General features: G+C 43.0%; 4 protein-coding genes across 9 annotated transcripts; 1 reads left to right on the forward strand and 3 right to left on the reverse strand.

Moving 5' to 3' along the window:
* Window positions 1-6574: 6574 nt before the first annotated feature.
* Window positions 6575-68373, reverse strand: doc2b (double C2-like domains, beta; the record flags this gene model as incomplete). Its single annotated transcript, XM_079739051.1, has 10 exons — window positions 6575-6711; window positions 7437-7533; window positions 9328-9409; window positions 12641-12798; window positions 19910-20036; window positions 22854-22963; window positions 32763-32837; window positions 39757-39780; window positions 44221-44300; window positions 67950-68373. The coding sequence occupies 10 exons, from the start codon at window positions 68371-68373 to the stop codon at window positions 6575-6577; spliced, it is 1314 nt and encodes a 437-aa protein (XP_079595177.1).
* Window positions 68374-75202: 6829 nt separating this feature from the next.
* Window positions 75203-84349, reverse strand: tmem248 (transmembrane protein 248). 3 transcript variants are annotated; one of them, XM_079737923.1, is made up of 7 exons: window positions 84013-84349; window positions 83081-83239; window positions 82073-82364; window positions 78862-79012; window positions 77948-78131; window positions 77226-77372; window positions 75203-76920 (listed from the first exon to the last, which is right to left on the reverse strand). In XM_079737923.1, the coding sequence occupies exons 1-7, from the start codon at window positions 84013-84015 to the stop codon at window positions 76900-76902; spliced, it is 957 nt and encodes a 318-aa protein (XP_079594049.1). In that variant the 5' UTR covers window positions 84016-84349; the 3' UTR covers window positions 75203-76899. The 3 variants fall into 3 exon arrangements, with proteins under 3 accessions (XP_079594049.1, XP_079594048.1, XP_079594050.1); XM_079737922.1 differs by having other exon boundaries at window positions 77203-77372; XM_079737924.1 differs by lacking the exon at window positions 83081-83239 and having other exon boundaries at window positions 77203-77372.
* A 259-nt stretch (window positions 84350-84608) lies between these two features.
* On the forward strand, window positions 84609-102736 carry lig3 (ligase III, DNA, ATP-dependent). 4 transcript variants are annotated; one of them, XR_013811921.1, is made up of 22 exons: window positions 85398-85514; window positions 87313-87839; window positions 88493-88621; window positions 89098-89325; window positions 90394-90545; window positions 90767-90933; window positions 91908-91985; window positions 92120-92288; window positions 92558-92713; window positions 94707-94838; window positions 94969-95048; window positions 96085-96172; window positions 96742-96819; window positions 96939-97062; window positions 98273-98415; window positions 98526-98600; window positions 99260-99406; window positions 99816-99984; window positions 100285-100364; window positions 100644-100736; window positions 101206-102348; window positions 102479-102736. XR_013811921.1 is itself a non-coding variant. In XM_079738264.1 (21 exons), exons 2-21 carry the CDS (start codon window positions 87344-87346, stop codon window positions 101437-101439), a joined length of 3018 nt encoding a protein of 1005 aa, XP_079594390.1. In that variant the 5' UTR covers window positions 84609-84707; window positions 87313-87343; the 3' UTR covers window positions 101440-102451. The 4 variants fall into 4 exon arrangements, 3 of the variants coding, with proteins under 3 accessions (XP_079594390.1, XP_079594389.1, XP_079594391.1); XM_079738264.1 differs by lacking the exons at window positions 85398-85514; window positions 102479-102736 and adding an exon at window positions 84609-84707 and having other exon boundaries at window positions 101206-102451; XM_079738263.1 differs by lacking the exon at window positions 102479-102736 and having other exon boundaries at window positions 101206-102451.
* On the reverse strand, window positions 102514-111156 carry rad51d (RAD51 paralog D). Its single transcript, XM_079738266.1, has 10 exons — window positions 110941-111156; window positions 110628-110689; window positions 110036-110154; window positions 106589-106670; window positions 106285-106419; window positions 106045-106140; window positions 105762-105852; window positions 104643-104713; window positions 102850-103014; window positions 102514-102622 (listed from the first exon to the last, which is right to left on the reverse strand). The coding sequence occupies exons 1-10, from the start codon at window positions 111020-111022 to the stop codon at window positions 102524-102526; spliced, it is 1002 nt and encodes a 333-aa protein (XP_079594392.1). The 5' UTR covers window positions 111023-111156; the 3' UTR covers window positions 102514-102523.
* Between the last annotated feature and the right edge of the window lie 33023 nt (window positions 111157-144179).

Here is a 144179-nt window from a genome sequence, read left to right on the forward strand (position 1 = left end):
CGTTCATCTGGGAATCAAAAACTATAGCCGCTGCACATCTCTGGCCACAAGAATATTGAACTAAGACCCTTATTGGCCTACTTTGGTCTGAATTACGAAACTATAGGTCTAAAGGATTTGCTTTACTGTGTCTACTTTCTTCTATGACTCTGCTGACACACACACACACACACACACACACACACACACACACACACACACACACACACACACACACACACACACCCACACACGCCAACCTGCCTGCATCCCAGTGATAGCGGCCAACTTTTAAACCATAAAATGTCCATTATCTTGAGCATTTGGAGCTGTCTATTCCTCGTTCCCTTGTTTATCGCAAAGAGCAGCAGAACAAGCCGTGGATCCAAGTATAGTTGATTGAGGATGACAACAAAAGAGTGGCTTCAGACGGGGTCTTTATTCTGCCCATTCAGTCGTCTTCCTATCTCTTCAGAAGGGAAATGGGAGCTATAGTTGACTCACTTATTTCAATCGCAACTCTGTGTAATCATTTCTTCCCACGTTGATGTACTATGGTCATAAACACTGGCATTATCCTCCTTAGTGAACATTGGAGAACTTGGTAACTTTATTTTTTTATCTAATTTCTTTCATCATTTAATACTACTACCACATGTATTCATATTCAAATGCTGCAAGTGCTGTACACATTTAGATTGTTTACTTGACCTACAGAAATCTTATAAATAATATGTATATTCTTCATTGTGGTGCACCTTGATTATGACCTTGTCATAATGTAGAATACCTTTGAGATGTGTATAATGTACAGATACAATGTGTCCATTGTAAGCATTAGTGGAGGTGGGTCATAATGCTATAGCTAGAATGAGCCATGATCTACAGCTACAAATATGGCACACAGACATAGAAGACCTTCGATAATATATGCTGTACAAATGAGGTGCACTTTTGTCTGTGTCTGTGTATAGGTTGGTCGGGGCTGTGTTGTGCAAGCCAGTGGCACAGGTGGACTTAGATTCAGCTTGGAGTCCTTTGGGTCTGCCTGAAAGGCCTGGGTCAGCCAGTAGGATTACACGCTCACTAGCCAACGGCATGTTTTCAGCGAATAATATATTATAATCAGCTCATTACACCACATTTTTTCAACAGGGCTCATGGATTATAGTTTGGATTTGTTCCAAGCTTCGGTCTCATGCCAATGGTAAAGTGCGGATACAATCTGGTTTGCTATGGTCGGGCCTACGTCCAGGGCCAATTAATTATCTTATCAATACAAGGAAGTAATTTAGCACAGACAGACTGTCGTTTTGAAAGTCTTCTGCTTCAAGACATTGAAATCGCCCCTTTAGGCCATATCCAGTGTATGCTACCAGCAACAACACTTGCTAGGAAGGGAATAAAAGGCAAGTACAATTGTGCACGTCAGGGATAAGCACTAATCTCTTCCCCGTGACCAGTATAAAACCCACAGATCAAGGCCAATGATGACAGGGTTCAACCTTCGTCTTCCAACTCCCTTCTGGCACCAGAGCACACAGCGCTGATCTGTGTCAACAGAAGACAAATTAATGGTCTTTGGTACTGCATCCAGGGGCCGGCGGCTACACATATGCGGAGGCGGGGGAAATCAGCTGCATTTGTGTTCGATGACGATTGGGTTCCATGTGTAATTATAACAATCTTGCGCTCCCAACCGCATTTACTCTGGCTGTGATGCACAACTTAACTCCAGGTGTAAATTGCATATCATCTATTCATTCACCTTTTTTTTGGTCCTGGCATGAGTAATGGCCTCCTTTGATGAGGCGTTTTGGGACACTGCTACCCAGAGTTGATTGGGATTTGTTTCAGTGTGTTTGTTAGGCGAGGATGTGGTTGGACTGGCTAACATTGGCATTGTCTCCCTGTTAGATAATCCTAATGTTACAACTTGTGGTAACCTTGCTGAGGGCCCTACTTAGCCCTACTTAGTATTGAGCAGGCCAGTAAGAATCTAGTTTATTGTTTTATAACTCTTCCAATAGTTCCATGTTCTGTGGAGGATGAGTCATGTTGGTTGAAATGAGAATGATCTTCTTGGTAGGGAATTTGTTGTGTTTCGTTGGTACTTTTCTATAATGTCCAATAGTAAGATGGAAATAGCTGTAAAATTGTGACATTTTCTGGAGGATGAGTTGTGTTGGTTGAAATGAGAATGACCTTCCTGATGGGAATTTGTTGTGTTTTGTTGGTACTTTTCTATACAATCCAATGGTCAGATGGAAATAGCTGTAAAATTGTGACATTTTCTACAGGGCTGATAAAAAGCACATTGTGTTGTACGTCAGCTGATCGAATGAGATTTTCACCACTAAGATGCAGGATATCATAAGCAAAATGTGCCTGCATCAGTAGTAGGGCATTTATATATTTCTTTAATGACCAAAAGGTGCCTCAAATTTTAAGAGCTTTCCTATAGTCCAAAGCATCTCTTCACCATTATATATAATTATATTCATTTATTCTAGCACACTCCGTTTGACGTCAGTTGAGAGCTAAAAAAAAATTGAGTGCTGCTTTCTAAAATAGATTACAAATGTGATGCGCAGTCATTGACAAACCCATTCCGATGGGTTAAGAGGATTTAAACCATATGTAGCCATCAATCTCTCTCTGTTCTTTCAATCCACATATTATTAATATACTCCATTTGAAATGATTTCAGCTTTATAAAACATTTTCACAGGGTATAAGCACAACAGAAATGTATTGATTTTGTTGACTGCTTGGGGCACTGACGTGTTTAGTTAAAGTAAACCATTACAAATTGATATTTTCAGAAAAGATTGTCGTCTGAAATAAGTCTGTTTTTATTACTGAAAAATATGACATGTAACTTACCTTGTTAGTCTTTCTTTAAGATTTGAATGTTAACATGCTTGATGACATCTAGTGGTTAGCGATTCCAAAAATGTAGCATTCATGGCCGACCCAAAAATTTTAATACAATTTTTTGTCAGTTCTTTCAAATGTAATTTTACACGTTTCTGAGCAGTGTCCAGCGATCTTGTCCCAAAACCCCATTTGATAACTCAATTTGAGGATTTAAATGTACGGTGAAAAAACTATAACATTGGAAAATGCAAAATCTTTGAATTCACTGTTCAAGAAAATCAAGAAAAGTGACCATACCATTACAATTTGGTTTAATAAGCATTGAGTGGTGTTTGTATATTATTTTACAAGAGGATCACCAATATAACACAAACAATGGCTTGAGAGTAAGAAAAACAAAAGGGATATTTTAATTCACAATAGTCACACATCCAGATAGTCAGTACATCAGCCAAACAGGCAACGCAATAGTGTTCAAAGATACAAAATTTTGTCCAGAAGAATGACTAATTTTAGCATAATCTTTAGCAACCATATTTTTAGTTTTTTTAAATACAGGAAACAGTATCAAACATTAGCCAAAGTCATCTCATGACAAACCCATGAACAAACACATGCAGATTTCTAAGTTGCTGATGTAATATTAAGCTTGCGTACAAAGGCAGACAGTTTACAAAATATCACAGGGTTATATCACAATATCACAGTGTTAATTGTATATTTATTTTGGGGGGGGGGGGGGGGGGAAGACGGACCACTGCTATTCCAAGGGGAGTAATATTAATAACTGCCGACAAGATATTGACAGTTCATGCCATCACAATTCAATGTCCACGAAGACACCAAAAAGCTGCACGACAACAGGCGCATGTTATCCGATTGGAGTTAAAACTGGGTAGAGGAAACATCCACCATTTTGAAAACATTTTCCACATTTGCAAAAATGTTTCAGCGTTGAAATTCAGACATCTTTTTAAGTTGGTTAGAAAAAAACAAACAAAGTAAAACTTTGTATATTACCCTATTCTTCGGTTATTGTTTAAATGAAATAACTACATTGATACATAGTCTCTAAACAGACTAGACTAACAAGCCACAGGTTATAGGCCTAACTTATGTGAAGAAAATAAATAAATGATGAAGAAAATCAACATGCAATACCACTCAAGTGGCTTTTGCAAACGTACATAGTGCAGGTATCATATTATAATTGAAAGGTGCAGTGTGTAGAGTTAAGTGGTATCTAGCAGTGAGGTGGCAGATGCAAACACCTCTTTCCAACAGTGCTACAGTGGCCTGTACTGGCCAAAATGATGTCCTCATCTATGACAGCATTGAGTAGCCAAATACAACTAAGATAGCAATTATGATTAAAGATTTTAAAACGCGTTCTCTCTAGCTGTTTGTCCATTCTGGGCTGCTGTAGAAACATGGGGGTGAAACATGGCGGGCTCTGTGAAAAAAGACCCGTAGATATAAAGGGCTCATTCTGACGAAAACACAACCATATCTTCATGAGATTATACACTAGATAAAAACATATTATGAATAATATATTTAATTGCAAAATCCATCACACTAGATGCAACTTAATTCCACAAACTGCACCTTTGAACACACTACTTTGCTAATGGTTAAACAATAAATGAATGCGCTCTCAAACATGTGTTCATGAAAACATGTACTATTCTACAGGAAGTTTAGAATTTGTTTAGCAGTCCTCTGCTACCTGTGTTAAACACATACAATATATCATATTTCTATCTATCCAAGAAGGATGGGGAGGAAACAGTATGGTGGTGAGCTGTAGCAGCAGTCATAATAACACCATAACTACATTGCATGCACCCCGAATGCAGAAGTCGTCCAACATTTAACGATAGTTGTTTGGATATTCCCCATATATTTGACACTCATTGCGACGTTCCAAGGGATGTGCTACAGTTAGCGTGGAGGGGAGTAGTGCTTATACTAAAATCTTAATAGAACTAAACAACAACTACCACAACAACCAGAACAACAACAACAACAGCATGAACAACAATTACACATCAATTATTATACGGGAGGGGAAAGCAGTGTTTTTCAGCCCTGTGTACAGCCCTGGCTGTGTTTAACCTTATACTCGAGTGCCGAGTGCTCTCTCTTCCCGGATATGTGTGGCAAGACATCTTGAGATTCCTATATAGATATAGATATAGATATAGATATAAAGAATGTAAACAATACATGTTAGGTCAGGAACCAGTCAGAGCACAAAGGTGCACATTCTCAACAGGAGCTGCAGTGAACCACAAGGGGTTTATCCACACACATTCTGTATTATCAGTCGTGGCAGTTCTCCATACCGTCGATGTGGCTTACGTTAAAAATAGGCGACTCATGTCACAACATTATCCGATTAAATATTTTTCTATGTATATATATATATATTTATGTATATATAACAAACATATTTAAAAACATTTCTGCACCTGCTTGTTTTTTTTTGTTTTGCCTGTTGCATTTCATAACCGACCCGAATGCGAGCCACTTTTACACAGAAAGGGCAGTTTTTCAAGCAGCAAACTTGGACTTGAGCGACCAGAGGATGTAAACAACACATGTTTTTGTCTGTCACTAAACCGCTTTGGACAATACATTTGAATAGCTGTGAGGTTTTCTTTTGGGAGGGGGGGAGGGGGGGGGGCATCCGGAAAGCTGTTCTCTGTGCTGTTTTGCCCTTTGTCCGGCCAACACGGCTATAGGTAGTGGACAGTCACATATCATATGCGGGTCGCTACGGAAAAGAGTCAGTAAAGTGTGTGTTGCGCAGTTGAGCTAATTTGGTGTTATTGGCAAGGACATATAGCATTCCAGGTGAACCTAGTTCTCGGCCAAAATATCCCAAAACTCTTTTGCTCTAACACCCCACTTGTGTGGTGTGTTACAGAGGCATTTTACACAGATTTGTATGCCAATCTTTCATTCAATCAGCTGCATTTCCTCATGCCAGAAACGCATTGACTCAAATAAACGTTTATTATATCAGAATCAGCTACACAGAAACGGACTGGATGTGCTCCAGAAATAATCTACACTCGGAATCTGTGTAACACAGATAAAACAGAGGGAGCAGCAAAAAATGTGCCATTACCAGTTTGAATTCCCTATGATGGGCTTGAACAAAAGCCCCCATTGTGCCCGTTTCTTTCTGCTGACGGCGGTCTGACGTGACAGAATCTTACTTGCAACTGATGTAAACAATTGTACATTTTTTTTGTAAATCATTGTATCTTTAAACAAAGGGTTGTCAGGCAACCCTTCTCTGTATCATATTGTTTATTTGTTGTTTTTCAGATTTAATATTGTTTGCTTGCACGCCCTCACACACACAAACACACATGCATTTTCAGACACACACAGTCACGTGCATACATTCCCTACGCGCACGTATGGGTTGACTCGTGCACATGCTCAACCGTAAGGTGTTGGTTGTTACGGATCGAAAACAGATTGCCATCATTAAGAGTATACATTTCGTCTTTTGCAGGCAGAAGTGGGAGAGCACGTCGAGGCTGGTGGAGGCGGGTCTTGAGACAACACTCACGAGGAGAGACGGCAGGGACATTTCCAAGGCAAGGTGGGGACATCTTCATGTGCTACCCTCGCTGGGACCAGGAGTCCTCCAGATGGACGAGGAGGGATAGGACCGGGGGGGCGGGAGAGAGTCTAGTTAGTCGTTGAACGTCGACCCGGGGAGTTCATTGGTCAACGTGTGCCAGCGCTCGATTTTCTTGTCCTTGTTTTTCAGGCAGTCAAACCAATGTTTGAGCCGCTCGCCGTTGGCGTTGATGCCCAGGGAGACCCCGCCTGCGGAAGGACGGCAGAGCAGATCGTTAGTCAACCCTTGTTGTGATCACATACACGCACGCAGCACGCACGCACACACGCACAGACACACACACACACCTGAAGCTCCCTTATGCCCAACTGGGCAGTGAGGGAGTATTCTTTGATTCAAATGGTTGGAAACAGCAATATGCAAAGCTTTGTGGTAAAACTGTTCTGTGTTTATTCATCAGGTGAGTTTGTACGAGAAAGTAAAACAATGAACAGGTTGAGCTGATATGAGAGAGATGTGTTAGAGAGGTTGGCAGAAGAATCCAGGCAGCCTATTTCAAAATGTTGTTCGCTATAACGACATTTCAGTACTTCAGTAGAATCATCAAACAAGTAAGCGTAGCACTGCTTTTTCACAACTGTGTGACCCACACACACTGAAAAACACACACACACACACACAAACACACACACACGGCAGTCGATGAACCAAAAGCTTCAGTACTGGTGGTTGTTTGGTCGTTTCCCTTCGGGTCGTTGAATCATCAGTCAGTCAGATAGTGGAATCAGATTAAGGTGGAAGGATGTGTGTCTGTGTGTCTGTTAGGGGGGGGGGGGGTGGGCAAGGTCACAGCCAGGCCCCCCTGCTGCTGACGTAGATGGATTTCACGGCATGACCTTCCCCGGCCTTCCGGCGTTTGATGCGAGGCGGTCATGACGGCGGTGGTGAAGGAGTGCACCTGCGCGCCACTCACCTATGAAGTCGTTGGACTTGCCGATGTCGTAGTCCCACACGGTCACCTCCAGGGTCTTCTTGGTGAGGTCGGCGTATTTGATGTCGTAGGAGAACTCCTGCAGGAGCGGATCAGAGGTAGCTGGGTTACATCTGAAGCCTCCTAGTGATGGACACTAACAACGCCGGTGAATAAAGCCTTCTAAAGCCCGCGGGGGACGAAAGGATGTTCTGAATCATCACAAAACAGATGGTTGTTTGTTTGAATCCCAGCCGAAAGGTTCTGGGTTCGATGCCCGATCCACCTGTATGCCTGCCTAAGTTAGATAGGCTGGGGCTTTATTGATCCCAGATTGGAAATGTGGAAAAAGCATGGATACATATAAAGGTACAATTATAACTATCCACCTGTTTTCAGGTGGATAGATCACCTGTGAGTTGCTTTGGATAAAGTGTTTGCTAAATGCTGCTAACTTCATTGTGAAATAGCTTTTTTTGCTAAATGAGCTGTAAAACTTGTAACACTAAGCCATTGTGGTGTCTTGAGCTGCCTGCTATAAGTGCATACACATACCCACCGTTGAAAACGAAGATAAGGCACCATACCGTATAATTCATGGTAATGCATGTATAGGTCTATTATGGATTAATTCGTACAGCAAGCTGTGCAACAGGTCCCCTTTCTATAACTCAACAATCCTGTCTTCCCTGTTAAATTGAATGACATTAAATGTTAAACTTGCAAAAAGGATTAAAATAGGCAAACAGTTGATCATCTTAATTCAAAGGGACGATAAATCGGGGAAACGGCGACTGAAGGGAAGAACCCACTACGCACTGAGACCAAACAATAGATTTCTGACACCAATTTGTGACCCGATGAAATCGGGGGGGGATTTATTCTTGGAAAAAATCTGAGGTTCAATCAGGGTCACTGGCCCTTTGGCTGTAATGCGGCCAGTGGTTTCTTAATTAATATGGATGAAGACCCCCGTGTTTGTCTCTGATGGGAAAGGGCATGGGTGGGCGGTGGGGGACAGGGGGAGGGGATGGGGGAGACACTGATGAATATGGGCACAGGGAAAGAATGTCAAAGGAAATGTCAAGTCTACGGACTGCATGTTCCGGTGGGGGTCAGTGGCCCAGATGCAGGTAGATTCCACCCACTGGAGGAGTCTGTGGACTTGAAAGAAATGTGGGAATCGTCTGACGAGGGAATTTACAGCCCAGATGCCTGTGGTCCTCGATTTACTGACCCTTTGAATTAAGGTTATGAACTATGTGCCTGTTTTAAATAAAATCAATACAGATTTTTGCATCCTTTGTCGCAAGTATAACATATAAATTGTCATTCAATTTAACAGGGAAGACAGGATTGTTGAGTTATAGAAAGGAGACCTGTTACACAGCTTGGTGTACCAATTACTACAATAAATGACATACATGCATACATTACCTTAAATTATCATGGTATGGTGCCTTATCTTCGTTTACGGTGGTCTTCTGGATATCAGTTTGTGTGCGTGTTTATGTGTGTGCATGCCTTCGTGTGTGTATGTGTTTGTGTCTGTGTCTATGTGTGCTTTGTGTTTGCATGTTTGTCGGGACCACCAACGTTTGTAAGTGCTGTATTAAATTCCGTATGGCTTTTGCATGTCTTAATTCCTTTGGGATATAAATACCATATTTATGAACCTGTTTGATGGATGAAGAGATCCGACTATTCCTCAAAGAATTCGTTATTATTGGCCTCAGACAAAAACGACCAGGATGCATATCATTGTAGATGAGCATGCTACACAGTATGAGTAGCATGAAAGAGATCAAAATACTTCAGCTTACCCTTTCACCCCTGAAAAAAATGAATAGAAATGTAAATGGCGTGCCCCTAATCCCATGGCGACGGTTAATACCTCATTAAACTCTGGGTTAAGTGTCTTCTTCTTCACAGCGGTCTTGTGCTTTGACTTTTTGTTCTCATCTGGCTTCAGGTACCTGCAGGAAACACAAGAGAGACACACACACACACGTTACGCAACCGTGTCAGACACACACAGGACATACATCTGTGGGAGGAGAGCAGAACAAAGTAGGCAATACTTAGGAAAACACACGCCCCTTGATGTGTTGTTGTTGTTGTTGTTGTTTACATTAGGCCATTCAATTGTTTGCTTGTATTTTATGTTGCCATTCACTGACAGGTCTGCTAGCAACACAACATTTTTGAAAAACATTGAATTGGACAAGCATCCATGGGCTTTCTGTTTCATGAACTTACATCAGATCCTTATCAGGACCATTTATATAACTTTTTATCTTAAATCAAACCACTATTTGCAAAAACTGAAATAATCCAAACATCTTAACCAAATAGCTCTAAGTGGATTTAATTTTACGTACGTAATGTATACTTTGTTGATTCGATTTTGTTTATCTTTGATTTTTTCTTCACAATTAATATATTACCAACTAACTTCTAATGATTAACATTATCCTATATAACGGAAAAATCTTTGTACATTTGATAAGTAATGGTGTAAATGATGGCAGAAACCGTTGTGTTGTTATACAGCTCCATCCCCCCAGAGGGCACTGCGGCACTGCCCTATGCTCCGGTAAAGCAGTGGGCTCAGAAATACTTCGGGTTCATTGTAATGCAATGGTGTTAAACATGAAGCCACACAGCCACCCTGCCCCCAACCCCCTCTTCTTCCTTCAGTTGTAGAACAATCCATATTCACATCCCAATCTTAGTAGGGAGACAAGATTCTGAGAAAACAAAAGAAACAGAAAACAAGTAGTTTGATCGTTGATGTCAGTGGATCTAAATGCTTTCATTGTGTTTGTTCTAAAAGATTTCCCCTCAAAATGTCCCTCTAGAGCATGGCTTTTTTTCCTCTTCTTGTAGGGCTTTTGTTCGACTCAACAGGGTTTATCAAAAGCTGGTTTCTCTCGAACAATGCACGTGTTTACATAGAAACTGAAATTAAGCATCAAGCATGGATATAGTCTGTCGAATAGGAGGGAAATTAGTTTCTTGAAGCCTGCATAGAGAGTATAGCCTTAGATGCAAGATTTGGGGGAAATGTATTCATTTATGGCTGACAAGTGGTTCCACACGTGCCAATCTTGCCTATAGCATTGAGGGCTAAAAACACATGACTCAATGGTCAGCTTTTCATTGTAATAATTAATAGCTTTGCTCAATTAAATCTATCTGACCCTCTCCTTATCTCAGTCTCACTTTACCATTCATACTCCATCCCCCCTTGCCCACGGTGTCCTCATTTTGAAGCCTGCACTTGGTTTGGCCACCAGCAAAAGCCTTGCCCTGCTAAACCACCAAGCCAGGGCAAATAGCAACTGCCAGACATGATATTTTGGTGACATTTGACTTTTGAGAAAGACAATCAACATATCTGGGACAGCTAGCTAGCATGCCCACACAGACCGGCAGGGAGCAGGGAGCCGTGACCAACTACGTTGAGAAAGGGAAAGCGGGCGAGGCGATGGTTGGAAGGGAGAGAGGAATCACACTGCCCGGCTGAGTGGCTTGGCTGACAGACATTCACACTCTCAGAGCAAGGCGGCCCGCCTCCATCAGATCTGTCTTCGGGAAAACATTATTTTTCCCCTTCTTCTCTTTGCTCCTTCTGTGCAGTTAATCCTTTGGAAAGGTAGTTATCAGTCCTCGCCCCTAACTCTAGGTTTTTTCGCTTGACTTTTATAGCCCATAGCTTATTTCCGCCGCGTAGCCCTAAAGAAAGACCTCCCCACACACACCCTCTTGCCCAGAGACAATGTGGTCAGGTCTGATGAATAAAGAGTGTTTGATAAGCAAAAGTGCCACTCTCTGCTCACTGGATGTGAGCCACGCAGCAGGCCGAGCCGTGGCGGCTGTGTTTTACCTCCTCACAGAGTGCCAGATAATCGTGTTTTAACAGCCCTCACAGTGTCTCGGATTTGGACAAATCACTCGCCGTTCCCCAACTACCAACACTGTAATGATCTCCCCCCTCTGCTTTTTAAAAGGGAAAGAGCACGGCGCGGTCAACGGCAAACATCCTTTGTAGGTTTTATAAAATTGGCCCAACAGGAGAAATATGGTTGCGAAAACATTGGCTCCTCGTCTCTATGCCAGAATATAACAATTAATTAAAGAGTTGCTTTAAGGGGATGCTGTTGCTGAAGGGAGTGAGTATTACTAAGAGCGCTTTTTTGAAGTGGCTTGGTAGCTCGACCCACTAGCTCTAACGGTAATAACCACATGAATGTACCGTGCCACCACGTATGGATGAACACCCCAGGTTCGACTCTATGGACCTATGCTACGCGTTGTTTCCTCTCTCTTTAAACCCACTTTCCCTTCATCTGTCTTCCCTTAAATGCCCTGTCCACGAATGCGCGAATTGTTCCATAAGTAGAGATAGAAATAAATTCCTACATTCATTCATCCTCTGCTAAGGGAGGCAGCTGTACGTGGCGATGGTTACAGGGGAGTGGCGGTGCATAGACAGTTCCTTATTACCTGCATGAATGTATTCCACTATGAGATTGAATATAAAAACAGTCTGTCTCTGCTCCCTCCCATCCTACGTTTGCACCAGTAAGAAGAGTCGCATTTGAGCAACTGTGGTGGAGCTAGAATAACGCCGTTTGTGGATCTCCCAAACTTATCAGAAAAGAGATGTCCTAACCCTAACCCTAACTGTAACACTGATTGGTCGGGAAAAAAACGGGAGCAGCCTAAAATGTTAATGGTCTCATAAAGAGGCAGGTGCGCAGTCAGTCGGAAAAGAAAATCTCACCGTCCATTTCACTCAATAAAATTGATTTCAATGGCATTTCTAAAACATGACAAGAAAATAACAGCTCTTAAATCTAACCTACACAGGACCTTTAAAGTAGCAATTTGTAACATTTGAACGAGCTCGTAGCTTAAAATAACCTGGACATATCTATAGGCAATGCTGTTGTCAGTGACTTCATTAATGTCATCGATAACATCACACCCTATAGCTGATATATACTTTGTTAATAAGAATCGTACTATAGACACTCCCGAGACCCCTCCCACTCACACCACCCAGTCAGCCGAGCTAGGCTAGTCTGTGTTTCACAGTTGGCATTTTGCCTGGTTAGAACTCGTTTTTCATTGTGAAAGTCTCCGGCCTACTAACCGGGGGCTCAATCTTGCACACTGCATCTTTAAGTCTCGACACTAACGTTTTGACGTAGGGGTCCGAGAAGCCGTTGGCGTCCATGGCGGCGAGGTGGGCGCAGCGCACGATGCCCACCACCAGGCAAGACTTCTGGGAGTTGTACTTGAGGGAGATCATGATGCGGCCGCGTTCCTCCAGGGACTTGTCCTCTGTCTTGTTGACCTGCCGTGGCAAAAGAAAATAATAACTTTACTAAAGCCCCACTTTTATTCAAATTAATTATCTCAAATAATGAATAAATCTGATTGCGCAAAAGAGTTGATGAGCATTTTAGCTGCAATTATTTACGTATTATGAAAATTGTTCATGCATTTGCGCAGATTTAACTCACTTAATTGCATATCTTTTCTTAAATCTCTTTTAATTAATCAAAAGAGATAAGAAATGAGGACTCAACACCAGACAACTCTTTTTCAACTGCATTTTTCACACTTTCCTATTGTTTGTTCACACCCTCCCTCCATCCCCTAAACATGGTACGGCCTCTAGATTTATAACCCCTGGCCGTATGGTATGGCGTCATAGCATTGTGTTTGCTGTAGTTGTTTATTGCAAAACTTAGTAAAAGGATGAATTCCAACAGGACACTGGTTCAAATGATGAGTTGTTTCCATAAGAATCGTTAGCAATCCCGTCCTGATTTCCTTTCAGCAAAAATCAATGAATATCACTTTAAGATCCGCAACAAAACAAAAAATGTCAGACACTGACTTTGGTCGATAACAACATTAATTATTTTTTTCTTTGCTATTGGCTTTGTGCTCTTCTTTTCTCAGAAATGTCACTGTCACCGTTTGTACACAACACTGTTTACAAGTGAATGAAAGATGTTTTCACCATGAATCAAAAAAAAGACCGAACCCAAAGAGATTGAAGACGAAGAGAAAGACACTGGGAGGCGAAATCTCCAGAGAGCTCAATGTCAAAGGTATTAAAGAGAAAGGCATTGTGTGTTGCGATCCTAGCCAGCATTTGTGAGCAGGCATGAAGACTACTGCAGCTTTGTATACTTCATCACACTGTTCAATCAGCTGTGGCCAACAAGACACATTGGGGCACCCAAATGCACAATGTGAATCACTTGGGTTTTCAATGGGAGCGTAGGAGACTGCATATAATAGAGATGGGTGGACATGTGGGTGGACATGACAATTGCTACCTCTATACGTACATACTGCAACTGAATGCTTGTCTATACAATCCAAACAGATTGAATAATGCATATGTTATATTTTGGATGACAATACACTTTTACCAGTGAGGTAAGACTAAAAGTAATTCTCTGCACGAGTCTGTATGAGTTATCTTTAAAATTAGGTATTTATCTGTCGTTGGCTTTCAGCGTATGCGAGGTTAATGTAGATTTGTTTTTGTTGGGCCGCTGTTTTAGTAAAGCTGATCTAAAATGTTATTTTCCGAAAATGGAAGGGACAGATGGAGCGATAGGTGTATTTAATCTTGAAAGTTGCAACCTAGATTAAAGATCAGCTTCTGCCAAGCAATTAGCATTTAGCCAAAGCAGAGCAAACTAATTAGATTGAATTATCTCGGGTGTGTTTGGTTCTGTGTTTGTGTCTGTATCCAGCTTGTAAACGTTAGTGGTTCGTTTAGTGTGACTAACCCCCCCCCTCCTCTTTTCCATTAACGTGTCGCCTCACCACACTAATGAAGATCAGATCATTAAAATAATGGGCTATAAATGAGATCAACACTGAACATTTACCGAGGAATGTTGAAGCTGATGTTGAATTTTTTTTGTACCATTTGATAATTGTTGATTTGATTTGGCTCGCCACTGCTCCCTATAGGATGTTAGAAACACATCTAGTGGTTTAAAGTGTGTTGCATAAAGTGTGTTGCCATTGAAGCCATTCACGCGAATATACATTTTACATTGACTCTGTAAGTATTCGCACCACGCAGAAATTCACTTAGCTATCGGTGTGAATCTGTGAATCTTGACTGCCTTCATCCTAATGTAATCATGGTTTAACAGTCAGGGTTTTACAAATTTTAGAAGGATAGCTAGGACTATAAAAGTTCATGCAGAGGAAAAAAATGATATGTTTTGAAAATAGAACAAACATGGAGCCATACTTAAAATAAAACTAAACCAGGACGGATTTGAAAACCCTTGTTGCCTTCTTCACCATTAAGAAGGAAGTAAGCAAGTTGGTCAAAGACTTGACTGGACATGACCTGGCCCACGCCCTGATGCCAAGGCTTGTCCCTCAAGGTGGTTCTATTTGATTAGAAAACTCTCACTTCATATGTGCTTGGACACTGTGGGCCAGTGGCCATTTACCAACTCAACCCTAGGGGTTGAGGTGACCGAGCACTAAGTGACTGTGTGTGATGGAACGTACCCAGGCTTCAATCACTGCATCAGGTGTCATTGAACTTTGACAACCAATCAGAGCGAAGCATCTTCACCGGGGTTTTGTGTACTTCGGTACCACCAATATCTAACCTTGTCTATATGTGCGGTCTCTCCCCCTCTCTCTCTCTTCCCCCTCCTCTCACAGAGCTCGGCTGTAGCAGGAGAGTCAGTGACAAACTAGACGGCGAGTCGCGGGGAAGAAAAAAACCACAGACACACACACACACACACACACACAGACACACACACACACAGCAGGACGAAGACTGTCATGGCGACAGGAAGTGAGAGACCACGCTGAGAGGAAGATAATAAGGGCCGAAGGCTTGGCAACTGAACGTGTAGGTAGGGCGCTTTGGAGGAATCATGTCATGTTAACGGTCTGACACACACACACACACACACACACACACACACACTACAAGACATGTTTTAAGGCAGTCATACTGTTTTCACTTGAAAGAGAAGCAAAAAATCCTCCCATCTGACAAACTCTTTCAATAACATTGCAAGCTTAAAGTCAAATTCTGTACGATTGATCCCTTCCCAATTAGAAAGCGGGAGACTTTCAGAAATCCAAATATACTATACTAATACTAATACTAATATACTGTATATATATATATATATATATATATATATATATATATATATAAAACTCAACAGTGTTCTGTCCACTCTAACTGGCTGAGCAACAGTGTGACACGAACTAGCAAAGCATGCGTCACACACAATTAAAAGATATATACCGGCTGGCCAGCACTTTCTATTTGTAGAATATATCACTTATAAGATGTCATTTCAATCACTAATAAACTGTATTGACTACAAATATGTCGAGGTTAATTTTAAGCTGTGAGCTATTTGAAATGACACACATTGGAACTATAACTATAATATATGAATATTAGTGCTGTCAAGCGATTAAAATATTGAATCGCGATTAATCGCATTAATGTCATAGTCAACGCGCGATTAATCACACATTTTTTTCTATTCTAAATATCCCTTGAACTTTCGAACAAAACTCTTGCTCAGCAAAGATGGGAAATACTATAACATTTATTATTTAAACCAGTATGAATATTCCTACCGCACGTAGGCCTATACACATTACCAGGTTATCGAATAACGGCTACACACGCACACACACACACACACACACACACACACACACGGTGGCGGAGTGGTAATCGGGAGATTCGGGAGAATTCCCGTTGGGCCGTTAACGTTTCGGAGCTGTCGGGCTGATTACTGCGGGATAACAATATTGCGTTTATAAAAGTTCCTTGCAGCGCCGTCCGGCAGCCTGAGCTGTGCGCCCGCAACCTCTCAGTCACTCAACAAACTGTCAACGTCGCAACCAAGTCGATTTTGACTAGGGGGGGAGTAACTGAGCGGCCCCTCCCAAAGTGGTACAGCCCAGGTGGGCCTTGAACTGCGATTTGTCAGAAAGACGTAACAGCTAATGACAACATTGAACTCTCGTGCAGCAGGCTCGAACAGAGTGACACACAAACACACACACTTTCAAGGAGTTTTTCACCCGCTCCGTATCCTTGCTTGCCCCAATAAGTTTGTGCAGCGTGCTTGTTGTTTTGTTTCCGGTGTAGCTAGATCCGGTGTGGTGTTGTAGTTTTTCTAACGTGACTAGTTGTTGCTAGACAGCAGGTGAAAAAACTACAACGTTTGCCAATCCAAAAGAGCGCTAATCGTGCGGTAAAAAAATTAACGCCGTTAAAATTGGTTTGTGTTAACACCCTTAATAACGCGTTAAACTGACAGCACTAATGGATATTGATGTGTTGATGTATGGATTGTGCACCTGACTTTAATAACATACCATCAATTATAATACATTTTTTACGATAACGAAATCACTGTAGTAAAACCTATGTATTCTTCAAAAAAAACAAGTGTGTGTACATGTCTTTGAACACGATGAAGAATGTGTCCATCCACAGTTGATGAATATAAATAGACGTTATCAAATAGAGGTAGACCTTCAGGTTACACATTAGCCATCCTTCTGCTGGCCATGTGGCCCCCAGGGGCCTCAGCTGCTGCTGCAACAGTTGGGTCCTGGCCAGGCTGACGTCATAGAGCAGCCTATGGTGGTAATGGCCCTCCCTTTACCGCCTCGCTGTGCTTCACATCAGGCACTCTGCTCCACAGCCTGCTTTATTGTCTTACCATCGTTTAAGCTCTTCAAGAGACTCATTATCTCTCTCTCTCTCTCTCTCTCTCTTTCTCTCTTTCACAGTCACTCAATCAAATTCTCTCTCTCTCTCCCTTCGTCTTCCTTCTCACACTCTCTTTCTCTCAACCCCACCCTCTCTCTCTTACTCTCAACCCCACCCTTTCTCTCTTACTTTCAACCCCACCCTCTCTCTCTTACTCTCAACCCCACCCTCTCTCTCTTACTCTCAACCCCACCCTCTCTCTCTTACTCTCAACCCCACCCTCTCTCTCTTACTCTATCTCTCATGCTCTGGCTCTCTCAATGTCTCTATTTCTCAAGCTCTCTCTTCCCCTCTCTCTCTACTTCATCACTTAGTCTCTCTGTCAAACACTCTCTCTCTCTCTCTATTAGTCGCTCTATCTCTCTCTCTCCCACAGCCTTCATTAACAGTCATTACCTTGATTTCGTTCACACTGTCAGGTTCCATCGCACTGTCACTTCCCATTATAGTTACGTTTACATCTGCCCGGTAACACAGTGAAAAAATATAAATAAAGAAACGGAGAGATTAGGCCGTCAAGTAATGTCTATAGCTTTAACGGTTCAGTGTTTAGCATTAAGTGGTGTCCAACGGGACGGACTCAGCCTAAATGGAATATAATATTCGTAAGTATGTTTTCATTACTGTATAATCCCACGAAAATGAGGATCCTTTGCGTTTTCTTAATTTATATCTTCATAGAAATAGGGTCTTCTGTGGCTCTAGATACACACGTCTGAATTACATTTTCTAATAAAATGTATAGTTTTTTTATAGTTTATAACTACATTTTATGTATAAATCTATCAAGGAACCTCATCACTTTACACTTGGCTATTGGACAGTGTCATAAATGATGATATCATTCCGTAAGGGTCTAGCAGCTGGCCAGAACAGGCCCCCGTAGCTTCTCTAACGTCAGCGGAAAGGGAGAGGTGAGGGGTTTTTGCATGACGCAAAACACCCTCTAACCGCTAAAACCCTTTGCACAGTGAGGACAGAGGATGTGCCGCTCTGAAAGGCCGCGGTTGGCCTTCAACCTAGACAATCTCTGCGCCCAAAGTGCCGATAAGAGGCGCTGCCACAACACAGTCAGCCATAATGCGGCCATATTGATTGTGTTCCAAGGTGTTAGTCAAACCCTCAGCAGTTACCAAGGAAACAGAGACACTGGCAACAAAATGGAGGGGGGGGTAAAAAAAGGGAAAAGTCCTACGTGTATGCACAGCGTGTTGTGTAAGTACGACATAGCTCTTAACTGCTCCGTGTTTCTACGGCACAAATCAATTCTGATTGTTTGGTGCTCACCGCATAAGCTTCTAATGAAGCAGGAACCCCCTTACCAAATAACCCCCTGCCCCATGATACGATGGGTGGCAGGCGTTCTGCAGAGGATTTCTGCTCTGCCAGGGCTTTTAGCAATTCACATTTTGGTTTGGTTTGAGTCATTTCTGAATCCACCAAAGGGGAAACTAATCTAGTTTGTGTGTGGATGTGTGTGTGTATAAGGTTGTGTCTGTGTGGGCATGTGTGTGTGTGTCTGTGCAGGTGAGTGTGTAGTTGTGCAAAATACCAAGCAATCCTAGCACCTAGCACAAAGATGCAGGGAGCTACCAAAGGCCTGAGGTGGTATTGGGGTCCAGTTAATCTGTGGCAGAACGTAACAGCAAAGAACTCACGGACGCATGCATACACACACACAAACACACACACAAACACACAAACACACACACACACACACACACACACACACACACACACACACACTCACACACACACATACAAACACACACACACACACACACACACACACACACACACACACACACACACACACACTCACACACACATACACACACACACGATACACAAAGATCTGTCTTTATCCCTGAGGCTATGAGTCATTATAGCCCTCAGTTATGTGAGGTGAGATAAAGGCTGAGATAGAGAGTGAGTGAAAATGTCTCTGATAAGAGAGTTGGTTGGGAAGGTTTTTTTGTCTCCTTCCCAGAAAGGCTTATGATAAATGACCCTTCTTCGGTCAAATGGCAGTTGTTCATGGACCAGAAGAAGTCATGTTCTGCAAAAGACAGGCCGTCTAAACAAGACTTATCCACTGTGACTAAAGCCCAGACCCACCTGCTGCGGGCTGCCTGCCGTGTGTTCCACACACCTTTAATGTATTCAACAGGTCCACCTCTACTGTGATTAGCAGATGCATGAAGAAATAATCATGTTTGTAGCCTGATTAGAGGCTAAGGACTATGTGTTCAATTGACTGAAATCTTTCAATCAGGCAAGGATCATTTCAGTTCAGTTCTAGTGGGAGGGAAGGAAATCTCAAGAAGCAATCCCCTTTCCAGGCAGCCAATATATTAGCAGCTGTTGCTATACATTGATTGAAGTATAGGGCATTAAGTCATCGTCAAAAGCGTTTCAATTCATAAAGGTTTGATAGCAGAAATGTATAGTGGGAACTGGGAAACGTAATAAAAGAAAGTCCTGTAATTAATGTAGGCTAATAAAGAAGTATTAAACCTACTCGTGTGTTACACAACATGCATCATGAACTTAACAATCTTGCGTCACATTGTTCACCGTACATAACAACGTCACACCAGCAACAACAGCAACAGCAACATAACACGTAGTTAGCAGTGCTGTGACTCACCGGCAGCTGTTTCTCCAGGCAGTTGTAGAAGTTCTTGGTCTGGTTGGGCTTGAGCTTCTTCAGCGGGATGCGCGTCTCTCCGATGAACTCATTGTGGCGGAACTTGTCCTCGTCGCACACTGAGATTCTGTGAGAGAAGGAAAGGAGCCTTTGGAGTTCAGGAGATCATGGTGTTTTATGGTGTTACAAACAGGGGTTGTAGAGGGGTTGTGTGTTGGGATATTCTAGGAGGCATCTGGGTATGCGGATGTGCAAGATGAGCAGTTGGGGTTTGAAGGGTTTTTGGGCAGTGTGGTCTATGTTTTAGTGATCAAAATGTTAGCTGTGAAAAAAATAAAAGGGAAATGCTGGAAAATATGACAAAACTGATATTGGACCACCATCAGCATGTCAATTCTAGCATTGATAAAAAATAAAATATGAAAAGAAACGTTTTGTTTGATCTTTTTTGTAGGGATTTGTTTATTTATATCTTGTAGTTATCCAGGCAGAAAATCTATTTTGAAAGGGTGACCTTGCTAAAGAAACCTGACTAGATCTATCTACATTTGCTGTTTGATGAATTTCATGTACTGGAATGATTCTTTAACCGTAAACGATTAATATTTAACTTAAATTGTTGAATGCACTTATTGTAAGTCGCTTTGGACAAAAGCATGAGCTAAATAATTCAAATAACCCAAAACTCCTTGATGCAATATTACATCCCTTAAGAAAAATATTCAAAAATATGTAGCAATTCTTATTCATTCTAAATCAGTTTTTCAACCGGCCTCAAGAGTGACGTTATTAACTCTGTACAAATTGCTCCCCGGCCCCTGGTATGTGGGCATTTTACTCTTCACCCTCTCTTGAGACCTACACTTCATTAACTTTGAAATGAGAGGGAATCATCGATGCATGAAGCTACAGCGCTTGGAAAAAAGGAAGTGTATGTATTAACCATCCCCAGGCAAGCCCTGACATTGCACAGCTTAGCCAGAGTGATTGGATAAGCAGGATTCACAAACTCAAACTAATGGACAGAAGTGCATCGGGATAAATACATAAATATGTTGGGGAATAACCCAATAGTGTGCCTTCCCTTTTAAAGAATTTTCTAGAAGGGCTTAGGGTGTTCCCCTCCCAGTGGCAAGGGATCTGAGTTTGATTTCTAATGACAACAGCCTAAAGGCATCACAGAGCCGGCTGCCTAAACCCTACGTGAAGTAGCTCGTCTGAATTCACTGCGAGTCACGTTGAAAAAGGACGGCCGCTCGACTACTCGACAGGACCTGTGAACCTGAGGAGGCTAACGACGGTAGCTCCCGGTCATCGTAGCCGTGGATGTTGAGGGAACCCTCGACAGACTTGTACAGCCAACCGGGGCCGCATCCGACCGGTTAGGACCCGCCGCCGCTGCCTCATGATCCAGAGTCAAACTTCTGAGTCATGTTCAATGGCTTACTTCCATGCAGTTAGATCAACCGGCCCAGTGGCTCAGGGTCTCGTTTCCTCCGGGGGCTCTGTCAATCACGCACAGTATCACCCCTCCCAGACGCCTCGCTTCAATGCACTACGGGATACCCAGGGCGGTGCCTGCTGAGGGGGTCCCGCCGGTCGGAAGGAATGGAGAAGGAGACTTTTGACGGGGCATATATCTGTACCGACAGCTGTTGACGGCACGGAGGTGGGGAGCGATATGGATGTGAATGTAGAGAGACTGATATACAAGCACCTTAAATGAAGCGTGACACCGTTTATATGCCAGATTTGTCCGGAGTACGGAACCCACTAGCATTGCATGTAAACCGGTGTGTTCCATTACATTTCCATGCCAGACCCTTAGTTTAGATTCACCACGGATCATAGCAGAAATAGAACATATCCCAGCTTCCTCTTATATGACATACAGATTCATCAGTGAATATTACAGTTACATTATTCGAAATCTGGGCTTGAACCCGCAGTCATTCCTACTGTATTCACCTGTACCTTCTTCTAATTACCTCTTGTTACAAATCCATGCAGAATAACTCTGGGATCAGGGAAATGACCTTTGTGTGTATGTGCATTTGTGCAGTCTGTGCGTTGGTGCTTGTGTGTCTGTGTGCAAGCGTGTGCGTATGCCTGTGTGCATGCATGCGTGTGTATGTGTGCATATGTGCATGCATGCGTGTGTGGGTGTGTGTGTATATGTGTGTGTGTGCGTTTGTATCCTGGTGTTGCTTGGCTACAGCCTGGTTGAATCCCCCTGTATTGTCCTCTGAGATAAGCCCCCCCCCCCCCCCCCCCAGATCACCAGCAGGATGAGTGGGTATGGATTCTTGGATGGAAGGGTAGTTCATTTGAACAGACAGCCCACGTACTGTACTGTTACTGCGTCATAGTTAGCCATGTGTGCTCTTAACTGATGGCCCCTGGCAGGGTAACAGCCAGGCCCCAGGGCAATGCAGCGGTAATGTACGTCCCTGACAACATAGACCCATGGGGCGCTGCTGGGTTCACATGGTCGCTATGTGGATTGACCGGAGATAACCCTTTACCCTGTAGCAGCGGGGGAACCTCACAGACGTAGACCTGAGGTTTGACTCAAAACTGTGTTCAACATCCATCATGTTGGGACAAACCAGACACTGGGACAATGGTTTGTGGTGGAGGCTGAAACTGGCTTGGGCTAATCGGTCAAAAACCCTAGGTAAAAGACTATAGAGATGGATTTAATGTGCTATGGTTTCATGTCTGGGATTCTTAGTCAAAGTTATTTTTTAATGAATTAGGCTTTAAGTTTTACTATTTTAATCACAATGAGTTTCTTTTTTCCTAATTCAATGATGCTGTTACACAACTTATAGGTAATCCTTTCATTAATGTTCTTAAGGAGCATGACGTGAATTTCCACCGGTGGTTAATTAAGTCCAACGGGAAAGCTGAGACAGCTCTCCTCCTTCCGGCCCGGGCCTACCTGAGGGTCTTCCGGACCATGTCCTCGTCGGTGATGCCGTAGTAAGTCAGTGTCTCGCTCCAGACGGGGTGCAGCGTGTTGCGCAGGGTCTTAGTTCGAAGTTTATTGGCCTGCAGAAGAAGAAGGGCAGAAAAAGGGAAGCAGAAAGGAGGGAAGGTGAGCTTATCAGGAACACTTGATGCATACCAATGAGGGAGGTTCCAGCTAAAGGCTCTTCCTCCTTCATGCCTCCCTGTGATTGATATTTCTGTAATGCGATTCAATGTGATCTGAAGGTTCTTGCAATACTTCCCACCGCGAGAGAAAGAGAGTCAGGATGTGGGCACCAACACACATGCATGCACACACACACAGACACACACACACACACGCACACATGCACACCCACACGCATTGACACGAGCATACATACAAGCACACACACACATACGCACACACACACACAGACACACAAACAACGACCCAAAGACAAACCACACTAACAAACACCCACACAAACACACCAACTCAAAGCCACACACAGACACACGCACAAACCCCCGGCCCTCCAAACACCCTCTTCCATACACACAAACCCACGCGCAGGTAGGCTGACTGTGAATTAAACACTGTCAGTAAACACAATCCAAATAGCAACACACATTTACATGAACAGCAGCAGCAGGCATAATGAAGGCATAGCGGGAGTTTAATGAAGAAGCAATTAGTGATACCATCACGTCGAGAATTTAGCTCCATCCACAGCATCATGGTACTGCGGCCCCGGAACATGAAGTGGCAATCACACGCGAAATATGAACATTGCGGGGCCCGCGCCGCACTCGGGCATATTGACATCCCACTCTGACTCGCGTCCGCTCTCGGCAGCCGCCACGAATCACTTACAGGTGACGCCTCGGCCGCGGCGAAACACAAAGCAATTAATCAGAGCTGTCGGCGTGAGCCCTGATTACACGATTAGAGGTGGAAATGCATCGATAAGCACCGCCCGCGTTTTCCCTTCCCCCTGATTGGGTTGGGTTGCATTTAGCATGCGCCATAGCGGCCGGCCTGTTTGTTGTCCCAGCATGCATTGCAGCACAAACAGGGGTATGGGAGAAAGGGGGGACCCTCCGGCTCTTGGATCATCACACACAGCTTGGCGCCAGGGGATGTTGCCCAGGAAACGTCTTCCTAGGGCCGGACGGGCAGTGTGACCGGATAGGGTGGGAGGGGAAGGGTACAGGGGCCGGATATTGCTTTGGCGCTTCTAATATCCGATCCTGTCGTTTATAATCAATTAAGGGAGAGCAGAGCCTGAAGGAATCGACGGTAAACAGTCTGTTCATTGTTATTATTCTGTTTACTCCATCCGCCTACTCGCAAACTGCTCGAGACACACAACCATTGATATACACAGACACACACACACACAGAGGCAAACACAAACACACACACACACTTATGCTCACATACTTCCGCTGACACAAACTCACACCAACTGTGGCACACACACACCACAATACTCAAAGCAAAGACAAGGGTCTCATAACATCGACTATTTCGGATGAAATTCCTTGATAGGTGTTCCCCATAGACACACACACACACACACACACACACACACACACAAACACACACACACATTCCACAGGCTGTCCCCCGCCCCTCCCTCCCCTCACCACTCCCTCAATTACCTAATAACCGTCTGCAGAGTAAAGCAATGACCGAGCAGTGTGAGTTCAAGGAGCTGCTATCAGCGGTAGGACAAACCTCGGTCCTTCCACAAACTCCCCCCGGACCCCTTGGCTAAGTGGATTGTTGGCAGTGGACCAGGTTATCCAACGGATGACAATATTGTCCAATGACATGTCATTTACGCTGCAGATGGGTATGAATACAGCAACTCAACTTCATCTGCCGCCATGATGAAACCCCCGCCCTCAAAAAAAGGAAAATGGGATTTGATGAATTGGTTGTACATCCTTGAAGACGTTCCAGGTCCTTGAAGTGCCGTAAGGTAATTTCACACCGGCGACAAGGGTGAAGGTTAGATCCTTTATATCCTGAGTGCGACAGTGCACTGCATTAAAGTCCACCCTGCTGGGAGAAACCCCTTTCATGGGAAGCTCTTATAAGCTTCTCCCTAACTGGCTGTGGGCGTGCGGTTAGAGAGCGTTAGACCTTGTTATCTCTCTTGCGTGCGAGGGCCAGGACGTCCCTTGAGAAGTTCATGGATACAACGTACGGCACAAAGTGGATTATAAATAGAGTCGTCTTTATTCCAGGCAAACAAAGACGTGACAGATATTGAATTGCCACAGTTTTGATGAACGGTTTTCTTATATTTACTATTTTGTCATGCTCAACGCAGGTGCGTTTAAGCACCACACAGGGAATAGACATGAAGAGAACATGACGTTATTAAGGAGCAGGTAGGGGTTGGCTAAAGGATGCCTATAGGTAGTCAGTGAAAAGACATGAAGAAAACATGACTTCATCAAGGAGCAGGTAGAGGTTAGGATTCCTGCTAAAGGATGCCTGTAGGTAGTCTGCCAACACTGTACCTTGCGTTTGGGAGTGGATCAACCAACCCCTCCTGATACTTTCCTGCTAATACTCAAGCTTTATCACTGATCTAAACTATTTTACCCATGCATATACAATAATTGATTTCACATTAAGGATGAAAGAAGGACTATATGCCCGATGGCACGCATAAAAATTGTCTGGTAGATTGAATACATTAGCGACAGAGATATTGATCACGGTTGATGATAAAGCTACGACTTGCACCTCACGGTGTGCTGCTATTATCCTACCATTGATCCATTGATAGAAAACAAGTTATTCATTTGGAGACAATTTGCTCAACATCGGCAAACAAACATGGAAAATATGCAAAATCGTCCGTCACCGACTCTGGGCTGCGTTGTTTCACATGACGAACGCTCATGATTGATTAAGGCAGTCACTGAGGCTAAACGCACCGTAGATAAAGCTAACCATGCAGTAGAACGTAGTGCTGCTTTTCTGTCTTCTGTTGTCCTGTGTGGACTGTAGCGTGAAACATGATACAAACTGATGATTACCATACCATCTCATCTGTTTACTCCCATCACTTAATGAGTTGACATGAATGGTTCAACTCATTACAAATACAATCATCTGCTTGCGTGTTTGTGCGCTTGGTGGTGGTTTTGGTTTGTTGTTGTTGGATTTCCACATCTCTGTGATCCTCGAAGCGGTTCGAGCAGCAGCAGAGAAGGTCATCTACCTGGCTTGTTGAAAAAAAAAGTGGTCTTTTTCGAATGAGTCACCTACCCACCAAACATGGAATCAATGCATCATTGTGAAGGAGCCTTCAAATGGAAGCTATTGGGGAGATTTAACACAAGGGAGGGAATTGGGGTTTCACCATCAAAACGCCCCAAGAAAATAAAGGAAACTCATCGGATCCATCCAGCACCTTTTTCAAAACAATAGAATGATTTTAATAGGGCCATTTGGACAGGGATATTCATCCTCTACCCACACATTGCTCTGCACTGCTCACAAGAAAGCAAATCAGTAGAAAAAAAGTTTGAACATTTGGGTTCAGTTATGAACTGTATACAAATATATATACATGTACATGTCTTTATATGTATTGTCAAGCGACAACAACCGCAACAACAGTTTTTTTCTTGATTAGCTTCCTTATCTCTGCTTGTTGCTTGGGGCTTATCTGCTTCCCCACACCTAAACACCTCCTGAACGGTAGACACCGACACCTGCAGTATTACCACATCTACAGCTGACCCTCAGGCCCTCCAGCTCCAGGGGGAACTACAACCGGACACACACACACACACACACACACCTAGATAGACCTTGGCAGCCGCATGATGTTTTTTTCCGGGGGCTCTGATTACTGTGTGGTAATATTTCCCCTTGAAATGAAACGTCTGCTGGGTGTTATTTGCGTCGAAGGGCACTCTGTTATTTCGCGTTGATGGACGACTTTGTAGAATCTGTTGACAGTAGGCTTAGTCCCCGTCTTCGCCACCAGGCAATCAGAAATTAATTGCAGGCAGAGAATTGGCTGTGACATTTTGCATTTTACGAGTATGCTTACTAATGCCCCGTGCGTTAGACGAGACACTTGACACAGAGATGGCCCAGGATTGCACATTTGCCATGTGTGTGTTTGCAAACATAATTTGGAAACGGACTGAATGTCAGTTTTAGTTTGACTGTATTGATGGTACTGTGTAGAATAAAGCCTGTCATTCTTAGAAGTGGAGGCAGGGCTTTCAACATGCGAGGGGTTTTCTGTTTCATGGGCAAATCTTTTGTTTTCATGAGCTGATTATACATTTAGTTCTGGAAACGAAAGGGAATTAATTTAGAATACATTCAAAAGCACAAAATGGACTCCACTCCCCTATTGAACACACTGCAAGTCAACCTGTGAGGCATCGTCCCCTGATTTGTATACAAATGTAATGCTACGCTCTGGTCACGGTGCTATATGAAATCTTCCTAAGTAAACTCAGCGACAGTCTCTGTTTCTGACAATTAGGCGGCCACCTCAGCTAGGGGGGTTTTAAAGCAGAGAGAAAAAAATGGTGCCCAATTAGCTTGTGTTCAACAGACCAAAACATGGTCCCATTAGAAGTTTGCTTGTATGTTTACAATCAAAAACACTTAGCAGGCTAAACACACAGCTTTCACCAAGATGATTTGGGCCAAGGTCCTTAAATTGAAGGGCCTCCTCTTAGTGAGTGGCAATAACACACTCGTTTAGCTTGTGTGGTGGTGTACAAACAGTGCCAACGCTTCCCTCACCATAAAATAGATAATTTGCCATCCCCCTAAATGTATGTTGCAACGGTAATGAAAACGTGCCTCACCGCATAAAGGCAGACGGCTGTCTTCCAAATGAGCAGCATCCTGTTGTTCTGCTGTGCGTCCATTAGTTGCTTAGTCAGTTAGTACATGTTCCCGCTGCCAGACCTTCAGGATGCAGTCACTAGTGGGAATATATCATGTTTTGGGAACTTTGGGAAACAAATCGACTTCCCACCATTACAGTAACAGGAAATACCTGGTGATAATAATAATAATTATTATATACTAGAATTTCCGCTCGCACGTTGCACACGCTCAACCTCTAGTTGTAATTAAACCCATAGCAATAATGTTGAATCCCCAGTCGATAATGTAACAAATTATTAACTATAATGTTACAACATATAACATTTTGGTTCACCTGTTACTTAATAAAGCAAGCATAATAATTTCCTCCTTACGTTATGAAGCAAGCTTAATAATTTACTACTTATAAGCCGTTTTGACACATTTGTGCCGCATTTGTATGTCCGGAGATTCAACCCTGAGGGGGATTCACACTTGATGCTTTATGACATCGATGTCGTTTAGACATCAGTAGAATCAACGGGGGGTTTAGGGGGGTGGGCTTGCAAGGGGCAGGATATGACGTAGGGTCTAAGTTCGTAAGAGGTGGGATAAGTGTGGCTGCTGTCACTGTAGTTTGTTTGACCGTAGACAAAATGGAGGCAGAACGGGCAGAACTCATCGCAATCATCTTAAATGTTTCTAATATGATGCATCATTTATTCCGTTGCATCCGAAAAATCCGAAGCATCAATCGATGAAAGATTAGATCATGAGTTAGAGACAAATAGAAGAAACGACAAAGAAGAAAGGCGTCGCGAACAACTGCGTTACCGGAGAAATAGAGCGTATTTTTTGCTTCATTTCAAATATAACTAACACTTGGACAAATGTAGTTGATTTCTTTGTTTAACTGAGAAAACAGGGAGTGGAAGGACGGGACCCTATAATGTTAGGCTGACTGTTGTCAGTAATAATAATAAAAAAAAAACATTTTCTATACATGTGCAGCTGTGAACTAATTTATTGTAATTTTTTGTGTGATGTGTACTTTTAGGGTTATGATAAGACCTATCTTTTAGCGTTCACCTCAAATGACTCATTTAAATATTTTTTAACCATTCAGCGAACAAAGGCAACAAGCTGATTATTATTTAGGGGACCACTCAATGACATGCAGCAGCATCATCAACATGAGAAATATTGACTTTCTACTCCTCATTCACATATAAGGTAATTTACATTTCCTGCAGAGAAAATACTACCTCAGGGGTAGTATTATTTAAGAAATTTTCAGGGTACAAATGTCAGGATATGTTGTTCACACATACTGCCCATCAGGAGAATATCAGGACTTACACGTGTGTCTGAAAGCAGCTAGTGTGTGAGCATTTGATTACATTATAAAATGAGTCAATTTATGGGTAACAGGGGTGATTGTTCAATGGAAAGTGTAGTATACTATGCATGCAAATCAATTATTAAAAAGCTGTTACTGTTATTCAGGGCTGAAAAGTGCATTGACATTTTAAAATGCATGTCAACTACTATTAGTTAGTTGAAAATAATAATCATCATTGAGTTTTAACTTCTCTTCAAGTGTCCTGGCCAAGATAGGCAGCAGTAGCCTACAGTCTCACATAGCTTACATACAAAACATAAGAAAAATTGTGAGCCCCAGGCTGATTCTTACGAAATCATAATGAATCTAATAATAATGATAAAAACACCATTATCTATTTTCGTTCCTATTTCCTTTTATTGCAGCTACTTACAGTCTATTATGATCGGTTACCACTGACACTATTGACCTTAACCTACAAATTATTTCATATTTCCTCAACCACCATACAGACTTTTTACCCCCTCCTGAAAGCCCTGCAATGCTGGGTGGAGCATTAGCAGTGAGGGGCCTGACACTACTAGTAAATGTTCTGGTATTAGTGTAGTGTAGCAGTGAGGGGCCTGGATAATAAATGTTCTGATATTAGTGTAGCAGTGAGGGGCCTGACACTACTAGTAAATGTTCTAGTATTAGTGTAGTGTAGCAGTGAGGGGCCTGGCTAATAAATGTTCTGGTATTAGTGTAGCAGTGAGGGGCCTGGCTAATACATGTTCTGATATTAGTGTAGCAGAAAGGGGCCTGGCTAATAAATGTTCTGGTATTAGTGTAGCAGTGAGGGGCCTGACTAGTAAATGTTCTGGTATTAGGGTAGCAGTGAGAGGCCTGGCTATGTTCTGGTATTAGGTTAGCAGTGAGGAGCCAGAGATGGCTATGTTCTGGTATTAGGTTAGAAGTATGGAGCCAGACATGGCTATGTTCTGGTATTAGGGTAGCGGTGAGGGGCCAGACATGGCTATGTTCTGGTATTAGGATAGCAGTGAGAGGCCTGGCTATGTTCTGGTATTAGGTTAGCAGTGAGGAGCAAGAGATGGCTATGTTCTGGTATTAGGTTAGAAGTAAGGAGCCAGACATGGCTATGTTCTGGTATTAGGGTAGCGGTGAGGGGCCGGACATGGCTATGTTCTGGCATTAGGGTAGCAGTGAGGGGCCGGACATGGCTATGTTCTGGTATTAGTCTAGCAGGGAGGGGCCAGATATGGCTATGTTCTGGTATTAGTATTGCATTCCAGCCAAACCCTCCTGCTGGAGCTTTGATACAATGACACGAGGCCGCTCCACGGTTCCCATATCTTAGGTTTGTTGCATCACATTGTTATTTTCATTTACTCCCACGATCCTAGAAAAACCACTGATCTTCTGGACTTTTTTGTCAGTAATTGGGAAGCAAAAGCAAAAGAGTAGTGAAGCCACAAGTGCCAGCAGTTGTTTTTGTTGATGTTGTTGTTGTGTTTGTGAGAGGCATTCATTTCAAATATGGCACACTCAATTACAAGATGAAAAGATATTTCCCCAGTGTTTATTCACTCACTTTATATGATATCTTATCCTGTATAGGCCGTAATTTTTACATCGTAAGTCCCCTACAGACATTGTGATTTATGCAGGCTAACTATAGCTAGACCCTGTGCTGCAACAACATTACAAATAATATGACATCTTCAGATATTGAATCACTCAAAAGACAATAATACGCACTAATAATGATAAGATGGAAGGCAATATTTCCTGTGACCCACCCCCTGTTCACTCACTCATGCTGAAGACATACTGTATCCTACAAAAATGACATTTAAAAAATAAATTCATCATCTGGAAATGGATACTGTGTAATAACAAAACCTCCACATGAGATTGCCATTAAAACCCAAACCATCCTCATGTTGTAGCGGTGGGGGTCTCACTGCTACAACACCGTCCCTCCCACCCAGTTACACAAACAACAGATTGTCAAAAATACCTAGCACATACGTCCGCTCGTGTCTGTGTGGCCGGAGGTGCTCTGGCAGCTCGCGCTTAACGGAGCCAGTGGGCGAGCAGACAGCCAAGCGGTCTTCCTCTCCTTTGTACCTTCGACACCTTGTTTTGATGCCTACCTAGCATAGATCCTGCATACACAGTGTACATGTATCTCTCTTAACGAGGGCGAAAATACCCACAGGTCCATCGCCGTTCAACATTGGGGATGGGCAGACCGAGCACCATAAACAAGGCCTCTAGAGCAGAAGTCGAAACAATTAGCATCCCAATGTTAATTAACATTGGGATGCTAATTGTTAGCATTATACGGTAAGCTCTAATGGTGTTTGTTCAGAGCAGCTGAAAAAGAAGTTTGGTATCCATGCTCTGAACCTCGGATAAATACGAGTGTTGGGGAAAAGAGCATGTTGCTTTACTGTTAAACCCTCAGGGCATGACCCTATAAACAAAGTGCAAGTTTTTTTGTAGCATGAAATTAAACCGCTATTCGGATGCGGTTGTAGAGTGAAAAAGAATGACTCAGACAGAGTGAGCTAATGGACTTTAAAAAGTACAGCGCTGATGTGCTTTTCTTTAGAACGATGGCGCAGCCCTAATGCGGGTTATTTTTCTGGCGCTTAGGCCACCAGGGATATACAGGGGGTATGTGGGGAGCCGATGTTGGGAACTATTGAGGAGCGTCCGGTTGTCAGCACCACTCATCGATAGCCACACCACCACATACAGTTGCGTTTCTGCTGCAAGGCAAACTCATCAAGTGGTTTGTTTGTAAATCAGGCGAGGGAGGATCAACAGGCCCGTGATGTTTGCCAAGGCGATGCTGGGGTGGCTCTAGTAGCTTGTAAGACAAATGTTGCAATTGCCCACCTGCCCATGGGTCGTGGTGCCCCACGGGAACAGACATCCGTTTGCAGGTTTGTGGGTTTGCGATGGGAACTTGGACCTGACTGAAGCAGCTCTGGGCTGTCTGCGCCAAGGGAAGGTAGAGACATTTCACAGCCACGAGTAAAGCTGACATGAAGCTGTTGACAGGGCCATCGCACTTTGATTTAGTTGTTGTCTTTTTGACAAAAACCCGTCACACTTCTCAGACTATCAAGGATACTGAGGCTACAATTGTCTCTTTATCCCCATGGGTTTCCCACTTGTGTGAACTGAAAAATAAGTCCTTGCGAGTCCATCTGAACCAGGGAGGACAATTCCTCTTTACTGAAAGCCGATAGAACAACAGAGACACCTGATGAACACACACACACACACACACACACACACACACACACACACACACACACACACACACACACACACACACACACACACACACACACACACACACACACACAAGCGGGAGACTGGGGCATGTCTTTATCGCGTCATTTGTCCTTTAATGGTCCATTTGATTCCATACGAACACAGTGGGGGAGTCAGCAGAGCCTTGTATGGTCCATCTATCTAAGCCATGCAAAAGCTTTTCTTTCTCAATGGGACAATTTCTTGACGAGATACACACACAGCAGGAAGTGGAGCTTTTGGAAGAGGAAACTTCCAATCTCGTTCTCAGCAAACCTGGGTAACGGACATTATAGGGACCCTGCACCTATGGCCTGTGGAAGAGCGGTGTGTGCATCATGCAGATGTGACGTTCCTACCTTGCTGGCGCCTGGCAGGAGGTGCAGCTTGACGTAGGGATCCGAGAGTCCGTTGTGGTCCATAGGTTTGAGGCCCTGAGGGAGAGAAATGAAGACAGTCAGGATGAGGAAAGACCCTCCTTTGCTTTGAGGAAAACCAGCACGCAATACAAAAGAAAAGAAAGGAAATATGGTCAGCAAGAATAAACAGAATGAATAGGGAATGAGTAGATTAGTATTGACAAACCTACCGAAGAGCTAAAAATACATCCAAAGTCTTGATTTGTTTAACACACTTTTGGTAGTGTAATCACAATTGGTACGGCCAGGACTAATTGAATTTGAAAGCTTTTTGGTTATATAAGCCTCTGTGAAACAGCGGCCACAGCACAGGCCCCATGAACCAGAAACCCTCCATTAGCCTGCAGGTTACTCAGCTTGAAACGCTGAGTAAGGCGGCACACATGAAAGGAAATAACTTCCTGTAGTTCGGAGCGCTTGCGGGTCTTGTCGAAAACAATGCACAGTTGTTGGAAGTTTCACATTCTACTGAAGGGCAAATCAATGGGACTCGTGTACAGTGAATGGCCTTAAAGGTCACACCGGACCAAACAGCCACATAAAACCATAGGCACAGATGGGGGGGAGGTATTTAAAGACAACCCGGGACAAGTGTCCGCTAGCGAGAGAAGTAAATGGGAGACTAGGTGAGTCATGCCGTGTGGGAACACTCACAGCCATAGCGGTGCTAACGCTACCCGCTAGCAGAGCGATTGCGTTGGTTCTTTCCCCTGCCCTGCACCACCTACCCGATCACTCTCTCCATTGCCGCTCACCACCCACTCTTCATCATACACAGGACACCGAAAAACTATAATTTTTAACGAAAACTTTAAATGGTTGCCTTACCATAATGCCACTGTTTGCTTTGGGTGTTTTTTTTTTGTTACCTGAGCGTGGCAATAAGATTACCCTCCAGGAATCCAAATGAAAGAGAGCTCTGAATTTCAACACCTGCTGAGGCTATCTGTGCTTCTCCCGGTGGCAAGCCGGGGCTGTGAATCCTATCTAGTCCATTGACAGATAATGAATTTGAGCATGGTAAGTAAAGCTGTGTATAGCTTGAAGGAAAGGGCACTTTCTACAGGCGATGCATCACCGGCTTGTTTTAGCATGTGAGGCTTAGTTAGATCAAGAAATAAAAGCAGACATGGTTTATTGTCAATCCTGCTTGTGAATTGAATGACATTTTCCTTGCCACTTAAATTTGATGTAGGCAATTGCTTTGCTGAAATGGCGAGTAGTTCACTTGTTGTGATAGAAATGTAATGACAAATGCAAGGCTGATGAGGATTCAAGACTTCAGGGAATAGTTCATTTATATTGTGAAAGACACTTCATAATGCTTGAATTCAAATCACAGCTCTGGGGGGAAAAAAGATCATTTATGTATTTCATCAATATTTTATGATTTGTAGTGATTTTATTACCCGATGGTTATTAATCCATTTATTGATTGATAGAAAAAATTCTTCATTTGCATTGCTTATCACAAAGCACAGTGCTTTCCAGTAACTGCTCAGTCTCCTTTTCTCTTGAATATCACCCGCCTCATGAAAGATGAAACCTCTCAACTGTGACAATCAGGGTCACAGCTGAGAGCACAGCCTATACATCAGTCTGTCAATAATGTTTATCACAGATATAGCTGTATTGATGGATGTCTTGCAATATGCAAATGAATGAATAAAATAAAATAATGCTCCAGTAAAGTATATCATTCATGAACCTAATGAAATATACAGTGGGCCTATACTTAGTGTTTATTCAAATAAAACACCACCACTGCAAGCTAGATTTTGTGAATCACAAGGAAAAAAAGGCTAAGGGTGACTGTTGACTGATTGATGAGAAAAGGCTTTGGTTTTCAAAAATGTCTTCACCTGAAGAAAAAATAAATAATGTAGCTCTCCAAAAGGCGATATAATAATAATAATAATAATAATAATAATAATAATAATAATAATAATAATAATAATCTATCCTTATGTTGGGTCCCTCAGATTTTTATGAAAAATGTGTTATTTTTGAAATGTATGAACACAAATGAGACAGAGGAGAGGGATTGCTAGCCTCTTTAAGAGGGGTTTTCTGAAAAATAGTTTTTGACAGTAAAACAACAACTCAATGGCAGTTACCTCTCCTCTCCTGTTTCTAGCTATTTAGTTGTTTGTCCCTTTTTTATTTTCTTAAAATGAAGTTCAGGATAATGAAAAGGAGTAATGAGGCAGCAACAAAGGCTACAAGACTGCCATCTCCAGTTGCTTGGACTTAACACTCACCATATTGCGAAGCAGGGAGCATGAAGGTGTGATACAGAATGACAGAAACACAAGCTTATTATCAAGTAGCCATGTGAGCTTGCAGCCAAGTGTTGTCCACTGATCTACAGATAATGGCAAACACACACGCACACGCACACACACACACACACACACACACACACACACACACACACACACACAAACAATACCATACAACTTAATATTTATTATTTCCAAAGAGAGGAATAGTCTGAGGCTATTGAAAACCGATCACATTTCATTATTACTTACTTCACAAATTCTAACACATCGATAGCGGACAGAGACAAACATAATGAATGCAATTGAAGAAGACTCAATCAAGATATTTAACTTTGATCATTCTTTGGATATTCCCTTAAAATATTTGAATTCAATTGGAATACACAAAAGCGTGGATGCTTGGAGGCACTGGGAGAATTCCCGGTCTACACTGCTGGATATACACACAGCTACAATACAAAACCCATGTCCATGCTCATTTTGTCACCCCAATCTCCCAGCCAGCCTTGACCTGTTCTCCCCCAATCTCACCTCTTATTCGCTGTTCTTTCATTATGGGAACACCCAAGGCATACTGGTCTCAACTGATACAAAAAAAGGCAGTTACTGAAGCGAGTGAACTTATCTAAATCAATCTAGATGTTTCTGTATTAAACACATGGGCACCATCTCTTGACAGTGGCAAAGAAATAGGACTATACCCACAGAGGGTGTCAGAGCTGGTATAGGACACGTTTGTTTTGCCTTCACATCGCATTTATCCTTCCCCTAAAATATACTGTATGTTTGTAAAAAATGACGCAGTTGACGGTAAAAAATCTCCATTTCCGATTTCCACGGTCTGGGATAGTCATTTTCAATCCTAACTTGGCGTGTCCGCGTCATGGCTCCATGTTTGATTTCCTGCTGGCCGCGAGTCAGGCACCACTCAGGGGGCGTCGCGCCACACGAGGAAGTTGTTGAAACGCTATCTGATGAGATCTGATTGAAGGGGGCCTTACGGCGCACACACACTCTTTCACTTTCTTTCACCGTCGTCTCTTTTGTGTATTGTATCCGTGTTACCTCTGGCTGGCCGACACCTGAGCGGCTATAATTTAAGCAGCCAAAGACCGGCGATGTTGTGCTGTGATTGAGAGGACAGCTGCACGTTAGCTCTGATTGCACCAGCTTTGAGGGTGAATAGCTGCTTGATCATAATTACCGGAGAGGATGCGGGGGGGGGGGGGGCGGGGACTGGGCTGATAGGATGACCACCGCAGAAGGCGGCAGATGGGCAACATGGATCCCTACATCTGCAACACACCTTGCGTTCATTCCTAACCGTTTGCCCTGCCAGCCACCGCACTCATTTCAAAAAGGCTGCAGATTAATGAAAAGTACCAAGTAGAAAAAACCCAAGTCAAGTGAGGGGGGGGGGTTCAAAGGAGCTGATGGCACTGGGGTGTAGAGAAGCGTTCTGACGAAAATCCATCAAAACTCCATCTGGGCGTATTGCAGAGTGTAGCTACACTGCATTAGCCTACATGGATTGTACAGCCAATGAATATTGCCAAGCCAACGATGGATTGTATTCATTCAGAGTTCTTAGAATCCAACAGTAAAAATATATAGCTTACTTTATAAATAAGTAAGACAGCACACAGCCGCACACTCACAGAGACACACACACAGACACACCCAGAAAAACATACGATAATAGACTCACACACACACACACACACACACACACACACACACACACACACACACACACACACACACACACATACACACACACACACACCCACATCCACACACATCCACACACATATATACACATCCACACCAACACACCCACATACAACCACACACAGCCTTCCAAATGAAATGAAATGTAGGTTTTTGCTGGTCTTTCAATTTCTTTACACGATATCATCGGAAGAGATGCGTCTTCATTAGAATACAGCCCCCGCGTGGCAACGCAGTCCACACACCAGCCGGACACATCCATCACACGGGGCCGAGGAGAGGGGAGAGGGATGAGTTAGGGTGGATGGGTGAGGGAGGCTGGTGTCTCCTCCTACAGGGATCGGCTGGTGTCTCCTCCTACAGGGATCGGCTGTAGGAGCTCAGGTTTAAGTAGTGGGGATTGTAGCTGTAATCATGATTTGACTGGGTATATCCCTCTGCTAGATACGTAAGACCTAAACGGTAACAATATAACAAATATAACCGCAAGCGGGGATTAACGGGGTCCGAGCAAAATTAAAAGTCAAGAACACACTAATGGAAGATATCTAAATATAACATATAATTGTCATATTAAAGGAAAGATGTTCCACTTATAAACCTGAACTGCAGCCTCATTCACATGGTCAAAATGTCTATTGATAAGCACCCAACATCCAGAAAACTCAAAGCACACATTTCTCAAGTGAATTAAGGGCTTTCTTCAAAGCATATACCTGAAAAATATTTGAAATTCTGGGGAAATTAAACAATTGTACTCAAGAACACTAACGGAAGAAATATAAATATGACAGAGTGAATTATGAAGGAAAAATGGTTAATGAGGAAGTTCCCCTTAATGCCATACTGCGTCTTGGCAGTCCGATTCTTGTAAACTAATGAGCTGGAATGTTGATTGCATGATGAATATCAGGTGCTGTTACTTATACGTGTTAATGACAGAATGTCATGTTCAGCTTGTTCATAATGCTCTAATCAGGATTCAAACTCTCAACCTAAGGATCACCAGTACACGGCATTATCCCGTTGAGCCACTGACATTCCTGAATGAAGCCTCATTCACATGCTTAAAATGTCGAATGATAAGCACACAACATCAAGAAAACTCCAAGTACACATTTCACAAGATAATTAAGGGCTTTCTTAAAAGAGTACAGATATGAACATTTGCACTGCTAATGGTGTCCACCTAATGATAGCCGTATGGTAGTTATACAATAACAAAATGGTCAAATAGGCAATATGGTTTGAGACTGTGGACGTTTGGCTTTTCTATGAAATTGTGGGAAAAGTAAATATTTTTAGAGCAGAAGAAGAGGGTAAAAAAGATGCATATGATTTGAGAGATTAATTTGATGAAAGAATTTTGAGGTCAGGTCAATCTCGTAAGGAGAAATAAGGCTATTTCATAATTTTTTAAATAGCGCCATCTTTGGGTGCAGTACCACAATTTGGGTTTATTAGTAGTGGGGGGTATTGGTATCCACCTAATAATAGTCATATGTTTTTTTACACAATAATAAAATGGTCATATAAGAAAAATGGGCTAACTGCTCCAACTTTATTGGCCAATATTTGTCAAATGGAACTAAGTAAAACAAATTCTATTCCGATGATTTTTGTCAGGCTTTGTCTAAAGATCTTATGTGGCAATTTTGGTGGAAATAATTCTTGATTATTTTTGTAGCCTGTGAATCAATTTGCGTTTATGGGTAGAGGGGGTTATTGGTAACCATACCTGAAAATTTCAAGAGTTTTCGACTTACTGTATAGGTGTAGTATGACTTTTACAGAATTTGAGGGAAAAAAAAACGTTACAGAAACAATAGGGGCCAAGCAGCTTCGCTGCTCGGACCCCTCATAATATTATAATATATTCTGTGTGACCTTAACGATTCAATAACCGTTCTGTTTATGTCCAATGTTTTCATGTTTTTTTGTTTGATTCAGTGACATTTCTTTTGGTAATTTTCTTTGCTGCTTTACTTTTTGTTTTATCATTATCGTCATTCCTCTTTGTTGCTCTGTCTAGTGTTGTCTCAGGCCTCCAAATATATGTCCGGAATGCTCCGCAAATCAATAAAAACATTTGAATAATAACTCAAACGTTGTAACTCTGCACAAAGAACACCTGGGATCAATAGGCTCCTGGGAGGAGGGAGGGGGGAGGGGGGAGGGGGGGGTGAGGGGGGCCATGGGGGTCTGGCTTGTTAACCATCTCTGGGTACCATCTCGGTACTGAGAGATGGTTATTGCCCACAAACAGCCAGATAAATGATGATGAATTCTGAACAGACGCAGGGCTGAAAAGCCGAGACACTTATTTCTGCCTCGGCCTGCTTAGAATCCATGGGTGGGTGGTGTTCTATTTAGAGGTGTATCTGTTTAGGGGAGATGAGGGCCAGGGGTCGCACTCTGCACTCAAGTCCGAGCTAAGAGCCGGGCCACCAACAGTCCACTCACCTCATTGATTAGTGGTTAAAAATGGTGATTGGCTTTTTGATTTATGGTGACACCAAACAATACATGTTTGGTGTCGCCTTGCATTATATATTATTATCGCTGAGTGCACAATATAATAGGATGGGAAGGAGGCTGAGGTGAAAAGAAATATGACACACAAAACTCGTAGGATAGTAAAAGATGATTTGACACGATTTAATTTACCAGGGAAGGTGACTGGATATTGCTCCTTGATATTCCATATGCACCCTTGTGATGGTGTTACCACGGCTGTGTGCGGAGGGACACACTATGGTTACTGACAGGTGAATAATGATGCTGACAATAAAGGTAGAGCTGGTTCGCTACAAGGTTTCTGTTATGAGGTGGGGCTTGGAGACCTTAGGGTTTGGATGGTCGATTTGGGAAGTTAGGCTAAGGCTATGCATCGGGTTGGTGGTTCATCAGTGGCTTACCTTCTTGTATCTGGGGATTGGTAGCTGTTTTATTTCCCAGCAACACACAAAGCAGAGCAGCGACACACAGAGAGGATGGAAGCATGCAAGAAGTTGAAAAAAGAAATTGGAAAATTAAACAGTGAAATTAAAAACACACACACACAAAATAACCAATAGAAGACAGAAAATGTGGAAGTTAAACAAAATGATGAAAACTTTGAAAATGGATTCTTTGAGAGATGAGCCAAACAAGAGAGCGATAAAAACATTGCATAAAAGTAGTACAAATAAGCGGTTAGGGCTTTATTCTTTACTTCAAAGCATTGTGAGATCGGTTTTAGATGGCCAATCTGTAAATCCAATCAGTTAAAATTGCCAGTTAACATGTCTGGCCAAAAATGTTACCTACATACTTATGTAGGTAACATGTACCAATGTTACCTATACACTGGTCATGTTTAAAATCTATTCATCACTTCACAACAAAGACAAAAAAATCAAGAAATAATATTGCCGTCATGAATCGTTGTCTGCAGCATTAATCCGTATTACCTTATTGAAGACAGTATTGACCGACCTGGTTTCCCCACTCAATTTCTGAGTCAAAGTTTAATTGTGTATCCTCATATGACCTTTGACCCAAATTGACTTTATATTGCACTTCCAGAAACCTGTGACTAAACTGTTTCTACTGTTACTTGGCAACCTTATCCTCTCAGATGAGTCGGGACCATTAGAATATCTCTCGAGACGTCTTTGAGGCTACGTCGCGTACAGAATTCAAAACAGGAAAATCAAAGAAGAAAAGATGAATCTTTTGTGATAGACTCCTATTTAGCATGATTGCACGTATGCAACACCATATGAAATTTTCATAGTACTAGGATAGAATGATGAAGAAATGTATGCATTCATTATCTGAAATGAACACATAAAACCAATATAAAGGCTATATCAATATTTAATATATATAAAAAAGATGCATATTTGCATATTTATTGGAATAACTTAGCACAAGTGAATGTAAACCAAAATAGATTTTTTAAAAAAGCAAAAGGTAAATATAAAATAAAAATATAAAATTTGTAAGGTATGAAAGGAAATTTGTAAAGATGATTCAAGGCCATACAAAGTTTTGTAAGGAATAATAGACAGATTAAATGTTTGAGGGGAATAGATGTGCATTCACCATTCATTTGATCCATTGGACTGCTTAACAATACATGAATAGAGACGGAAGAGCAGAAGAGTTTACAGGAGGAGATGGCCAACGCGGATAGATTATAAATCGCATATTAAATCGGCGCTATCTTTTTTTATCCTGCTGATTATTTCTAAGATGTGTTGCAGTAAATAGATTCCCCAGCAAACCACTAAGACACCATATGCCTGCCCAACTCATGGGGGGGCGCTAGGCAGGGTGCACGTGCTTGTGCAGTCAGTGTGAAAATGAAACATGTCAACGTGTGTGTGTTCGTGTGTGTGTGTTTTGTGTGTGTGTTTGTGTGTGTATTGGAGTGGGTTTGTGGTGTGTGTTTGTTTGTGTGCATATGTGTATCTTTTTTTAGCAGGAACAAACACAGCATTGTTGTGTCAGTGCATTAGTCACCGTAATAACTCCTAGGGCTCGGGACTCCAACTGCGAAGCAGCTGGGGGTTTGGGGTTTCTGTACATACCGCTCTATTGTTAATCTTCCACATACATGATTTCTCACTCCAAATTCAATTAGTGGCCGTTGTGAAAGGCTCAATTGGACTAATTCCTGTCATCTGAGCTATTATGAGCCCTGTTGTTGTTGCCTTTGCTCGGTTTCTTTTCTTCCTGCGGACTTAACTCGATCAACAGGCCAAGGAGAAGAGCTCAGAAGGAGAGCAGAAGTTGAGCCAACAGGCAGGAACAGATGCCCGGCGTCAAACAGTGCCTTTCGCCCAGCCGGACGAGGCACGATTAGGGGTTGTTTAATTACAGTTTGTGCGAATAACAGCAAACCAATTTGTGGAACAACAAGGAACATCACAGTGGGTTCTGTGTCCAATGCTAACTCATGTAATACTTGGCTTGTTAAAGCAAAGAAAATGTTATTGAGTCATAACAATGAATAAAAAAGAATTCATAAAATCAGATGAATTTTTGGGTAGAAACAGCGTGTAGTTTCTGGTGCTGGTGGAGCAATTAAGATTGCTCAACCCGAGAGTCACCTCATATCAACGCCCACAATTAACACTCCCTCAGATAAGTAAAATGTGACTCACTTTCCCAAAAGGTTGACCAAAATATATTTTAAATTTTTTTTAGTTGGCAAAGGAAAGTCACATTGACTGAACTGTGTGACTTTTGAAACATGCTGGGTAATTGTACTTTTGGTGAGTTATGCAGGCGTTGCTATTCTACAAGGCTGGCTGTATGGTTTGCTGGGAAATGAGAACCAGTTTAGTTGTGTTGTTAGTTATGTTCTTATGTGAAATTGTCCTTGCTTCCCTTTGTTTACTTTGAGGATTCTTATAAAATTGAATCTTCTATTCTTCTTTCTGAGATGCTACGCATATTGTATTCCACATTGTTCCTTGAAAAATATGTCTATCCTTTGTGGACATGTTTTATCTGGCATATTATTGATTGTCAAATGGTCTTCAGTTCATCTTTTCATTTGAGTTTATTGTTGTTGCGTGTTTGAGTTTTCATTGCAATACAATTATGAACTTCCGACATTTCAGGAAAAATATCTTAGGGAAACTACAGAATTAGTGCAGCTTTCAATCCATTAGTGAACATAGAAGAGTGGTTTGTTTGTAGGCCTACTTTATGTGTTCGAGGAGTATCTCTCCCTCTCTCTCTCTCTCTTTCTCTCTCTTTAATGACAATAATGAAAATCAATTAATAAAAAAAATGTTGCTGCGTTTCCTTCTCTAACTGCATAATATACTAACACAAAAGCTCCAATCAAACTTGAAAGAAGGCTATTCTGGCGGAGATACACTTCAAAGTGAGAGTCAACACAATGAAACAGTATTACAGAATAGATGTATCTTGTTAATATGTTACTACTCTCATTAAACTTTAGCATAAACAAATGAACTTATTCACAATTATGCACTTTATATTTATATACATATATATAAATAAAAAAATGAAACATATATATATATATATATATATATATATATATATATATATATAGAGAGAGAGAGAGAGAGAGAGAGAGAGAGAGAGAGAGAGAGAGTCTAAGTCTAACCACCTGACAAAAACAACAGCAAAAAGTGTGTTAACTTTTGTATTAACCCAAAAAGATTTGGCCCTTATCCTTAATCTGGGCTCTAAGTGGTTCTGGGCCCAGGAGCCTAGTGCTATAGCAAACAGTTGCCGCCGCTTCTAGTCTGCCCGTTGCCCACAACAACATTAGTGTACCAGTGCCAAGTTTTGTTGGTTTCTGCTGCCCACTCGCCTCTATCTATCCATCCATCTATCCAGACAGAGAAGCCTGGCGATGGCGTCGGCCAATGATGATGGCCAAGCTTGTCAGAGCAACCAATTTGGTCCTTTGAATTATTTCAAAGCAAACTTCCTTCCGTCATCATTTGGAGGAAGATGGACCAGCTTTCTGCAACACCTGTGGATATCGATGCTGACCGTGGTTGGAGTCCCAGTGTTGGGATATATAAGGTAGGTGGGCAGACTTTACACAAACCAAATCAAAATTTGAACTAAAAACTGCTATTCATTTTTTACTGTTACTGTTTATTTAATAATCTTGCATGATTGAAAATATACCTTTGTTTTTACGTGTTGGAAAAGGGAATCAATGTGTGGTTTACATGTTGCTATTGCTGGTAAATCTCCGACACATCTGAATGATTGGAATGTTGCCTGGAGTTCTTGAATAAGTGTTTATTTATTTCATATGGAATTCAATATGCAATTCCATCTTATCTAAAGGAAATATGAAAGCGACCCTTCAGGCTGTGGACTCTATTAACTGTAAGAGCGACCTTACAGAAACAACAGAACTGTTTTTTCCTCAATAATAGATTTGAAAGTGGCTTTTTGCCCTAGTTTTACAAATGGCAATTTGATCATGGACAGTGATGCCTGAGGATATAAATTGAGGGTCTGTCAAAGTGTTCACTCAAGCCTCAGGTGAGGGGCGACGTTCACACAACGCTTTTATGTTTCGCGTTTGATATTGTCATCACACACGTAACAAACAAGATTGATAACGGATGGTTTGTTTCAATTCCTCCCTTGTTTCTTACCCAGTCATGGTTAATGTCAGGGTCGTGGTGCTCATATTAACATGAACAGGTAGAAAGGAACAACTAAAGGAGCATATTTATACTATTTAAATATTGATATTAATACTGGCTCAACAACAAAATCCAAGTACTGCTGGGCCCCTAAGAATGTCAAGAGGTTGAAAAAGGGTAAAAGGAAGGATGCAGTTTGAAACTCGGCATGACATCATACAAACGTTAGTGGTGACTCACCCTGGCCTTGTTGATGGTGCAGTGCAGTGCATTGTTTTCCTGGTCGTACAGGAGGCTGAAGTCAAGGGTCCCCAGTGTAGCTGTGAACACACGGGGAGAACACAAAGAAGAAGAAGCAGAAGTATGAGAATCAGAGAAGCCAAAGAGAGAATAATTAGGGTCTGGAGGAGAAGACCAATAACAACATCTTGTTTCTTGCTTCTTGCTGTGCGGTCGGTTTACTTGAATGCCCGCTGAAACCCCTATGGGGTCATGGCAACAGACTACCATCAGATCAACAGTTAATATTTAACCATTATATACTCTTTAGATGACTCCCGCCCCTCAGAAACCCCCACGCCCCCATCCACAAAAACAATAAAACCTTTAATCACTTAGTGAAAACTGTACGAGGAGCAGTACTTTTCAGTTGCTTTGTAACTCACATTAAACGTCCCCTATTTTACCAACAGGTGTGATGTCGGATTGACCCACTCCCATGTGACGTTACACATGGGAGTGTCCAGCCAGATGCACAATGGCTAGATCAGCCTACCAGTTGGTAGGATCTCACTGGGTAGGCTGGTAGCTTGATTGATCCATCATACATCAAACACTCCCTTGTGTGACATCAGGAGCGGGTGGATTGTGAAACGGCTTGTTATGGCCAATCAACACATCACCTGGCGTGTAATAAGGAACCCCTTCAACGTCTAAATAAAAAAAGTTTCCATCAAGAATTTTAAATATCGTCTTATTATCTGCCCGGTTTTAATTTCCTTTTTTTAATTTGATACCCGGTCGTGATGTGTGATAGGAATATGAGTCATGAGTCGTGGGTTCCTTCGCCATGGAGACCCAGGGAGATGACACTCCGATACGTTCCGGCGATCTACGCTTCCCCTGGGAGGCGAGGCCGCGGCAGCGGCACAGCTAAATTAAAACCCGGGTCTGAGGGAAGCGTCCGCGCGGCCCGTATCACCAGCGCAATTAGCCTTTCATTATCCCGCCTCTCCTTCTCTGACACCCACGGCTGGGGGGCTCTGGTGAGAGAAGGGGGCGGGGTTAGGGGGCAGCTGCTTGCTACCCTATTGAAGCAATTAGTAGACATTGCTCTTATCCCACGTCCCGCTGAAAATACCAAGCGACTTTGTTTCCCTTACTCCCGGACAGATGATAAGTGTAAAGGACGCGCAGAGGTCTTTCAGGACGACCCCGTCAAGACAGGAAACAAACACGCACACACACACACACTCTTGAACAGAGACCTACTCTCACACTCACCCACACACAGAAACACAGAAACCAATTATTATCCTTATTATTATTATTATTATTATTATTATTACAAACAGACGGTAGCCTAATGCCTCAACAAGTCCCACTTCTCTCCGCCTCATCTTCCCCTTACCCAACAGGTCAGACCGGGTGCAACCCACTGAAGAGTCAGACCCACGCAACCAGAAACGGGTGCCTCTGAGCTATCTCCACAGGATCTGCAGAACACACCGTTATGGATTTATATATGTTACCTCCATCTAACTATATATTATTAATCTAGGGGACCCTAGCCCTGAATAGCCCTGTGTATAGACCAAACTGTGGACGCAATGTGGTTTCTTCACTACTCTGGTGGCGCGCTCCAATTGTAATGTACAGATCCAGGTGGGAAGACAGCTCTGATTGTAGACAGAGAGAGTGATGGAGGGAGGGATGGAGGGAGAGGGGGGCAAAAGAATCTATTCAAACACAGTGTCCTGTAATACTGTAGCTGCTGAAAGAAAATCATTCTGGCAGTACGTGCTGCTGCTGACGCAAGTGCATGTGGCGTCTTTTGTGTGTGCAAAGTCTTCTATTATTCTCCCGGCTGTCGCTGCATGCATTGTGCTGCACTTACAGTCGTTGTTTTTTGTTTACTTGTATGATTTAGTAAATTCAGCTACAGGGTATTGTTTTCTTTTCTTTTTCGCGCAATATTTACGCAATACTGTGGAGTTTTATAATGGTGTAAGCATGCGGCTGAAATGAAAGCATGATGCCACTAAATTATTAACCATTGAACTATTAATTATATTCACTTTGAAATTGCGAAAGATAAATCTGGGACATCAAAATGATAAGATTAGTTTTGGCTGCCCCCGAGCAATCTTGAAATATCTTCTATCAAAATCATGTCAATCATTTTTTAGGGACCCTACTTCTAAGCCATGCTAAAGTAAACACTTTTCCTATGATTAAACCTCCAGATACTTAATCCAAAAGGAGCGGTCCAGTTCAGCACGTACAGTGTTTATCTCTGCTGCCAACGTGGGCTCTTTGATTGGTTTTAATGTGTTATTTTGGACAATGGAAGTCTTTGGCACAAAAGGTATATGCCATTCGGTCTGCAGACAATACATGTGAGTGGGAGAAGAAATAAAAAACGCAGCTGCTTGCAGTTATTTCATCGGGGACATCAGAATGAGAAAAAAGAGAAAAAAAAAAAAAGCCGGCCTTGTCATCCATATTGACTGGTTGTGAAAAACCTGCAAAGTAAGGCAATGTGGTGTGTTTTCTTTATCTACTGGCACTCACGACGTACAGCTGACAACGTTTCTCTTTTAACCTCCCTTTCAGCAGGAAAGGCATTGTGAGCACAAGCTGTATGAAACAAAATATTCCTTCCTTCCTCGATCATGTCGTGTAACTTCAATATAATGTAGTGATGATTATTCGTTTTTTTTTAACTGTTATGAACGGCTTTACAATTTCATCGATTAGCTGCCGGAAAGGCAGCGAAGCGTTTATAATAGGATTTCTAACTTCTCTTCTGGTAAACACAAAATAAAACAACAAATAAAAACCCTTCCTTATCAAATGATAACTTTTGAGCTGAACTTCTTTATCATTCCAACTGTGGAACATCTAAGAGCATAGAGAAGGAAAACAGGGAGTAATTACTTTAATTGCAAACACATCTTTACTTAGGATCCCAGTGCTCACTCTGCAAACAAATAAACAACGGCAACCAAAGATTGGAAAAAGTACACACACACAATCACACGTAAAGATTATTGTGATTAAGTAGCATTGTTATTATTGTGATAAGTAACATTGTTATTATTGTGATTAAGTAACATTGTTATTATTGTGATTAAGTAACATTGTTATTATTGTGATTAAGTATTAACCTGTCTATTTGTTTCCTCAGGTTTATTACGCAGTATGCTGTATTACCCCTTTGTGTCACTGACTGTCCTCCTCAATGTCAGTCCTTTAGTGAGTATACGATGAAAGAATGTCCTGCAAGTGTGTGTTTTTTTCCAGTGTGTGCTGTCAAACCCCACCACCGACTACCAAGCTGGACGCTTTGTTGTGCAGAAACATACGTAGCGGTCGATTCCATCAAACAGGCAGTACATATTACCACTTCCCTGTGCTGTTGGCTGTCAAATAAAACCATTCAACTTGGTGGTTTCTAATGCAAAAGAATGCTCTGAAAATATATATTGAAAGGATAAGAAAATGAGATGTTGGTGTAGCTTAAACGTGGGCTGACTTGCTGAACTGAATTACGACCACGGTCTTAGAGATGAATGGACTCGTATGACAGTTTTACCCACATAATCGTTGCTTTATTGGGTGGGCTGCAGTATATTTCTATTTATATTCATGGGAATTGCTCATACGGTCTGCTTCACGCACAAACTTTGAGAGATAGGAAGAGATGAGATAAGACATGCCATGTAACACACACACACACACACACACACACACACACACACACACACACACACACACACACACACACAAACACACACGCTGGACTCCAAACAAGTAATCCTGCCAAAACAGTATCATGATTGCAGATCCATCTGACGGATGTGACAGAAACTCTCCGTTCACATCATTAATACAAACAGGCTGAGGGTTTCTCTTAGACCCGGATGTAGAATAAAGCACTGCCCCCGTTCCATTATAATCAAAGCTTGTTAACTTGACCTCCATTGAGTTTGCGCGGGTAAAAAGAGGATTCAGATCAGTATTCAAAATACAGAACATCACTGAGGACGAGACAGCGAAGCCGACAGGAGGAAGGAAGCCTTCCAACAGCACAGGTCAGGGCAGAAGATGGACCACTGGTCAGGGCTGCTGCAGTTTCACCACTATTTTTAGAGTCCGGGTCTGAAGGGGGAATCTACTTTTGAAGGAAGATTGCTGCGTAAAACACCCTGGTTGAGAGGAGAGAGAGAGAGAGAGAGAGAGAGAGAGAGAGAGAGAGAGAGAGAGAGAGAGAAGATGAGCAAGGGAGAGAGAGCTAAAGCGAGAAAGAGTGCTTGAGAAAGAGAGAGTAGGAGAGAGAGAGAGAGAGAGAGAGAGAGAGAGAGCGAGAGAGAGAGAGAGGGCAAGGTAGAGAGAGGAAGTGAGACAGAGATCAAATTCCCAACTTCCGGAAATGAAGTGTGTGTGTGTGTGTTGGTTAAGAGTGATGACTTTCCACCACAAGTGGCCACTGCAATCTTTATATAAGAGGAGGACTGCACTGACTGTGGTGGCTGCCCTGTGGGTAAACCAGCATAGGAAGCATTCTCCCCCCCCACCACACACACACACACACACACACAAACACACACACACACACACACACACACACACACATACACACACACACACACACACACACACACAACGCCAGTGTGTCTGACCGGTTAGTCACCTCAGAGCTCAGGCCCATGGGAGAGGGTGATTGTTGCTAGGGGTGAATGGACCTTAATGACAAGGCAAACAGCTAGAATAAAGCAGACAAGTGGACACACACACACACACACACACACAAAACACACACACATGTGCAGGGAGGTGCGCACAAACATACACACACAAGAGTTGGAAGCACAAACATACAGGCGATCATCCGCATAGAACGCACATAACATTCACATAAGCATGCACACACACGCATTGATCTGGTCACACACACACACACACACCCGCTCACATTCACATAGAGCAAACTGTTGCTCACTAAATCAGAAAGCAACAGTGTTACATGTGTGCAGCTGTGGCCCCCAAGTGTCAGGGGTGTGAGAATAGTTGAAAACAAACCTCAAATGGGGACTCTCAGTAACGTCCCTGTGGGGAGAATGATTAATGACGAAATCAGAGACTTCAAAGAGCCAGGGAAAAAATTGGCTTCTCTATTACTTTCCGTAACAACCGGCCACAAAGCATATGCGCGTGTGCTGAATATTTTGGCATTCGTCAATTGTGGGATTTTGGTGAAGGCAGCACAAAATACTCAGTTTGTACTGTATGTACACGGCTGGGCAAACCTTTTAACAGAGAAGCAACGGTAACACTGACATCTGCTTTCTTCAGGTAATTCACAGAAATTACACTAAATTAAGTCGTTACCATATGAAAAACTGTATTTCAGTTCCTTCCAATTGATCCATGTTTAAATGGTGTGTGTGTTACTCATTGGAACCCTAGTAATGGTTTAGGAGCCACATCTAAAATGGAGGAGATCTATTGCCCAAACACAATGAATAGTATCCCGTGGGAGCCATTAAGTGGCGAGTGTTGCATTATTTTGGGTGTGCCTCTAACAAGAGTAGGGGAGATCCCTTTCAGGGACAGAACTGAAGTTAATATGCGTGCCAACGGTGTGTTTTTTGTCTTGTCTTTGACATGTTTTCACGCAGGTTAACTAAATCGCAAATTAGCTCTGGTCCTTGCTTTCTTTTAAAAATACAAGGTTTGACAGAAGCTGAATAATAATATTATAATATTTTTCATTCAAAGTACTGTCTCTTACAGCGGGTAAAGATACAGTGAATCAAGATGGAGGTAAGGGATGAGTAGTTTGCTCTAAAATGCCTACAGGTGGCAGACACTGAGTCTAACCAAAAAGCTTTTCAGCGTTCACCCGAGTCTCTCTCTTTTTACACCATCCGGCCCTGCATTTCTCCAAAATTCTATTTTGATTTGAGTACGGTTTCATTGAAATTCCACTTCACTCCTCTGTGCTTGCTGCGAGTCCCAGCTGGTATGAGCACAGAAGTGGAGATGGTTAAAATTAACCCAAGAATAAACCGACCACCCAACATAGAGTGGCGTGTTTACCCTTTCTGTGGACCAACTGTCAAACCCTTGAGAGTGGAGAGAGGGTGAAGAGAGACGAAAGGAGAAAGACAGTGATCATAAAAATATATTTTCGCCGGCAGTTTCCCCCAGAGAAACCCTATCTTCTCCAGCCCACTGGCCAGTGTTGCTGTCCAGCCCGTCTCAAATGCTTCCCTTTTTCTTTTTTGTTCTCTTTTACCGGGATGAATTTTGTCAGCAGCAGGGGAAAAGTTTCAGGTTGAACTGACGGCAGACTTTTTGAATACAAAATGCTCTCAGGGAGATGAGAGCACAAACACACACACACACACATGACAGACAGATACACACACACACACACACACACACACACACACACAAACAAACAAGAGAGAGAGACAAACGAGCACACTTGCACAAGAGAGAGAAACACCCACATACGCCTACATACAGCATGCAGGTGCACGCACAGACACACACAAACTCATTAACAAACACACAAACATGAGAGAGAGACAGACACAAACACTTACACAAGAGAGACAAGAGAGAGAGACACACTCACACACACACACACACAAACACACACACACACACACACACACACACACACACACACACACACACACACACACACACACACACACACACACACACACACACACACACACACACACACACACACACACACACACACATATAGCATTCAGGTATACAGCATGCAGACAAACTCACACACAATCACAAACACTTCCATTGATTTCATTCAGGAAAGAGGTGCAACATGTAATATGTATGCTAAATTCAATTTGGGCCCCTTCCACACATAAAACGTATTCTAGTTGGCAAAATGATTTTACAGTTCCATGCATCCCTTCGTCTTCTCCGCCAATCACCGCAGTAGCCTGGGGGAGGGGGGACTTCCGTATCCAAGGAGACAGAGACTGGCTACTGTATACAAAACATGTCGGTTTAGTATTCAATGACACAGTTGGTCGAATATGACGCGCATCATAGCCATGCAGGGCACGCGCCATCCACATTTGGCAACGTTTCAGAGGCAAATGTATAATGATGAACATTATGGCAGTCAGGAAGAATAATATACCTGCATGTGCATTACCTGGGCCTGCCCTGAGCAACATGCATGTCTGTTCTATTGTACAGCCTATTCAGGTGCATATCCCATCATTTAGGACACAGACGTACTTCTTGGTTTATTTCTCTTCAGGCAATGTGGATGTGCCAAAACAGGACAATGCATTTGAAAGCCTTAGCCAGCCTACTGAAAACTCAATATGCAAATAATTTGACCTAGCTCAGCTCCATTCAGGCTACAGGCTGCATTCAACAAGTCCTCATTTCAAGTGTGTTTCTTTGGTTGTTTGAAACACACATCGCCCACACAACATAACTCTTTATCAAAGTGATGAAATCGAATTACATCTGGACACACATCAGCCAACCCCGACCCAAATCAAATCCCTCGTGGTCGTGGTGGACGGACCAGAGAGGAGCCACACAACGGAGAGTGTATCTCCTACCCGCAGAGCCGACAGCTAGTGTTTCTCTCTCTGTTCTCTGTTTGTGTGTGTGTATCTCTCAGACTGTCAGTCACTCTCTCGCATTCTCTGTCTCTTTCCTTCTCTCTCTAAATCATTTTCTCTTTTTCTCTAAAGCTCTCCCTCTCTCCTTCCCTGTCTCTCCGTCTGTCTCTCTCTTTGTCTTAATCTCTCCTTCTCTCTCCCTCTCTAAGACTCTGTCTCTCCCTTTCCGGCTCTGTCTCTCTCTGTCTGCCTCTCTCAGTCTCTCTCTCTCCGTTTCTGTCCCTCTCTGTCTCTTTCCCTCTCCGTCTCTGTCTCTCTCTCTCTCTGTCTCTCTCTCTAACGTTCCCCTCTGACGGAGGGCTACTTGATTGATGCAGTGCTTAATCTTGCTTTGTGATCAGCTCAGGCCGATGACTGTGGAGCACTTGGCCCGCTGTGCGTGTGTGGGTGTGGTGAGGCCAACAAGGCTCTGCCACTGGAGCTCTGACAACCCCACCCCCCCCCCCCCCCCCTCGGTCTATGTCTGTTTTCATAAATGTGTTTATGTGCATGGTGAACCCTCAGAGCCCTCTGATCATCATCCTGCCAGATAAACACACGCACCTTTGCGCATGTATTCATACAAATGAATGCACACAAACATATGTACCCATTTACACACACAAACGCAACCACATACGTATATACACACACACACACACACACATTTGAATGCACATGCACGCACCCATGCGTGAAGGACGACACACACACACACACACACCTATGCAAAAGAAACCTCATTGTAATAGTAATATATGCATTTCTTTTTAGTCTTCTTACCACTGGGAATTCTGTGTGTGAGCCTGTGTGTGTGTGTGTCTTTCTAGTGTGTCACTGAGACCAGAGTAGTTTATCTCCTGCGCTTGAATACATGCATAATATGATTATCGTATCTGTCTCTACTCCGAGCCTTGCCAAACCACAGAGAGCAGACAGCCTAATCTCATTGGTTGCTAGGAACCAATGGGAGAGGCCATGAGAAATGGATGGCAGACTATTTAGTGTCTCCAGTAAATTGCGGGGCAACATTGAGCTAAGTCAGACATAATAACAATTTACATTATGTGCGTTGCATTTTTTAATTTCGGGCGATGTGTGTTAAATAGCAATGTATTGTTATTAGAAACGTTGTGCCCGCCTTTTATTTGCATTTTAGGTTTCTTAAAGGAATTTGATAAACAGGATATTCTTTTACCTAAAAGTTTTCTCAAAATAACTAAAGTACTCTTTATAATCCTATACTAATTAATAAAGATGCAAAGAGTTTTCTGTCTAATGAGGTCAACACTCAGGAAAAGGAGGCCTTAGGGAAACTCATCAATATCCTACAAAATCAATCAGCTCAGACCTGAATCGCCCCAAGTCCTGGAGCGAGTAGAGATAATCAGTCCATCATTTGATAGCCTCCAAATGGTGCTAGGTCATACTGCTCAAACAAAAAGACAAATAGAAAAACACCAGCTAAATACGGCCAGGCTGTTCACTTTTGTCGTCTGTGTGTGTATGTGTGTGTGTCAGTTGTGCCTGTGAGATTACCGGTTAATCTTTAAAATAACCTCATCATCACTCACCACCACGACCCCCTCTCCCTGTGGGAAATTGGGAAACACACACGCACACAGACACACACACACAAACACACACACACACACGCGCCTGTCTCATAAATGGAGATGATTCATGACTCCTTGCCAGGAGCTACCCAGCCCCCTGCAGTCAGCAGATCACCTGACAGCCTGTTGAGTTCACATCTCAGATTATGTTCACATCCCTCAGATTGTGTTTGTGGGCCAGCCCGAAGGCATGCATGTGTGTGGGGGAAGATACGGCCCTTTACGGTGTGTTGCTGATGCGCTGAGAGATAAGGCGGCATGTGGTGGTGGACAGCTTCTCTTCATCGCTCTCTCTCTCTCTCTCTCTCTCCCTTACTCCCTCCCCCTGTATCTCTCTCTCTCTTCCCTCATTCCAGCCCTCTCTTTCACTCTCCCTCTCCCTCTCTCTCTCTCCTTCTCTCCATCCCTCTGTCTCTGTCTCTATCTCTGTCTCTCTCTCTCTCACTCCGTCCCTCTCTCTCCCTCCCTCCCAGATAGAGTTTAGAAAAATAAATAAAAGGTGTGTCTGATCGATAAGCAGCTGTCAGGGATGTGCTGACGGATGGGTCTGTCCCTCGCTGGGGTTTGAATGGGAATGCATCGTTACGCTGCCCTCTGCACCATCCCCCCTACACCGCACACACCACCCCAGGAAGAAAGCACACAAAGTAAAGGATAGAATTCAGGGAGAGTCGCGCTCTCGCCACGTTCTAGATGGGCGTGATCTGTTGAACTGAATGGTGTCGTGCTGCTCAATGTAAAACGACCAGGAATACATCGTAAAGAAGAACTATTTTTGAAGGTTTGGTGTTTTCTCATTTGATAGAACGGATCTATTCGACTGCAAACAAAGTTGCTTCGTCGTAAGTCGTTAACTAAGCACATAAGAATGTATGTGCTACGCATTAGCCGACAGCACTGCAGAACCCGAAACGTAAGGGCTCCTGTTTTTTTCCCCAGTTACAACAGCCCTCTTCAGACTTGATCTTGAGGCAAAAATTAAAAGGTTGTGTCCTTTAGAGTTGATTATTTGATTACCCCCTTTGCCCATCTGAGCGTGGCCTCGCCGTGATTGGATAAGCCTTTTTGAAATGTTTGCTCGATGACTACTTGATCAACTGCAACAAAAAAATGGACTGACCCCTTTTTGTCTCCCAGCAAAATGTCAGTGACAACCGGGGCATTTGGGCACCCTATTTGTTTCCATTAAGTTGCCGATAAATGTTGACTGAATTATCGTAACATAAACATATACATAAGCACAATATATATTTTAATATAGGAAGGATGATTCCCAAAATTGCTTTGATTGCAAATATTTTGGTTAACAAATGCTACTCAAATGTGACATTTTATTAAATAGTTAACGTGAAACCGATCATTTAAGTGGCTATTTACCTCCTCAGCCAGTTTTTCACTTGAGACGGTTTTGAATTGTTTTCAGGTATAAGCCTCCTCTAAGAGGGGTCTTTTTGGCAAAGGGCTCCAGTTGCCTGTCTTTGTGTGGCGACCAATCCCCTGCAGAGCTTCTGTTCCCTCTATGTTTCCCTTTTTGAATGGCACTATTTAAATATCAGTTGGCTTATCTTTCTCCGCTTTCCTTTTCCTCTCAAAGTCAACGGATTCCTCAGGAAGAATCAACCGAAGGACACTCTGCAGGGGCAGCGTATTCCATTTCAGCTTTTTTTCGCCTTTGTGCGTCCACATATTTAGAATATGTGTGGGTTTGTGTGCAAAAGGCCTATTGTGTGTGCATTTCATTTCAGAACAAGTAAAGAATGCACAAATGTGTTCTTTCATCTCGTTGAACTATTAACCAGTGCTGAGAGGTACAAAACAAGCGTTGCATTGATGTCATCTATACCATGTTTGCTTAGGTGATCGATGAGAATAAGCACAAACTGGTAAAATGTTGTCACAGAAAAAAAGCACATTTTGGGTCTCCTCTCCTTGGGGGCCTCACTTATCCCCCGAGTGCTGTGACACGCAGCGGGAGCTACGACGTCGGTGCATTTGTTTAAGTCTCTTGAAAGTACCAAGGAAAATGATGGCCTTGAAACATGGTTGCTATACCAACGATCTGTCTAGAAATTGTTGTCGGGAAGCGTGTGTGTGTGCGCGTGTGTGTGTCATATGTGTGTGTGCGCGTGTGTGTCATTATTGAACATTTCATTCCAACTGCATGGTTCCTTTGTCTCCCACTGGTGTGGATCAAGGGTTTGTCAGCATGGCGTGCTGTAAATAATGAGTTGACAGTTTTCCTCGATTGTATACACACAAAAAATGGAACTATGCACACAATTCTGGAAAGTTGAAGCTCATGTATCAAATACAAGACTCCAGACTGCTAAACTCTAAGCACAATCCCACTGTTTTCACATTTTTGCTAAACTCTAAGCACAAATCTCATCATTTAGCCCACTTGGTTCACCTGGATCACACTGGCTTTTAAAACGCAACAACTAATTACCAATAAGCCTAAATCACTTCTCACCTGTTCAAACTCAACTGGCAAAACACTTCAATCATGTGTCAGAGCATTAAAGAGGACTCACTGTCAGCTCTACTGTGTTGTAGATATGGTCCTCTGGCCTGATCAGGATCGGAGGTGGGATACATACTGATTTACATATAGATCTGTTTCCCCTCATTTATATTCTTATTCTTATTTTTTGTTGGCCTACGGAAAGCTTTTTAGTGTTGGGGTCGGTTCAGCTGAACATTTTATTGTATTACAGTAAAAATATATATATTTGGTGTATTGTCAGAACAATGTTGCAGCATCAACTATAGGTGTACAGTATGACTCTGGGAAGCTGGGATTGTGAGTTTAGCCCATTGGAGCTCATTGGATAAACAAATATGCATTATATCCCATTCTGATACGATTGTGTCAATGCAATATTTATATGATATAGTCACAGTATTGTATTACAATATGGCAACAGTCTTTATACTATAAGTATCACCTAATTGCAACTTTAAAAATAAAGCTATTTCTAAACAATTGTATACATTGGAATATGTAACATGTCCTCATAAAGCCAAAACATATGTAGATAGTATTTTGATGGAAGTGTTTTGAATTTATCACACCAGTGTTTAATTGATGCTCTCTATGAGATATTCATTTGATAGCTGTGTTTACTGTTTTGTGTTTAGAGTTTTGAGAAATTGAGCTATAGTTTCAGAAAATGTGTTTAAACGATTGAGAAAAACTGTAATTGACTAACTCGGACGAAACACAAGGCAAAATAGCATCAAGTTGGCTAAAATCAAGTGCTGCAGAGTAGAATAGATGGGAGCTCCATCTGGGGAATTAACACAATTAGGGTTCTGAGAGGGTAGGGGGGAGATTTGAGAGGGCTAGTGGGGGAGGGCAGCTGGAGTGCCTTCACTCTGCCAGAGAGCACACAAAACAAAGTTCGGTGGATAAGGAAATGAGGAATAATTAGAGATGGGCACACTCTTATTTTGGGAGACAAGAGTGAGGAAACCAAATTACAATGAACCCTGGGTTTAATTGGAAATGACCGGGACAGTCAAAGTTCAACAGGGCTTTGAGTCATTAAAATTGTGTATTTGTATGGTGTCCAAATGTGTAAAGAAAAATTGAAAGAAAGTTAATGAAAAAGGGGATGAGTTTTAATTGTCAATGTGTTGAACTTATTGTGGCATTTGATAATTACTTTCCCTTAGATGCCATTTTTTCTCCCCTCCTCGACTGGCTTGATAAGCGATCGCAATCTCATGTGTGACTAATGACTGGAATCATCTTAGGCCGCTGCTAAGCTGCCCGGTAGTTCCTGTACATCAGTAAATTAGCAACCGTCTCTAGCATACGCTTATTAAATCCTCGTCTGAAAAAGGCTAAAAGCTCTCTGTTTCTACGAGTATTTGTCATTCAACAGACTCTGGGACGAGAACTAGAACGGGCCTCTAAAACTGTACAGTCATTTATCACATCCGGAGAAAATTTTCTATTCTGATAATGGGATAATGGGCTATAATACAAATCAGATCATCCGCATTCGGTCAACAAAATAGCATGCGGGAAATGCATGGAATACAATTTCATGGAATACAATGAATCTCTAAAAAAAAAGGGCTGATTCAAAGGCAGCACATTCCAATCTATACACAGTATAGACACAGTATAGGCACAGTGTAACACGACGGAAAGTTCTCCTAATCCATCCAGTGTTCTTTGACAAATACATCAATATATAAAGAGACCTTTCTAGTTCTAGTTTGCCTTATTTGTTGGTTTAGTTGAAGAACCTGTTTTGCACTATTCATTGACCCAAGTTCACTACTATATATATATATGTACCCTTATGTTTTGTTGGTACTGGGCCTTCTTTAAGGAGTTATTTTCTCAAGATAGGGATGTGGGACACTTGCCATGCAGCCCGGAGGATTTATCTGAGTTCTGCCCAGCTTGTGATTAGACCCACTACCACCACCACCGCTACATCTTCCATGCCTCAACATCCATTCCCCCAATCTTTTCACTTCAGCCACGAGAAGCCGCTGGAAAGAATCCCATGACGGACACGGCTGTGAACCAACGGCACTCTCTCTCTCTCTCTCTCCCTAGAGTCTAGACCATGTTTAAATTATCCCTGATCCACACAAGGCCACCAGATTCACCCAGTCTGTACTTAACAGTTACTTTCATACAACCCCAGATATATATGGTGCCTCCGCCCAGAAGAAAAACCTCTCTCTTATAAAGTTCGAATCCAACCGTTCACGGATTGGGTGTGCCATCAATCAGCAAGAGGTTGGAATTTAAGGGTAAACCCAAAAGGGAATCCATCATAAATTATTTTAACTTGCTTATCGATTTGTGTGCTGACGATGCTGTGCACGAATTTGAGAGAGGAAGATAAATAGATTTTTCGAGAAAAGGCACTATGGTCTCTGAATCGGTAGATATGTCCAGCACAACTAAACGTGCTTTGTGTTTGCCTTTCAATAAAACAACCGACGTAAATATATTGCATTATAATATTTTATTTTAACACGTTTAAAAAGGGGGTAGTTCTGTCAAACACATTAGGGTTTCATATTGCGATTGGAGGATGTGGCCTTCTACACATTAAACACACAGACGGAACTGAGTTCACAAAATGTATATTCCTACAAGCTCAAAGCTAAATCCGACCACCGCCTTTCATTTTGTTGACTTGTGCAGGCAGCACAGTATACAGCAGAACCCGTCTTCATAATATACTTTATGACTATTGATTTATTCTCATGAGTCTATTTTACGACAATATCCCTCTAAAAGGCTGGACAGCTATGAGCCCACAGAAAATACCCCAGAGAATTCTCTGGCTATCTCGACTTTCAACATATGAAAGATTACACCATTCTGTATTGAAAGTGTCGAGCCAAGCGTTTTACGTAAGAGAGCGAGAGAAACGGGGAAAGCTAGTGTGCGCTATCACCCCAGATAGCGGCGCAACAGATTTGTCCTTGAAGCTCTCAGTACGGCAGAAAGAAGAAACAGGCAACACACAACAATGGTCCTATTGTGAACTGTTCCATCTGTCTGTGTTTGTTTTTATTGTTTTCTATCTGTCTCTGCCAACACAATGGCCACTGATGGCAGGCAGTGTTCCCTAATTCAATTATGGCCAAAATAAGACAAAAAAAACAACAAAAAATAATTTAACTACCAGAAGGAAAAGCCACAAAAGTTATACTTCACACGTTCACAAGAGAAACACAATCATGTGTTTCTCTTTAACACAGATTCATGGATGATAATTACGATTCCTACAAGCTAAAGTCAGCCAGGTATCCTGAATCATTCTTGTTACTAGTAACGGATACCAGGTAAAGATCATGTCCAGTAAAATGTCATTTTTGTCAAAAACCCCAGCATACAATTGATTACTTTGTGTTTGATCAACGTGTTATTTTCAGCAGATGATTCCTGAATTGATGCTTGGACTGGAAGTGAAGGTTAACAGGGTGGTCTTTTAAAACACGGAATACCTGCCAGGTTTCACCTTCTAAGACATATTTATGATATTATTTTCATACCAAATCTGCCCTCTGTCTCTCTTTGCATGAAGCAATGGTGTGATGGGTCACCAAGGTAAACGCCTTGAACTTGAGGAGACACTGACCGCGAGTATTAATAAAAGATTAAGCAGAATCTATTTAGACTGTTTCTCTCTTTTCTGCGCTTTTGGCCAAACCATTTAAACCTACAATGTGAAACACTTCGGTTTGAATTGAGGTGTGGACTTGACCAAAGCACGGCTCTATAGAGAGGAATAATGCTGCCCAACCGTCTCTGTGTTAATAAAATGTTAGTTAATTGTTAGTAAACACATATTTCTGCATGAAATTATGTTAATTAATGGTTAATTATTGTAAATAAGACTTCATGTGTTATTTACAATAATTAACGATAATTAGCGACTCAAGGCTAGATGTCACGACCCAGCTTCCGAGAACGAGGGCCCTGGAGGACAGGAAAGTAAAATCGTTCATTTCCAAGGCTTAACTGACCAAATCTCCCTTTGTGCATCCTTCTAAAGCCTAGAAAGGAAGGAGCACAGAGAGGAGCTGTGACCGAACTTGAACTAACCCATTTTTTATCATTTACTCCCTAGCAGGTGGTTAGAGAATAAGAGTGCGTAACTTGTCACCGACAACCAAAGTAAAACGACTCTTAATAATATTCACTTTAAATGAAGTCTACCATGGGTCGACAAATCGTGTATTTGAATGTGCTGTTTCTTCTTGCTCTTCTTGGCCCCTACCTATCTACAAGTGTTTAAATGTTTAATTACCACAAGCGCTCATAGGGAGACCAGTCGCATACTAAAGCGTGTAAATGTACTTAACAAGGATGTCATGTGCTAGCTTAAATGTTTATATATACGCTATGCCGCCAGCTCATTAGGCGCACATCGGTGCCCATAATGAAGCGGAACACTTTAATGTAGCGCCACGGTCCCTTGGTAGTTCATCTGGTGCTTTGCAAAAATAGTTAATAAATGAATAACGCTACAATATATACATACAAATTATATTTGTCCTTTTCTGTTCGACAAAAAGGTTGAACGGATGTTTTAGCAACTGTGTGTTGGAGCTCCTCTGCTCTTTATCGGCCAACAGAACGCACACCATGTTGAATCCATCATCTTCCCCCACAGGCTGCTCCGAAACCAGGGGTGGACTGGGATTCAGAAACAGCCCTGCGGGGGAGTCCGACTGGTCCTACATGTCCGCGCGTTTTCAGGATTAATTAGTCCATTAATCAATTAAATTGAAATTCTGGCAGAATGGGCTATGCCCAATTCCCCAGAAATCACAGATGAAGAGTCAGCCCCTGACTGAAACAAATTGATAGCTTTGATGGATTTTGGTTCCAACCTGCAAAATAGGGGTTTTATTTAGCATAAATATACTGAATATATTACTTCCATACACAGGAGGAAAATGCCCACACATTCATTGATGGCATTCATTTTTCCTCTAGTCCTGGATGAAAGGAATCCAGGCTTTCCCGGATGCCCAGGCTAATATTTCCCTGAAAAGATCCCTCAAGTGAGGCTGCTGCTGCTTATGCTAGTTCGCCAAAAGCACTCCGCTCCTGCATCCTCATGTATTACTATGCAGTCGTGCCATACTTGAACGCCACATGGTCACTCAAGCTTTTAATGCTCAAATGAAATGGAAAAGGCATTATGAATGGGCTTGGACGTGTAAAAGCACCCTCATGGTGTCTGCTGTGACTGCCGCGAATTTTGGCAAACAGATGTTCCTTCAAACATCCAACATAGAAAGGCTAGACACACTATATGCAAGCTCAGAATGTGAATTCATTTGTGTCAGAGGAGCTAAACGAGTGTATCCAATAACATGTATTATGTGTAACCTGTTGTGGTCTGATGACACAATTATTCTTTAAGGTTTCTCTTCATCAACTATTCGGTGAGATGGAATCAATACTCAGGTCAATATTGCAGCAAGTAATCACTTTGTGGCAGGAAAATTTGACTTAAGCAATAAATCAAAATAAAATCAATTTTTTATTACATTCTCGCCAACGCTATACAAACACCATACAGCACAGGTCTGTTCACCTTTTATTGAATGGCTGAACTCGCACTTGTACATACCGCTGATAGACGGGAGAATGCAGAAGCTCTGTCTGTATTGAGGATTCAGATTTCAGGCTGAGTCAAGACTGAATGCTTTACCGGAGACTCAAGGCCAGCGAAACAATTCTGTGGCCCCGGATAAGGATGGCGAAAAATCCATCTTTAGTTGCTGCCACAAAACGTCTGTGGCCCAACTAGGGAGCTTTCAGGAGAGCTTTACTTGAGATCGGTAAATTGATCATTACTGGACCCATTTTATTGTTGGAGTATTAGTGAGACGGTGATTCTCCATCGTGGTTAATTAGTATGTGAGGTGAAAATAAAATATAAATTGTGTTCTAATCCTCTGGGGCGGTGATACAGTATCCCAATAGCCTATTACATACACGCAGAGCACCCTCTGGTTTTCACACATTCATAGCATGAGGTCAGTTTCAGAGGCAATGAGAGAAATTCATTTTTGCGTAACACATTGCTACAATGCCTATGTTGATCTCATGAATATTCTCTTTTAACTACAGGATTCACCGAATCACCCCAAAAAACCCTGAAAAAGATGGATTTCCTATAATGAAAAAGCTGGAGCTTTAGGGGCGGCGGCACTTGGGGCTCTGGCTAAGCCGTATTGATGCACCCTTTGGTCCACGGCTAATGAGCACACAGCTGTTGTTTAAACGGACCCTCCCTGCCGATACAAGTGAGTACAATTATGCAATTAACTCCTTTATGTGACGGCTTCAAAGAGCACTCCATGTTAGAGTGCACATGGCATGGAAGCATCGTGCACTCGGCTCGACACTGAAAATAGCACCCACAACTAAAGGACACCACCAACCCCCCCCCACACACACACACACACACTAAAAAGAAATATAGAAAACAGTGAACGTAATCAGTCATGTAAGTACGGTGTCGCACTCATGCATACAACATGAGCACATGAAAACCCATGATACACTTCCCGACTGGTGGGGACAGTCGCAGATGTCATAGATAGAAAGTGCCTAGTGGCCGGTGTTGTCTTCAAACAACATGTCTGGTGGGATATGTTCCGCCCTGTAGCACAGTTACAGCTTAGTGCGCTCATCAAGCTGCACTGGAGCATTCCCCACGGAGGGGGGAAAAGCAGCAACACTACCCACACTTGCTTAGCGCTCCTGGGCTGCTCGATGGCCCCCCGAGCAGCCATCCTTCAGTGGCTCAGAATGGCAGGTGAATCGTTCAAGGCCCGTTCAGGCACTCGGGGGAAAATGGACCAAAACGCTACCCCCGGCAAGACTCTGGTCGATCGCGGAGTGAGAGAGGTGAGGTGAGTGCACAGGCCGCCTCTCTCTCTCTCTCTCTCTCTCTCTCTCTCTCTCTCTCTCTCTCTCTCTCTCTCTCTCTCTCCCCTGCTCGCTCAGCTCCTCTCTCACTCACCTACGTAACTCCAAGGCGTTCTCTCTGACAAAAACAACCCCAACCCCGGGAGGTAGGAGGCTGCGTGACCCGATGGCGCTCGGGTTACACCAGTTTCCAACCAGGAAGCCCCCCTCCCCGACTCGACAACCCGCCACGGACTCGGGACCCGGGACCCCCACCCCAACACAAACACCCCCCCTCCCGCGCACCACGAAGGGCACTTCATTGATGTGGCAGAGCTACGGAACCTCCGATTGGGTTTGATTAGCGTCCCTCACAGGGGGAGCGGGAACACTTACCGGGTGCTGCACTTTTCCGTTTCAATTAAAATCAAGGTTGGCGTCACAACGAATCACGGGAAACGGTGCCGTTTATGCAGATGAGCCAGCGGGCCTCTGGCAGCGGGTGGGGGGGGGGATGGAGAGATCACTGCATGATTTGGTTCATCAGGGAGCAGGCGGATCCCCCCCATCCACAAACACACACCTTCCGAACTCCACCACAACCACCGTCCCCAGGAGGGCAGGGAAGGGATACTGCAGATATTTGAGCGCATTCCCATAGAGCAAAGACCTTAGACTACGAGAGACAACTTGGTGAACTGTCGCCTTGCGTTGTAAAACTCACAAGCAAACAAAAAAAAAGCGCAGACAAGACATTCCTTCCCCCGGTCCTTCAGCTCACCATAACAACAGGGGCTCCGCAGAGAAGATCCAAATGCACCCAGCTAATCAAAACCCGGCCGAAAGGTCATTCTGGTGAAATGGTGCTATTTTTCGCCTTTCGCTTTACAACCACAACCAACACTACAGAAAAAACACGCTATTCAACCTTCATAGACATGGTTCCACTTCCTATACTATCAGTTACCTGTCTACCAGACAACTTTAAAGGTGAGAGGACGGTACTGTGCTTTCAAGCAGAGATTATGCAAACTCCGTTTGCTAAAGACGCTCTGATCAGTTTCGAACCAAAGACTTTGCGCTGCGGGGAGTCCCTCTGAGCCAGGGAAGACCAGAGATAGATCAGAGGCCGACAGCTACGTGTAAAAAATAAAGATGGCATTAAGAAGACGAAAAGGCAGCCTGTCATGTTGCATGTTGAACTGTGAGTCTAGAAGACGGACTGACAGAGGATTAGAAGAATGCAGCCGTGGAGAGTATGGCGACGGTTCGATTTTAAAGCATAAAGCATGGGCTGTTCCTCAAGCACAGTGTAAAGACAGTGCTTTATTTTTACAAACAGGCCCTGAAGCAGGCAATGCTTTGCTACATAGACACCCAACAGCCTTTGTTTTATTTCCTTTTGATAAGAAGCGTGTATCAAAGATTGGTCCCAATTCCCACCACAGATTCCGACATCACGGCAACTTATGCCATGATGGTTCATGAAATACAGTAAAAATAAAGTATATCCGAAGTATACGTCTTCATTTTTCTTGGCAGGAAATTAAGAAATATTTTGCTTTAGTTTCGCTCCCAGTGTGAACGCAGAACTTCTAATTGGTAAACAACAACCCCATTTGGGATGCATCTGGCCAAGTTCGCAGAGGGGAAATTCTTAAACATTTTGAACGGTGCTTATGGGTGCAGTCCAGAGATAACCCCCCCGTCATACCCCCCTCCCCTGGCTGCGGACGTCGCTCATCGCTCACGCTGTTGCTGCAGCGATGCGTTTGCTTTGCTGCATCGACCAGGGAGATAAGGTCTGCTAGTCTTCTTCTGTGGCTCTGCTCCCACGGCGCCCGGCAGCGCTGTGGCAGGGGATCCACGCTCGGGCGCCGAGGTTGCATCAGACCTCGTGGCGTGTTGTTGTGCTTACCGAATGTACCGGCTCGTGCTGTTTTTGTTCCGCTTCTCCGCTGGGATTTGGGACCCTATTTAGTGGGGCTTCAGCCCCCGCTGGATTTTGTAATTTTAGCCTCTCTGAAAATATCCAAACATTTTTTTTGCCTCTAATTAGGATAACTACACACATTTAGACTTGTTTAAACTTAGGAGGAAGGAAGGAACTAGGCAAATTGTCCATAAACATTAATATTTTATATATCATGCATGTATAACCATGGATGTTTTTCCCTAGCGAGTAGCCTGCATAAAAAAAAACATTGCAGACTAAACTAAATGGGATTGTTATTTGGGACTAAGCCTCCCTAAAGGTCAAAGAATAGAACTGTGAAAGCTTCATCTTCTGCGTCTATGTCTAGATGTATACTTTTTAAAAGAAAAGCCTTTTGTTTTACTCCATCCCATTGATAAATAATTTTGCTGTTGGCTGGCGAGATTAATGCATCCCCCCCCCCCCCCCCCCCCCCCCCCCCCGCTGTCCGCCCTGTGTCTGATAGCACCACCCCGGCTACCCCCCCCCCCCACTGCTGTCCGCCCTGTGTCTGATAGCACCACCCCGGCTACCCCCCCCCCCCCCCCCCCCCTGCTGTCCGCCCTGTGTCTGATAGCACCACCCCGGCTACCCCCACCACCACCACCCCCGCCGTCGCGGATTTATGGAGTGGAAGTGACACGAGGTAATTCCCCATGCGGCGGATGACTCTTTAGGTGTCGGTGACATGATTGAAGGAGGATGTTTGGGGTAGCAAATGCCGTTGTCCTAATTGCCTGCGGCACAAAAGAAGGTGGCAGTCGGCGCAGGCTTTTTTGTGCCCACGGTTCCTAAAGGAGCACCGCCATTAGCATGTTAGGCGAATATACAGGGGATTATTAAGACAAATGTTTCAATCAACCAAATTCCACTTCCACACAAAAGGGATTTCCATGCCACCTAATCCCATTTGACTGTGACGCAGTTTAAGGTTTAAGGAAAGGACAACTGCATTGCCCACGAAAAAAAGAAAAAAACAATTTCATCAACAAATTGTGTTAATGAAATGTATTAATTATTCAAATAATTATCCCCATAATTATTTTAATTCCCATTACGCATCAATCATGTGCTGCCAGCTTGGAGTTTGACTACTAACAAATACTGCAAAATTTAATAAATGAGAATGTGAAAAGCAACACTTTTTCCCAGTGATTCATTTGGATTCATTATGAGCGGTCGAGCACTGGTAAAAGCATTTTCACACTTTCAGTTCAGAAAAACGCTGCCCTACTCCTCTCCCCTCTGCCTCCTGCTCCTGTAATACCATCGCTTAAGCCCGTAGCAGGTCACAGACGATCAACATCTGTCACAGTCCACGCAGAACCCGCCTGTGGCCTGACAATCTACAGCACCACTCCCCCCCCCTAACCACCACCACCACCTTAGTGCAGTTCTGGATTAGAGGCTCCCCCTAAGCCTCTGCGTGCATGTCACTCTGGGCGGATTACCTCCCCTGGGTGTGGCGGGGGGGGAGAGGCTTCGCTCATGTTCCACATTGACCCCGTGAGCTGTCTCGAAACCTCCTGTGGGGAGAGAGACGGGCAGGTTGTGTTGCGGCGCTGGCACAAAAGTACGCAACGTTCAGATCCCCAGCGCATCTCATCACACACTCGCGTGTCTTGGGCTGTGTGCAACAGGTCGCCAGCGCTGTGTGTGGTGCTTGCGAATAGATAGTGGCGATTGTAATGATGGGTTTCAGCCATTGAAAAGTGTTTTGATTGAGGCTGAGTGAGCCGTCTCCATTGTGGCTTGGTTTTATTTTTACCACTTTAGATTGTCTACAGTTGGAGAGGCAGAATGTAACAGGTGTTGTAAGGGTTCCTTGCAGAGAAAACCCGTTGCCAAATGTCCACATGTCAATGTTGCATGTGAACGTGCGCGTGCATATGCACACTCACAAACACACACACACACACACACACACACACACGCACGCACAAACACACACTCACATACAAGAGGCACACAGAGACCCACACAAAGAATGATTGCCTATATGACAGGCTACAATTCCCTGTCTCTTTATGTATAGGAGAGACCACCCCCTAAATCCCACACACACACCTACACACATCCACACTCCCACACACACCCACATACACCTGCTTCCCTGAGACTCAGTGTGTCTACAGGTCCAAACAGCTAGTCACTCGGTGTGTCAGGGGCAGAGAAAGTCCTGCTACTAATACTGGCCTGCTGAGCGTTAGCTCTGCGCTGTGAGCCTATGGTTCCCCCAGACCCCTCCCCGGGGACACTGACCGGCAGCATGCTCTGAATCAACATCAATCAAAAAAACAGGGCTTTTTCTTATAACATACAAATACATAGCAGGATAGGTTCATCAGGGATCCTAATTTTGATTTGTCAGTCATGGCTAGGGTGGAAATCCCTGCGTGTCATTGGCTGACTGTGTGTGTGTTGATTAGAAGGGCTACCGTTAAGACGAGAGAGGCTTCAGTCCTCCTCCCTGCCAGCAGCAACAGTTGGTCGCTCCACACACATACACACACACACACACACACACACACACACACACACACACACACACAGATACACCCATATTGACAAGCAAAGATTGACACGCATGTACGGATGGATACACACACACACACACACACAAACACACACATACACACACACACAGATTGTTACACATGCATGGACACACACACACATACACACACACACACACATAAGCTCCAGCCGGGTGTCTGTGATGGTGGAGGCATGTATGGGAGGGGGATTGGGTGAGGGGCAGAGAGAGAGAGATAGAGCCGGTTTGAGAGAGAAGGATGGATAGAAAGAGAGCGATGGAGTGAGAGAGAGACAGAAAGAGGGATGGATGGGGTGAGAGAGGGACTGAGGGAGAAAGTGGAGGCATGCGGCTGGTGCCTGGCAACCAGTGTCACAAGGATTTGGGGGAGAAAAAGGAGGAAAGGGGAGAAGAGGGGCGCGTTTGCGGGGTGGTGGGGCTGGCAGCAGACGATATCAGGTAAAACTCACAAAAAAAGAAAAAAAAGCAGAGAAGAAGAAAGAAGCCAAGAGGAGGCGAGGAGGTGGCGTCTACTCACTGGAGTCGTCCGAGTCGTATCCCTCCACGTCGGGCTCCTCTTCCTTGCGGACCACCTGCTGCTGCTGCTGCTGCGGGGACGGCGACGAGCTGGCGGTGGCGCCGGCGCGGTCCAACTGGCCGGGGTCGCTGTCCGAGTCGGCCCCGCCCCCGCCGGTCCCCGCCGCCGCGGAGCAGCCCGACGACGTGGACAAGTTGGAGCGCGGGGACCCAGACGGGCTCGCGCCGGCGGCGGCGGTGGCCGCCGAGGCTGCGGTGGCGGCGGCGGCGGCGGCGGCGACCACGGCCTGCGGGGGCAGACCCCGGGGGTAGCGGGGGAAGTAGTCGGAGATCTGCTTGATGGGCTGGATGGGGCCGGGGCACACGTCTATGGCCATGTGCTCCTGGATGCTGATGGTTGGCTTGTCGCCTTTGCGTTGTGTCATGCATGCGGTCGCCTTCTACTCCTCCTCTTCTTCTCCGCCCTCCCCCCCACCCCCCCCCCGCCGACCACCACCCACCGCCCACCGCCCACCGCCCCCCCTGCCCCCTTTTACCTCTCACCGAGCGGGCACCCCCTGCCCCTCCCCCTCCTCTGCGCCCCCCCCCTCCCCTTGACCGCACACACCTCACCTCGTCGCCTTGGCGACCACTCCCCCCCCCCCCCCCCACCCCCCCCCCTCAACCTCGCCCGCCCCTTCCCCTCAACGACCGGGCAACCCCCTGCCCGCCCCCCTCCTCACCCTGGCCAGCTCCAAACACAAACAAGCACAACAGACACAGACGCGCAGAAACCCAAACTGGGGACCCCCCCCTCTCCCCGCCTTCCTGCTCCAAACTAAGTAAGATCAACACACCCAAAAAACTCCTTTCCTCCCTGCTCCTGGCCACCTACCCCTCGGTCCCTCAACGAGGCGGGCAGGAGCTGTTGTCCGCGTGTGTCCCGCGGGCGCAGGGTGTGGGTAGGTCCAGCGGGTTTGTGGTGGCGGGAGGCTGCGCCGGTGTGTGGAGCGAAGGGGGAAGCAGCGCCTGTTGCTGCTGCCTCCGACTCGGGCTGTTTAGACCATGCTGACTCTCTCGCCGAGCGCCGTCTGCCACGCGCCTCTTCTCTCTCCCCCAGTCCCTCTCTCTCTCTCTCTCTCTCTCCCTCTCTCTCGGACTCTCTCTCTCTGTTGGTCTTTCTCTCTCTATCTGTCCCTCTCTCTTTCTCTGTCTGTCTGTGTGTGTGTCTTTCTCTCTCTTTCTGTCTGCCCACTCCCTTTGCACGTCCGCGCGTCTCAGAGAGAGAAAGAGTGTGTGAGTGAGTGAGTGAGTGAGTGAGTGGTGTGAGGGAGCGACGGAGGAAGGGAGAGAGAGAGAGAGAGAGAGAGAGAGGGAAAGGATTAGAGCATGCATGGAGGTGGAGTGGAGTAGGGGGGTGGGGCTGGGGGAGGAGGGATCAGCTGATGTCACTCCCTAGCAACGGCGCGGTAAACAGGAACCGTCGGCTGGTAGGTGCTTAATTATGATATTAGCCCCGTCCATCTGTCACTCCGGAGTGGAGACTGGCGGCCGCGCCTGGCGAGCGTGCACTTGTGCACGTGTGCACACGCTTCCTGAGTGTGTTGGCTTGGCGGGAGAGAAAAAGAAAAACATTAACAATGTATGCCTGTGAAATGAAGTCTGAAGGTTTCCTCGTATCCCACCTACGATCATGTGAATCTATCAATCAGAGCTCACACATAATAGGTTTGTGTAGGTTGAAGCCCCCGCGAGAATTTCGCAGAAAAGAGAGAGCTTTTGCTTTTCCCAGAAACAGGACATTTCCTCTGAGTCAGCCGTTCGCTCCCATCCTAAGAGCTCCCTCAACACTCACGAGGTGGCGTACGTTGTGCTTTGTTCGTTTATTTTCTTTTTTTCAAAGACCAAAATAAATAAGTCTATCTATAATAATATATATAATGTATATATATATATATATATATATATATACATTTTCCTCCTTAAATAAATGAATAAATAAATAAATAAATATATATATATATATATATATATATATAAATACTTGATTCCATAGTTTGCAAGTGAGCCATAAATTGCTGTCAGATTATAGGCACGGGAAGCCTTCTGAATATATGGAATCATTTGGAGTTGAAAATGCAGGTCGTCTGAAAGGTCCCATTTGGCAGGACGGTTGGTGATACGGATACAGTGCAGACAGATCTCCTTCTGGTTGTATTTTTCCGTCCTGACATGAAACAACCAAGCAACAGCATTTAATGAAGCCTCTCTGTGACCCGTACAGATACTTTCACGTCATCTGTGGCGCTAAGAACTACTGTTTTTCTTCCATTTCCAGGTCCCCGTCGGGTCACCTGGACTTTCCCAATGCTATGGATATCGCAGGCCCATCAGTGGTTCCTAATGGAATATTTTATGTTTCAGTTAAGGTATCTCTCTCTTTGGGGACGTTTGTTGATGTTTGTACGTATGAGTCATCCGAAGCAATAGACAGTGACATTCCATCAAAATCCAAACCCGATGGTGTTAAAGGTCACTGTTTCTGTAATTGATGCTTTAATTTCAACATCATGATTTAATACCATTCCATTTCTGTGAACTTTAACATATTATGACCATTATTAAATGTTATTAGACGTTGAAAGCTTCCTTTTATTTCTTTACATTTTCATAATGTACTATCAATTCATCATTTAGCAGACGCTTTTTCAACCGAAGTGACAGTGATGCTGTAATGCACAAGCCAGGTGGCTCAAGGATGCCGACAACGTCTGCAGACAATGTCTGCAGACGACAGGGAACAAAACCATTCAGCTTGGAGTCAAAGACCCTAACCACTAGCCTTTAGTTTTATTATCAGTACTGATCTGCCCGTTGGGTGTTTAATACAACCCTGGTGCTCCTGCTGTGAGTTCCTCCTCAAGGTTATCCCCATTGGATGTTTCCCTGCCTTGGTTGCCTGCCAAAAATGAGTGTGAAGCCCATTGAGACAGCAATGGTGACTGTTATAAAGGGGCTATACAAAACAGTGGACTATGCAACAGAGACCAGCCTATAAGCCAAATATAGTATGGAACACAGGTGGACATGGCATGGCTCTCGTTTAGTTTCTCTGACATTTTATGAGGGGAATTGTCTGGATAAGGGGGTGGGGACAACAATAAACAGCAACTCCTTGGCTTTTCTACTAAAAATATTAGATAGATACAATTACATAAAAGTCAGCCATTAGATCATTGTTTGAGGATAAGCTATGTTGCTGAATACAAGATTTGCATGATTGATAGAATTGATAGATTCATGCAAATATAAATAGATGAAATATAACCCGAAAATACATGCACACACACGCATCTGTGCCCACTTTATCCAAGCACACGCACCGAACACAAGACCAGCTCTGCTCAACTTGTCAATGCAAGATGGGTCATAATGTTAATTGACAACATATACAGAGGTTATGACCTCTGCTAACAGCTTGTCAATATCTGCACCAATCAGGAGCCAGCGCAAACTATTAGGTCAGCAAGTCAGATCATCAGGTCATAGCAGGAGCCAGCACCTGCTCACCCCTGGGGATTACAGCGTGGGTAGGAATTAATGTGTCAAGATTAAACTATATATATATAGTTTATATTGACTTTTAGGATACAACAGTATTCAAATGTATTCATTAATAATTTATTTATCACTGGCTACACACAGTTATTCATTTATTTTAATCGCTTGAGTCAGATCCGAGCCTGACATTCAAAAGCGAGAGAGAACGCAGTCTTTTTTTTTGCTCTGGAAGTCTAAGATGTTATTATTATGTCTTCATTCGGAAGTGTCCTCATGAAGAAGTATAAGACATTATAATATATTACATTAGAACCCAAAGTCCAATCCCTTCCCTTAGGAAATGAGGGATGGAGGCGGCTGACCATCCATTATGGTTTCTGATGTAAAAGATAGAATGATGTTTAATGGCGTGTCCCGTTTATTCAGGGCTTTGACGTCTTATTGTCAATAACCAGACCTGACAATAAGATAGATGCTCTGCACTAAGTCAAACAGCCCTACAAACACCATCTATCAGCTCCACTGTCAATGTTTTCTAGACTAGAGCCAAGCCTGAGCCCATGCATCATCTTTGTGATTATTTTCGTTAATCCTTTGTCAACCATGTCATGTAATTAAATAACTGTCTATTCAAACGGGATCATCATAATAATGACAAATATAACTTTGATTCCATACACAAACAGTCACATTTGAGAGACATCAGACAACTCCACAATAGGCCACGTCAACTTTGCCTTTTTAATACCTGACCTGATATCCTATTTAACATGGTTGTAGTCACTCATCGAACCAATAGTTAACCATCAGACCTATTAGTACTCATTAACTTCACCTTTGAGGCTAGAGTAGGCCATATCCTTTGTGTAAATCAGTTCGACAGTTCCGAGTTGATTCACTTTTATCTGGCCAGATATTATGAACCAACAGTTAAAAAAAAAAATTAAACAATTATAATTTACTCGTATAAATTACAGACATTGTCCATCCAAAACTGCGGCATAAATTGAGCAACTGGAAGAAAAGTGATGGTTGCCTCCACATGTTGAAGTTCGTCACGTTTGGCCTACAGCTATGTTATTCAATGTTTGTTAACGTTTTGTAGCTGCGGGGTTTATTTTTCATTCTTTTTGACCAATGACTATAAGAATATCCAAAAAAGTATTATTCAATGACATAATGAATAGCTTTCTTCCTACCTGATGATTGCTGGGATGTTCGGGAAGTTGTGATGAATAGCATACTTTCTATCAATGTGGCCCATACAGGAAATTGATTATCCTAAGTAGACAGCTCCCTCTAATGGTGAAAAGGGGGATGTGCTAGCACTGCAATCAGCTTGATAAATTATGTATTTTCATCTGCAAGTAAAATCATCTTTACACCATGGGTCCTTGCTCTGCTTGGTATTTAATTTGAACTAACTTTTATTCTTCAGAAATTCACAGATCTAATTTATTTAGTCATATTAAACCTGCATTTAGATATATTTTGGAGAAGACATGAACTGCTACTTGAGGTTTACTACGTGATATATATATATATCTATCAAAACATAGTTAACTGTGGTTGGCAACTTAAATGAATAACTAGTTCAATCGGTGGTGTGTGTGGCTGTGTGTTTGTGGGGTGCCAGATGTTGTCATACTCTGCAGACACATGGTGTGATGAAAACAATGAAACAGCTTTTATATGCAGTCAACAAAAAGAGCAAAAACAACAGGGTACGATGAGTTTGTGTATTTCTCAGAGACAAAACAAGGACAGCTTGACAGAGAATTTCCAGGGACAGTTTATTGTTATTATTTATTTCGTTTCCTTTTTTCACTTGAAATCATAGCCATTTACATACATTTGCAACTGAACAGGAAAAGTGTTTTTTTGGGTGGGGTGCACTGCCTATGACCATAGTTGCGCTTAATCTTCAGTGCTATGTACAAGGGTGGGAGAACGCAGTCTAAACAGTGCAGAAGGCACAGAGGTGCTTGTTTACTTGCGTCTAGGTGTTGCGGAAAACCATGGAATGCAACAAAATAAAAAGCTTTATTCTTCACTTTGATAGTTTTTTTCTAGCGCATCGAAGGGGACCCTCTCTGTTCAGCTATTTAGAAGTATTTCACTCAATAAAGTAAAAGAGAAATACAAAGGAAGCAATTTCCTTTAACAAAATAAATAGCTTAAGGTCAGTGTGTAGCCTATTTACAGATAGGGAGGTTTTGTCAATTAGGCCAATATAAAAAATCTTTTGAAACAAGCTAAATAACACAACCCTTAACCTTCACCATTATCAGCAACCACGTCAGATGGAAGCAGAGGATTTGTTGGTTATATGATAAAATCGACCTTCCCAAATCATTAGAAAGAAAAAAGTATTTCCACCCCAACTAAATTTTCACAAAATCTCGTCACAATATCGAATAGATACCTAAGTAACAGCGTTTTTTTGGTTTCAAACGGTGAAAACCTAAACCATCATGTCAAGCTTCCTTCTAACAGAAAGTAAATCAAAAGCCACACTTCCAACTCCAGATCAGCATAAAACACAATACTTCAGACACTGGGGATGCGAAACAAGCACATGTATAATGAATGCAATGTGTGGGGTTTTTGGAAGACTAGGTAAGGCTGGCAATGAAGGGTGAAAACAATAAAGAAGCAAGATATGAGACTATTGTTTTCATTCACAAATCAATATGATAGCAAAGTGCAATGTATTAAAAATAAGGAGGAAAAATTACAATGAATCAGATGATTGAATCACATTCTGTGAACGCAATCATTTTAAGTAAAAGGGTTTTAAACACAATAAGGGAAAAAAAACATTTCTGTGTATGTTTAAATCACCACTATAAAGTATGTCGCTTCCTAAAAGGTTACATTCAATTTAACTGCCAACACAAACCGAGAGGTAAAGTGCAGTTTCTCTGTAAAGTGCACATCCTACCGTGCGTTGCTATGGTTACATCTTTCATTTATCAACCCCTATCAGAAGAACCATTTATTTTCTTTTGGAGGTGGGGGGTAATTTTGTTATTTGTACACGATAACACAAGCATATCAATTGCACAGCTACCACAAAATGATCAATTTAAATTTTTCAAACCTCCTTTTAATACATTGTCTATCTATATTTAGGGCATGATCTGACCCAATAAATGCCCGGGTCATTTGATTGTCTGATCCAATGAACTAAAGATAATTATAATAATAAAATGGTCCTGTGTCCGCCTTCATAAAGATCAAGCAAGCAGACTCTTCATTTGATGCTAAACAAGGACCTGAATGAGGAACGAGCCACATCCCTTTCCAGGGTCGAGTTAATGGATGTTTCCTTGTCTCAGAAACGATTGCTTGGCCATTATGGAATATGCAAATTAGGTACCACACTAATGCAGAAACAGCTTAACTTTTAAGGTTTTTCCTGCCTTATTGCAAAACTAGGCTCGTATGGATAAATGTGTCCAGATTTTTACTGACACACCATAGCATACTTAAGTCTCTGCGCAAGAATGCTAAAACTTAACATCAAGCTGATAAACTTCACCCATTTCTAAAGTGTTGCTTGTTCTTTTTCAGACCGAATTGCATTATAAATAAAGCTCTTTCTGCCCATTCACTTTCTGGGTCACTATCATTTCGTGTTTCTAGTAGAAATAAGTGCTAAACGCAGAAAAGAAAAAAAATAGTAATTTAAAAGACATTAGAAACACAAAGGGCTGTTGGACAGGCATTTAATGATCGGGAGAAAATAGGATTTCCACAGGATGATTATTTTGAAAGAGAAATAAATAGTATTACTATTGAGGTGCGTGTTGGGATTGGCAACGTAGAAAAAAATAAGAACAAGCAAGAAAATTGCTCAATATGGTAAAGGATTAAATTAATTAATAAAACGGTACACGATCAAAGATACAAAGTGTAAAGTCAAAGAATATGATAAGAGAAAACAAGGCAAGGTATATAAGCTTAAATTTATCTAACTATTTAGACTATTGGCTGATCGTACTTTACTGAAATGTTTTTCACACAGCCATGAGTAAAACGTTAATTAACTATTTGCACGGCTACCCATCAACTTGGATAAAGCAAGTCTCCAGCACAATACACCTTCCTCTAATCAATGTAAATAAGTGTACTGGATATAGGACCTCCGATCAGTGAGGACCTGTGTTTGAATAGCTGAACTGATAAACTCACCACAACAAAAGACAACCGTACACTACCCCAGATCCAGAGTCGAGTGCTCATTAGTTTGAACAGCGCTGGTGATGTTTGGAAAATAAATAGAGGGAATTCTATGAAGCACAGCCAGCCACCAAAACAAACATGGCTTTTCCAAATCTAATTGCTTAAGATTGGTGATATCGCGGTGGAAGAGCAGACAAATACAACTGCTTTCAGATTTAGTCTAGTTGCTACAAACCAAAGGTGTCCAAATTCGAAGGAAAAGACATGCCGACTTTACAATTAGGGGAGCATTGTAACTGGCAACGTGTGGTTACGATTATGATAAACATAATATATATATCTGTATATATCCTGTTCTAGTCAGCTCATTCAACTGCAAAACAAAACAGTGATTCCTGTGTAATTTAGATTCCTATATAGGTTTCAAGTCTGGTGACACTGTGCTTTTCACAAATTGTCGACGTCTCAAAAGTAAAAAGCAACTGTCTTTCCTCCTTACCAGTGTGGTTTGGTTGACCAATACCTCATCCTGCTTCAAAGATGTAATATCCTACACTCAGTGAAACATTACCGAATTTTCTTTTACGTACATTTTGGTTCTCGGAATCCAAATTTGCGATTCAATTCATTCAGCCATGACATTTTATCAGAAATCTCCTGTTACAGTGACCCATATAAAACAAGCTTTTTTTTATGTCCTTTGACATAAATAACAATGTATGCAGCCCAAATTCTTCCTTTGAACGGATACTTTTTTTCTCCAGTCAGGCAGTACTGGCGAGCAGGCTATAAACACTTGCTTTTAGCGGTCTGCTTAGCCTCGCAATAGGGGGAATTTAACTTTGTACATCGAAGATCATGGATTACGTAGCTTGCGTATAAGGCTGAAGTGCGGTTGACAAAATGGCGGAGTGCAGTTGTGAAATGCGGGTTGTGAAGATGGCACTCAGGGGGACTCAGGCAAAGAAACAAACCAGAGAAGAAAACAAATAGTGTACAGAACATTTCCTACAAATATGTACATCATAGATACAGGCACTTATAATATCTTTGGTTGGAGAAACCCAACATTGCAAGAGAAATGCATTCACAGAGCTTTTGTGTCCTTAATGGATTTCCATGGTTCACTAGGCAACTTGTAAATTCTTATTTTTTTTCCTTATTCGTTCGAGTTTGTCCATGTGATAAGAGTTTAATGTTGCTCTACAGGTCCTGGATGGGAATCAACCCTCAGACAATGCCACCTGAAAGAAACAAGGGCAGACTGCATCATCTCCCGGCCGGCAGGAAGGTGTGTACCACAGTAATGACTACACTGATGTTTGAGCGTGTTCAGACAAGGGGCCACCATTACAAAAGCTAACACAGCTAGTTACTTAGCAGATTGAAAAGATGTGTTTGCCTAAAAGATTTAACACGGACACTGATAAAACAGGTTCAAAAGCGGAGATTGCTCTCACACAACACACTTTTTACAATCACATTCTTTTAATTAATATTGATTTTTTTCTGTAACGTTTAAATACCTAGTGGTAGGGTACGCCCGTACCTTCTCGGTGGCAAAGTCGGTGTTGACTTGTTGTCGTACTTTGCCCGGTCGGCCTTTAATGACTGCGTAGCAGAACATAGTGATGACCATGACGAACAGGAAGTAGCTAGTGTGCATCAGGTGCAGGTTGATCAGCGAGCGGTCGTCCTACAGAGAGGGGAGAGAAGAAGGGGTCTGCTTGAGAAAGCATGCACGTCACAAGTTAGTGCTGGTGACCACCAGTTCTATAGGGCCTCTGTCGCTGATGTGGAGCCTCTGCGTCGAGTGGAGAGGGTTTTACGACTGCGGTAATCGTTTAGGCGGCACTACACGGCCATGCAAATCAACGATGCTATGCATACACTCCCTCCGCCCTGGCTCACTCCATGTTATGCAAACCTTTCCCTGCGGTTAAAAACATCTGAAATACAATGATGGTTCTTAAGACCCCCCACCCTCAGTGGATACCATGGCAACTGAATACATCACATTTTATGCTGGATAAAGTTTAAATGAAATATAAAATTTGAAATACTAGTATGTAATTGATCGCAGTCAAATGTGCCAGCAAAGTCTCCCTCCACCCCTAACATGTCGATGTAACAATAACCCTTCCCCAACATCGATATATTCATGCAAAACGTCCAATACGACATTCCCCGTGACTTTATCATTAAAGTCAACAGTAGGGGTCTGTGGAGCCCGCCAACCTTAAAGGGCGGGGAAAGGCGCGGGTGACTTACATCGGGGACGACGACGGTGAGCTTGGGGTTGAGCGCATGGTACAGCTTGCCGATGGCGCCCTTGTAGCACCAGAAGGGGTTGTAGTCCTGGCTGTACTTTGTGTCCGAGTCGCGCGCCGTGGTGAACAGCTTGTACCAGGACGTGGCGTTGGTGAAGGTCTCTGGCACGCAGTGGGGCGGCTGCCTGCGCAACGCAACCGTTGCCTGAGTTACTACATGATGCCGTGGATATACATGAACATATAACAAGAGTACAGCCACTCCCGCAATGTTGGGCCCTGATGGAGCTACTGTTTAGCACTATTGAGTCCTTTAGTTCTTTGGGCTGTAAGTCAAAGTGAATTTGTGGTGCTAAAGAGCAGGTAGGGGTTAGGGCATCTCGCTCTAGGACGCCTAGAGCTTAGACTCTACTCATTGGGGAACAAACCCAGTACCTTACATCAACCTGATATAACCAATGATACCCTCTGAACCAATGACCCAGAGTAGACTAATTAACTTATTTTTTGATTGCCTCTACATGCTACTCTTCTTGTGTATATACATATTTTTCTGTCAAGAGAATTTATTAAGAGAAAATTGTCAGGTAGATGTTTCTGATAAATTTCAGGAAAACAGTAAGGTACTTTCTGTGGTGGCACCCAAATCTCCAGTCTGAGATCAATAAATATATTAAAGTATTATCAGTCAGATAAGGGGCTCTCTGCTCAAAAGATGCAGTGGGCATAATAAGATCAGGCTGCGCGTTTTCCTCAGGCCTTACGAGACCACATAAAGTACATGTTTCCGAAAAATCTGAAAAAGACCAAAAGGATGGTATAACTGGAATAACCACTGTAAATGCAGGAAAGCATATTAGACTCTCTGGGGTGTTCCCGTGTGATGCTGCGGTGGCCGCGGGCGCTGGGACTCACACGGTGACGGGGAAGATATTGCTTGCGGCGGTGACGGTCATGCAGGTGCTGTACACCACCTGCTCACAGTGGCCGTGCAGCACACACTCGTCTGAGCTCCAGGGCACGGGCAGCGTGAAGGTGATGTTCATCTCCTCGTGCGCCTCGCGGCCTGGGAGAACAAAACAGAAGAACATCATTCATACAGAACATCATTCATACAGTTGGAAATGTCCTCTGACATTCACACCTTGAATTTGAAAACACATTTCTTACTCCCATAAATAAAACAAATTTGTCAAGTGATATTAGGTTATGGTGGAAGGAAATAAAAAAGAAAGATCCTCCGGTTGTACCAGATAGCAGTTAGAGGGAGCACTTCTCGTCTTTCTGGATCAATGTCTGTCGCTCATTATGGAGTTAAGTTTGTGGAAAACATAACAGTGAATCAACATCGAAGTACTTCACAAAATCATTTCACAAACAGAAAGTTCTGTATTGATACCATTTGTGGCAGGCGTGCACAAACAAAACGCTAAGGCATTTTGAATCCACTTCCAATATAATTTAGACTAGTTATATTGGCAGAGGATGTTTTAGTGAAGCCGGGGGAGACGGCAATGATGATTTGATCACCAAGACCAGTATTGTATAACAAAGGTCATCCGCACATAATGAAGTTTATTTTGGTCTAATATTGGTGGTTGTGGTCACAGCTGCTGACATTTACCATGCAAACGGCTGAGCTAATCTTCGTGTTTGACAAGTTACCGCCTTGGGAGACAGGTAACACGCAAGTGTACAGAACTTCTAAAAGTACCTGCAATGTTGTCACAGGTTACAGAAAAATCAGAGAAAAAACGATTTACGGCAAAACCAGCAAGGCCAGGTGGCTAAGAACAGAAGAAGCGCATGTCCGAGAAACGGTCAACAAAATTGGCCTCGTTTTTTTTGGGATCATTAATAATGAATCAATGTAATAAAACAAGTCGACTGCCGAACACACGTTCCCTTCTTCAGGTCCAAGTCCTGCTGGGAAATCATAAGGGGCACAAAATGTTGTGCGTCAATGGCAGAGCAGTGACGTAGCCCTCCAAACAGGGGCCACTCCACACACAGAGCCCAGACTGCAGGACAAAATCCCTCACGCATACGAAAACATGTTCCCTTTAGTTCTGCAGACATTTATTGCAATAAGCTAGCTATAGATCAAATAAAGTAAGATATTAAAGCAGCATGTGTGTTTTCTCTAATAAGACTAACATTGATTAATGGTTAGCATATGTAAACTCAAAAGTTGAAGGTAGAATTTAAGCGATCAGTTTGGTCTGGAAGATAACCATATTGTTATTTTAAGGGCAGTTAAGTGCAACTCCTATAGTCCAGCAACAATGTGTTGTATGTTCCATTCAAAATTGTACTAAAAAATTATGTATTAAATATTGATATTCATTTAATTAAATATTGATCACTTTAAATGAAATACTATTGTTTGCCAAAACACATGGCTGTGCACACACGGAGACAGGCCCAGGGTCGAGATCAAGCCTTACATAGCAGTTCAAATATATGCGTGTTGTTAAATGTTAAATGTTGTTTGCTGTTTACCTCCCCCATTCATCATGCCCGTTGGCAGCGATACCATTCTCCTCGACTGTCTTATAACCAATAGCGTGCATTAGAACTATTTCCGTTAAACAGTTTAGAGATATAACTGATCAGATTGATAAGACAGAGAAACCACCTATGACAGATAGAATAGTCATTCTGCCAACACAAACCATCCCTGTGGGATGGTTTGTGTTGTGGGATGGTTTGTGTTTGTGTTTGCCAACACAAACCATCCCTGTGGGATGGTTTGTGTTGGCAGAATGTTAACAGTTGAGTTGAAATTAATTGTAGAATAAAGTTGCAGAATACAATGAATTGGTACTGTTACTGCCATTGCAATAATGAAAATAGTCTGTCAGATTGACCGACGGATCAAGAGAAACACACAAGTCTTTGCTCGTCAGGGTGTGTATACCAACTAAGATCACCTGGAATGAGGGCAGAGCGGTTTCTACACCCAAGTTAGAAATCCAGCTTTCACACGGCAACAAGTAGACGTTTATAGTTAAGCGCCCTTAAGGGAGGACTTGTGTCGTATTGCTCTAAGAGATGCCCATATACTACAGCCAACAACTTTTCTGCTTCCATCTGTACACGTAAGCCACACGTAAAATACGCATCTACCTTTTTGCTAATTCAAGTTGACCCACATGTCAGTTTATTATAGGTTGTGCGTCAATGAGTATCAATGGGTAACAATCTGTAAAATAAAGAAGATGTATCAGAAAGCAAAGTCTGGCGTGTACAAAAGCCTTAGTTCAAGTACTGGTTTGTGACCAGTACCCTGTACTGATTTGAAACACAAAGTAGGAAAAGGAACTACAATCAACCACAACTGTTGGCTCCCTTAGGCCAGCAGGCCTGAGGTATCCTAAGACCAATGAGAAAAAGTCACGCAATCTACCAGTAAACCATTGTCCAACTTAAAAAACAGGAATATCAACATCACTAAACACCAACCAGGTATTTACATTCAATAAGGAAGGTTGTTTCAGTCGTGGGAAGAACTGGGCATTGGCTGACTTTTGTCAACACAGTGACAGATCTCTCTCTCTCTCACACGCACACGCACGCACACACACAGTGTGTGTGTGTCCAGGCCCTGTAGGTCGCCGGGAGTTTGATCAAGGTTGACTAACCTGTTTGCGATATTTTGTGATGGATTTGCTTGAGCAGAGTGGCGGCACTAGTTGCCTACTTGCTTAATAAAATATTTATTGTGAACAAGCATGTTGCCTTCTATCTTTCTTTTCCTGTTCAGGTGCCACTTTAGCAGGGTCAGGCCTAGTACCTTGTTCGATGGAAGGAATCAGGCTTGTTTACAACATATCTTTTCTCAGCGAGTGGGCATTGAGTACCGCTTACTCTGCCAAAGCACATACGTAACACACAGGTCGGTTACACTTGATCATACTCTCCACGGCCTACACAACCTGGAACGCACCTAACTTTAAGAGAGCATAAAAACACCATCAGTAGATACATCCAGGTTACTAATTAGGCTCACATCGCGCTGCCCGCCTTTCCATTCGCATCCGACGCCTCGTCACACCCCCTCCATCCACACCACATATTACAACACATATAAACGGTTGTATTTAAAAGCAGGAGGGCAACCCACCGGTCAGCCCGACCTGCTGCCCAAGCACCGTGGCGTACAGGTGGGTGATGTTGCGGGAGTAGCCGCCGAAGGGGCGTTGCGGGTCCAGCGTGATGGTGATGGGCACGGAGATGTTGACGAACCCCGAGTCTTCCAGCAGGAGTGGCGTCTGGGTGCCGCTGCGCCCCTGGCCGCTGGTGATCACCAGCGTGCTCTCGGGCGTGGTGGACTCGTTCAGGCCGTGCTTGAGGGTCTCATTCTCCGACACGCAGAGGTCCAGCTCGTTAAAGCGCAGCAGGAACGTGTTCCAGTCCTGGCGGGGAAGGAGAAGGCGGAGGGGTGGTTGAAGACGGGTTGTTTTTTATCTGGGGGTGTTGTGTGAGGTTGTGTTAAAAGGTGCTGTAGGTAAGATTTATATTTATAAGATATGTGGCGTGAGAACATTGTGTCGGCTAGATTGTGCCTGTCTGTCTGTGGCCCGTTTAGATTTTAAACTTCCCCGGCTCATTTGTGACCAATCAGGGTATCTCTTGTCTGATTGGTTCAGGGAATCCATCTTGCCTGTCATCACAGGTGCTTGAAATGCAAGTCATTTCAATGGCAGAGTAATAAGGGAGCAGAGTTAAAGGGATTTTTTGGTTGCTAAATGAAAAGAAAAAATACCCTCTCTCTTTACATCTCTTGAACCTAAACTACAGCAACTTTAATGTGAGGCCTGTAAAACATATTGAATTATGACAAGGATAAAGGATTATATTGTTCTTGGGAGATCAGGAGTGCAACGTTCATAAAACAGTTAAAGTATTCAAACTGCAGGAATTCGACAGCAAACAGTTTAATCCGAAAACTCAAACATGGAATTATTTTATCTTACATTCCTCCTTGTGTTTGATTCCATTGTTTATTTTTAGTCATATGTTTTGAGTAGACAACATTTAATTAAAATATGACTATTTTTTCACCTACTTATTTCCCAAAACTGAAAATGCATCTAGGTTACTAGAAAACATGAAGGACTATGGTCTTTACCTCAGTCAACTCTGCGGACTTGATCTCCTTAATCTTGAAGAAGTAACCGATGGTCAGAAAGGCGATGGCCACAGCACTGACGCTGAACATAAAAATGACCAGGGGCGGGCGGTTGTTGATGTAGCTTCTGAGGTTTTCTAAAGGGTTCAACAGGTACACCTGCATACAGACAAACACCGATTGTCTTTATGAATAGCAGCTGTGAGCAAACAGGATGTAACCTTATACATAACATAACAACACACTTCGATAAGGTACTATTAAGAGAAAAAACTACCGCAATGAACATATGAGGTCGAAAAATATCAAAATATATAAGATGATGCCATATGTCAGAATTTTTCAAAAGAATTGTTGGATTCCAGAAAGCCACCGTTGTGCATTTTGTCCTTCCGTGTTTTGCTACTGAGTTTAATGTGGCCGCCTACAACTGCATATGTTTATCCTTAGGCTACGTTGCTTTACACAACAGTTTGCCTTGATATCGGATTCAATGCCATGTTTAAGTTCTGCATATACTGTACTTGATAATCGACTGAAAAAGCATTCAAATATTCAACATTTTATCAAGGTGGCATGTATCTTTGCAGATGTATAAACTATGTAGGGGCCTATGCGAAGGGTCCATGCCCCCAGCTCCGGTCAGACGACACAGCTCTGACAGCTCGGTGCAGGTGAACGCTCGAGCTCATCCCACCGGGACTAAAAGTGCGCGCGTGCACAATTAGCGCCAAACATCCTACCTAACATATAACCTGATCGACGATAACGCAACGACGGAAACTTGGCTTCGGTCGCCACAGCAGCAAGCTAGCATACTCGGCCCTAGTACGGTCAAACCAAACACCTAATCAGTTTCGCTGTCATGAAACACGAACGAAGATTAATAACCTGTGCGACTCGACTGCGATTAGATCACATTGTTCGCTTACCATTTTTTCTGTGTGCAAACGACCCGGGCGTGCACCAGGTCGCAAGTTCGTGATGGACCACGGAGGGAAGAGCAAGCTAGCCTCGCTGCTAAGCTGGCGGTGTCGCTAGCCTGCTACTTTCCCCGACTAGTCGCGCCTGCATAGACCGGGGAAGAACAAAGGTTGGTGCTTAATTGTGACACCCAGGCTGTCTGTGTCAGAAGAGACGCTGCTGCTGCCCATCCTTCGCGAATCGTCCCGCTCTTGTATACTCGTGTGGTTGACTTGTGCATAAAGGGTATAGCAACGTCAACAATGTATCTGTTTCCGTATCGTAGTCTGCACCTCCTCCTCCTCGTACGGGCGCACTGCGAGGTTGCGCTGTTCCGCTGTCCCGTGAGTGTATTCAGGATGCCCGGACTCTACGCAATCTGCGTAACCGGCATATTTCCCCCTCAGTCACGCAACGTTGATTGCGTTGTGTGTTTATTTATATATATATATATATATATATATTGCTGTATTCCACAAAAACAACAAAAAAATATATAAACGTTTTGGTTAATGAAGGGTGTGAATATGGCCGTAATTGTCAGTTGAACCCAACATAACTGGGGCGGAAAAGCACCTGCAGAAAGCACCTGCTTCTTCATCCGTTGGATTTTAGTATGTTTTTTTGACTTGGATAAACAATGTTAATCCCTGGGAATTGGCCGGTAAGAAAATGTGTGGAGATTGAAATGGTACACTACTCAATGATTCAGGTTCGATTTTATTGAAGATAAGTGCAGGACTGTATTATAGTCTCGCACTACTTTACATTGCATATTGAGGTGAAACTACTGGACTGGACGGCAGACAGCCCACCGCAATGGAGAGCAATAATGTTATTCTCTCATAAGCAATGGGTTATTACAGTATAATTAATGTAATATGTGATAATTGATAACTTCGGGAGCAACAACTGTTCAGTAACCTGATCGCCGAGCATAGTGGAGTATTTTGCAACTAGATTGCGCAATGCTGCTAATCTAATATTTGACTAAAAAACATTCCAAACTTGCCATCTCTTTGCATGACGCCGGATAAAACACGTTGGCAAGACGCCTATCCTAAGCTATATTAATTTAAATATTGGCAGCACATACGATAGTTCTGGAAGTTATTGTCGAAAGTAATTTATTCCTTTATCCTCGACTACTTGTTAAAGGGGACATATCATACCACCAGGTGTGAGTGTGATTAGCCATTACAAACCTGTGATGTCACAATGCTGCACATTTTCAAACCTGCTTGTAATTGCTGATCACACTCACACCTGGTGGTATGATATGTCCCCTTTAATACGGAGCGAGCAGCAGCCGGCCCGTGGTCTGACGCTACTCCTGGACACTAGGGGGCGGAACGCCTGATCTACATTTGTGATTAATGTGGACGTACACCCCAAAAGAAGCAGTGGGTGAAGAAAGAAAGAAAGAAAAGCTGAAATCGAATCGGTTTGTCTTTGTGTAATCTACTTAAAGGTAGGGATTCTCGAATGCATAATACATTTGCTGTCCAACAATCGTACTTTTGCCTTGAATAGAGGCTAGTTGGTCTGCTGGTTGTATGCACTTCTCTTCGGGCAGCCCAACACAGTGGCACTCATGTGCCATGATTATTTTGTACACACAGTTCTACTACAGCCGCATGCCATAGTTTACTGCCGATCTAATTCAGAAACACGTTAACGCCTAAAGGGAAAATACGCCGTAGAGTAAGGAGCTGCTGAACGTTGCAGGTGTCCGCCTGTAAAATATGTGAAGATCGCCTATTGTTCCCACGCTTTGGCGTGTCCTTTAAACTCGTGCGCTGATTTGGTGACGTGACTAAAAAATATATCAATAGGGAAATAGCCCGCTTACGTGGAGAAGAGTGTTCTATCTACTTGGAATAACTATGGTGTTCGTAGTTTGAACTGTAGGTGGTCCCCTTACACTACGAGACGGGTGTACTCGCGATATTAAGGTCCACAATAGTCTATATCGAAGCTGAGTAAATTTATTCATCATGCACATTTAATTTAAGGTAATGCATTCCGGGTTTTTTTTTGCGGATGCTCTATTATATATTTGTCCCTGTAATTAAAGCACGTTTACTGTTTGGCGGTGCTAAAGTTTATTTCTTATCCTCAGGAGATGCACATTGTCACAAGTAGGGTCAAAATTGCATTGCCTCTATTCACTACCTATAACGTTAAGCACTCTTTCACTTAAACTAAAAATAAACCTAAACCCATTCTTCCTCTTAACTTTATTGATCTTTTTTTAAAAAAAAAGTGCCAGTCACGGTCAACCAAACTAAAAAGCTTGCATTGTCGAACAACCCAAAAATGCACTAATCTTTCTATGGTTCTCTCAGGAATCAAAAAAAATCATATTTACAATTTAAGACCTCAAATTAAAGTAGATTGTTTTACTCAAACAGGCATGCCTGCAAGGGGTCTGACATAATGTAAAAACAGTTTAAAGACGTAGAACCTCTTTAAAGGGGACATCTCATACCACCAGGTGTGAGTGTGATTAGCCATTACAAGCAGGTTTGAAAATGTGCAGCATTGTGACATCACAGGTGGGCGTGTCCATCTAGATGTGTGACGGATAGATGGACACGCCAACCTGTGATGTCACCATGCTGCACATTTTCAAACCTGCTTGTAATGGCTAATCACACTCACACCTGGTGGTATGAGATGTCCCCTTTAAACTACCTTTGGTCACCGGCCGGACTAGCGAGAAGATTATCACCGGATCAATACAGTATTCAATATATAGATTTAATAGAACTACATGATGTTGTCACCCACACTTTAACGAGAAGGACGTAATCATCAGCATGGCCATAAAGATAAACATTATCTTTACAAATGAGGCTGTTCACCTGGCATGCAAGGATTTGGTGCACTTGGGTACCCTCCGGCAATATTGGTTTGTGGAGGCAACTAATGACTTACTGGCCATCACATACCTGGGCCCAACTCTCGTTGAGAAGCAAACACCATGCATGGCACAGGAGAATGCAGAAAGCTTGCCACAAGTGCTGCTCAGGTTCTGTCCAGGGATATATGTTGGTATAATGTAATGATGTACAAAGCAGTGTCACTCTAATTGTTAAGGAAACTGTACATTTTTGGTGAATTATTGGAGGGGTTTTCACGTGTATATACTGATACAAAATCATGCCTTAATAGAAAAAAGCTTCACTGTTTGACTATTGTACTTATTTGAGCATTATTGATAAAAAAAAAAAACCCAACTCAAAGCATTTCTGTTTCACTCACAGGTCACGTTTTAACCAAGGCTCCCCTTGCTGGATGTGGAGGTCCATAACACTGTTGGCCCAAAACTGTGTAAACATTGGCCTCCAACCCCTCAGACTCGTTGTCAGGTTTCAGTTTCTCCTACCTCGGTTCAGAGGTATTCCCTGCTATTTCAGTGGTGGATTATCCAAAGGACCGAACAGAGTCCTCCTCTCCCGCGGGCCCCTTCCCCGGTGTCGGCATTTCACCACACAGCTACCAGACATGTCGGAGCAGAGGTTCATCGTGGAGTACGCCAAGCGGGGCACAGCGGGTTGCAAAAAATGCAAGGACAAGATCCCGAAGGGCGTGGTGCGCATCGGCAAAGTGGTGCCCAACCCCTTCAGCGAGTCCGCCGGCGACATGAAGGAGTGGCACCACGTCAAGTGCATCTTCGAGAAGCTGGAGAAGGCCCGGGCCACCACCAAGAAGATAGAGGACATCACCGACCTGGAGGGCTGGGAGGAGCTGGAGGACGAGGACAAGGAGATCATCAACAAGCACGTCACGGGTACGACCGGCATACACACGCTCACTCGCAATAAGACGAGAAACTATGTAGTACTATCTGTCTTATTAATTATGGCAGCCCCATGGTATTGCCTGGTATTAAAGGTTCAATATGCAGCAACCTTTTTTTTCAAAGGTTCTCCACCACACATTCGGTTTTGTATACACAGCATTAAAGAGTTTAAACTCTTTCTGTTAGGATGCAGGCAGCTAGGTTTATTGCTCTGGCCACAGCAGCGTAGAGCAATCTTTTTAGTTTTTATTTAGCCAGGCTCGCTTTTCAGGTTGGGCGGGATTTGGCAACTGAGAGTAGGGACGGATAAGGAGCGTACGGTAAGGAGAGAAGTGTTTTCTAATTTAGAAAGTTGCTAGCCTAAAAAATCGCAAATCATGCATATTGCACCCTATTTTACTTGATAATGTAGACACGGAAGGTGCCAGATCTGTTTTGAAGAGTTGATCTCTCCCATAAATCACAGGATTTGGGATAATTTAGAGTATCCCAATCCTACATTTTGTTAAGTGAAACAAAACAGTTTGTGCCCTCTTGGCGCTAAAGCCAAAAGTGTTAAAGCCTTTGACACACTTCTTTGTAATTTCCTTGCTGCAGAAACTCCTGCCCCGTGTTTAAAATTGTGTTCTCTGCCGTTGCAGACCTCATGTCCAAAATGAAAGCCAGTCTGAAGAAGAAGGTGCAGGGGAAGCTCAACACGAGTGGTAATCTCATGGCGCCTCCATCGGACCACACAGTGAATGCACCCCGCAAGTTCACCGCATTCACTGGTAAGTGACGACAGACCAGTGCACTCGCTCCTACTATCTGAATATCTACCATCATAAAATGTTGAATCCAGTATCATCTGCCTGTGACATAAACGCTTCATTCATTACCCATTTGTAAAGGGCAATATTTGTTAAGCCTTTGTTGCGTATAATGTGTCACATGAAACAATTCAACAGCTAAAAATGTAATGAAAATGTCTCCCTGTTCATCAATTTATTATTTCATCAGCTGTTCATTCCACTTGCCAACAACAACAATGACATTCATAATATCACGTGTCATCATGAGGATAACCCAGGCTCTCCACATACGACAAGGTGGAAGAAGCAATTAGTGGCGAATGTAGATATTATCCCAGCAAGCACAGGCATTATTCAATTGCCCCAGAACAATAAGGCCATAACCACCCAGACGCAGAGCACATTGTGCATCACGTTCCCATCACAACAACACGACTTCCTCTCTGTCCCACTAGCTACGAAGGCAGGCAGCTCCAGCATCCCGGGCCCTTCCTCGTCCCCCTCCCCGTCTTCGTCCAAGCCCTGCCAGGCCAGCACCCTGTCGGCTCAGCTCGCCGACCCCAACCACAAGGACTGCCTGCTGCGCGAGTTCCGCAAGCTGTGCGCCACCGTCTCCGAGAGGAACAGCTACAATGACAAGACGACGGTCATCGAGAAGTTCCTGAAGAAAGGCTGTGTCGGAGGTGAGTTTCGTGGTTATGTGTAGGCCACCAGTAGGTTAGTTTGTCCCTTGTGAAATTGTGATGCTCCATGTTTTGCCCTAGTTTCTTTAACTCAACTAGGGGTGCAACATTTTGTAGTTCGAGAAAATGTATCAATTCTACGGAACCCGTAAAGGGACATGGGGTAAAAAAAAAAATTTGAACGTTTCTCGTGAGCACGAGAAAGTATCGTACGCATATCAATGGCTGTGTGTGTGGGGGGGACGTTCCGACCATATTCCGACCTATAAGCAGACACACTGCCGGTCAAAGTGAAGGGTGTTGCCCCCGAGAGAGCATCGGCCCTGGAGGGAACGTCTCCCCTGTGCTCCTCGGTCTGGGAGCCTACAGCAGGATAGGTGTAACACTAACAATCTCGTAGTTGGAGGCAAGAGAGTATACGTGCTCCAATAAATAAAGCACATTAATTTGAATGATTTTAGCTTGTGTGTGCCCGTGGCTGCGATAAATCACAAGCACGCTATCATTCAAATTAATGAGCTTCATGTTTATCTCACACAATTGGAGCATGTATACTCTCTTGCGCTCCGCCTCCACAAGAAGGTTAGTTACAAACACGCACACACAAACACAAACATTACCACACACACACACACACACACACACACACACACACACACACACACACACACACACACACACACACACACACACACACACACACACCACTGATATGCGTTCGATACTTTCTCGTGTGCACCAGATACTTACTCGTGCTCAAGAGAAACGTTTTTCTTTTTCACCCCATGTCCATTTATGGGTTCCGTACAAATCAAATTTTAAGGCTACAGAAATTTCGATTTATGGATCATTATAAAATGAATTCTTCAGTTTTTCTTGGCTGCTTGTCAGAAAAAGCAAGCAAAGTTTAGACCTCAACTGCGCCCTAATATGAAGAGGTATTTTCATGACATTTAGTATACTAAACGATGAATCGTTGAATCAGCAAAAATGGTTGTTGGATGGTTCCACTATGGAAACCATCCTTCTCAGCCCTGGACCGGAGCCAATGTTTGTCTCCTTCCCCAGATAAGTTCCACGGGGATCTCTACCTGACAGTGAAGCTGCTGCTCCCGGGGGTTGTGAAGAGCGTGTACAACCTCAACGACAAGCAGATCGTCAAGCTCTTCAGCCGCATCTTCAGATGCAACCAGGAGGATATGGTGCGGGACCTGGAGCAGGTCTGTCGCCCTACATTCTTCAGATTTCTTTGGCATTGCTTCACTTATTTTTTTTATTGTATATTAACCGTTATACCAGCAAAGTTAATTGAGAACAGATTCTTATTTACAACAAAGGACCCGGATAGGAGGCCAAACATCGAAAACATTACTAACAACCAAGGTCCTTCAAACACGCATCAGAGTTTGACCTTTTGTCCACGCCTTGTTGTTTCTTCCAGGGGGACGTGTCCGAGACGGTTCGGATGTTTTTCGACGACAGCAAGTCCTTCCCCCCGGCGGCCAAGAGTCTGCTGACTATCCAGGATGTAGACGCGTCTCTGACCCGCCTGGCCATGCTCACCAAGGAAGACGAGCAGCAGCAGGAGCTGGAAGTCATTGCCAAAAAGTAAGCTAGGGCAAGCCGTTCACATCATTCGTTCATATCGCCTCGAAGCCGTGGTAAACCACTCACATCATCCGTTCATATCGCCTCAACGCCTTTCTCAATGTTCACGTCATTTGTTCATACTGGCTGGAACGACGAGCGATGAGTCCATCTTTTGGGTCAGCTGCCTCAATGTTGTCTACCATTCTAGCGAGAGAGAGGAACTCGTGGTCGCCCGGTCACCAGTCACATGTGACTTTGAAATGCATCATTCCCATTCATAAACCTGCCAGCCTAAATCTAGCAAAGTAGAGTAACCCTGGTGATATTGCCTAACTGGGTTTAGTTTCTGTGCAGCCAGGGCTATGGCTGCAATTTGTTCCACCTCATTCTGGCTGTAGACTCGCCTGAGATTAACTTCACCTAGGTTCTACCCAAGCAGCAAATGGTTGAAATGAAATCACATCTAGCGCTGGGGTGTGACAGCTAGATAGATCAATGATGCCCTGGTGGTTATTATTTTAACAGTGGCAGTTATTAATCGTGTTTTTCGAACTCGGGACGCTGCTTCTGCTCTGATAGTGGCATTATGTCAATGATGTTTTGCCAAAGGGTATATTTAGAAAGCCCATGTCGACAGATTTATTAATGAAGTCGTCAGCAAGGGTTATCGATCGGGTTAAAGAACGAGCCACATAGTAAACCATGGTTAGGTAAAAATGTCATTATGTCATTATTACAAGAACCATGATTAAGTGAGTTCAAACTGTTTAAAGGAATAATATTGGCAATCCTGTTTTTCCAGCAGAGTTTATTTTTCTAAATGTAATGATTAATTGTCGGTAGGTAACAGGAAAAGAGGAGTCGTTATCAAATTGTTAATTACACCAAAGCGTTTATGGGTCATATTGTAAGGGTTTCACTGGCTTTGATGAATTATTCAAATGTTTTCTGTGGTTCTATATTCACCCTGCAGTTTTCACATCTCTTCCTAGGTGCACCAGCAACGACCTGAAATGTATCATCCGACTGATCAAACACGATTTGAAGATGAGCGCCGGGGCGAAGCACATGTGAGAGCCCCAACCCCCCCCCCCCCCCCCCCCCCCCGAGACGAGACGGCGACCGTCATACATTGTAGAAGGCATGTTTAAAAACGCTAACTTTCAAGTGTGAAATTGACAATTCCCTTGATGTGGTAATTCAGCTTGGACGCGGTGGACCCCAACGCCTACGATGCCTTCAAAGCCTCCCGTAACCTGGGCGACGTGGTTGAGCGTGTGCTGAGGAACCAGCAGGACGCTTCCAACGGCTCCGGGCCCAGGAAGCTGCTGACGGTAGAGGCCTCCCTCATGACCCCCGTCCAGCCCATGCTGGTGAGGCCCTCTCACTGACAACGGGGAGATATCAAAATGCAGGGACATGACCGAAACTAATATCCCATGAAAGGAAAAGTTTAAAGCGACCTATTTTTGAACCCACACAGACACACACCAAAAGAAAGTGACTTCTCATAGCTCTTGGCTCTTCATGGATTTTAACCTTTTGGATGGCAGGCAACGCATAAGAAAAGAAAACGTTAGTGTGTCGTTACTCTTCATGTGAACTAGTGAACCTATGAAAGAATCCTCTCTCTGTGTCGCAGGCGGAGGCATGCAAGTCCATCGAGATGGCCATGAAGAAATGCCCCAACGGGATGTACTCGGAGATCAAGTACGACGGCGAGCGCGTGCAGGTTCACAAGAACGGAGACAGCTTCAGCTACTTCAGCCGCAGCCTCAAGCCCGTGCTGCCGCACAAGGTAACGCCACGGTCACACTGCACACGTCCGCTGACGAATCTCAATGACTTTGCATGGAGCGCTCTCGAAATAGTTGAGAAATGTTCAACTTTTCAGGCTGCGACGGATCCGTCGGCCAATCAGACCGCGTTTTGCAAATATACGCAAATACTAGGGCTGGGTATTACCAGGTACCATTCAATTCTTTAGGTCTTCATTCGATTCGATTTCGATACGATATTGATACAATTGCTTCGATATCGATTCAATAATACGTGCAGATGACAAAAATACCTCATTCATTGTGCTTTAACTAGCAAAAAGGAATACACCATTGTATAGTATTGTTCCTGAGCTAAACTTGAAGCATAAAAGTAATAATCATAACATGGACAAATGTAAAAGGGCATGTACATTAAGGCATACTCGCTTCTAGATTACAATGACTGAGTATGCTTTTCTTTTTTCTTTTTTATTTCTTTTTTTTTATGGAAATCTATTTCAAAAAATTCTGAATCGAAATTGAATCGAGAACAAATAAATTGCAGTGCATTGATGAATCGATATTTTTACCCAGCCCTAGCAAATACACTACTGTGACGCTACTTTGACTCCAATGAAATCGCCTTTGTGTTACAACCCGGGAAAACACATGGGTATGTCAAAAAGCCGGCCGGCAACGGGGGATTTATAAATGCTACGCGAAGCAACACTCCTTGCCACTACGGGATCCATTTTGCAATAACAAGCAGGATAAAGCAGGCTTTGTACGTTGACTTTGTAAAGAGTCGCGCCGCCCTGTCGCTTTGTTAGTGGGAAGCGATTTGATTGGTCGCCGGCTGCGTCTACATAGACTATCCCCTTTACGTCAGACATGCCCTCTGTCATCTGTCGACGGGACGCGTGCAGTGTGAACGCGGCGTAAGGGCCACTGTCCCGCCTTCCTCGCTCCCTCGTTGCCTCTATTTCTCTCCCCTGTGTTCACTTGCTCGTATGCATACATTTACATACATTTAAATACAGTGATCTTCCGCGGCCCACCCACTCCCTCTGCGCTATACATGTCTAGGTGGTGTGCAGAGGAAGTCATTGTTCCTCTGTGTTGTTTTCCAGCAACACTCTAAACATGCTGCAGATCTCCAAGCCCCCCCCACCCCCTTTCCCGCGGCTCCCTTCTTTAGAGACCTTTAGTGCTCTGGTCAAACTGGTAGTGATGGCAGGTCACTGGAGGATGGGGTGGGCCCAGGTGGGGGTTAGCTTCACAGCTGAGTGAGATGGTTGGGAGCCCGCAGCATTTCATAATGGATGTCTAATCCTGTCACGTCCTGCTGCGACCCGACCCTGGTGGTTCATGTGTCATCCATCTTCAGCAACCGCCCCCTGCGCTGCCTCATGCCCACATCTGAAGGGTATTAATGGTGTTTTGCACTAGCGGGCCCTGTCTGGTACAGCCTCATCAGCTGAAAGATTAGCCGTGGTGGCCTTCCTGGCCTGTTTGTGCAAGACTTATGATTTTTTTACCGAGACCTTTTGGTACTGTTAGAGGTGTTGCATGGAAAGCAAAAAATAATGTGAAAGGATAACATGAAACCCATTGACTCATACGGTTCATTTTAGAGACCGCCCCCCCCCAAAACACACACTTTATGAATTTAAAGCCCCTTTCACAAATGCTTTAATATCTTAATCTGCAATGTTCCTAATCATTTCCTGCCTGGGGTCAAGTGTTAATGGGAACAGGGTAACGATATCCCCTGGTAATCTGCACCGGCGATCTGCCTGCTCAAGACCTAGTAACATCTCCGGATCACTGCCTGTACAGCTGTGTTGTGATGAGAGCAGTGAATGGTTATGTCATCTGACCTAAGGCTCTTTCACAAAGAGCGAGTGCACCAAGCGGACGCACAAAACAACACTGAGGACGCAAATTGCTTGGCATTCTGCACTTTTCATGGAGGATTGCCTCAAACCAAAGCGCCCCTAACGTTTCCTCGTCCTCTCATGGACCCTCCAGGTGGCCCACTTCAAAGAGTTCATCCCTCAGGCCTTCCCCGGCGGCCACAGCATGATCCTGGACGCCGAGGTCCTCCTCATTGACACCAACACCAGCAAACCCCTTCCCTTCGGTACGCTGGGCGTGCACAAGGTACGCACCCAGCCCACGCACACAAAACGCATTTGCTGAAATTATCCATTGTACGTCTTGCAATATCTGCTTGATTTTGTGCAAGACAATTGTATACATTTTTTCTCACATTTCTTGTCCCCAATAACAGAAACAGGCCTTCTCAGACGCAAACGTGTGTCTGTATGTGTTCGACTGCATCTACTTCAACGGCGTGAGCCTCATGGAGAGGTGAGTCCACGGTCCTGCCCCCCCTCCCCTGCCCCCCTCCATCCCAGCCACGCTATGTCTTTCGTTGCCCTATAGCGGCGGTACAGATTAATTGTGGTGCCAGAGGTAGCTTGACGGTGGTATACGGTAATGCATGCTGAGGCTAACAGATTGCCCTTCCTCCGAAACCCCCTTGTCGGCAAACGCAAATGTTGCTCATGATGCTCCAACTCAGCAGATTCCTGGGGACACTCTTGCAAAGAACAACGAAAATGCCATCATTTCAGCATGTTTGTTTAGTTTTTTCTGGTGTGTGCCTGAAAGTGTCATTTATCAAGCGGCGTACGTTTTTTTTGCAGCAACGTGGTTTTGCGTCATCCTCTATGGATCGCATGACTGGTTTTGGGATTCAGGCTGGATATATATATTTTTTTACCATCTGTCTAACATTAACATCCCCGGGGTAGATTCCAGTTTTCACACACAGAAGCCCCTCTCCTTCATATCCTTCTCCCCACCCTGTCAGGAAGGATATCGAAAACGCCTTCAAACCACAACAGCCGGCTTCTTTCTCTGGAACGATCTGGAAGCGTTTGCTATCCGTTCACTTTTAAGCCATTATATATTGACTCCCAGAGTAAAATATCCACGTACCCTTGACTTACCCATACGGTCACACGCACCCAAAGCCACTGAGCTCGGCGCAGGGGTTGAAATGCGTTGTTGGTCGACAGTTCCGCTATTAGCCGCTCGAGTCGGTGTTCAGAAGCCCTTCGTCAGCCCCCCTTCCCCCTCTGCTCTCCCTCCCGTTCCCCGGAGGCCTCTCCACCCCCACCTCCACCTCAACCTGCCGTAGCAATGAAACGCATCCACCATAACCCATAAATGCCGTTTCTTGTATCATGGGGCAGAAACAACGTGCGCGCCGCCCCACTCCCAGACGGCATAAACATGTCTGCATGTATACATCCTTTATCGCTTGGTTAACGGCGTGCGTTTATTTTCCCTGTGTTTTTGCGGTGTGTTGTGATGCGACTTGAAACCTTTTTCCCGCCAGGCCCTTGAGCGAGCGCAGGAAGTTCCTCCACGACAACATGGTGGAGGTTCGCAACAGGATTCTGTTCTCGGAAATGAAGCACGTCACTGTGAGTCAAGGAAACTCATCTCTCTCGCTCTCTCTCTCACACACACACACACACACACACACACACACACACACACACACACACACACACACACACACACACACACACACACACACACACACACACACACACACACACAACAAGTGTGTGTTGCCATGTGAGGACTGTACGCACACAGCAGGGTGCTGGTTGGAGGCGGCATCCCGCTGATTGCTTCAACCTTCTGAAGCTGTTTGTTTCCCACTGGGAAAATAATCTAGTGTGGTGGCGGCTCGCCTCCCCTCAGATGTGGGGGGAAATAGGCAGCTCTTCCAGTTTGTGCCATGCAGTGTTGCTGGAGCACTTGTCGGCGCTGTTAAACATGGAATAACATGGCAATATGAATATATTTACTGGCACTCAGCGGGCCCCGCAACATGGGAATATTTCAAAGGTTGGGAATCAATAATGAAGGCTCACCATCGCCTCAGGCCATGCTCCATAATGCTAGCCTCCCTTAATGTGTTGCAGCCCCAGCCATACCTTCTGTGCCCCTTTTTAAATTATACTCCTTATCTGTGTGTGTGCAGAGAGGGCGTGATCTGGCTGAGATGATCACCCGAGTCATCAGAGAGGGTCTCGAGGGGCTGGTGCTCAAAGACGTCAAGGTGAGGTTACCTCCGATAAACCCCATACCACCAACTCCCCTGCCCGACACGGCCTCCCCCAGCGGTGTCCTTCCATTAGCATCCCTGGCGGACGCACTGACTGGATGCGTCTTCTGCAGGGACACTACGAGCCAGGGAAGCGCCACTGGCTGAAGGTGAAGAAGGACTACCTGAACGAAGGGGCCATGGCTGACACGGCCGACCTGGTGGTGCTGGGGGGCTTCTACGGCAAAGGCTCCAACGGTACGTCGTGGTGCTGCCTGAACGCCAAGGACCGATTTTTAATCAAGTATAACAATTCAGCATTCCAAGTATGTCATGTAGTTGATACAGGGGAATGACCAGAGTGTTTGTGTTGCGTCCAAAACTAAATTGAAAATATGTAACTATGATATTGCGCTAGGAGTAGAGTTGCTGCGGGGGAGGAACCAACGTGTTTTTAAAACACAGGAAGAGATAATAATTGAACAAATTGGGAGAGGAGATTACGTAATTCTCGGCTTCCGTCAACGGGGTCGAGAACGGAGGGCGTGTTAACACTGCACCACGGCAGGGGGATGATGAGGGGTTAGAAGGGACGGCTTCTCATTTCCCTGCAGAGATCCAACACAGGATATCATCCTTTGACATCAAACCTTAGTGAAGGCAGCTGTGTTTTAGAGGCACGAGGAGGAGTAAGGATGTAGGATTGAGTGACATGCAGTTACCCCAATAGTCTCACTCGTCACTCTTAACTTCAGAGGTGCTCACTTATTTTTATTTCTGGGCAGGTGAATGGAGTCGTTGACATGATAGAATACTGCTTTCGATTCATAGGTGACTTGCTTGTGGAAAATGGCTTACATGACTTTGCAGGCGATAATTAACAACCCACACGCGCACAGACATACACATGCACACACAGAGGTGTTCTGCGTGAGACGTGCATAGAGTGAGGGCCTGACAAGGGAGACGGGAGGTGGGCGGGGAGGGGAGAGAGACAGTCTAAGGGGAGATGCTGACGCGCACCACAAACAGCAGGTGCCCAGAAATAGTGTAGTCAGAAAATACTGTGTGTGGGTCTTTGGCGTCGGCAACAGTGAATCAAGGGTCAAAATTGCTCCAGTAAAAAAAAAACAACACCTTTACTGATTAAAGGCAACTCGGAAAAAAACAACAGTAAAGGAGGATGAGCATAGATATAAGGACTGTATTTTCAGTTCCCAGGGTGTCTTTGATTAGCAATGGACAGCACAGAGATGCTGAATAAATCCCCAGCGTGCATCTGTAATGTACATAAAAGCCCAGTTCATCCATGATGCTTCATAAAGCTTGTTGTTTCGTACTTCGGGTAGTTCATTTAACAAGAGGTAGTGCTTCTCCAAGAGGAAATCGCTGGCCCCTCGTTTCTTCATACACAAATCAAATGGGGCCCATCATTCGATAGTCACGCGCGATGCCCTGTCACCACCAGGGGGCATCATGTCCAGCTTCCTGATGGGCTGCTACGACCCGGACTCAAAGAAGTGGTGCACGGTCACCAAGTGCTCCGGAGGCTACGATGACGCCATGCTGGCCCGGCTCCAGAAAGAGCTGGACGTCGTCAAAATCAGCAAGGTCAGACCCGCCTTTAGGGGTGCCACGCCCCCATTCTGAGCCAATGAGCGGTCATTGAGGATTGATCCTGAAACCGTGTGTGTGCGTGTGGTCTGTGTGTTTCTCTGCAGGAGCCAAGCAAAATCCCTGCTTGGATGAAAATCGTCAAGAACTATTATCCCGATTTCATGATCCGCGATCCCCAGGTGAGACCGGCACGTCAGCACATGTTTACGACCCCCCGTGAGATAATTGATGTCTCAGACCCTCCGTCGCATCTCCAGATTTGTTAGCCGTCCCCAAAGGAAATTAGCGACGGCACAAACGACCGTTTTCTTCAGGCATGACAAGTTTCTTCCCCGCAAACCCCATCGGGTGGACCAGCTGTGGTGTGGGTTAGAGTTTGTGAGTTTCCAGAAGCAGTTGTTTTCCGCTAATGGACTTGTTCATCAGTGGTTCTGGGGCCGGGCGCTACGGGCTCTCTCCCAGGTTGAGCTACAGCCTCCTGTCAAAGCCCTGGCACTGCTCAGAGAGGCTGAGACTGCTCCGCGCCAGGGGGTGGGGGGGGTGGGGGGGGTTGCATAGAAGCCAGGTTGGCTGGCTGGCCTCTGTTGTAGCTGGAACCAATCGCACAGCGGAACTACATGATATGCTGCATTACTCCCCGCCGGTGAGCAGCCTAATGTCACGATTTAAAAGCACAGAAGCAAGCCCTCACGGCGGGCCATGCACTCCCAGCCACGCAAAATTGTTCTGGTAAAAGGAAACGTTTCATCTTTTCTGTTTTTGAAAACGATTGCACATAAGGGTTTTTGACTCTGTGTCGTGCAGTGGAAACATATGTTCTGTCTCTCTCTCACCCCAGAAAGCCCCAGTGTGGGAGATCACAGGCGCAGAGTTCTCCAAGTCGGAGATGCACACGGCGGACGGCATCTCCATCCGCTTCCCCCGCATGACCCGTGTTCGTGACGACAAGGACTGGAAGACGGCCACCAACCTGCCCCAGCTCAAGGTATTCATTCGTCATCCCGCCGACATCGGAAAAAAAAAACTTGTACCGATTTACTGTCGCCAAAACACAATCTGCCCCTCTGATAGGATGACAAAACGGGTAACATAACAAATGCCTGTGGCTGTGCAAATACAACAGCATTCACTAGCTTTGGTTCGCCTCAAACACTGAGTAAAATGTTGCACTTTTTGTATGTCGATATGAATGTTTGTTCATTTTGAGGATGGACAATATATACAATACTATTAGTTTCTTGGCTTTTGGATGCCTTGCCACACACCATTGGGTGATAAAAAAGCATATTGGCTTTAAACGACATTGTGCTAGCACTTAACCAGTCAGAAGAGATCAGTGGACAACTGTTGGCTGACGTCCATGTGCTCCTTTTACAATTTCTCGCCGTGCTCAGGAGCTGTTCAGAATATCTAAAGAGAACGCTGACTTCGAGGTGACCGCTGGCCCGTCCCAGCCCAACGAGGACAAGGGCTCGTCTGGGAGCGGGGGCAACTCCCCTTCCTCCTCCCCGTCCTCCTCCTCCAAAACCACCCCGAGACCGGCTCCTCCACCCAGGAAGACCAGTGAGTACCGCTCCGACCCCATGAGCCATCCACCACAATAGCGAGCATGGGGGGTAGGGGGAGGGGTTAATGGTGAATAATTGCAGGGCTGTTGGCTTGGGTGACTGGGTAATCATTTGATTGTAGTTCACGGTTCGATTCAACACAGGAAATGAAAAAAGCTAATGTTATAATTAGGTTTGGGCAGAGCAACGGAAGCCTGGGCGCCATTATGTGATAAGCAAAGGGGTCTTGAACAGGTTGGTGCCCTAATTGCGAGGTCCTCAATTATACCCCACACAAATGTGTTTGTGCTTACAGGTAACAATGGCACCGCCAAAGCCAAGGCGGTGAAGTCTGAGCCGCGCTCGCCGGTTCCAAAGGGACCCAGTCCAAAAAAGGTACATTAGGCTTTTTATTTTAATAAGATGAGGTTGATGAGATTACATGAAAGTCAACATCCAGCCTGATCACTTGTGCTCACTAAGTGGCTCAAAAACGATGTGTTCAGCGACCCATGCCTAAACATTGGTAGGAGAAAAAGCTGCATATTATTATGCCAGATGCAAAATGGTATAGTGGGAAGATTGTTTTAGGAATTGATTGTAAGGGCATGTGCCTTGGAATAGTACACCCGTTTAATTATGTGAATATGAATACCTTTTCAAAACTTGCCCCAGGTGAAAATGGAAATTATGGTGGAAAGCTCTAATAGCAACGGACAAGCCAAGCCAAAGGCAACGTCTTGCGTGTTGGAACCGCGGAAGGACAAGGTCAGTGTACACCATGTTCTGAGTGAGACATGTATGATTCAAAAGGGTTGAAATTCATTTATTCTTTCTGATAAAGTTCCATCATCAGCTTTTTTGGATTATTTTAAATGAGGGGTTGGGGTTAAAGGATTAATTTCAAGTTGTTTGATTTTCTTGGTATCAAGTTGATATTCCTTATTCCCCTGTGGGGGAAGCCTCTTCTACAGAAAACCTAAAAGATTCATAATAAGGCAAATATGTTACATAGTTTAGCTTCAGAGGAGGAAAACGCTAACGGGTTTGCCGTTCAGCAAAGCGCCCTATGTTTCTTTGCACAGCATGTTTTCAATGCTATTCAGCCTCAAGTATGATTAAAATAACATTAATATTCTGCAGTAAACCATATAAATACACACGTCCTCATCGTTAAAATGCTAGACGTTCAGGGCTTGGCTTCCCACCTCTGATCCTGGTTGTGCTTCCTCTCCAGACCTTGCTGGACATCTTCACCGGGGTGAAGCTCTTCCTGCCCCCCGCGACGGACAACCACGACATGCTCCGGCGCTACTTCGTGGCCTACGACGGAGACCTGGTGCCGGAGTACGACGCCGCCTCGGCCACACACACGCTGGCCGACCCCGGCGAGGAGAGCAAGGCTCGTAAGGTCAGCCCCGGCTGGGTCTGGGAGTGCATACGCAAGAGACGCATCGTCCCCCCCTGCTGATGGGGACGCCGGCCCGACGCAGTAACAGCGCCTTTTATACGCTCCCCTCACCAAAATCCATGTAGTATACGAACCGCGGGTCGTATTAATAAACTGTAGGACAATGAGCGCTGTGTGAGACGCCCTCTTTCAGGGGAAGGGAACGCTTTGTGCCATGGATGAACTAAATCATGTTGTCATCCATATTTATACATATAATTTTTCCTTCCTTTCCAATTCATTGATACGCAAAAAAATGAAATAAGACATGGTACCAAAGTATTGTACTACTGTTATATTTTGCTTCAGTTATGAACTCTTTGAGATCGGGGTGTATAAGTCTTGGAGGGTATATCTCAACGGATGAGGTATGACTATCAACACATTTATTTTGTAGAAAATATTTTCAGAAAACAGAAACTGCATCAAGGAAAGTGTAATAATTGACTTGTTCGAGCAGATCATAGAATATCTGAGGACATTGGTCCATCGATGTATCCCGATAACTTTGAAATGTTAATAGGGTTTTTTTTTTTTTTATTACGTTTAGTGAAACATGTTGAATTCGATACAAAACATTTTGGCTGGTATTGGATATGCATAAGCCAAAATGCCTTTATAGGTAATAAACAATTACACTAACACCAATCTATTAATGTTTGTCTTTCTTGAAGAGAGTAACAGTTTACAAGCAACTGAAGGAAAAGACAAGACTTTGCTGTCCCACACAGCGAGTGTATCACATCAAATGGGCCAAAATTATACTGCAGCAGAACACTCTTCTACATGTCGAGGAATCCACACATTCTGAAGCCTGATTCAACACCTCAGCATGAAAGTGTGAATATTTACAGAATATTGGGATAATTACATCGCCGCCTTCCGATAACAACAATCTGAGAGGAAGCTTTCCTGGGCCAGCTGCAACCAGTTAAGTCTTATTTTAACTAAAACCACATAGAATTCATTAAAGTGCCACCTTCTTGAAAAACAAAAGCATACAAAGAAGCACACATACATCAGTTTGGAATGATTGTTTGCATAATGCTTCATTGTTCAGACTATAAAGGATGGTCTTCCTGGGGATGCTGTCGTTCGAACGCAGTCAGGAATCTGAAGAGTCCCGTGCTCGCTTTCTTCCTGGCAGCCCCTCTTCAGGCCCGCTCCCCCAGTTCAAGTCAAACTGGGCTTTGATGTGACACGGCTGAGACAGAAAGAAAACAACTAGAAAAGGAAAAACTCCCTCCAAAGCATAAAAGGAAGTACTCAACAGCTGACACGTCTTCGAGACAACAAATATAGGAATGCAAAAAAGGGTGTTTGAATAACAATCCTTTCTATTGTTCATGTCATGGCAGGCCATAGTGTCGAGCCATCAAAGCCCACCACGCCTCCCACATGGTAGACGGGTGGGTCCACTGTAGGACGTACCTGTCTGGAGGACTTGACGAGCGTGGCGGTGCGTGCGCTGCCCAGCAGGGGTCCGGGGCCCCTGGAGGGCTCCAGCAGGAGTCTGGTCCGGGGGACGTGGCTCCAGGTGAGACCCAGAGCGGCCTGGATCTCCCCTCCGGCTCCTCGCGTCACGTGGTTGGTGACCTGGAGTACAGCGTGGTCCAAAGCATTTGACCTTTCCGTTAAAGGGGGGACCCGTTTCAACAACGCTTGTTGGCGTTGCCAACGCTTGCCAACGCTTCCGAGACCTCCACTGGCTCCCTGTAATAGCTCGCATCAGATTCAAGATGATGGTACTGGCATACAAGGCAGTCGATGGAACTGCCCCTGCCTACCTCCAAGCATTAGTAAAGCCACACACCCCAGCTCGATCCCTCCGCTCAACTACCTCAGCTGGACGTCTGGTACCGCCATCGCTAAGAGCAAGCAAAGGTCGATCAGCAAAGTCACAACTTTTCTCTGTTTTGGGACCTCAGTGGTGGAACGAGCTCCCTACCGATGTCAGGACCGCAGAGTTGCTCACCAGCTTCCGCAAAAGACTCAAAACTCACCTGTTCAAAGTTCATCTCGACTGCATAGAAACCAATGCACAGCCAGCATTGAATGTTGTACGTCCTGGCACTTGTACATTGCACTTATTCAAGGTACTTAATTGTGTAGCATCTACAGTAGCTGCTATCGTTGCTTTACACGGGGAAAGGGTTAGCCTAGCGATTGTAATACTTGCACTTGGTTCTATGAACATCTTTACTGTACCGACAGTGATATATCACTTCTTATGACAAATGTACTTATTGTAACAAATGCACTTATTGTAAGTCGCTTTGGATAAAAGTGTCTGCTAAATGCCCTAAATGTAAATGTTATCAGCCTTTACTTAATAACGTTCCAAGGGTGTGCATTATTTTTGCAATTACCGGACACCTTTGCCTTTTAACGGATCCACATCAATGCACTACTTATCTTACATTAACTATCGACCAAATGTTGGGTTGACAAAAGAAAATACGCTATGCTTAAAGTACCGCGGAAGAATATTTCAAATTCTGCTTCTTCACTCGATAAATAAACAAGGTTATGGAGGAAAGTAACTATCTTATCACTGTTGGCAGCTGTTGTATTGTGGTTTAGACCAAACTTACAAGACTTACCCATTAGTGACACCCAAGTGGGAGTGTCCCCCCAGATTAATCGACGATGCATACAAACCTCTGGTTGGAGACTTCCACATGTGTTATCCCTACGGGTTCGATTTTGAAACATGCAAGAACACACCTTGTAGAAACAGGGGCCCGACTTAGGTATTTTGATTGTTACTGTAAATATGCATCATCTATCTTCATTAGCGACTAACGTTACCATGGTCGAATGCTGCTGCCTTATTTTAATTGACAGTTTTCAAATGAGCCCCGCCCCTCGAGCTCATTGTGATCCAGCGCTGTGCCGACCTACAGGCGATGTGGCTGAATAGCAAGCACCACATCACCAATAACGTACAAAGAACAAATATTTTCTGAAGTGCACTGTGCTCATTTTCCGGTCAGGGAAGTATGGTGGAAAGCTGTGTTTCGTTTGAATTGGACCCTGTGTTTTCTGTGTGTCCCAGAAATAAGGGTATCTTTAAATTATTTATTACGGCCTTGTGTCAGTGTTGGGACAGCAAGATCGCTGCGGTTCTTTTTTAAATGCCAGCGCGCGTGCACACATGCGTGTACGCCTCGCGGCAAAAGGTATTAAAAGCAGACTATGTTGTAATGCCTCATTATCCTCACCAAAACGGCCACGTTAAAGTCCTTAGCGATGGTCTTCAGGGCTCCTGCGACTTGCATCATTAAGGACATGCCTGGAGAAACAGACAATTACCAGGCGTTTGTCTCAATACATATGTTACTTTAACAACCCGTTTAAACAAGTAGAAGCAGTTTCAATTCATTTGGTAATTCCAGCTCTGTGGTTTCCCCAGAATATTTTATGTGGCAGTTTTACTTTACATAGTGAGGCAGTCTCCCAACCAAACCAAGCTTATTTTTGATATGTGCAACAAAATTCCAATTGACAAGCATCTGGACCAAATGTTTTTGATGGAGGCGTGTGCTAGAAATGTTGCAATTTGCAAAAATATAAAGTGACCTAATTAATTGATTACATTTTAATGATGGTTTGTAGGAGGATAATCACAAATTTTAAAATACATATAGAAAGATCCTTTTGTATTTGGCATTCAACTTCTCTAGCATTGGATTTTGTAGTTTTGTCTAACCGCATTGTTGTCGCACGGTGTTGAGCCTTCCAGATTCTGTTCGATAAACAGAATGTGTATTCCAGGTTTTAGCACCTTGTGGAAACACAAACCATATTGATGGCAATAACCACGCCATAAAAAGCTAAAACCCACAGGGGAATTAATTTCTATGGTCCCATTTGAATTCCTGTTCAGGCCATTGTTCGACTGCTTTATATACAATGTCGCCGTTTGGAGAGAGAATGGCGTCGGTCGATAGAATTACCCGCCGTTTGCGGGACCTAGCGGCGGTGTGTGTTCACAGGTGGAGATGATGCACAAACTAGAGGACTCGACATGGGGCAGATGTGCACCCGGCTCTCATAGCAACGCCGGACAATCATCATACGCCATTTCGTACGCCCAAATGACAAATTAAAATGACTTGCTTTCACAGAAAGATCTGATCCCACGATTTTGTGTACGCTGTACTGGTGATGGACAAAACACTGTATGGTCAACTGTAAACAAACCTGACACTATTCCAAGCTCAAACTTTGCATGACATCTGTGAAAACACATCATTAGTTTAAGCCTGTCGTAAACTGACATTTACAGGACCCCAGAGGGCCTTCGTTGTGTTGGGAGGCGTGAAGATTATAGTGGGTACCTTCGTTCTGTTTGCCTCCCAATGTTGGAGAGATAATGGCCGACACCGAGTCCACGATCACAGTCTTCACAGAGCCACCGTCAAGGGAGGCCTAATTATAAAATACTTGTCAACAATCCAGCCCCTTCATTTTTATATTGCTCATTGGACCCGTCCCTCAAAAAGTATCCCGTAATTAAAAGTTTCACGGTTGGTTACTAACTAGCCACCTGAAGATGTGTGTGTATATAGCAGAAATTAAATCAAGTAGAACCAAAATAAAATCAAACTGCAAAAAAGAGACCTGTTGAGGGCCACCACACCGGATAGTGTGCAGACAGCCGAGTAAGGAGAAGATGTCGAACACACGGAAGACACGAATCCTCTGAAGAGCCTCCATCTGTGAAATGTCACGCACGTTAAAGCCATAAACACCTCCCAACACCCCTTCACACGCTGTCTTATTTTATTTTCCCTTTCTTCAAAAAAAACCACACAGCCTCTCCTCCCCCCCTCTGCCATCCCCCCCTTCTAGTCAGCTCACCTGTTCTTCAACATGATCCGTTTGGACTTGCAGCATTTGCAGCAGCCGGCTGGCAGACAGCCCCCCCGTCGTGTCTATGTAGATCACGCTCTGCTTCAGTCGGTGTGCCGTGTGCACGGCCGCCGCAAAACATACCTGCCACGCGGCCACGGTATAAATACATTGTGTGGTAAACCACGGCGACACGCTCCGTGCATGTCAGCGTGGTGGGTGGCACACGAATTGTAATAAAAGATAAATAAGGAAATAGGTGAGGAAAAGCAAGCCAACTGGGTGATGGGTGATGATGCGGTAGAAAGTGCACCTGAGACTTGCCGGTCCCCGGGCCTCCTGACAGCTCTGTTATCTCCCCGGTGTACAGCCCTGAATCCAGCAGCTTGTCCAGGCTGGAGAAGTAAGAGAGAGAGTGAGAAAGAGCCATGCGCCTTTATCAGCAGTGCTCACCTATCTATCAAAGGAGAATGGAAGACTCTTCTAGAGTCAACAGATCTATCCTCTAATAGTAGCTTTGAACATTTAGAGTTATTTACTCTCTGGATTGCCCTCAGGGGGTCGGTTAGTATCTTTTAAAAACCATTTTAAAACCATGAATTGCGTCCTTTTCAAAAAACATAAGTTTTTCTTTGCTCTCCTAAGAGACTTTCTGCTAACTTTCAGGGCCACTCCCAGTCTCAATTTTCATCAGTCAACATGCCCTTAATCTCAGAAAGTAGGTTAGCTGCACCATCCTCTCAAACATGTTGATATCCATTAGTCTGCGGTGGCAGACTTGTCTGCCATGGCAGACTTACGGCTTGAATGTTAGGTAACCACGGAAAGCTACTAAACCATGAGCTGCTTCTTTTGCTGCAAGCTTTTGGGAGGTAGGTTGAGGTTTCTTTCGGGATGAATGCATTCACCAAATCAATATCTGACATATAAAGCGTTGGGATTGACCGAAGCGGCATTGTCCTGGTCTGGGTCGAAACGCATCACAAAATCACGACAGTTGGGGGTGCGGTAAACATGTCTCCTTTTTATTTTTTAGCAGTGTCGGAACGTAGGTAGCAGCTGAGCCAAGGTAAACAACTTTTGTTTATTCTTCACACACACACAAATGTTTCTTTTTTTAATCTATATTTTTTGCCAACTTTTGCGCATGAGTGCTGCTGTCGGACAGTTCAATTGCTGGCTGCTGGCGGCTCGAGCAGACCTTGACTGTGAAGAGGAATATTGACGAGATTCCAAGCCCTTGTGCCATTCCTGCCGGTATTATCGTGGATGGCTCATTGTGGCGCGCCGGCTTGTAGAATGTGTTAAACGCACTCTTGCCGATCTCAATGATTTTCCTTCTAAAGCCCTATTGACAAGCATCTCCACAGGGTTGCTGTTCCCGTTGTGGAGAGGGCCGATAACAATAGCTTTCAAATGTCTTTCGAGATAGACTAGACTGTGTCAAGCACTTCACACCCCCGTCCTAAGAGATTAATTGATTTTGCTATTTGTTATGTACTATTTTCCCACTTTTCTCCCTTCTTCCTAGTGAGTGTGCAACTTGTATGTCTCTGCTGCAGTCTTGGGAGCATGGATGGTGTTTTCATTTTTCTGACTTGTCCTGGTGTCCTTGAGCAAAAACCTGTAGAGGAAAGGGACCCTAAAAACATTACATGCTTTTGGCAGTATCATTTAGTTTGGCATCCACACCCAGTCACACCTTCATGTTTCAGCTCTTCCACAGTTACCGGAGGGTAAATTAGGGTAAATTGAATTCAAATTCAGCTTCCATTTCAGTGAAAATACCATTCCACTATGAAATAAATCCAAAAAATGAAATGAACTTCCATGTTTACCGTTACAATTCAAAAAAAAAGAAGTAATTATGGAGATGTTTAATAAATGGTCACACACTATTCATTTGTATCCATTTATTCTTGTACCTAACAGTCTGTTGGTATTTAATGAACGTCTGTGAAAATCTCCATTTATTAATATTCATTTTGATGACCTGTCATGTTGGCCTTCAGTTCATTAAACAATGAATCATGCACCAGCCGGACCATAAATATAATAATTTCTGTTTGCGCAAACCAATTAAACTACCAATAATCAAAAGGGTGAGTTTCTCCATTTTTCCCTGGCTTATAGTACATTATGGATGGTGTTTCTCTGCACCACAAGTGCAGGTCTCACTAGAAATCAACTGCTCGTCGTATGCAACTGAATTCAGACTATGGTATTCTAACAAATGCAGCACTGAGGGAACTGAGTAAATTCATACATCTGACAGTCAGACATCACTTCGAACCAACGGCACTTCACCTCACGTCTGACGATTTCAAGCGATTCACTTCCCCACCACTAGAGGGCAAGCTTAACACATGCAGTCAAAAATGATGGCACGGTTAATTAGTATCCAGATAACTTCATAGCAAGTGGGTTATTTATTAGAACCCACTTCAGAAGTTAAAAACATATGTGGCCATGTATATTTCGCTGAGATATTCACTTCAACTATGAAAGTTCTACCATAATATGAATTATGCCAGGTTGGTTTATAACAGGAGTCCTTCAATTCAAAATCAAGGCCACCATCTTCGGCAGTAAGGTGTTGGTGAGCAAAGACTTAATAGAAACAGCTTCGGAAATACCACAAACCCAATACATTTTTAAGGGGGGCACATTTTAGAGGTCAATGCATAATGTGGAAACCACTAAGTTGTTTGGATTTTGTGATGCGTAGACAATGAAGCTACTTGTTATCTACCAAGATTTAGTCATGTTAATTTTCATCCAACTGGGGCAGGCGAGAAATCGCATGCATAGAAAGCAGCAACAGACGGTGTGTATCCATGCCGAGTTTGGGTCAGTTTGTCTGTCCCTGTATTTGAAGGCAATGTTTGGCCAATCAAAGTTGGGTTTGGTCCATTGCACAGTTGGGCCAAGCACAGTCGAATAGCGGTTGCAATCACAGCCGGGAACGCCCAACTCCAGTGCAATTTTCCACCAGGACACAATACTGCCATAAGCCGTGCTATGAGATGGGATGTTTTACATAACAACTTTCAGAAGCATTTTTGCAATTGCACATTGAATAACCTCTTTGTGGGTATGTGTTTCTAGCACACTCTTGGTATATATATATATATATATATATATATATATATATATAAACATCAAGTCCCTTGATATACCTGAAAGTAGGGAGCTAATGGTGCAATACTATAATATGAGCTAGTATTCCCCAATACCGTGGCACTGAAATACTATATTAAGTGGTGCACATAGAAAGTCCTTGTACAACACTTATTTTGGTATATAAGATATAATAAATGAAAAACAGTAGGCCTACGTTTATGCACATCAACATGACTCAATATGCTTTTGGGGTTCAATAGAAGAAATAAAGAATAGAAAGAGGGACTCTCCAACTTCTATTTCCATCTGATGCACAATGGAGGCCAGGCTATTACCACACGCCTCTGTGTTCGTAGTAGTAATTGCTCAGTTCCAGAGTTGAGCAACTTAATGACACGGAGCATCACATCGTCTTTGTTCCAGTAAGCCTTGGACTTTAATTTTCCATGGTGCACACACACTCCATTGCAGATATTCCCACTGCACTAACAGGAGTCCTCCTTCGACCACAAATCTTACAACGTCAACCAACAATACTCCAACCCGCCTCTCCTCCCCACAAAGAAAAAGTGTTTAACATCCGTTGGGCTTGTTTCATTACATTGTGATGCTTGCGTGGAGCCCTCTGTTTGCCTACCTGGGGATACTGGTGGAGACAATGGCTGTGGAGCTCAGCAGCTCCTCATAGAGGTCCGCTCCAGAGACCGGGAAGGCGGTATGCTGGGCGAGTAGCACTCGCCGGATGGCCAACAGCGCCTGGTTTAGTGATGAAATACAACCCAGTGAAGAAGTTTGAGACGTCCACAATAGGCCTACATAGAATCAGTTCTCCTAACGGAGTGCAGTATGTGCTTGAAGTATGCCTAATAGGCCTAATCAACCGCAATGGGATAATGTTATGAGCCATCCATTCGGGCTAATAGTGACTCGGCTGAAGCGTTGTGTAGGAATGCATTTCCACTCTGGGTTTCTTTATTTATGTTGTGTCTGGGTAAACACAGCATGCACTGTTTTTTTTAAATATACATATATATTCATATTTTCTACCTGGTTAATGAGACAAAATAGGTTATGTCATTATGTAACCTAAACATATTTGGCATGTTATTAATAAGACACTCTTTTCGGAGCATCGGGGTTCAATCCACAAACGCAATTTTTAAGCAATAAAACAACACTTTATTAGCTGACATTTTCCAATCAGACATTTTACTTGATGCTTAAAATACCTTGTAGGACAAAGAGCATTTTTGGGCAAGTTCCTCGCTATCAGACGCCACCAAGTCCTCCACTGTGAAGAGAAGATGAATCTGGCTGAAATAATGTTAACGATTTCAACAACTTCACAAGATTCATGCCCACTCCAGTCCACACACACACACACACACACACACACACACACACACACACACACACACACACACACACACACACACACACACACACACACACACACACACACACACACACACACACACACACACACACACACACACACACACACACACACACACACACACACACACACACACACACACACACCTGTGGTAATGTTGGCAGCACGCAAATCGCTGACAATGTTTTCATCCAGCCCAGGGCACATGCCTTCTCTCAGAACAACCATTATGGATCGACTTCATCATCGCCAACTAACATGCAAAGAACTCAAATACTGCGGTTTAACCATACACAGAGCCATTCTCTCTAGATTGCTCTGGCCATAAACATCGGACACGATGTTTGTCCGCCTCTTTGAGAGGAGACGTCTGATTCGAAATATTGATACTGAAGTGACGTACTTCCGGGTACAACAACTTCAAGAGTTGTTTTATATTTTAAAAAAAAGAACTTTAGAAAAGTTCCGGCGTATAAAGCCCGACTTTTTGAGTTTTTAATATTTATAAAAAATAAGAGCGCTTGATTGATCTGATTAGTATAATGTTTGATTATACCGCTCCTTCCCATCGTTACGGCGCATGCTCGACATCCTTGTCGTCCCTTCTGCAAAGTTGACGTTATACTTTGCCACTGTCTTGTACGTTGACTGTAGGCTACTATTTAATTTAAAGTTGCCTCTAACTTGATGTTAAAATGTATTTACTACTATTTATGATATATGTAGTAAGTCATCTATTTTTATGTAGTTAATTGTCATGGTAGGTAAAAATAAATAAATAATAAAGTATTCATTATATATATATCTATATATATATATAGATATATATATATAGCCTGTTTATAAACACACACATATGCAGATCTAGTTTTGTCTTGTTTGTCTTTTGACCATCTGGGAATATCAACTACACATCCTGAATTTGCTGACCTCTTGCCCATCTGCCTACAGAACTCTGTCATGCATGTAAAATAACTAGAGGCCACAGGTGTGTGCGTGTGTGTGTGTGTGTGTGTGTGTATGTGTCTGTGTGTGTGTGTGTGTGTGTGTGTGTGTGTGTGTGTGTGTGTGTGTGTGTGTGAGAGTGTGCGCGTTGGTTGGTTGGTGTGTGTGTGTGTGTGTGTGTGTGTGTGTGTGTGTGTGTTTGTGTGTGTGTGTGTGTGTGTGTGTGTGTGTGTGTGTGTGTTTGTGTACACAGCAACAGCAAAACACTATGAAAACAAATAGTTGTTTTGGTATTTTTGTTGTTTTTAGGCAGGGAGCTGTCGTGTGGATATTAAACATCTTCTGATATTAATTTGTGTTTGCCGGGCAAGTCAACTCGGGATACACATGAGCTAACAAATACAGGGGCAGCTCATAACATTAATTATGGGTCTGTTCGATAGAGGTGTTGCTGGGTGCCAGTGTAAACACAGCTAGTCAAGTAAATATACGTTGACCATGCTGGTGCTGCGACCAACATAAATGTAACCTAAATTTAATTTAAACAACAATTGCAGGCAATCACCTTCTATTGACAATCTGCCAAAGGGGTTAATTGTTGTATGGCTGCTGGGGTTCCCCATTCTAATGAGGAGCTGAAGAGAGAACATCTTTAGTTTACTCTTCACGAAGGCTCAGTTGATGATTTTCCACATTATTGTGTTTTTTGGGAATGAATCTTGCAATCTTTTTTGAGCTTGGTGGATGCATTGTTACCCCATAATCCTGTTTTTGAAACAATTTCCTCTCTCAACAGAAGCAGCTTGATATGACAAGGGGGTCTGAGTACATGGCAAAATTGATAAAGCTTACTCATTCAAAACAAATTCTTATTTTAATTCAGGGTTTGAAATGTTTTTTTTGGTCAACAAATGGTAACAGTAATTAAATGGAATATCATCCAACTGCTGATGGTATGACATGGTTTAAAAATTATACCCATTTGTAGCAATTGGGTTTTCTAATATGGAATCCCTGGTGTGACAATTTTGTGCTGGCCGTAAAGGATCTACTACAAAACAAAATCTTTACACACACAGACACACAGACACACACACACACACACACACACACACACACACACACACACACACACACACACACACACACACACACACACACACACACACACAGCTAAATTATATTGCAATTAGTTGACCAGTTAATTGCAAATACATTTTATGATGGAGACTTTCTAATATGCAAACCCATGCAGCAATTATAGTACAAATCTCTAGGTGGTTAATGGTTGCTGTAGTCATTTGGTCCCTTTCATTTGTATTGTTTTGAGAATTTTATTTTTCCTTTAGTTGTGATTCTGGAGTAATTAAAAAAATGAAACTCACTGAACCAATATATCTATAATCAGGGACAACTTAGGATCAGTTCAAAAGGGGCTTATTGAACATTTTTTTATATTCAATAAAAACTTAATTGGCAGTAGGCCTATTCGGTGGATACATGTGTGTCCTGTTGTAGGTCTATGTTATTCCACATGTATTGGGCTCATTCTTTCATTGTCAATACACATTTACATTAATAGGCATGTATTTTCAAGACAAGTAGGCTACTCCAATGTCTACCATCTTCCCCCGTCATACACCTACTCAATATAACAGGTACACCTATTGACGACGAGCTTGGTAAGCGGAGGGTACTTTTACACGGTGTGCATGTGTGTATATATATATATATATATATGTGTGAGTGTGTGCTTGTGGGGTTGCGGTCACGTGACAAACCCACTGCGATGCCCAGTGCCCAGTGTCCACTTTCAGCCGTGCGGTGAAATGTGGGAACATCTCGGCTTTTGGAGAATCTTCGATTTCGTGTCGGACCAGCGCTCATTCATTCATCAAACAGCACTACGGTGAAAGTGGACTATTGGTCATAGCTGCAGAAATCAAACGTGTTCTTGGACTCCAGCTCCGACGGTCATGAGCGTGCTGCTGCTCACTGAGTCGCTGTCGCAACACTGTGCCGGTGGAAGTATTTAAAAGCGCACGAAAGACGGAAAGAAGCCGGTGTGTTTGGAGCACATTCCTTGGAGATATCAATTCGATATTCGAAAATACCGCAAAGGGTGACAGTGGGGCACTTCTATTTGAGCGACATGGATTTTCAATGGGCATTACACCTGGCTTACTCAGAAATCTAAGCCGGTGAATTAAGTGCGGACCATCGAGGCTCATTGGATTCTCCCCACAAAAATCCCGACCCGGTTTTTGGAGCCGGACCCTTACCGAGGCTAGTCAAGACACTGATAGATTTTGGCGCAAGCTTTTTTTTCTTCTTCTTTGAGTAGAGACGCGGTGTGCCCGCGAAAAGGCTCGGGCGCGTGCCATCGCGTTGTGTTGCCCATCGCACGAGTTTTCCTCATTTTTGCGAGAATCACATCAAAACGAGAACACTGTCACAGCGAGAACCACATCAAAACGAGAACCCCGTCAAAACGTGGACTTGGCTGGATGTTTAGCACGCCAGTATTTTCCACTCCCGGTAGACCGCTTCGCCCAGGTACACCGTGGGAGAGGATTTAAATCCGGATACCTGTAACTTTTTCCCGTTTTGGAACTCCAACTAGTTGTCCAAGTCGATATCGTCATGTGCCTTTTTTGGAGACTCTGATTGAACACATGTCGGGGAGACCAAAGAGAGAGATTACCAAATCATAAGGGCAACCCATCCACTCCTACATATGCGCACATCCAGCGTCGCGCCGAAGATATACATGTAGGCATATGTCTTTTTACATGTATGAATGTAGCCTACAAATTGACATTTGGACTGCCGGAGAAGTGTTCAAAGTCGCGTCGCGTGGAAGCGATATATGAAGAAATAACTTGACTGGGATTACGTGCATCTGGGATGACTACCATGTCAGGTGCAAGATATTGCAGAGGAACTCTCCTGCTCTGTCTAGCGTCCCTTTCCAACGGTATGTGTCCCCTGAGAGAGACCGATTGGCTACCGATGGGTTAGTCAACATTTGTTGAATTGTGTTATTTGTCTGGGAAACAAAGTGAGCGGTTGTTGTTGTTGTTTTTTCAGCCGCCTTCTCAACGCTTATTTTCTGATTGGTCATCGCTAGATGGACCCAGACCCCTAAACGCATCTACTCATGCAGCCTAATTTGTAGGCTATTCGTGTTTTACGTGCTGCATGAGCTATATTCCAGTTAAGCACACAAGTCTGTCTTGCGTGTCATTGGGTGGTGTAGGCTACATCAAGGTCTCCACGTTATTACAATAACGAGTTTAGCCATTGACATGTGTGTGCATAAAACCCCCTTTAATAAAGTGAGGGTCCTACTGAAGTATTATGTTATTTTATAAATAGAGTGGGCCTAATCTTGGTTTAGGATGTTCAAGGACATTCCTTATATTCACGTTGTAAAGTGTTTTAAGGAATAAAATCGAACCAAACTGCACAGGCTATTTAACTGCAAGCATCTAATCTCCCTATTGCCGCTGGATTGAAATCGCAGGAAATTTGTATGCGCCTCACATATTCGGCGCTCAGGCGCCGCTTGTAAGTAAAAAACAAAAATACACCTTGCCTCAGTTACTGAGTGAATGTCTAGCAAACAAAAGCCCCCCCCCCCAAGCCCTTATTAGCACTTGTCTTTGAGGTCTCAGAGACACTGCATTCTGTATTTCTGAGGTGTGCTCAAATTCAGTGGTCAGTCTTGCTTAATTAAGGGATCTCCATAGATGAGAAAGCTGCACTGTCCAAAGCTATTCCACTCATAGTGTGTGTGTGTGTGTGTGTGTGTGTGTGTGTGTGTGTGTGTGTGTGTGTGCGTGTGCGTGCATGTGTATGTGTGTGTGTTTGGGTGGGGGGGTGGGCAGGAACTCCTGTTTCAAGCAAGTCTGCGCTCAAAGCCCTGATCGTTTCAACCACTCTACCCCTTGTCACTCTCGGGTGCAGGGTAAAAATTGTGTATGGGCCATATCAAGAGTGAAATCCAATAACCCTGATATATGGGCCAGATAAAGTACAATTCCCTCACGCCAACATGCAAGATTGTGGATTTCTTTCCTCCTTCATTGCGTCAGGGACTGTAGGCTTAGTAATGTAATGCTTCTATTCCACCTCACAAATCTACTGTAAGACTTGTCCAATGTCCAATGTTTTTTCCTTGCCCTGACTTGCAATTTTAAAACACACACACACACACACACACGCACACACACACACACACACACACACACACACACACACACACACACACACACACACTGATGCAGGTGTCAACATGTAGATGAATCAGACCAAAGTGTGCACGTAATGCATCCGATAGCTCACAACCACATTGGCTCAGAGATACTCACTGAAACAGGGGCAGCACCGATGGTGCTCCAGCCAGGAATGAGGGCTCAAGGGCCTCATAGCTATGATTTTATTATTCTCTTGATTGATCCGTCCAATTGTTAAATTAACCATGGCGTATAAACAATAATACACAATGGCTCTGGCTTTCTCTTGCTATGATGGAGATACACTGGTCTTCCGGCTTCTTCCTTTGCCCTGTCAAGAGTGGGCACTGACTGCCACCCACGCTATCGCTACAGCCAGAGGCACTCCTTCAGAAGAATCAACATGGGAGTGTATGAACGTTGCCATCTCAGTTTGATGCTGGTTATAGTATAACGTCGGTGGCTGTTTGAAGTCAGAATCTGCGCCGATTAAGTTGTAATCGGAGCGAGGCGATGTGTGTGGGGTCCGCCGGAGGTGTGATGTCAGAGCGGAGGGCTGATTGTCTCGTCGTGGCTTTGATTCTGCATTCTCCTGGGTTGACTGGGCCAAGGGAGAAGCATTTGCCCAGTCACGCTGTTGTTATGTACCTGGCGGGCGTCCAGCTACAAGCCTGTCTCACTGGGTACAGAGGCTGGATTCGGAACAGAGGAAGGGAGTGAGCAAGGGGCCGCTTGATGGACAAATCCTCATGTTCTTAGTGTCAATGATTTCCATTAGGTCAAACTGCCCCAGGCTGCTCTTAGTGTTTTCATTTTGCTTACAGAGTTTTTGGCAAAATTGTTTTATCATTGCGATCGGTCAATTTTAGCGTCTGTGGTATCTGAACATTGCGTACAGTGGTGTTGATTCATTATCTGAGGTTATATTGGAGGTGGATCTGTGTGCACCCTATGACTTGGAATCCCAAAGCATATAATCTTTTTCAGATTTATTAAGCAGCTCAATACAGGAGCTTGAGTCAAAGGGCAGTTTTAGTGTTGCTCTTTTTATTATCCCACAATCTCTAAAAACCCATTTCATATTTTTTCTTTTTTTTTTCTTGGAAATATAATTTCCGATTTAATGTACTAAGTGCCAGGAAAAAAGAAAAGTACCTCCCACACAGTCGATGTCATGCACAGCAGGTAACAAAAAGGACAGACCCTATTAGACGTGCATCGTTACTCAACACCACAATTACCCTTTTCCACGTTGGCCTAATAATCTCTCATGATGTGTGAAAGGGTTGGGCTTTAAAAATGAATGCTGTAATAACAGTACATCTGTCTTCATGGGGGGGAGGTAGGTGACAAATGTTGCCTTTAGCATGAGGTGTGGCCCATATTTCTAACCTGTCTTGATGACAGTCTTCCCAAACCAGGGGAGCACAATGCAATATAGTTGTAATGCTATTATAGGTACAGCACTGTCGAGTTTGTAAACAACGAGTTGCAATGGACAAAATATGATACAGCATTTATTAGGAGTAGCTGGTAGAGAATTGGCCAAGCTTCGGTAAGCAATTAACACACTCTTTACTATGAATGTGAACCACATTGACACCCAGCATTGAGAAACTTGCGTGTGATCTGTGTTGATGGTGTCTTATATTTCCCTATGGTCCGTTTATAGCATCAGATCAGACTATGGCCTTGGCCCACTTGAAGCACACACATGGCTTCGTGCAGACTTTTGACGGTGGCTGCATTGTGGCAATTATGGAGCAGACACTGTCCTAAGGGAAGTCAATCAGCAGTGGCAGGAGTCCATTGTGAAGCACCGGACTCCTCAGTCGTGGCTTGATGCAGTAGACTTTCACCTGAGGGCTTGGAGACCTAATGGCCTTTTGCGTTTGTTCATTAAGTAACAGCCTAATAGTTCACAATGCATCTCCCTGCACTCTGTGGTTTGAGTTTTCATGTACAGCATATGATGAGCGTATGATCAGTGTGTTTCTGTATCATGCCCGCGGTGCTGGCCTTAATAGCCAGCCATTAACAATACAGAGCGTGTGCTCGTTTTCCCTTCAATCAGCTGGAAACTCTAAATGATCTACATTAAGTATTCCCTCCATTGTTAAATGAATTCAATGTGTGTGATTCTTTAAGGCCGTTTAAAGTGAAACCGGATGTCCTTTAGGGTAAACCGTTAAAGGCTAGATTATAATATCTGCACTCCTGAGCGTTTATCACAGAGCACAGCTACGCTTTTGCTGTTTAGTCCTGTTTATGAGAATCCCTTGTGAATAAATAATGAGGTGTAGAAATGCATTGATTAAATACAATAGTGCATAGACTTTTTAGCCTTTAATCTGAATAACAGTAACTCTCAATGCCATGGGCCTGATTCCCCTGGATCGATGGAGGAATTCTCTGAGGAAAGCCATGGTGGAACAGAGGGGAGCCCAGAGGGGCCTGACGCATGACTTTATTTCTGTCCATTAGAATACTTTTTTCGGGGGAAGAATTCTAATGTGGATCTGAGTTGAGCTTCGATTGAAGGATTCATGAACTCATCAGATGGCGCACAGGGTGAAAAGGGCCTATGTGTTAAAGTTTTTGAGACCATCACTGCTCGCATGGAAATGTGATTCCCAAAACGGTGTCTAAATGCAGCCAGTTCATAAAAAAAAAATAGTCACAATGAATAAATGAATATCAAGTTGTCTTGCCCATTCAACACTAAATGCACTCTAAAGGTCCCTGAGGGAAGATATAACTTCTTCTGTTACTTTAGAAAATCAAGGGTCTTTTTCTTGCCCTTTAAGAGGGCTTGGGGTTGGTGTAATTTGATGTGGGTCTGTGAAAGAATTTGTTATTCTCAATATTATCAAGGGCTTTACAAATACAATTCACCAAAATACACAGAATGATTAGCAATTCCAGCAAGAGATGCAGCTACATGGAACTTAATTGAACCTAAGTAGAGTCATGCAGTGTTGGCATAGTAACTTGGGGAGAAAAACGGCAAACATATCAGAATCAGAATCAGAATCTCTTTATTGTCATTGCACAAAGTGCAACAAAATTGGGGTTAGAGGCTCTCAAAATAAGTGTTTTTTTTTAAAAAGTTTTTTTTTAAAAGAAAAACAAAATGAGAAAAAGGTTATTTAAAAAAAATATATATAGAATTTTAAAGAATTCATAAACAAATATGTATATTTAAAAATGTCTAAGAATGTCTAATTTTAAACGTCAGATTGGTATGATAATGCAATAATATCATTGCCTGTTTGTTGTTTGGATGTTTTCAAAGTCGCAGAGGCCGACAGCATGATTATTTGCAATACATGTTAAGCTAGGGATCCAAGAAGAGGGAGAAAGTATACACGTTTTAATTAGGAATGCAAGAAGTACTTCAAAACTCGAAATCAAATGCCGAAATATCTCTTTCGCCTTGATGTCGGGACGTTCTCGGGACATTAATGTTTAACTTGTTGAACGAAGGGGCCAGCCACTAAAAGTTGTCAAACGTACCTATTTTATTTGAAACACATACCTGCAAACTAGTGACTAATATGTTTTTGCATCGAAAGAGGCGAACAGGACAATGTTTTTAATAAAATGGCATAGTTTAAAGTTTCGGTGAATACTGGCACAGTGTGCTGGTTGCCAACATAGTGATGTATCCCTTAGTCCAACACGGGACAGACGGAACCCTAAATTGGGCTTTCTTGCACTTCTATGATTTCAGCACTGTGGCAGATATGGATGCATACCTCCAAAATACAAAATGCCACTTGGCCTTTGGCATTGACTTAAACAGAAAAGGAAGGTGAAGAATGTAATGGCACTAATAAAGTTGTGCCCAGAGCGCCTCCATGGACCCAGGGAATGATACGTTATAAACCTCTTTTGTGGACCACTGCGGTTTTTACTACTGATTTAGCAGCTACATGGTTCCATCCATAATAGTTACATTTATTGGTTTTATAGAACCAATAAATAACCTCTGACTGATGGACGAGCCCCAACAAGATGTGGCAGTGTCTTTACAGAGTAAGACTAAATGTGCCATCAGATATTGACAAACCATAGGGTTCAGCCATGTTGATTATGCTCATACCTGCTGGAAAGTATCTAATGTACTTGTCAACTTGGCTATACACTGACACACTGTTTGTGGCAAACATACTTGCGTTCAGTGCATCATGACATGTGATGGCTTACCATTCGGCAAAAGTAAACTTGTGAAAAAAATGTAAGGTTGAGCAAACGCAGTGGAATGAAACGGGAAAATAAGGTTGTGCATTTTCCCAAAAGTGTTGAAAATGCCGACATGCACTTTAGCTCAGACTAACCGGCTGGGTTGGCTCCAGACGGCAAAGGGCCCAGCAACCGCTGGCTTTGACCCGCTCTGGAGACCTTGGGTTACAGCCTATGTGGGTGTGATGGTTCACTTCACTCAGGGTTTCCCATCAATGTATTAGACTGTGGCGGCCTGCCACATGCTAATTTCTACCTCCACAGTCTCTGCCTTTGAATGACGAATAGCCTCCAGCAGAAGCTTTTCTATTGTATGAAATAAAAAATATATTTTATTGCATGTTAGATTAAAACAAACTAACAATTAAACTAAATTAATTAAAATGCAACTATAAAAACGTGAAAAGTTTTTAGTCCAATGCATTTATTTGTTTACTTGATAAATATCCTGTTCTCTGTTGTGTACGGCTGGCGCTGCTGTACAATGCAATCATCCTGCCGACATGAAGAAGGCAACTTTTGCTTAAGTGCAACCTTATAACAGGTTTCTGGAGAAGCACAATTTTAAAAAGTCGTTATCCTGTCTTAGAAAAGTTTTTCTGCATAACATATTTTCATGTCCGTTTATGTTTAGTCAACAACTAAAAGTTGAACAGTTGTCTATCAAAAGTAATGAGCCAGCTTGCATGCTTTTTGAAAAGATACTCGTGTGAGATTCGAGTGAACACTAATGATATATCTGTCACTGAATGAGACACTTCTTTAAGTTTGTAAGCATTCATCATAATCTTTTTTTTGCCGGTAGTAGCTAGTTCATTCTAAATTCAACTGGTAGGGCCTGGCTGTCACCCACGTTAATAAGGAATCGTTGGCATGTTTCTTTAATACATTAATAAGTAACAGTATGAGTTTAAGCAAAGTGCACTGCTTCATTAACTATGCACGGGAGATGGAGGGGAATTGGAATATATATCTAAAATAAATCACAAATTGAAGTCCCCCACTAACCCAAATGAGAGGAATTCCTAAATAATCACAAACGGCCATGTGTCCGTTTCTTTGCATAAGGTCACACTGTCACAGCAACTTGAGCAACTAATCATTTTAATATTTGAGGTCTGTGTATACTTTTTTCACCAATAGTGGCTGGAATGACAAATCAAATCAAAGTCATGGAGCGAATACTGCAATTATATCGCAGTTGGAGGAGGGGTGCCTGATAGCAATAACTCTTAAACTGTGTTTGGTATTCAAGTAGTGCGAAACCCATATGCTAAATCTCCCAAGATGCCAGATTCATTAGAGAATCAACGCAATGCAGAAAGTGCAGTTGCACTGGGCTGCACTCTTGAGTGCCCAGAGCTCCGAGGGCCCTATGATTTTGGGCCCCACTGTGGGCGGTCAGGGGCCTAGTCAGGGGCCCATGATTGCCAGACCTCTGTGCAGACTTGTGTTGGCAGGGCCTGATGCTTGAGCACAGATTGTTGCTGAAATCGTCTGTGGCTACTGTTAATAAGCAAGGTTATTAAGTACCCTACCTGCATACACTATACATCTATATGATGGTTCTTTCTAGCTTTCACAAGATAACAGAACATCTACATAATATAGTACATCATTTTATGAAAAAAGATTACGGTTGTCTTATCATTCTACTCATTTAATTGATATTAGGGTGGCTGCTAATGACAGTTCATACAGTGAAATTGGACCCTACCTGAGCAGAGAAAGCTTATGGGAAACCCCTGGAAAATACCTGCAAAATGATATGCTGAAAAGGGTGGGAACCCTTAGTAGGTATACTTTGGCATATCTTAATTATTTATCTCAACACGGCGACTGTAGATTGAAAACACCAATCTACTGCAGCAAAAATGATGAAAAAACACTTTTGGAAAAAGCATAGTAGGCCTGCAACACTCTCTACAGTGGGGCCCTCAGTGAGCGCTCTCTACAGTGGGGCCCTCAGCAAGCGAGCTCTACAGTGGGGCCCTCAGTGAGTGCTCCCTACAGTGGGGCTCTCAGTGAGTGCTCTCTACAGTAGGGCCCTCAGTGAGCGCTCTGCAGTGGGGCCCTCAGTAAGCGCTCTCTACAGTGGGGCCCTCAGTAAGTGCTCTCTACAGTGGGGCCCTCAGTGAGTGCTCTTTACAGTGGGGCCCTCAGTAAGCGGTCTCTACAGTGGGGCCCTCAGTGAGCGCTCTTTACAGTGGGGGCCTCAGTAAGCGCTCTGCAGTGGGGCCCTCAGGGGCTCATTAGTGTAGGCTATATTTTCCACTTTTTCTTAAGCAAAATTTTCAATAGCTCGGCCTGTATAAATATATCTTTTAAATTCTCATAATTACCTACTTTAAAAGTAAAGTAATAAAAACGGTTGGAGAACCTGAATGGGCTGTCATTGTTCATCATACAATACATGGGAATCTAGTCTTACATAATAGATTGATTCTTTTTGCATTTCGCTGAAATCATCAATATTTTTTCCAGCGCCCCCTGACCCTCTTAGAGGGCTTGGAGTCCATTCACCACAGTCTCTTAATGTATTCAGTGGGAAACACTGCTTTAATGTATTCTAAACAGCCTGATGTGACAGAGCCGTTCAGGGTGCTGGTTAGCTGTACTACAATTAGGCCAGGACTGATCAATGAGTCATGAGGAGGAAGCTGGTGATGACCTTGGCTTATTGGCGGGGACTGCAGTAGGGGCAGGATTTATGATTCTGCTGGAAGCCTGCCATTTCTGAATGCCTCAGTGTTGGGTACTGGCTGGCACCACAGTCGGGAAATCTCACACTGGAAAATCTCCTTTAAGTTCTTCTTCTTGGCGATGACAGATTTTGTAAGATGTTTTATAATGACCTAGGTGCCTCTGTGGCTTTATTCGATCAAATGTCTCGGTATGTGGTATTTAAAGAAGTTCCAATATATTTGAAAGAATGTTTAGTCTGAATAATATGTCCTCAAACAAAGATGTGATGGGCTTCTATCTTCCTAGTACACCTATCGCATTATCCAGTGAACCCTATACAATCCTATGTGGATTTTCATTATCTCAAATGGTGTTTCAAAATAACCTCGGCTTGCACTTAAACTGTCACCACCCACCATGTAATAGAGTTCAGTATAGATCTTGTGAGGTGCGCATTTTTGGCTAACACAAGAAACCATTTTCTACAAGAAACAAAAAGGCTGTTGGTTTAAAATATAGCCACGTAAACTGACGCAATTTAAGATACAAGAATTTTGACTACGGATGGGGTTTCGAGACCTGGTTCTATAAGGATCCGGTTCCAAATTTCTCAAAACCCGAAAATGAATGACAGAGCCCTGTCATTTAAATCAAATCCCTGGTGCATAAACATACAGATTGCCTAATGAAGTTGTTGAGTTCAATTGAATTTCCTGCCAATCACCGTTAAAGAAAAAAACAAAGACGAATTGAACTGCCTCACGCTCTCGTTCGCTTCACTCCTCACTTGGTCTATCACTTGGTCAAAATGTAACGGTTACCGGTGTAACGGTAAACCCCGATAAAAATGTTGTCAATAACAATTACCGTTTTCATTTCAAATAAAATTATTATCTCGGTGGATAACCGTATGCTTAAATCCTTCCCAGCTCTTCATCCGAGTCTCCTGAAGTTGCCGCGCAGGCGCACTGTGTAGCCTACAACATAATGTTTTAAAGTTTCTTGAAGTTGGAATCATGGTGGAAGGAGGGGAGCGCTCAAGACATCCATCAGCCTTCTAATATGGATGTGCATTTCTGGCAAATATACTATTCAATATTCGCTGAGAAGTATTCGAATAATATTCGAAAATCGGTCAATCAAGAACCCCCCACGCACGCAGGCATGCGCACACGCACCTCGGATACACGCACACACAATGACACAGGGAGAGGCTTTTATGATTTGTATGAAATCAATCTGTTTATTTCACTAACTGCGCCATAAACATTCAACATCAAAATTATTTCAACGTGGGCTTAGGCAGATAGACCTACATGCGCCGAAAACAGATTTATTTATTTATTTATTTTACTGAATACAGCCTGCATGATGGTGAACTAGACACGTCAAAAAAATTACTCCACACGGGTTGTCTTTTTGCAATTTGTTACCAGCATTCGTAGTGTTGATCAGCAGAGAAATAGTCTGGCAAAGATGTTGACGTCGCTTAACAACCGAGGACGATGGGGTTGATAAGTTACCGGACTACTTGCGGAGTGATACGATAGAAAAATAAAAATCAATTTTCCTTGACAGCGGTCATTACATGCTTAGCAACAGTGAGTTATCAAAAAAAATATTCACCATCGGAAGCTGTGAAGGCCCATGCAAGTGAACAGAGCGTTCAACAGCATTGAGAAAAGCCGTGAAATAAATAACGATAGTCACATTCATTATTCGATAATCTACGTGACTATTCGACGATCGTTGCCCATCCCTACCTTCTAAGAGGACTAAGTCTGAAGTATGGACATATTTTGGGTATTTAAAGATACCGCGATAATACCGAAAACCGGGATAATTTTGGTCACAATAACCGTGAGGTTAGATTTTCATACCGTTACATCCCTAGTTGCTTGATAGGTTGGCTCAACATGAAAAGCTGTCAAAGGCTTGGCTACATTTGACTAAAGACAACGTAAGGAAAAAGAAAGTACACTTATGCTCAAAGTAAATTCCTTGGAAGGGGGGAACCCAATGTCAATGCATAAGCCCCTCAATGCTCGGTATGGGTTAAAAAAAACAGTACATTTGTTTAGACTGACTTCTCGTCTAAACATCACCAACTCTCAACGGCTGCAGTTGTGTGAAAATCATCCTCCACTCATGATGCGAGTCACCAAACTGTGAAGTCCCACATAATAATCCAATTGATGATAATCCAAAAATATTCCATCTCTTAAATGTGCTATATCAGATTTTTCCATAAACCCTAGCTGCCATCTTAGCAGCTGCCTAGTGAGAAATGTCAGATTGGATGCCTTAATACCTACTTCCCCCCCCATATTTCCTCAAATACATTTTAAATGAGAGATGACTATCTTGGGACAGAGAGGGGAGATTGATGTATAGGGTTAATAAATATGTAGGGCCTAGTACACCTACCATGGTTAAAATAGTCTGTACATGACTTCAAATGATTCCTTCAGAAATAATGAGCATAAAACAACCCTTTAGTGTGAAAAAAAACCCACAGTCCCCCACACAGTTAAAAAATAAAATGAGTAACAGCTCTGTTAAGAATTAGTCAATTTGCCTTTCCACAAAATAATAGATAATTATCAATAGATATATATATAGAACGATAAATACGTGGTACGTAAATCAGCCTTGATCCCTACTTTTGACTTAACATAACATAAATAATTAGATATCTGCTTTTGGAGATCAAATTAAGTATTTGATTTCCAACCTTGAGGAGGGTTAATGAGTAAGTCAGATAAGTCTCAGAGGATGGGAGGCGGGTAGAGTGTGCCCCACATTAACTTCTGCTCTATCGAGGAGCTGATAATGCTTACAATTAAACGTACCGCTTGAGTGAATTTCCAGCTAAGGTCTGAACTGCTGGCAGTACACTTTTATAAAATGCTAAATATGTCAACATTCATAAAAAGCAAACCCTCAAATGGAGGAGAGACACACCAATACAAGGGGGGGGAGGGAGGGATGATTGTCTTCTGAGGTTTGAATCTCAATGTCTGCAGTCTACCTGTCGCCTTCCTTAAGAAAGATGCCAAATCCTTTCTCATTTACGACAAGACAATCACTGCAAGTCTACTGAAGTACTGAACTGAATGCGAATCTACCAATTTGATATGTGTGCAATTTATAATTTGGATCCAAACAAGTCTCAAGACACAGGGATGCGGAGACATACAGATGGGGAGAGCGAGAGAGCGAGAGATCAAATGAGCTTTGAGTGCGTGTGCTTTTGTTAAATCAATAGCTTCCTTTGGTGTTACTATGTGAGGTTCAGCATTACATTATTGCCGCACTATCAGAGCTCGGTCCTTTTTTGCCTTCAGTTGCTCTGAAGAACAAAATATTCTTGTCCGAGAAGACCCCTGGCTGTCTAGAATAACCTTTTTAAAATGTAAAATATGTTGTGTTTACAAGTGTTTATAGTACAGACATGTCTCCAACTGTGCTTTCTGGGGCACCATATCATTTTACTGCCAATGTGTCAAAGATGGCCGCCGTCTCTACACCACCACTCTCTCACTCTCTAGGAACATTTGGCAACGGTCACATTGCCAAATGTTTTAGCTGAGAGTTTTGCTATTTATTTGTGAAATGATACTTCTGTGTCACTCCCCACCTCTCTTGCAGTCGTGTATGATAAGTGCGTGCAGCAATGAACAATAAGGCTTCCAAAGCCCTGAAATAAAGTCCTCTTGCCCCAGGGGAAATCGTCCCAGGGACACAAACCAGCAAAGAGAATCTGACTTTCATTTACAGTTTTTAAAAGTATGTCCTCTTGAGGAAAAAATCACCACTAGAAAACCTATTTGAAAGAGTAATTGTTTTCTAGTTGTCTTGTTGGGCCTACCTAGTCATTACATTATTAGTAATTTCTATGATGAACAAGTGGATGAACGTTTATGAGTATGGTATGCGTATCACTGGTGGTATGCAAGGGTACTTCAGGTTGTATGTGGGATTTTAAACTTAAAATATACACTTTTATAATAAAGCTAACAATTACACAGATAATTGAAACAAAATAAATAAATGTAGTACTATTGCTTGTTTATTGAAATATAGTGACAACTTATGAGAATTCCATCACGTTTTCCATCGAATGGTTTTCCATTGGTGTTTTGTGTTGAATTGTGTTTGCCTTAATAAACACAATCAACAATGCTGATAAAGTCAGAACTGACTTTATCCATGGCCTTTTTGCATGTCAAAGGTTGGGCACCCTGCCCTACATGCATCCAGCGTTGGCACAGTGCCACCAATGCAATCAGCCATGCAATTAATTACAATTGGCTGGATGTAGGTAGCGATGGCTAATGAATGTCATTAGGCTAAATATGAGCATAAATAGAAAAATAAAGTGACTTAGAAATAGAAAGTAGCCTACATATTTTTTGTGTAAAGCAGAAGAAAGTGTACAGCAACCCAGGTGATGGGAAGACAAGAAATTGCAGATTGAAATCCTTTTCAGTTATATTTTTATACCATTGAATACACACATCAACATAATGCACGCCCCCATCAGCATCATGCAGCATAGTTCGCCTCAAACCCACCTTAGCACTGCATCTGAAAAAAAAAATGGAAGACATTGATTAGTCAACGAATGGTAAAAAATGTTGCAATGATGTTCTTTCTCAGAATTTATTTTGGCTCCTACTTTGCATTTGATGGCACATGCTCTGGTTAGGCTAACTACCAATTAACCCATATTAATCCGACAGTGTCAAAATGATGTTCAATGTGATCCATATCAAATGTCAGTCATGACAGCTGGCAGTTAATCCACTTTAGGGCAGCGCTGGGGTCATAATCTCTCTTAAGCATCATGTGATCAGGCCCTTACTTGAATTGACAAATCGGGAGTCCTCCTGCAATCACCAATGTAGACCATCATTCCTTACTTTTATTTGTTGTATTTTCTGTATTTGTTTGTATGTATTGTGTGTGTCTGCCCATGTCTATCTGGAACATTGTTGTGTATTCCAGATGGGACTTTGCCCCATAACTACGCCAAGAGCGATCACTGATGATGTGACTGTGACAGGAAAGTCACATCCTCCGTTTTTTTTGTTGTTGTTCCCAGGATAGATGCTGAGCTTTATCAATATCTCTCTGTCTGTCTGTTTGTCTCTTTCTCTCTCTATCTCTCTGTCTGTGTCTTTCTGTCTGTGTGTGTGGGGGTGGGTGGGTGGGTGGGTATCTCTGTGGGTCTCTGTCTTCTTGTTAGACAGGCACTGCTTGTTAATTGTATCAAGAGTCTAGCTTGTAACTAGACTCTTTTAAAGAAGAGGACAACCTGGTTGAAAAGTTGGCATGTTATTGTAGTAGAACCCAATGTTCATATTGCCATGGCAGTACGTGGCATGCTTACATTGTAGCATTGGTGCTATCAAGCTAAAGATTTCAGCAGCACAAATGCACATTTAAGGTAAACACAACCGTTAAACACATGTTGAACGGTCCCCATCTGACACTCTTTATGGTTTAGCCGCCCTGAACGTTTAGATGCTGAATGCCAATGTATAATAATGATAATCAATCAATTATAAATAACAAAAAAGGGACTGACAATGTGCTTCGAAAAAACCTGAATGTATAGTGGAAAGGGGAGATAGTAAGAAACACAAATTGTTATGCAAGAAAACAGGACAAAAGGGAATATCAGCAAAGTGCATGTTTTGGAGTATTCTATAAATATAATGTTCATTTAAACTTCATGGTACACCATTACTTTTATACTTACGTTCAAGTATCATGTGTGGACATCAGACCTGTGTTCCGACAAAAGTCCCATTGAAACAACAGGGGGAACTTCAAGGGTAACAGGGGCCAGATATGTGAGTGTTAAAGGCCTGGGGTTAACGTTGGAGCCTGTGGCGTTGGTGACTCTATAACCTCCAAGTGACGACTTTATTCTCGGTTGTCATTACTCTGGATGGTTGAAGTTGCGTAATTAACTACTGAGAAGTCAATTTTAATTTTGGTTGATGTCTGAATGGTGAAATATTTTTTTTTATCTTACTGCGAGCTATTTGTATTAGCGTTCGGTTAACGTGATTGTTTATCAGGGAAATTTAGTGTTTTAGTTGTTGCATTAGAACGGACAATAGATGCTTAAAAAATACTTTTCCCATGAAGTATTGCTCTAATAAGGGATGTGTACTTGGACAGGAGCAGAAAAAGATATTTAATTCACAGATTTTATAGATACTTTACCAGCGCAGCGGATCGATATTTTTCTTTGCACAGATCATTTTTAATAGCATATGCGATCAAAACTGTTGCCCTCTACAGAGCTTAATGTCCATTATTATTAACATTATGAATAGTGCACTGCCATTGACAACGCTGCAGCCTAATTGTATTGATTAAAATCTTCCTCAAGGATTTAACAAGCAGGCTAACATCCCTGTTTGTGAACCTGAAACCTGCACCACACAGGGGCAATCCATAAACACAGGCAGTTGTACAGTCAAGACTCATTGATGGATCAATGGGGCTTTTACAGTTTTTCTCAGTCGCTTTGGTACATTTCTCAGATCAGAATTGAAATTCTCAAAACTGCATGTTCAATCTTCACATCATTGTGTCACTTGTGCACATCAAAAAAGCAGTTTCTCATTTCTTTGAACAAGTTGCAAATGCTTTGGTACATTCATGCAAATTATTATGTACAATTCTCTGCTCTTTCCTACATTATCAATTGCTTATGTCATGTTGATCAAAATGTATTATACTGGGTCTCTGTTGAATAGTCTCACCCCCACAACATTTAGGCATTAGTTCATTGCATAAGTCTTTACATGCAAAATGGTTGAACAAGTTGTCATGATATGTCAAGGATATTTCTATACATTTCCATAAGACTTTTTTTCTAAATCTGTCCTGAATTGGTGAATTGCTACCAGGTGAATCTTGACTTTCTCTAAAGAAGGGAAATGTGTGAAGTGTTAGACAAACCAACGACCAACCAGTTTACTGCAATAGCTCAAAGGTGCATCTCATGAACCATGAACTGGCAAGTGTATATATATATATATATATATATATATATAGCTGGAGCACAACACAATGTTACATTGTCTGACAATGGAAGGATAAGGAATTGGAAGGGGTCAACAGCCAGAGAGAAGAAGAAGAGGAAGAGGAGTGAGGCTGCGTGAGAATGAGAATTTGTGGCCCAACAGACAGCAACGTCAGGAGGTGTAGGAAGACTGCACTGTAATTCCTACAGCAATGCATGTACAGTTTACCCTAAGGAGATTGTCCTATGTTCACATTTCTTGCAATGATATGGTGTGTCAACAAATTACAGTACAAACAGTCAAAGCGGAAATGTGAATCTTTTCCAGTCTCTTGCAATCAATCTCCCACATACACTAGTAAGGTGTAACTTACAATTTACAATGATTGTCTTCAAAACTTTAGCCATAGTTTACATCAGAACATCCCTCCAGAGTACAATGTTATATTGACAACATGACTAAGCAATTTGACTGTCTTATCCTTACACAATGACACAAGGACTTGTCATTCTGATGGCACTGACATGTTCATTGTCACAGATATTTACTTTTGAGAGATGAACTAAGGATTTTGAGCAAGAGACTGGCTTTGCAGGTAATCCATGGTGTTTTGCTATTTGTACGAATTGTTTTGAGAAATGCATTTACTTTTTGGCAAATGTTGAGGATGATTTGAGAAATGTACCAAAGTGACTGAGAAAAACTGGAAGAGGAACAACAAATACAACGTGTGTGTAAATTACAAACTCAATATTTTGCATATTATTCGTTTGCGTGTCCCGGCTGGTGTCTAATTGCCTCAAAATGGATGGAAAAACCATCAAGTATGGTGTGGGGGGAAAACAAATAACAACAGCAAAATTGTTTTCTCTTTCTTGTTGCATTTATGTCATAACGAGTCCTCATGTGAATAATTTCTTTGTTATAAAATGAATCCCCTCTGAGCAGCCATTATAGTATAGTTTTGTATAGACTAAACTAAAGAAAACCCCATGAAGTTGGGCAGGGGATGCAGCAGGGAGACTCACTGGCTGTTACTACTGTCATTACAGTAGAAGGTTGCCACCAAACCCAGTTTGTTTGCTATCATATTTGGTATGTAAGTGGTTTCTCATTAGGGACACAAGCTGGCAGTCACGTTCTCAACGTAGCTCACACTTTTAAATTTGGAAGTAGAGTGACAACACTACGCTACATGTCATTCCCGGCACACATTTTATTACTTTCCAAGAAGAACGACTTGAGATTGGAATTGTCATGCTCATCTATCCATCTATCTTTATCTCTTGATATCTAGATAGGTCCCTAAGCTTTTGAAACAATGCCTTCACGGTTTAATGAATCTGCTACCTGGTGCCCCTGGTCTCTTCTGTTGGAGGGAATTACCGGTAGGCCTCCAATACGGGTAACAGCCTTGTATCAATCATTCATTCTCTTTGTCCTCCTCCCAGTCGCTGGCAGCCACAGAGACTCAGAGCAGAGAGTGAGGGAGCAGTGAGGAAGATGCTCTTCTCATTGGGGGTGGGTTTGCACGTCGGCACCAGGAGGGTAAAGGGGGGGTTGGAGGTTTTCTTTGTCGAGGCAGACTGGGGACGGTGTTCGTTGTGTGCGCCTCACTGCCGACGCTGTGTGAGGCGGCACCGCCCTGTCCTGCCGTGCATAAATTCGGGCAGCCACAGAGAGACAGCCTCATGATTTGTGTTTGCAACGTCTCCATAAATTACCATATCATACCGAGCATATCGGCTGCACAGGGGAAGTTTGAGTCTCCCTCTGTTTCTCCCAGCCTCCTCCACACAGATGCAGGCCCAGCGTCTCACGTTGGGGTTCCCGGGTTGGGGTGCCATCCCAGTATGCCACACAATGTCCCAACACCACAAATTGGATATATTCCTAAATTATTAATGCACATGAAAGTGACACGGATTTGATTGACAGTTGTTTTTTTTCACATATTTTGAGATCCATGTTTTGGGTGGCTGTTCACTTGGCGACGAAGCAGACATTGAGATTCAGACCGCGTTTTCATCGGGGTGGAGCAACAGCATAACTCACATGAGTTGCCTTCTGTATGTCAGCTGTGGTCCGGTACTACATTTCTAAGAAAGTATCAAACGGAAGCACTTCATCACAGCATGCCAACAATTAAGTATTCGGCTCATCCAAATTGAATCAACTTAACACCAAGAGTTTTAGTGATTGCATTAACATGTCCACTTTCACAGTTTTCCCATCTCCCTTATAAGCTTACTGCCTGCAATTGGCTCATATGGAGTGATGTGTTTAGTCACTTTCGAGTGAGAAAACCACATCTTAAAGGATTGCATTACTTGCATGTTTTGTGCCCCATTCTTTCCTGTTTATTTTAGGAAAGCTCTGCGTCATAATTCCCGACGTCTGTAGCTGCAACACTCTGTGTATGACCTGCTACTGAGAATTCAGCACGTTGGCTGGAAATAATTATCTCTCGCATTGTCACATGGATTCATGGAAAAAAAAAAAAAAATTGTATTTCCCGCCTAGCTATTAAAAAAATATAAGCAAGAAATTCAGGGCAATGTGGGATAATTTTTTTTGTTAGGGCAAACATTTTTGGTTGAATTTTAAGCTCTTGTGTGTGTTTGTTTGTTTGTTTGTTTTTTTTGCAAGCACAAGAAGAAAAACCGAACCCAATGATTAGGACAACCATAATGGCTTCCTGGGCATACATGTATTAGGAGTTGGACAGCTAATCGGCTGCCAGTGTCTTGCTCCGTTACACCGGTAATGCGCTTGTTCTTTTTGTCAGCCTAAGCGCGAGTTTCTGTGCGCTTTTGTGTACAATCTCTTGAGGCTCGGAGGAATGGTGGTCCAAAGTCGGCCAGCCTATTCCTCCTCCTCCTCCTCCTCCTTACTCCTCCATCCTCCGCCCATCTCCACCACTAATAGAATTCAAGTTCTCCATTGCAAGCTCTCTCTCACACTCTCTCTCCCTCTCTCTCTCACTCACTCAGTCTCTCCTCTCCTTTATAAAATCTTCCCACCCCCTCACCCTGCAGTCAGTGTTTGTCCCAGATTCCTTCTCTTCTCCATCCCTCTCTGTCTCTGTCACACTTGCACACATTTCATAATCAGTCGTCTTTTCACAGTACCTTCAACTTCCCTTACTTCTTCCCTTCTCTTTCTTCTCACCCCCCCCCCCCCCTTGTTATCCCTCACACAATTAAAAACACACGGCCCACGACAACGGTGTACAGAGGTGATATTATAACAATTTGACAATTTTACGCTACTCGTTTCAGATTTCCGCTGGTACTCATTAAAGCCGACAAAGAGCCTTCCACGAATGGTAGTTTATTTTAAAAAAATACTTTTTACTGCAAAATGGCTTCTTCTAAATATTCTTCTTCTAAAACTAATACCCCGGGCTAATGCTTTCTGCTTTCGATGTTTCTGATTCTTCTACTTGCACCAATCCTGTGAACAGCACCGGCAACGACGTTGGTGTGCGGCCAGTTGTTTACCATCCAGGAAGAGGTTTAGTTTAGTTTAGTTTTAGTTTAGTTTTATTTGTGCAGATGAACAAGATTAAAGTGGCAAAGGGATGAACATAGACATACATAAATGCACGGGTGGGACAAAAGAAACCCTGAAGGGCTTATAAAGGATGCCCACCTAAAATTAAAATACAATTAGGTAAGGTAAAGAAATGAAGTAAAATAAAAAGACAAAAAAATAAAACAAAAACAACTACAAAATCATGTTACAAAAATAAAGATACAAGTACATATAGTAACCAAGCAAAATAAAGAAGTAACTAACAAGCACAAAAGACAACATAACATACAGTCAGTTTATTCATTATCGTAATCTTTTAAAATGAGGTAAATTTTAAGATGTTTTTTGAAAGTAACTAAAGATAAGTGTTTACAGAGAGTAACAGGAAAACTGTTCCAAATGACTGGGCCTCTGTCCCTAATTGAAATCTGACCAAGATTAGTTCTGAAAAATTGATGGTAAAGGAGATCTACTGATGACTATGGATCTGTGACCTGGTTATAAAAAAAACGTTAAAAGAAGAGGGAAGTAAATTATTGAAAAAAAACTGGAACACAAAAGAGCCAATCTGAAGACTATTCACATCATATATGCTTAACAACCTCAGACTTCGATATAATGGAGCACTATGAGCCGCTCAACTGGAGTTGGTCACAGTTCTAACAAATCTTTTCTGTAATACAAAAATCGAATCAACACTGGTTTTGTATGTGCTTGCCCATACTATATTGCCATAGGATATAAAGGGATAAATAAGGCAGTAATATAAATCCACCCCAATTTTACTTGACAGCATGGGTCTCATTCGTCGTATAATGTTTCTTGCTAATTTATTGGACACCTGTGATATATGTTTTTTCCAACTGAGCTTATTGTCAATAAAAAACCCTAAGAACTTTACATTGGAAACATTTGCAAGTGCATTGTTCGCCATAAAAATGGGCTGGATATGATCAGATAAAATAATATTTTTAGGCTTAAATATCATGTAAGCACACTTCTCTACATTAAGGGATAATTTGTTGAATTTGAACCAGTTATCCAACCGATCAAGTGCACTATTCATTCGAGCTATCAACTTGTGTTCAACTTTATCGGTAATGAAAATATTTGTGTCATCGGCATACAAAATAAAAAGAGCTTCAGATATTAAATGCAAATCAATTACATTACATAAGTTAACTAATTGGACCAGGGCCATAGAGGTAGAATGTTTGGCAAGGAATCCATACTGATAATCAATACAATAAGTTATTGTCTTAAGATGTGTAATTAATCTATTATATACTCTTTTCTTGAGAATTTTGGAGAAGCAAGGTAATAAAGAAATTGGTCTATAATTTGAAAATATTGATGGATCACCATTTTTAAATATGGGAATAACCTTAGCCCATTTCAGTTGGTCTGGTACTACACCTGTTTGAAGAGAACGGTTAAAAAATCTTCGGCAATTTGAATGGGATCCTCAATAATAGAATCGTTATTATAAAATATGCTTTGAGAATTAATTTTAGATGAGGATTTATTGATAACTTCATTAATGATGGCCCATGTCTTTTTCATATCATTTTTAAATGTATTCAATTTCTGTTGGTAATATTTTCTCTTTGATTTTCTCAACATATGGTTGAGTTTGTTTCTGTACTTTTTATGAATATTGAAGTTCAGGGGAGAAGGATTTGTCAAATAATCTTTGTATAGTTCGTGTTTTTTTAATATGCTTTTTTTTTAGCTCTTTGGTCAACCAAGATTTGTGAGTTTTTGGTTTGATGGATTGTTTTTCCAAAGAAAAGGATTTATTGAAAATGCCAAAGAATTCCTTACTAAAACTAGAAAATGCTTTAATCAAATCATAAGTTGACAAAGTTGAATCCCATTGATTACTACATAAATTATCTTCAATTTTTTTTACATCCGACATCCTGAAGTTCCTTAATTAAACTTTGGTAATATCTTGACCTATTTCATTGGAGTGATAAGCTGTAAAAATAGGAAGATGGTCTGATATATCAGTAAATAATATATCAGATAATCTGTTTTTATTTGTATGGTAGGTAATCATGTTGTCAATTATAGATTTACTTGATGAAGTTATTCTAGTGGCTTGTGCTATAAGGGGAAAGAAAGCATTAGCAAATAATGAATTGGCGTGAAGTAAGTTTATAAAATCCCCTAATATGAAACACGGCTTCTTTTCTTTCCCAATGGAATTCAAAAGCTTGTCCAGATTATCAACAAAGGAGTTAACATTACCATTTGTTGGTCTGTAAACACAGCCAATAACAGCCTCTACCTCTATGAAGATTGATTCAACATGAGTAATTGTATTGGCAATATCAATTGATAGATCTTGTCGCAGGATGTATTTGATAGAATTTTTCAGATAGAGCGACACACCGCCCCCTTGTCTATCTTTTCTATGGTGATAGAGATGATCATAGCCGTTTATGGAGTATGGAAGACACTTTAGAATCAATTAACCAAGTTTCAGTAAAACCCATTATCGATAAATGAAGAGGTAATGATGTAAGATAGTCAGTTAGAGACTCAAAGTGCTTTAGCAAACTTCTTACATTCAAATGAAATAGTGTGAAGGAATTGAAGTCTTTTATATTTTTTCCTACACAGACTGATTTTAAAGAGTCTTCAGTAAAATAATTGCATGAGTTTAATTTGTTATCAGAGTCAATGTTGTCACTGTCTGGGTCAGCATGTAGAAAAGAGAAATATCTAGGTAGTTGGAAAATTCTACACTATTCCTTGCTGGGTTGTTGGTCACCATAATAAGAGAATCACTGTTAAAAACTGCAAAATGAGTTTTGAAGGAATAACAACAATTTAAGTGGGGCGAGGTGTTGTGACTCGAGGTGTGTGAACAATCAGCCGGTCATAGCGCAGATAGGCCAGCATTCCCCTGTCGCGTGCTTCTTTGACCTGTGGCCACAGTTCAGAGCGTTTCTGTCGCACCTGTTCAGTGAAGTCCTTGTTGACATAGATTTTAGAGCCTTTAAGTGTACTTCCTCTTCTCAGGATTTCTTCCTTATCTTTGAATCTCAGAAATTTCATGAGAATTCTTCTAGGCCTGTTGGATTCCTCATTATATTTTCCATTGCGCGGTGCACATTCAATCTCAATTAGTTTTGGGTCAAGATCCAGCTTCTCACCCAGCAGTTGTTTTGCTTTAGCTTCCGTGGCTTGCCATGTCTCATTCCTCTCCTCGGGTACTCCATCAATGAGGATGTTGTTTCTCTGTGACTGACTCTCAAGATATTCAGATTTGTTAGTGATTTTGTCCATGGAGGGTTGTACCAGAAGGGGCATCAGAGTTATCAGAAAGCTTTTTGTGGAAAACATCCATGTCCTTTTGAGCGTATTGCAAACTGTTTTTGATATCCTGTACATCTTTTAAGATGTTGTCAACCATTAGGGTGGTGGCATCGACAAACATTTGACAAAAGATTTGAAGTTTATTTCTTGTTGGTTCATCAGGTATTTAAAAAAACATTTTTGTTGCTCAAGCAACTCATGCATACCTTGGATACCTCATCTTGTTGGGCTTTTTTTGGGCCCATGTTGACGGATTGATTTGACGGCAAAAGTAATTAAATAAAACTTTGTACCTGTAGTGCTTGAGTCGGATGCTGAGAGTAGGTAGATTGGTAAAAAAGCCTGGGCCTTGTGGTAGCTGGAGCCCGGGCCTGGTTGTAGCTGGCTGCTGATGGGTCTGGTGGTAGCTGGAACCTGGGCCTGGTGGCAGCTGGCCTAAGCTGGAGCCAGTGCCTGGTGGTAGTTGGCTGCTACTGGGCCTAGTGGCAGCTGGAGCCTGGGCCTGGTGGTAGCTAGAGCCTGGGACTGGTGGTAGCTGGAGCCTGGGCCTGGTGGTAGCTAGAGCCTGGGACTGGTGGTAGCTGGCTTAAGCTGGAGCCTGGGCCTGGTGGTAGCTGGAGCCTGGGCCTGGTGGCAGCTGGAGCCTGGGACTGGTGGTACCTAGAGCCTGGGACTGGTGGTAGCTGGAGCCTGGGCCTGGTGGTAGCTAGAGCCTGGGACTGGTGGTAGCTGGCTTAAGCTGGAGCCTGGGCCTGGTGGTAGCTGGAGCCTGGGCCTGGTGGTAGCTAGAGCCTGGGACTGGTGGTAGCTGGCTTAAGCTGGAGCCTGGGCCTGGTGGTAGCTGGAGCCTGGGCCTGGTGGTAGCTAGAGCCTGGGACTGGTGGTAGCTGGCTTAAGCTGGAGCCTGGGCCTGGTGGTAGCTTGAGCCTGGGCCTGGTGGAAGCTAGAATCTGGGACTGGTGGTAGCTGGCTTAAGTTGGAGCCAGAGCCTGATGGTAGCTGGCTGCTGCTGGGCCTGGTGGTAACTGGTCACTGCTGTAGCCTGGGCCTGGTAGAAGCCGGCTGCTAGCAGCTAGCAGGCAAACCAGCGAGGCTGATTAAGGATAGTGAGAAACTTAATCCACCAACCATCCAAGATCTTTGAGCAGATAGAATTTAAGTCCAAGTTGTTCAAAAGTAGATAGTGTTTATTTATTTTTTGGATGTTCACTACTGTAGTATGCAGGCTAATTATCCTGGGTTTAAATTGCAGTTTGAAGTGCATGACTTGGTTGTAAGTAATTTGTTTTATTTTTTTCACGTTCAATATTATTTTAGCTTATGCGCTTTCTTGTTTGTTTCCTTATACATTTAGGTGTGTGTTTGACCATTAATATGTTTTTTTATTAATTGGATCATGGTAATAGTGTTATAAAAGCTTTACATCGCATGCTGTAATCCGATGTCCCTTTTAAGTTTACCCACCTGGACTAATTTGGGATATAGAAAGCAAAAAACGCAGTCATATCGTTCAGTGTTGTTTATAGATATCCTCCACTCAATGTTCGGTGAATGAAATAAGCTGAGTTGCTCGCAGGAATGCCTGTTACCCAAATGAAAGCTTGCACGCATATGATAGATAAATAATAACTGATGACATGCCCACAATGGCTGCAGGGATTGGATAAAAAGCGCTGCACACACACACACACACACACACACACACACACACACACACACACACACACACACACACACACACACACACACACACACACACACACACACACACACACACACACACACACACACTGTCCTGCGGTCGCACATTGAAACAACTCATAGGAAATACGGCTTAACTCATGCTTAAATTACCGATACTAAGAAAATGGGGTATTGTACCATTTTAAATGGTATTGTGGTGTGGTTCAAGTATTGACATACGACCTGGAAGGGAAACTGCCAGAAGCGCAACATGTTCAACCGTCAAAAGAGTTTTGCCGCGAGCTGGGAGTTAAATATCTAAAAGTAAAAGGGTTTGACGGTGTCAAATGGAGAAAAGTTGCTCAAATAGGATTTATAATACGGACGCTAATGAACTTTCTAGTTTAACATAATTTATTCATACACCCCGACATAGAAATATGTTTTGCGTTTCGGCACACCTATCTGAAGGAATAATTGCGGCAGGAAGGTGTTCCTCTTGTCTGTGTCTTTGTTTGATCCTCCTAGAAAGTAGTAGACACAATTAATGTCTGGGAAAGGAAAAGTGCTTGCGGTCGTAGAAGAGAGGACTCATTCTGATTGAGAGATGGATTATTAATATGAAGGAAATGAGAGCATAACTGTATGAACGATTTCACTGACAATCCAACCATACCTGCTCCACTATCCAGGCCAAATCGATTATGAATATTTAATTATTGCCCCGCTACTTTTGGCTGGCTTACAACAGGAAGCGTTTAATTGTCTTCTTTATTATAATCATCTGGTCTTGCCTTGTTATGTCAGCGCTTCTCTTTTCTCTATGGAAATTGTTGAATCAATTATAATGTATATCCAAGTATGCACATACATTGTTGAATCTTCTGGATTTAGCTAAGTAATTGTGGAAACCTCAACACATGTTGATGAGGTTGTCTCTCTCAGTACACTATCAACATTTGATTCCAGTGCAGCACAACCAAGGAAGTTGTCTAGCAGTGGATACTACCAGCGTCAATTCCTCATCCTCCTAGTCGCGCGCGTGTGTGTGTGTGTGTGTGTGTGTGTGTGTGTGTGTGTCCAGATTATTCGTTTTGAGTCATTGCAAGTGACACATTTGTGCCACTTGTGTCGCCTTTTATAGCTCAATTGTGTCACCTATGTAGCTCCATGTGTGCACTACCTATAGTTTGTAGCTCAATGTGTGCACTACCTATAGTATGTAGCTCAATGTGTGCACTACCTATGTAGCTCAATGTGTGCACTACCTATGTAGCTCCATGTGTGCACTACCTATAGTATGTAGCTCCATGTGTGCACTACCTATAGTATGTAGCTCAATGTGTGCACTACCTATGTAGCTCAATGTGTGCACTACCAATAGTATGTAGCTCAATGTGTGCACTACCTATGAAGCTCAATGTGAGCACTACCTTTTTAGTGCACACATTGCCAAGAATGTGTTCACTCATGGGTAATAGCTTTTATGTGCATTGTCAGGCTAGTGCTTCTTCTGGACAATGGTTTTGTTGAAAGTGTAGGTGTTTTCAGGTTAACCACTCATTGCTATTGAAATGCAATGAGTGGTTTGAAATGGCACATGCAACGTGTTCAGAGTTAATATTCATATATTTCAAGGGCCTTGGCATAATTAAGGGATTCTTTCATCCTTGTTCCAGAAAGCATATCCATGAATAATCCTGAATCTAGGAAGTAAATCACAAATGTACTGACATTCCAGGAGCCACTCCAGGCTAAAGGCTTATCCTTACCGGACACATCACTCCAAAAGACACACCATGCATCTCTGAAGGGGGTAAGAGAGAGGGAGCTGTGGCCGAAATCAATCCAAATGTAATGGGGTTGGCTCGGGCCAGAGAGAGGAAATGGGTTAATTGCCAAATTCTCAAACCACCCTAGAGAAAAGCATAATTGACCACGGATTAGAGCACTACGACAGAGGTGTGTGTCTGTGTGATCGTGGCTCTTCTGCTGAGTCACTGATGCCATGTGACCAGTGAAACAAGCCCCCCAACCCCCCAGTGCTCCGGAATGCAAAGTTCTGTGAAAAAACCCAGGTCCAGGAAGTTAGACATAAATTAATAAAACCCAAAGAAAACAAGCCTTAATATTGCATTAATCACATTTTCCGTTGTGGTTGTTTTTTATTATTATTTTTATGTGGATGCAAATTTCTAAATATCACTGAGTCATTTGTGGTGAGTCACTGCAGCAGAGCTTAATGGAGGCTGGCGCAGCAGAGTTGGTGGTACTTAAAGGCCAAAACACTGCGGATTGGAGGTCATGTTAAAGGTATGATATGTCCTTTCTGTTGCTAGATGTCTCTCAATAAAGAAAATAACAAAATACGTAGTTTGATGATGCTGTGAAGTTACATGGTATCTTGGGAGTTATCGTCTTCACCAACGTTGCCTATGAAAATCGCTGGCAATTCAAGGAAATGCTACCTTCAAAAAAACTATGTATTTCTCTTTTGAAATTTTGAACATTGTTAGGAATCTGGTATAATTAAAGGACACAACCAAATGTATAGCATAGGTCTAGTAGTATTTGGATATGTTGATGGTGTATTATTATTAGTTTGAAACATTAAAAAATGACCTACAATTATCAACATTATGTGAAGAAAGAAAGAAAAATGTGCAATGCGAAAGACTTTGTATTGTGTTGCAGAGACATCTACTTACGTTAGCAGCAAAAAGTAGTGAATTCTAAATTATCATTGTTGGTAAAGAAAGTAAATAATTAACCTTGACGTTGCTTTCCAATGCTGGAGACAGCTCCTGGTGAGTAAAGAATGAAGTTTGATTCTGAACTCGTGACTTTTCTTCTAGTCTGTAGTAAAGTAGTAAAAGTAAAGTGCTAATAATGCTGACGTTGGCTATGTAGCTATAGCTTATTAAGGTAGCTGTTAAGGTAGTTGTATAACGTTACTGTCTTGATATGTTTTCTAAGTTAGCTGTTTACTGTGTATTAGGTTCACCTATGAGCGGTTCACAAAAGTGAAACAGGAGGGCACTTTGGTAATATGCTGCCCCCTGTTTGTATCGGGTGTGAAGGACTCAATTGAGGCGGAAATGTTGCATATTATACCTTTTTAAAAGCAAAACTGTTGAATAAATCCTCATATTGAGTGTCGACATCCTTGTGTTTTGGGGCTTTTCAGGTCTGCCCAGCTTTTGAGCCTTTGTATGGCTGTGTATTGCGACTAGGTGTAATTGTTTTGGTTACTTTAGTGCTAAGGTAGCAAAACTTCACAACATAAATTTGAGTTGTTACAACAGTAAATCTATCTTTTTTGCCTTAACACAAGATCTTCAGCTTTGTATCTTGGTTTTCAAAATAATTCAAGAGATGAAAGTATAAAGATTACACCTGCTGCTTCCTAGATATCTTTCTGACCATCTCTCTGTAATTTCTAGTTCGCCGGATAACAATTTTCTTCAAAGTAACAAATGTAATGTTCCTAGATATCTGTCTGCCATTATTATCCTTCGGCTCAGCAGTTCTTCTTGAGTAACAAGAAGCACTTTTCTGTTGCTAAATGTCTAAAACAGTGCCAGTCCGTCACTATTATGCTAGGTACGATTATATGGGCTAGAAATAATAATAACTTGTTATTCCAAAAACAACCACTTAAAAACACAATTGCCCTTGACACAAAACACAATTGCATCAGTGCTCTGTGGGTGGTGGCACACAGGTGTGAATCTGCATACGTCTTTGAATCCGAGTCTGGCAATCAAAAACTAATTACATACCTTTAAAATTTCCTCCCAAACGTTTTGTTGACTGGATGAAAGAAAGAAACATTTGAGTGGGCATGCTTTAATAATGAGTATGCAAACTATAGGATATAACCCGAGCTACAGACTGAAACAAAACCACACACCTTGCACTGATTTCAGATGCAAGGATAACCGAATAAGCACAATCACTGAGTGTGTGGGCATGCATTGGGAATATTCAGTGCATGTATGGTTCATTTTAGATCACTTATTGTTAGGAAGACGTTTTTTTGCTAAGGAATACCATTTAAAATATAGATCTTTGTAGCTAAATGTTCTATGAATGGCTGATTGGCATCTTTGAGCAGGTTGCCTAGCCCCTACCCGCTCCTTATTCATCACATGAATCGTAATTAAAGTCATTTTCGATATAATTGTCGAAGTGGGAAAAGAAACTCAATGTTCACAAAAATGTCATTTTTTCTCAACGCAACCATATTCAACGGTAATCTCTGCTAATACACTGCAGTCTGAGATGCCGAAATTACACTTTTTGTTTCAGAGCTCTCGTTGAGATTCCTCCAGCTCGACTCATTCACTGTGTGACTCCTCTGCACATCTTTGGTCATGCTGGCAGGCAGAGTGAATGTTTCCTTTGCCGGTTTTTTCCTCCCAGGGAACTCATCCCAAAATGCTCTATATGTGGCAAGCTAGTATCACTGGCTGGAAGTGAGAATGGAAAATGTCTTGAGCGGTTGTTGCACAGGTTTACAGATAGGTTTGAGGTGCTATATGCTAACTTGTGTGCGTTGACAACTGGTAGAAGGACCACTTGTGACAGCCATATATATTACTACATGGTGTGTCAACTTCATCCTTACTTCATAGTACAGCAAAGTAGCACAGCAGATACTCCTGTTTTCTTTGTCCAGAGCCTAAAAGTTTCATTGCATTGCCTCCTAGCTGTTTGTCCAATCGCAATGAGCTCTTCCTTTCTGTCCATCCCATGGATGGGTTGTAAGCAATTAATATGGCACATCAAGATAAGTACAATATGACATAATTGCTTTCAAGGTTTCCAAAGAGTCTCTGTTCCACTGCTCTTAAACTGGTCCCAAGAGCTCACATGCTATTTTCTTCCACTATGTTATCCCTAATCATGTTAATGCTTCCTCTTCCTTTTTAAGTAATCTACATCAGAGGATGAAAACCCGGTGACTTCCTTTCCGTTTACACCCGAAGCCTTTCCACAGGTCTGTCTTGAGACCTCTAGAGACTTCACCATCATAGTTAACATGCTCTGCATGTGGCAACAGCTTATTTGGTGTTAAACGGACATGATTCCCTCCTCCCCCCCTTAATATGATGTCAGAATCTGGTGTTAGAGGCTGGAGCTGATCCATGTTTCCATCTTATTACACTTGTATGTTAAGAACTGTGTGTGGTTATCATTGGTACATTACTAATCATTGCCTCCTCAATGTGTTTCTAGTGTACTCAAATCAAACTAATGACTGTTATGAATATGTGTATGTAATGTTGCACGCTGTAATTATTAAACCTGCCGCTATAATCTCTCCCCCTCATGGAGTGACTCACAAGAACGATCATGCAATGACTGATATCCCTAGCAATTGGAGTTGTGCCCTCAATAGTTTTTACAGACATGTCTGCGTCACCGTGTCTGAAGATCACCCTTTCTCCAAGTTTTAATTACCACCTTATCGGTCCAGACATATTGATTTAAATGTGCTCCTTCACTGTGAGTTTCGTGTCTATAATCATGATCGCCTTGATTTTTCTGTTTGTTAGATCAGTTGTGTGTACTGAGGTAGCAGAACACCATTAAAAACTATTAGATGTTGACCCATTATTCGGTCACGACTAGATTGAAGAGCTTACTGTGTTTGTATACTGCTATTGCCAC

Source organism: Pollachius pollachius, assembly GCF_949987615.1.
Source record: "Pollachius pollachius genome assembly, chromosome: 6".
Taxonomy (NCBI): domain Eukaryota; kingdom Metazoa; phylum Chordata; class Actinopteri; order Gadiformes; family Gadidae; genus Pollachius; species Pollachius pollachius.

What these genes read in the sequence shown, in the direction of transcription:
- tmem248 (XM_079737922.1), bottom strand. An exon ending in GCAGCAGGTCGGGCTGACCG is followed by an intron (nt 79,013 to 82,072) that starts GTGGGTTGCCCT and finishes TTGTTCTCCCAG; the next exon opens with GCCGCGAGGCGCACGAGGAG. An exon ending in TCACCGTCGTCGTCCCCGAT is followed by an intron (nt 77,373 to 77,947) that starts GTAAGTCACCCG and finishes CCCTCTCTGTAG; the next exon opens with GACGACCGCTCGCTGATCAA.
- lig3 (XM_079738264.1), top strand. Translation starts at nt 87,344, where the DNA reads ATGTGGAGGTCCATAACACTGTTGGCCCAAAACTGTGTAAACATTGGC. An exon ending in GTACGCTGGGCGTGCACAAG is followed by an intron (nt 94,839 to 94,968) that starts GTACGCACCCAG and finishes CCCCAATAACAG; the next exon opens with AAACAGGCCTTCTCAGACGC. An exon ending in TGGAACCGCGGAAGGACAAG is followed by an intron (nt 100,737 to 101,205) that starts GTCAGTGTACAC and finishes CTTCCTCTCCAG; the next exon opens with ACCTTGCTGGACATCTTCAC.
- rad51d (XM_079738266.1), bottom strand. Translation starts at nt 111,022, where the DNA reads ATGGTTGTTCTGAGAGAAGGCATGTGCCCTGGGCTGGATGAAAACATT. An exon ending in CGGGGACCGGCAAGTCTCAG is followed by an intron (nt 106,420 to 106,588) that starts GTGCACTTTCTA and finishes GCCGCGTGGCAG; the next exon opens with GTATGTTTTGCGGCGGCCGT. An exon ending in GGTGTGGTGGCCCTCAACAG is followed by an intron (nt 105,853 to 106,044) that starts GTCTCTTTTTTG and finishes TTTTATAATTAG; the next exon opens with GCCTCCCTTGACGGTGGCTC.